The 144,179-nt window shown below is 44.0% G+C and overlaps 3 protein-coding genes, 1 long non-coding RNA gene and 3 pseudogenes across 9 annotated transcripts; 3 read left to right on the top strand and 4 right to left on the bottom strand.

The window, feature by feature from the left end:
* Positions 1-5,981: 5,981 nt before the first annotated feature.
* UBA2 (ubiquitin like modifier activating enzyme 2) lies at positions 5,982-60,576 on the bottom strand. The gene is made up of 17 exons (XM_084905136.1): positions 60,336-60,576; positions 55,279-55,362; positions 53,997-54,067; positions 52,708-52,772; positions 50,405-50,505; positions 47,426-47,547; positions 46,018-46,085; positions 44,630-44,751; positions 35,062-35,161; positions 33,728-33,894; positions 30,400-30,493; positions 30,188-30,300; positions 24,626-24,781; positions 16,090-16,186; positions 10,741-10,846; positions 9,016-9,152; positions 5,982-6,976 (listed from the first exon to the last, which is right to left on the bottom strand). Exons 1-17 carry the CDS (start codon positions 60,471-60,473, stop codon positions 6,795-6,797), a joined length of 1,923 nt encoding a protein of 640 aa, XP_084761262.1. The 5' UTR covers positions 60,474-60,576; the 3' UTR covers positions 5,982-6,794.
* A 12,010-nt stretch (positions 60,577-72,586) lies between these two features.
* LOC311633134 (cold shock domain-containing protein E1-like) lies at positions 72,587-75,300 on the top strand (annotated as a pseudogene). The gene is made up of 2 exons: positions 72,587-74,622; positions 74,833-75,300. The product of its transcript is annotated as a cold shock domain-containing protein E1-like (transcript).
* A 3,998-nt stretch (positions 75,301-79,298) lies between these two features.
* On the bottom strand, positions 79,299-105,790 carry PDCD2L (programmed cell death 2 like). The gene is made up of 7 exons (XM_084905163.1): positions 105,402-105,790; positions 105,134-105,297; positions 104,982-105,042; positions 103,154-103,527; positions 101,445-101,555; positions 83,822-83,970; positions 79,299-79,476 (listed from the first exon to the last, which is right to left on the bottom strand). Exons 1-7 carry the CDS (start codon positions 105,507-105,509, stop codon positions 79,346-79,348), a joined length of 1,098 nt encoding a protein of 365 aa, XP_084761289.1. The 5' UTR covers positions 105,510-105,790; the 3' UTR covers positions 79,299-79,345.
* On the top strand, positions 81,552-82,600 carry LOC311633776 (large ribosomal subunit protein uL23-like; annotated as a pseudogene). The gene is made up of 2 exons: positions 81,552-81,599; positions 81,731-82,600. The product of its transcript is annotated as a large ribosomal subunit protein uL23-like (transcript).
* Positions 87,067-88,175, top strand: LOC311633775 (small ribosomal subunit protein uS5-like; annotated as a pseudogene). Its single transcript has 2 exons — positions 87,067-87,297; positions 87,519-88,175. The product of its transcript is annotated as a small ribosomal subunit protein uS5-like (transcript).
* A 3,855-nt stretch (positions 105,791-109,645) lies between the features above and the next one.
* GPI (glucose-6-phosphate isomerase) lies at positions 109,646-139,236 on the bottom strand. The gene is made up of 18 exons (XM_084905145.1): positions 139,022-139,236; positions 137,974-138,064; positions 137,420-137,488; positions 135,944-136,063; positions 128,481-128,564; positions 128,203-128,349; positions 127,165-127,236; positions 126,690-126,734; positions 125,415-125,468; positions 115,036-115,096; positions 114,575-114,618; positions 114,221-114,373; positions 113,135-113,264; positions 112,943-113,019; positions 110,566-110,694; positions 110,292-110,367; positions 110,141-110,207; positions 109,646-110,046 (listed from the first exon to the last, which is right to left on the bottom strand). Exons 1-18 carry the CDS (start codon positions 139,141-139,143, stop codon positions 109,914-109,916), a joined length of 1,674 nt encoding a protein of 557 aa, XP_084761271.1. The 5' UTR covers positions 139,144-139,236; the 3' UTR covers positions 109,646-109,913.
* LOC311633027 lies at positions 115,103-125,408 on the bottom strand. Of its 3 annotated transcripts, none has more exons than XR_014796880.1 (3): positions 118,385-125,408; positions 115,540-118,175; positions 115,103-115,489 (listed from the first exon to the last, which is right to left on the bottom strand). It is a non-coding gene; the product is annotated as an uncharacterized lncRNA (long non-coding RNA). The 3 variants fall into 3 exon arrangements; XR_014796881.1 differs by having other exon boundaries at positions 115,103-115,439; XR_014796882.1 differs by having other exon boundaries at positions 115,690-118,175.
* Positions 139,237-144,179: the final 4,943 nt, after the last annotated feature.

Here is a 144,179-nt window from a genome sequence, read left to right as displayed (position 1 = left end):
AATAACCCACAACCTTCGGACCAACTTCCATGGTCAATTTCAAACTACCAGTATGGTATCACTGAACAGAGTTGGGAAGAAATTAGCATAATCAACATGGAAAAACTAGTATGAGCTGGCTCCAACTACCACCGCCGGGCCCCACCACTGGAGAAAGGAAAGGTTCACAAAGGAACTGCTGGGGCTCTGGATCTATCCTCTCAAGTTCACCAAAACCTTCCTTTGTCCAGGCAGGTGGACACACTCAGAGGCTGGCACAGAACATGCTCCATGCAGTCTCACACCATGTCCTGAACCACATCTTCTCCTTCTAAGGCCCCAGAGGCTTATTCTATCCAGACTGTCCACACTAACGGTGATTTTTTAAAAAAAATATATTTTATTGATTTTGTACAGAGAGGAAGGGAGAGAGATAGAGAGTTAGAAACATCGATGAGAGAGAGTCATCGATCAGTTGCGTCTTGCACACCCCCTACTGGGGATATGCCCGTAACCAAGGTATATGCCCTTGACCGGAATCGAACCCAGGTCCCTTCAGTCCCCAAGCCGACGCTCTATCCATTGAGCTAAACCGGTCCCGGCCTAACGGTGATTTTTTAGAGGTGTTGAATCTCTCCTTGTAATCTAACTTCCATCAGACCCCCTTATCTGTCTGTAGTATGTGTATTATCTGGACCCCAATTATGAACACAATTCAGGGGTTTTCCTACAGTCTTGGGATACACTCAGATGTCAATCAAATGTGGCTGGAGAACTGGGTTAACTAGAGTAGTGTGGATGGATCCCAACAATTCCTCCAGGTGGAGTTTGCAACGGAGGAAGTGCTGGGACTACACTTCTTTCTCTCCCCTAAGCTGGCAGCAGTCTTCACCACTGCAATTTTTCCTGGGAGAGCAGCAGCAATCTTCCATCTAAAGCACACTTTGGCCTGGCTGGCAAGAAGCAGGAAGTCACTGTTGGATTCCCAGTCAGGCACATACCCGAATTGCAGGCTCTGTCCCTAGTACTGGGCGTGCAGGGGGCAGCCAATCAATGATTCTCTCTCATCATTGGTATTTCTATCTATTTTTCCCTCTCCCTTTCTCTCTAATATCAATAAAAAATATATTTAAAATATATATAAAGCACCTCTCCCTGCTCAACTCCTAGGAGCTGGTGATCCCATATACACACACAGCCCCAGACCCAAAATACATTTTCTGCCTAATCCACTGCGTGCCCATCCCCTCTTTGAGGCCCAGCTCTTCCAACCAGATTGAGGCCAAAGTCCCCTGGCCCTGGTATCCCCTTCGGCCCTTCTGGGGACACAGAAGTTTCAATTAATTGGTAGCTGACGCCATTGATGGGTTGGTTCCCCAATCTAAGAATCAGGGTTAAGATCTGACAATTACAGCTTGCTTCCTTCTCCAGGAAGCAAGTAGCCTTTAAACATTTTTATTTTAGAGAGGGAAACATTGACTCATTATGCATTTTTGGTTGCTTCTTATACGTACCCTGACAGGGGATCAAACCCAAAACCTTGGTGTATAGGGATGATGCTCTAACAATTGAGCTACCCTGGGGAGGGTCTGCAAGGGCCATCTTGGAAGAACCCTCACTTTCTTGTCCTGAGAGCTTACCCTACACTCGGGAATAGGAATTTCTGCACAAACTTTGTATGAAGCAAAGACCTCAGCCAATCTGCAGCATCATGGAGAGAACTGGGACAGCGTAGAGGATGCTGTTCATGAGTTTCAGTAATGCTGGAAGCTCCTGGTAGGATCAACTGAGAATCTTGGCAACTTAAGAGGATGTGGAGCCCCAGATCCCCATTCCACCACCTATCGTTGCCATGAGAAGTTGAGTTTCTTTCGCACACCATCCCTTACAGTGTCTTACAGTTTTCAACAATTTCAAAAATTGCTAGCAGTGATTGAGTATTGATCTATGAACCAGGTCAAGGTTCAATTTGTGGCCAGGGCACACGCTGGGATTGGGTGCTCGATCCCCAATATATATTTTTATTGAGTTCAGAGAGGAAGAGGGAGAAACATCGGTAAGAGAGAATCGTTGATTGACTGCCTCCTGCATGCCCCACATTGGGGATGAGCACCCAACCCCAACCTGTGCCTTGGCCAGGAATCAAACCGTGTCCTCCTGGTTCATAGGTCAAGGCTCAACCACTGAGTCTCACTGGCCGGGCTAAAAAATATATATGTATATTTAAAAAATTTCCAACTTGGCTGTCAGGATTGGTAAGGTTTTCCAAGAAGTGCAGCATAGTGCAGAGGAGGGATGCAATACATATTTATAGAATGAGAGAGACAGTGCGTGTACAATGCCTATATTTTTTAAGATTTGATCTAAGATTTTATTTTCCTTCTGAAAACCAAATAAATTGAAGATTTAAGTAAAAACATGGGGGCTCTCTTAGCACACTGTACATTTTAAAGCTGCTGAGTCAGGCAGAAAAACTTCCAAAAACATTATTTTACCAGGAAGTAATGGTCTTCAAAATACAGCCAAAGCCATGGCAGTGTCATCCCCAGACATTAAGGTTCGATTCCCAGTCAGGCTACATAAAATAATCAACCAATTAATGGATCAATAAGTGGAACAAATAGGTTTCTCTCTCTTCTCCCTTCTCTTTTTCTCAAATCAATAAATTTAAAAATATTTTAAAAAATACAAACTATACAACAGAATCATAGACCTATAGTTCAACTCAGTTGAATTAGTGAGAGCAGTTCACTTTTCTCAAAATTTTGGCTGGATTTTAAATTAGATGTGTGGTTTTCTTCTGGTGCAGAATGCAAATAATATATTTCCAGTATGTAAGTGATTATAAAAGTATTTCTCTAAATACATCCTCCTAGGAAATGATGAAATGGAGATTCCGGACCTCAGGAACACTATTGTAAGATGCAAATGGGAGGCCTTTGCTGCCTGTAAAAGTTACAACTAGAAACACCTGCCAGTATTTTTCTCCAGAATTTTTTTTTTTTTACTGAAATAGCTTCCATTTTCTGTATATAAAAAAGGCTAGTAGAGGCTTAAATTTGCTAGTGTTCAACAGGACAAGTCCACTTCAAATATGTGTGCCACCAATGGACAGTTTTCAGGAACAGGAACGGTTATTATGAACCGAAAGTTTCTGACAGCTTCTAAGTAATTTACTAGGAACAACCTGGCTTTTCCTAGTTCTCCGAAGGCTCAAATGAAAGAGAATTCTTCCTACGTCACAATCTAGCAACAACGATGAATAACGCTAACTTTACCAATGTTGGACCCAGAAATCACTAACACTCATGCCAACTTATTTTTAATAACCTTTATTGCCTTGATTTCAATCATAGAATATACTCAATACAAAAGGAAAATACAGACTATATGTAATCTCCACTTTTATGAAAGTTTTCAAAGTTGGATAATACAATGAACAATGTATTTAAGTCCCAACTAGATTCTACGTTAATTTTGCCTTTCTTACTGTATTATATATTTTGCTCAGCCATGTAAAAATTGTATTACAGAGCTTCATCCCTAATATTTCAAAAATTAGGACAGTCCTACAAGGTTATCATACCTAAGAAAATAATTCCACCATCACCTAATGTACTTCATTTTAAAATTTCCAATTTTCACAAGAATTGTTATAGCCATTTGTTTTGTACTTGAATTCTAATATGATCCACATTGTGTACTTGTCCAATTGTTTGCTCATGCTAATGGGTTTCTCTAACCCCTCTATTTCCAGTCAGCTGGGAACTAAGTCTAGACACTGGGTTAGATTTGGGCTTTTCTCTTTTTGCCTGGGTGCTAGTTTTTCTTCAGGAGCATCAGGTTGTCCCATTCGTGATGCCGGGTTTGACCACTTGATTATGGTAGTGACAGGCATCAGTCCATGGTCAAGACTTGCCTTTTGCAAGTTATCTGTGTAGCATTTGAGCACTGAGTGGACTTTTTTACTAAAGATTTTGGCATCCACTGATCTTTGCTTGATTGGTTATTTAATTAAGAGTCAGACACTATTAAAACACTGGCTGAGACCGGTTTGGCTCAGTGGATAGAGCATCTGTCTGCAGACTGAAGGGTCCCAGGTTCGATTCTGGGCAAGGGCATGTACCTTGGTTGCGGGCACATCCCATGGAGGGGGGAGGGTGCAGTAGGCAGCTGATCGATGTTTCTCTCATCAATGTTTCTAACTTCCTTCCTCTCTGTAAAAAATCAATGAAATATATATTTTTTAAAAAACTGAATCTTGCCAAAACCGGTTTGGCTCAGTGGTAGAGCGTCGGTCTGCGGACTGAAAGGTCCCAGGTTGGATTCCGGTCAAGGGCATGTATCTGGGTTGCAGGCACATGCCCAGTAGGGGGTGTGCAAGAGGCAGCTGGTTGATGTTTCTCATCGACGTTTTTCTCTCTATACATCTCTCCCTTCCTCTCTGTGAAAAAATCAATAAAAAAAATAAAAAATAAAATAAAAAAACTGAATCTTTTTAATAGAATGAAGCTTTCCCTTAAGCCTTCAGTAATGTAGGTTGACCTTTGGGGCCATGGATTTGTTTGGTAAACTTCAGTCGCCAGACTGCTCCCAGTGAGGCTGGAAGATGTTGTCATGTGTATCTCAGGTTGGAGTCCTGCTCCCGGCTCCACTACTGAGAAGACAGCTCCCATGGGAAAATCACAAATACAAGGCCAGACCTAACGTCTCCAGACTCTAGGGAAGTAGGGGCAACTTGGGTTTGCTTAGTGTAATTGGGTAAGACTCCTTCTCAGACTCCTTAATGATAAAACACTGACTTTATAAGAAGAGGTTGAAAATTAACAGAAACTACTGAAGAAAATAGTTGAAATAATGAAATCCATTGCTGTCAAAACATAAACACACTTCTACAGATCAAATTGGCACTCATTGCCAGTACCATCAATTAAGAAAAGAACATATACAAAATGGAAACTGTCAAAATCATGTCTAAATAGGCAGGTCAAAGTTTTAAAGAATAAAAATAATTTCAAAACGCAAATTTCTGGTTTTCAGAATTCAAAATAGAACATGATTTGCAGTGTCCAGTTAACCAAACATTATTGAGATATGATATTCCAAGATACTTTTTAAAAAAATATATACTTTATTGATTTTTTTACAGAGGGGAAGAGAGAGGGACAGAGAGTTAGAAACATCGATGAGGAAGAATCATCGATCAGCTGCCTCCTGCACTACCCCTACTGGGGTACATGCCCTTGACCAGAATTGAACCCGGGACCTTTCAGTCCGCAGGCCGACGCTCTATCCACTGAGCCAAACTGGTCTCGGCCCAAGATACTTTTTTATGTTATTTTGAAACTCTTTCTGGAGGAAAATAAAACTAAAAATCTAAAAGCAAAGTGAAGCCCACAGGTTCCCGAGTTGTGGAGGGACCCAGCCTCCTTGCAGAAGGCTGGAAGTCCATTCATCTGGGAGGCGTCAAGCAGCATGTTCCCGAGGGCTGTCTTGTTCAGTATGACTTTTCTGAAGGCTTTGATTACATGCCGAGTTTACAAATGATACAAAACAAGGTTTGAGAATTAACCTGGTGGCAAATAAGAATTTTACAAAGTGAGATAATATAATAAATTATCAGTTTGAAATTTAGTTGACACTGGCAAAAAACCCCAAAGGCAGAGATGGAGAATGGGGTTTCTGTTATCTGAAAACTCAAGGCACATCTGTGTGAGAAGAGTACCCTAACAGCCCTCTGGGGTCTAGGCAGATGGGAGTGTTGATCCATCTGGAGCAGATACAGCCATATCTATAGGTTGGAGTTAGGCCCAAAATGAATGGTATACTCAAGGAGGACTGAAGAAGTGGGGAACAATCCAGAGAAGACTGCAGAATACAGGAGACTCTGGCCATCTGGAATCTCAAATCCAAGGCTCTAAGTTACAAGAGCTGGCCAAAGATAACTGAAATATTCTCAATAAAAGGCCAACTGTTTACAATCCAAATTTAAAAAGCACCACCACCATTAAAAACTTTATTTTAGAAAGCACTCATCTATGGCAAACTGTGGAGATCTTTTAACCTTCATATCCATCACAAATTAATTTTTTAAAAGGAAAGGATTTAGCATTCCTACAGAAAATACAATGAATAAACCCAACAAGGCAGCAGATACTGCACAGGCATGTACAAGTATGCAGAGGCCATTTTATTTGGTCCATTAAGTATAGTATAGTTGTATTTGAGTTTTACAAAACATCAAATATAAATAACCTGAAACTGCAACAATACACAAAAACTGGCTTCTTACACAGACATACCAGGCAGTACAAGCTGAAAACTTGAGTAAATTAACACTGTTTTACATCAATATACATAGTGCCAGTTCATATTTAAAAAACAAGTTTCAATACAGCACTTGATACCTTTTTTAAATCTGTTTCAGTCAAGAGTATGAAAATGGTTAGATCTAGGCTAAAAATAATTCTTTTTCTAACCAAAAATAAAGGCATAATATTTATAACCAGGTATCAACTTTACTAAACCACAATATTTTAAACTATTAAATGATACCTAAGAATATTTACATTAAAAAGGCAACATGCATTGTTTCTTTTCATGACTAGTTATGCAAACGCTTTGTTCAGAGGGTTTTAAAACTATGTTCCTACTTCCATACAGCATTCCGCAATGTGTCTGATAGTTCTAGGAAAATGAGTGCTTTCAAAGGGAGCAGAACCATCTTCAAGTCACTGGGCTCAACTTTTCCCCTTTGGAACAAAGGACGCTGGGTGATCCATGCAGTCAGAGGGTTCTGCTGGAGGCACTGCTGTTCAATCTAATGCTATAACATCATCAAGCTCTTTTGTCTGTTCTGTGCGTGACCTCTTTGTACTGATATTCTCTTTCTCATCCAATTTCCTCTTGCGACTTCTCTCTTCTGCATTGATGTCAGCATTATTTGAAGGGCCTTCTTCATCTGAATCAACTATGAGCACATCATCTTGCTCTTGTGCTTATTTCAGAAAAAAATAAAAGGAAAATGGTTAAAAGTGTGGGAATTACTAATGGTTCATTAATATATTCATGTAAGTGAAAAGCTATCTCTTCTGATATAACGTATTTCTATACTGCCTTAACGTTTTCTGTAACAAGTACCTATTTCTTTTATAATCAAAACAAAAAATTATAACAAGTGTGATATAACTCATAACTTACTACAGTACCTTATTTCTATTTCTCCAACAGAAAAGAGAGGGTAAAAATCCTAATATGTGGTAGTGATGAACAACAACAACACAACAACAACAACAACAAAAACAACATATACATAGCACTTACAATGTGCCAGGAACTGTTCTGAGCACTGCAAATAACAACTCATTTAATCATCACAACAACCCTATAAAGAAGATAACATTATTATCCGTTTTCCAGAAAAAGGAACTAAGGTACAAAGAGCTTGACTTGCCCAAGATCAAAAGTAGAGAATGAGGTCAGGATACAAACCCATGCAGTGGGGGCTTTATAGGGCATGCTTTTTAACTTGACACCAACAAATCAAAGGCAGAGTGCCTATCTTACAGCCTCCAAGACCTACCCACAGAGGATCAACCAATCCACATTTCAAATTATGATTTTTAAAAACTACTCTAGTCCCTTCCTTGAAGCATGATGGGCCTCTCTATTTTCAGAGAAGAAAGGTCATGAACCCATGGCCCACAAGTGGGCCAAACTGTAGACAGCCTCAAAGACCATCTTTAAAACTCTCACTGAACATCAGAACCTAGAACATACTCCAAAGAACAAAGACCTAGGGTCAAAGAAATGAAAACAGAAGTATAAAAATCGGTACCTTTTTGTTTCCTGACTTAAAGAATGAAGGGGGGTGAGGGGAGGGGTAATAGACATCCAAATCCAGCACAGTCAAGTACAAGCACCAGCACTGAAACCCAGCAGACAGGGCCTCTGATGCACATTTCCCAGTCATACTGGTTCTGAGAAAACTGTGAAATGCTATTAATTCTGTATTCGGCAAGCATCTGCTCACTCCAAAGTCAGATATACTCATCTATCATCTCTAAATAAAAGATACAAAATCCAAAACTACTACTAAGAATGAATGGTCTTTATTATCTAGTAGAAAACTCACATGTCCAGATGTAAAAAGCCACTAACAAAAAATAACACAATGTTTCTATTTTCAGTAAGAAAAAAATGGCGTCATGGGTCATACACTCCAAACTCCATTAAGATAATCAATGCCAGCCCCTAACTGGTTTAGCTCAGTGGAAAGTGTCGGCCTGGGCACTGAAGGGTCTTGGGTTCGATTCCGGGTAAGGGCATGTACCTAGGTTGCAGGTTCGCTGTGTAACGTGTCTCTCTCTCTCTCTCTCTCTCTCTTTCTCTCTCTCTCTCTCTCTCTCTCTCTCTCTCTCTCTCTCTCTCTCTCTCTCCCTCCCTCCCTCCCTCCCTCCCTCCCTCCCTCCCTCCCTCCCCCTCCCTCCTTTCCACTCTCTAAAAACCAATGGAAAAATATCCTCAGGTGAGGATTAACAACAAATCAGTGCCAAGCCAACACATACCTCTAGTAGTCCTATGGATTTCTACTTTGTTGTCAACTAGAGGCCTGGTATATGAAATTCATGCACAGGGAACCCCCTCAGCCCAGCCTCTCCAATCCAGGACCTTTGGGGGAAGGCCAACTGCTGGTTTAGGCCTGATCCCATGGATTAGCCCTAAACTGGCACTCAGATATTGCTCTCTCAATCCTGGACCACTGGCTCCTAATCGCTCACCTGCCTGCCTGCCTGGTCACCCCTAACTGCTTCCCTGCTCTGGTCGCCCCTAACTGCCTCCACCCACGCCCCTTACTGCCTCCAACCACCCCTCCTGGCCTGCCAGCCTGGTCGTAGGCAGCCATCTTGTGAGGGTCGATTTACACATTACCTCTTTATTATATAGGATGTTTATGAAATAATCATAATCTGTTTCTATATAGTCTTGGCTGTTGGTTGGGTACTTAACAACCTGCTGGCTGGGACCATGACTCACCTGTGGAGGTTGAAGGCTGAGCTCCATCATCACTGCCATTGGTTATGCTTTTGGCAGCATCGTCAGCTTGTTTGGGCCCCACTTTTTCTGGGGCATCACCAACAACTTCAAATTCCACATCCTTTCCTAGGTCTTCACTGTAAAAGAACCACACACTATAAAAATAGACCAGAGCTACAACTATTTACAAAAGCAAAGACACTCCAGAAGAGATACTGCTCCTATTTGAAGGGTAGGCTGTATACACATCAAATATTTGAATTCTGGTTTTCTTTCAAAGAGCTAAAATAAAAAACAAGATTATACATAATAGATTTTTGTGACAATTCAACTCTCTAGCTCAAATTGTAAATACTACTACATCTTCAAATAGGCGCAGGGTAGTTTGTTTTTAATGTTAATAACTTCTATTGCTAAAGCAGAAAATTGAGTCTAATACTCAATTTACATTATGGCCCAATGTAACCTGTTGGCATTATTTCTTCAGCTACTATGTGAGAAGATTCTACACTCGACTGACTCTGATCTTGACCAAAGTAATTTGGTGTTTTAGGAGTAGGATACATGGATTCTGGGTTTCCCCCTATCTTTACAGGCAGCACCCTGCTTTTGTAATGAGTTCCCAAAAACATGTACAAAAGCACACCACTGACATCCAATTGATGACTAATTGAGGCTAGAGTTCATTCCTAGCATCATCTTTGCTCAATTGTCTGACTTTGTGAAACATACTTATTACTAACTAGAGGCCCTGTGCACAAAATCTGTGCATGGGGTATAGGGGAAGTCCCTTAGTCAGGTCTTCACCCTCCTGCAATCAGGACATCTCTCTCGCAATCTGGGATGGCTGGCTCCTAACCGCTCACCTGCCTGCTTGATCGCCTTTAACTGCCTCTACCTCAGCCCCTGCCACCACAGCTCTGTCAGGAAGGACATCCGTGAGGTCATTCAGCTGTCCGGTCTAATTAGCATAATATGCTTCTATTACTATAGACAACTCACATTCAGTCTTTCCTATCATTTAATGCTTTTTTATAAACCAAATATATAAAATACAATGTTCTCCAAACTATACAAGTTGTATATGTTTGTACAGAGAGGGCAATACTGGCAAAAACTACTGGACAAAACTGTTGGTTAGCTGGTACCCAAAAGTCCTAAGTCAAGATACAGTTTAGGGGTATTAATGAGCATGTAAAAAACTGCATCTTAAAAAGAGACAAAAAACAAACAAACAAAAAAACAAAAAAACTGCACCTTGTGAGGACCATCGATATTTAACTGTTATATATATACAAATATTCTATAAAGCAAACACTTTGAATACTTATTATAAAGGATGTAAAATCAAAATTTAAGAAATATATATGTGACCCAGGAATTTATACAGGATTAATTTTAATATTCTCTTGTATTGTTACAGATCACAAATAAAATATTCTTCCATTCTTCTAATGAGTCTTAAGAATATTAGGGTTTAAGGATAAGAAAACATATTTTCCCCATTTACTATATTTTAAGTGCATATATAAAATAATTTCTTACGACTGAACATAAACTGTGCACCTATGGATGAGGACAATGGGGGGTGGGGAAAGGGCAGAGGGTGGGGTGGGAACCTGGTGGAGGGGAGCAATGGAGGGGGAATGAGGAACATTTGTAATAATATGAATATTTATTAAAAAAATAATAATTTCTTACATTTAAAATATTAATAATTCCTACCTATGGAGGATGTTGATCAATAAAGTGTAGTCCTGAAGAAAGTCATCTGCTTGAAGCCGGCTCCCATTTCTAATTCCAAATTCTGACAACTTCTTGTGATTATTAGCTAGGAAATTTTAAAGAAATTTAGATATTAATTACATTTCCATGGACCAGTTAAAAAAGGTTAACACTTAACCTAAGCTGAATTGTCCCCCAATTCTTATGTTAAAGCACTAACCCCAGGACTTCAGAATGTGGCTCTATTTGGAGATAGTGCTTTTAAAAGTGATTAAAAGGAGGCTGTTAGGGTAGGCCCTGATCAGGCTAACTGATATCCTTAAGAGAAGCCAAGGAGAGAAACCTCAGGAGAAAACATACCTGTTGCCACTTTTAAGTCCCCTAGCCCAAAATTATGAGAAAATAAATCTCTGTTATTTAAGTCACCCTATCTGTGTATTTGGATATGGCAATCCTAGCAAACTAATCCATTAAAATATTAGACACTTAGGAATTCATCCTTGAATACTCAACTGCTGAAACTACTTCAAAGGCACCAAATAGAGATTCTAAGAACTTTCTCTTATTCAAACCAAATTAATCTGGAGTTCTGAGAAGTCAAAGACAACTTTTAGGGTTGCACAAAATATATTCTTTATTGACGAGAGGGGGGAAGAGAGATATCAATTTGTTGTTTCACTTATTTATGCATTCACTGGTTGGGTCTTATATATGCCTTGACTGAGATTGAAACCACAACCATGGTGTATCGGCATGATGCTCTAACGAACTAAGTTAGAGCATACCTGGCCAGGCCTGAAATATATTCTATGTTGCAAACAGGTTATCCATGACAAAACTTTTTAGCAAATTTTACAATTCAGAAGTATGAGACTTTTTTTTTTTTTTTAAAATATATTTTATTGATTTTACACAGAGAGGAATTGAGAGGGACAGAGAGTTAGAAACGTCGATGGGAGAGAAACATCGACCAGCTGCCTCTTGCACACCCCCTACCAGGGATGTGCCCGCAACCAAGGTACATGCCCTTGACCGGAATCGAACCCGGGACCTTTCAGTCCGCAGGCCGACGCTCTATCCACTGAGCCAAACCGGTCCCGGCAGAAGTATGAGACATTTTTAAATAAAAACTTTATTTCTCAACATCAGCACTTCTCAATGACGAGCTAGTGGGGCCTCCCAAAAATAAACATTCCAACCGAGTTCTATCTTCCACATGTCTTTTCTGCTTCCTCTGAATATCCCTAGTAGGCAGAATGTGCTTAGCACCCAGTTGGCACTCAAAAGACCTTTGCTACATGGATGTAAATACTCCAATGAAGAACAATCCCTCCAACCAAACTTTTAGTGACACCCATTCTAGAGTCTTTCTGCCTTACTTATGCTTTCTCTCCTGCATGTGCAAATGCTCTTCTGTCTGACCTGTAAAAATATGCAAGTTTCATCTACAAACTGCTTCCTCTACAGCAGTGTTTCCCAAACTTTTGACATATGTGCACCCCTTCTATAATTTTCATAACGCTGAGTACCCCTCGTCAAAAAAAAAAAAAAAAAAAAAAAAAAAGGATGTATTAGGCACAGCTAAGCACGGTGCAGTGCATGTCCCCACCAAATTCCGGTGCGACGCGTACCCCCACCAAACTCTTCCCGTACCCCTGGGGGTATGCATACCACACTTTGGGAAACACTGCTCTACAGCATAGGCCAGTGGTTGGCAAACTGCGGCTCTTTGGCCCCTTGAGTGTGGCTCTTCCACAGAATACCACATGCGGGCATGCACGTACAGTGCGATTGAAACTTCATGGCCTGTGTGCAGAAGTCAATTTTCGGCTCTCAAAAGAAATTTCAATCGTTGTACTATTGATATTTGGTTCTGTTGACTAATGAGTTTGTTGACCACTGGCATAGGGAATTAGTCAATAATATGGTAATAACTACATTTGGTGTCATGTGGGTAGTAGATTTATCGGGTGATCACTTTGTAAATTATATAATTGTCTAACCACTATGCTGTATACCTGAAACTAATATATTGTATGTAAATTGCAATAGAAAAAATTTTAATTTTAGTCCTCACCTGAGAATATTTATTCCACTGATTTTAAGAGTGGAATAGAAGGGGGGGAGACAGAAACATCAATGTAAGAGACACATCAGACTGGCTGGCTGTGGAACACGTCCCAGCAGGGTATCAAACCTGCAACCCATCTAAGTGCCCTTTGACCTGAAATCAAACCCAAGAGGTTGGCACTCTAACCTCTGAGACAGAATGGTCAGTGCTAAACATTTTAAAAAATAAAGTCTTAAGGAAAGGAAAACCCTGCTTCCTCATCCTGCTCACTACACGCAGTCCACTTTATTGAGTATTTATTTGTTTGTGAGGGACAGAGACTATATAGCACCTGCTGATCTATATCCACAGTGCCTGACACATACTGAGTAAACTATATTTTAAGTTCTAGTTATCATGTTTAACTTTATGTAATTTCTTTCCTTAGTCTTGATTTCTTTCACTGCTTAAGAAGGAAAATGCTTTAGGAAGTATCTCCCTACCTAGACTTTGAAACCCAGAAACTACTAACAGTTTCTAGTTCTCTCACAATTTTTTTCCCTTATTTTAACTTTCCAATGTATCTGGAAAGTCTTAAGAAAACCATAGTTCCCTCCCATCCTTCCATCCCAAAGCCTTTCACACTCTCCCTACTCTCTACAAACTCCTCAAACCCATCATATTCAAAAGGAAACAGGCACTGTGCACTCTGCCCTGTTATTAGCATTATCTGTAAAGCTAGAGTCCTGGCAATAATACCCTACTGTAACAATGCTGCTCTTCTTCACCTGTGCCCTAAATTCTGACCTTGCAAATCTCAAGTCTTGTCCTCTGCCTCTATCTTACTAACAATCCTTCACTCCTGGCTCCTGCCTCCACTCTCACACCCTTGATTTACCCTTTGCAAATCACATTAGAAAGTAACCACATTACTTCACCTCTTAAACCCTGGTTGGGGATGGGGGTGGGGATGGGGGTGGGCAGACAAAGATACTCTACATGTAGCCAGAAAGTCCTCCAGTGCACCTCCATGAACCAGCACTGCCATCCCACAGCACCCCAACTTCCAGTAAAACAAAATAGCTGGCCATTCCGAAAGCCTTTTCTATTGTTCTATAAGTCATGCCTTTGTATTAATAGAAGCTGCTCATTCTGCTCAAATGCAGACACTAGCTTCTCTGCCGAGGGTCCTTACTTCTTTAAGAACTGGTCCAAGAGTCCTTTCTCCTTGACCTCCCTTTCACAAAGTTTCAATTCACATACTCTTTTCCACAGTATTTCTTAGACTGTACTAAATCTACTAGTTGATAATTTTTCCTCTTCTTCCAGGCTACAAAGTAATTCAAACTAGAGACTACAGTTGCACTCATCCTTGAATTATAAATACCTATGACTGTGCCTAACCTATATAATAAAAGCCCAATATGCTAAGTGTCTGGTTGTCCGGTCATCCATTCAACAAATCAAAACGTAATATGCCAATGATGTACTAAGGTCACTCAACTGCTCACTATGATGTGCACTGACCTCCAGTGGGCAGACAGTTGACAGTTGACTAGTCATTATGATGTGAGTGCATACCACCAGGGGGTAGATGCTTTGACTGGTAGGTTAACTTGCTGCTGGCCCGAATGAGATGGGACATGCCCTGAACCCTCCCATGTTCCCTCCAGATTGGCCAACCTCCCGTGTCCCTACCTGGTGCCGATTGTGCACCAGTGGGGTCCCTCAGCCTGGCCTCTGAGATCAGGCAGAAACCAGCTCTCAGACATCCTCCAAGGGGTCCTGGATTTCGAGAGGGCACAGGCCAGGAAATTTGTGCACCAGGCATCTAGTGATATATATATGTAAGGCTACACGTGTATGAGTAAATTCCATCTCATCCTCAGCAGCACACGTATTTTGTGGAGAAGGGCCACCTTTAAGCCACTGAGATTCTGAATCAGTTTCTATTTTTAAGGACCTAGAATTTGAAAGGAACTAAGAGAACAGTGTATCGTTATGAACAAACTTATTTTATTTATTTTATTTAATTAATTCATTTATTTAGACAGCTGTCTAGAATGGGACCTAAACAAACATTCAACTAGATTCTGAAAATAGACTACTACTCAGCCAAAACATGGCCTCCAAATGGTCCCCAATTACTCATGACCTTAAAATCCCAAACAATTTGACAAGTAACTATAGCCAAGAAGAATCCCAACACTAAGTTTTAATTTAAAGAAAACTTAACATCCCCATCACGATCTGGCAAAGTGTACTGAATAAATAACCAGTGAAGAAATGGGTAAGTAAATAAGTCAATATAAAAAAGAACAATGTCCCTAGATTTTCAAAGCAATGGTACACTGACAAAATCTGAAATATGAAGAAATCAACTAAAATGATAGCCCAAGGGATTGAGATACTAAAATGACAGAAGAGAACTGTTCTGTTAAGTACAAACAGACTGACTACTGTAGGCTAAAGGAGGCATAACCAGAACCAATCAGAAAGCTTAAACAGAATCAAATACACCGAGTCTTATATAACAAATACAGTAACAAAAGCAACAATCTTCTTAAATACAAAACTAAAATCTAGCCCTAGCAACTTTGGCTCAGTGGATAGAGCACCGGCCTGCAGATTGAAGGGTCCTGGGTTCGATTCCAGACAAGGGCACATATCTCAGTAGGAGGCTCAATCCTCGCCCTTGGTCCTGGCATGTATGGGAGGAAAACAAACAATGTGCCTCTCTCACACTGATAGGCCCCCACCACTCCCTTTACTCTTTCTAAATATCAACGAAAAAAATAGCCTCGGGTGACATATATATATCTAAAAAGCCAAAACTGGGTACTGATTTTCAGTACTACTTTCTGCTCTATAGTAGGAGCAGGCTATGAAGGGTCCCCAAATCTTGGGCCAAACACCTAAATCCCTTAGATGACTACCTACTCTGATCTAACAGCCAGAATAATTTTCCTATTACCAACTTAGCTCCAGCATCCATGATATAGGCAAGGCAGTTCCTTTGAAATAGACAAGAGAACTGTAGTCAATGTAAATGATGACTGTTTACTGGATTATTGAAAAATAGCACCTGAGACACACTGACAACATGGAGTTCCCCAAAGTATAACCTGTGATCTCACCAAGGCAATGCCGTCTTGAAAGAGCACCTCCTTGACCACACATATTGCCTCTTTCAGCTATGACACTGAATAACATACACAGCAAATGAACAACCTAGTGCACTCCTTCATTTAGACATCTCCACTCAAAAGAGTGAAGTGAAAAAATGCAATGTATCATACCTTCTGTCTCTCCCTCTTCTGAAGATATTAGAATTGTTCCTTTCCCATCCTCGATTTGGACATCTGGTGCCACCATAGCAAATTTTTCTTTCACAATCTACAGAAGAAGAAGGAAAAAAAAGATTCAAAATATTGATTAAATATGTAATTAAAGACCATGAAACATTTCAACCCTTTGTTCCATAAAGGATCTTACTTTCCCCTTCCATTGGAAAGGGGCCAAATAGTCCTATAAGATACCTTAGGCCAGCACAAGTTGGAATGCAGTGGGAATTCACCCAATTACTTCATGCCCATGTCCCATCCTCATGTTTGACCACTGATGAAGATCAGATACAACTTTCTCCAAATGGGGGACTGAGAACTCTTTGATTGGCTCTTGGTATATTGCCCCTTCCTGCAAATTAGATACTGAGCTAGACATATAACACAATTCCTTTTAGTCTCCATGACAATCCTCCACTGGCAGATGTCTTACAGATGCAAAACTTCTCATTAACCTAATTCTCAGATGGTGCTCCCCTTCCCAAATTCCATTTCGCTTTAAGTTCCAAGATGGATCAAAAGCGGTCATATTCTGTCAAATCTACCAGCTCCTAAAAGGGGGGAGAAGGAGGCAGGGAAACTTCTCTAAAAGTTTATAAAGAGAATTACCTTTACACTCAAGAATGAGTAGATACAAGCTATAATTATTTCCTAAGAAAAAAGGTGGGGCCCTAGCTGGCTTGGCTCAGTGGATAGAATGTCAGTCAGCCTGTGGACTGAAAGGTCCCAGGTTCAATTCAAGGGCACATGCCTGGGTTGCGGACTTGATCCCCAGTGTGGTGCATGCAGGAGGCAGTCAATCAATGATTCTCTCTCATCACTGATATTTCTGTCTCCTCCTCCCTCTCCCTTTCTCTCATAAGTCAAATTTAAAAAAATATATATTTTATTGATTTTCCACACAGAGGAAGGAAGAGGGATAGAGAGCTAGAAACATCTATGAGAGAGAAACATCGACCAGCTGCCTCCTGCACACCCCCTACTGGGGTTTGCCCGCAACCAAGGTACATGCCCTTGACCGGAATTGAACCTGGGACCTTGCAGTCCGGAGACCAATGCTCTATCCACTGAGCCAAACCGGTTTCGGCTCATAAATCAAATTTTTAAAGAATTTTAAAAAAGAACATCTTTAAAAAATTTTTAAAATTATTTATGATCAAAATTTTTTTTAAATAAATATTATTGGGGGGAGGGGGGGGAGAGGTGGGAAACCATCGTCTGCTGGCTAGTATTCCAAGTCCTGCCATTTTCCTATCCAAAATATAAGATCCAATCAACATGCTCTGTATATCCATTTCTTGGAGAAAGGACATTTCCTTTAAACAGCCTTTAGAACCATGAAGGTCTATATATATATATATATATATATATATATATATATATATATATATATATATATATATATATATATCATGATGATGGATATAATCAGAGAATAATCTGGTGACTCCAAAAGTGGGAAGTGATACCCATTGGGGCCATTTTTTATATGTTCCCTAATAAAAACACTACAACCTGGGAAGCTCATGGTGGCAAGTTAGAAGTGTTCAACCAGGAAGGCAGTAACTAGGGCAGCAATAGTGGCAGGATTAGAAAGGGCCAGGGAAGGCTGCTCCATCCTTGCACTGGAGAGCCAGCCAGAGTGTGATGTAGGTGCAGCGCCACAACACTGCCCTGGATTTCATTCTGCAGCGGGGGTTCTGCAAGCAGAATTCCGGTGGCTGGCGCAACTCCAGTGCATATATTATTTTTGGATTAAAAATGGCGGCAGAGTAAGTAGATGCTAACAGACTCCTAGGATCAAATTGGAATTACACTTAAAAAAAAAAAAAAAAAAAAAAAAAGGCATCCTGAATAATCTACTGAAAACCAGCTGGGGAACCCTGATAACCAAGAATGCCAAACCAGTCTGGCTCAGTGATAGAGCATCAGCCTGTGGACTGAAAGGTCCCGGGTTTGGTGTCAGTCAAGGGCATGCACCTTGGTTGCGGGCACATCTCCAGTGCGAGGTGTGCAGGAGGAAGCTGATCGATGTTTCTCTCTCATAGATGTTTCTAACTCTCTATCCTCTCTGTAAAAAATCAGTAAAATATATTTAGAAAGAAAGGAAGGAAGGAAGGAAGGAAGGAAGGAAGGAAGGAAGGAAGGAAGGAAGGAAGGAAGGAAGACAGACATAGCACAAATAAAGAACAGTTGGAAGGAATATACAGCAGATTAGGGGAAGCTAAGGATCGAATCAGTGAATTAGAAGACAGGTTAGAAAAATTTACTTAATCAGAGAACAAACAAGAAAAAACAGGAGGACAGCTTAAGAGAGAGATGGGACAGAGAATGTGTTTGAAGAAACAATAGCAGAAAACTTCCCTGACCTGGTGAAGGAAAAAGTCACACAAGTTAAGGAGCCACAGAAGAGTCTCAAGCAAGAAGTACCCAAACAGGCCCAAGCCCAGACACATCATAATTAAAATGCCAAAAATTAAACACAAAAGAGATTCTTAAAGGCAAAAAGAAAAAAGCAAATTGTTAGGAGCTCCCATAGGAGCTGTCATTGGATTTCTCAGCAGAAATTCTACAGAACAGAAGGGAATGGCATGAAGTACTCAAGGTAATGGAACACAAGGATCAGAAACCAAGATTACTATATCTAGCAAGGCTATCATTCAAAATAGACAGTCAAAACTGGGTTGGCTCAGGGGATCAAAATAGACAATCAAATAAAGAACTTCCCAGACCAAAAACAAACAAACAAACAAACAAACAAACAAACAAAAAGGCTAAAGGAGGAGTTTATCACCACCATTATTACAAGAGCCAGCATTACAAGACATGCTAAAGGGATAAAGGGATTGCTGTAATGAGAAGAAATAGAGAGAGAAACTTAGGCATACAGAATTAAAATGTCAATAAATAAGAACCTTAAATGTAAATGGATTGAATGTTCCAACAGAAAAACATAGAATAGCTGAATGGATACAAAAACATGACCCAACTATCTGCTATTTACAAGAGACCCACCTTAGAACAAAAGACACACAGGATGAGAAAAAGTTTCCAGGCAAATAGGGGGGAGGAAAAATAAGCTGGGGTACCAATACTCTTAACTGAAAAAATAGATGTCAAAATGAAGGCCATTATAAGAGACAGTAAAGAACACTACATAATACTAAAGAGATCGTTCTAACCAGAAGATATAACCCTGATAAATTTATATTCACCCAATATAGGAGCACCTACATACATACATACATACATAGGAGCACCTACACACACACACACACACACACACACACACACACACACACACACACACACACATATAAAACTTCTAGAGGACTGTAAGGAAGAGATTAACAACAATACAGTCATAGTAGGGGACTTTACACCCTGCTAACCTCAATGGATAGATCTTCCAGCAAAAACTTAACAGAAAACAGTGACTATAAAGGACACACTAGATCAGATGGATTTAATTGACATTTATAGAACATTTTACCCCACAGCTGCAGAATATACATTCTTCTCAAGTATACATGAATCATTTCCAAAGGCAGACACATGTCAGGACACAAAACAAATCTATAACAGTTCATATTGAGCATCTCAGATCACAGTGGAATGAAATTAGAAATCAACTACAGTAAAAATACCCCAAAATATTCAAACACATGGCGACTTAAATATCATGTTATTAAACAATAAAAGGGTTACCAATGAGATCAAGAAAGAAATAAAAAACTTCCTGAAAGCAAATGAAAATCTCCAGGACACAGCAAAAGCAGTCCTGAGAGGGAAGTTCATAGCACTATAGGCCTACCTAAAAATAATAATAATAATGATAATAATAATAATAATAATAATAATCTGCTTAACCTTCCAATTTACAGAATTAGAAAGAGAACAAAAAAAGCTCAGAGTAAGTAGAAGGATATAATAGATTAGAGCAGAAATAAATGAGAGACTAAAAAATCAATACAAAACAAATCTATGAAACCAAGAACTGGTTCTTTGAAAGGATAAACAAGATTGGCCTTTAGCCAAACTCATCAAGAAACAAAGAGAGCATTAGCTGGTTTGACTTGGTGGATAGAGCATCGGCTGCGAACTGAAGGGTCCAGGGTTTGATTTCGGTCAAGAGCATATGCCTGGTTTGCAGGCTTGATCCCAGTAGGGTTTGTGCAAGAGGCAGTCGATCAATGAAAATCTCTCTCATCACTCATATTTCTCACGCTCTCTCTCTCCTCTCTTCCTCTGAAATCAATAAAAGTATATTTTAAAAATGAAAGAAAAAAACACAAAGAGACAATTCAAATAAATACTATCAGAAATTAAAGTGGAGAAGTAATCATTGACACCACAAAAATACAAAAGATTATAATATTATGAACAACTACATGTCAGCAAGCTGGAGTATAGGAATGAAATGGACAAATTCCTAGAAAAATACAATTTCCCAAAATTAAATCAGAAAAATCAGAAAACCTGAATAGGCCAATAACAACAGTGGAAATAGCAGCAGTAATAATAATAAAAAAAACTCCCACCAAACAAAGCCCAGGTCCAGATGGCTTCACAGGGGAATTTTACCAAACATTCAAAGAACACCTATACTCTTCAAACTATTCAAAAAATCCAAGAGAAAGGAACACTCCAATCTCTTTTTAGGAGGCCAGCATTACCCTAATCCCAAAACCAGATAAAGACCAAAGAAAGAAAATTACAAGCTAATATCACTGATGCACATAGATGCAAAAATCCTCAACCAATTTTATTAGCAAATCGCATTCAGCGATATATTAAGAAGATCATACACCATAACCAACTGGGATTTATTCCAGGGATGCAAGGTTGGTATAATGCTTGCAAATCAATAAATGTACATCACATAAGCAAATTGAAAGATAAAAATCTCGTGATCATATCAATAGATGCAGAAAAGCATTTGAAAAAACCCAACACCTGTTTCTGATAAAAACTCTCAGCAAAGTGGGAACAGAGAGAGCATATCTCCATATGACAAAGGCCATATGACAAACCTAAAACAAACATCAAACATCATACTCAATGGGCAAAAACTACAATCATTTCCCCTAAGAACAGGAACAAGACAGGAATGTCTGCTTTCAACACTCTTATTCAACAAAGTCCTAGCCACAATGATCAGATAAGAAGAAATAAAAGGCATCCAAATTGGAAAAAAGTAAAACTCTCATTATTTACAGGTGATAAGATAGTGTACATAGAAAACCCCAAAGACTCCACCAAAAAACTATTAGATTTAATAAATAAATTTGGCTATGCAAGAGGATACAAAATCAACAACCAAAAATCGATGACCTTTTTATACACCAAATAATGAATTCTCAGAAAGAGAAACTAAGCAAATTAAACTAATCAATCTCATTTACCACTGCATCAAAAAAATTAAGATACTTAGAAATAAACTCAACCAAGAAGGTAAAAGACTTGTACCTGGAAAACTATGAGGCATTGAAAAAGAGATAGAAGATATAAACAAGTGGAAGAATATATTGTGTTCATGGATTGGTAGATTCAACATCATTAAAATACTATCCAAGGCAATCTATAGATTCAGTGCAATCTCTATTAAAATACCAAAATCAGCCAGCTGGGTCTGAGTCACCCCCGCCGCCACCGCCACTCAGGTTCTCTCGCCTCATGGTACACCTGTGAGGCAGCCTGCAGGCCAACGTCTCCTCAGCATGGAGTATATCCATATGACCAAGGTTGAGCAAGTGAAATTACTTGACCAAGCCAAAACCGGTTTGGCTCAGTGGTAGAGCGTTGGTCTGTGGACTGAAAGGTCCCAGGTTCGATTCCGGTCAAGGGCATGTACATTGGTTGCGGACACATCCCAGGTAAGGGGTGTGCAAGAGGCAGCTGGTCGATGTTTCTCTCTCATCGACGTTTCTAGCTCTCTCTCTCTCTCTCTCCTGTCCTCTCCGTAAAAAATCAATAAAATATATTAAAGAAACAGAAATTACTTGACAGATTCAGTACCAACAAGTCATTAATAGGAACACTATATCTTACAGCCACACATCTATTATTTATAGACTCTCAGCAGAAAGAAACCTGGATTTTGCATCCTCATATTGGCTCAGTGGAGGAACTGGCTTTGATGACTTTTGGATGACCACTTGTCATTTAGTGCAAGAACTTCAGGATTGTGCATTTCATTGTTCCCAAAGAGATTGCCTCGATATTTACAACTCTATGCTACAACTGTCAAAACAAGCAAAATACGAAGATCTCTATGCGTTTTCTTATAACCCCAAACAAAATGATTCTGAATGACTGAGAGGTTGGGAGCTTATTGACCTTGCTGAGGAATATAAGAGAACGGGTGTACCAAATTCAAACTGGCAGTTGTCTGATGCCAACCGAGAATATATTTTATTGATTTTTTACAGAGAGGAAAGGAGTAATTGTTGGTAGTTCTAAGTTACGTAGTGTAGCAAGGGAAGATTTCCAGTTCTTTCCTACTATCATCAAAATAAGGAGAGAGGAAAAGAGAGGGGGAGACAGAAACACCAGAGATGAGAGAGAATCACTGACCTACTGACCTACTGGTCTCCTGCATCTCCCGCACTGGAGATACAGCCTGCAACCTGGCATGTGTCCTGACTGGGAATCAAACTGTGACTTCTGTTCATAGGTCGATGCTCAAAAACTGAGCCACACTGGCCAGGCTACTGTGTTTTAAAAATCCAAGAACTGTTTCTTGCTTTCTGAACTTTCTAGATAGTTTTCTATTTGTGGAAGTGATTAACTTACTTCTCTAAAGATGCTAAAGATTTTTTAAAAAGAATTCTTATGCCCTCACATTAGTTAACCTTTGTTTAGTTTCTTTTTTTTCTTTTTGTTTATTTTGTTGTTGTTTTTTTGTTAGTTTGTTTTTCATATTTTTCAAATATTTGATTCTTGGCCTGCCTCTCATATTTAAGAGTGAGATACTACAAAGCTGCTGAGAAGTTTATATACGCAGTAATCCCACTCCTAGGATTATATCCCAAGAAACTAGAAACACCAATCAGAAAGGATATATGCACCCCTATGTTCATAGCAGCACAATCTACAATAGCTAGAATTTGGAAACAGCCTAGGTGCCTGTCAGCAAATGATTGGATCAAAAAACTATGGTACATCTACACGATGAAATATTATGCTGCCATAAAAAAGGAATTCTCATCATTTGCAACAACCTGGATAGAATTGGAGAACATCATGCTGAGTGAAATAAGCCAGTCAATGAAAGAGAAACACCACATGACCTCACTCATTTATGGATAATAAAGAACATTATAAACTGATGTCTGGTTGACCATTCAACCAATCAAAGTGCAAGATGCTAATGATATGCTAAGGCTGCTCATCCGCTCGCTATGACATGCACTGATCACAGGGGGACAGACCCTCTGACTGGTAGGTTAGCATGCTGCTGGGGTCCAGCCAATTGGGACTGAGTGAGATGCGCCAGACACACGCTGGACCTTCCCACAGTCCTCCCCAGCTGGCCAACCTCCCACGTCCCTCCCTGCATGGGTGGGGTTCCTCGGCCTGGCCTGCACCCTCTTGCAATCTGGGACCCTTGGGGAATGTCAGAGAGCTAGTTTTGGCCTGAAGCTATGACACACACTGACCACCAGGGGGCAGATACTCAATGCAGGAGCTGCCCCCTAGTGGTCAGTGAGCTCCCACAAGGGGGAGTGCTACAAAGCCAGAAGCTGAGGAAGCACAGTGGAGGTAGTGGGAGCGGGCCTAAGCCATCAGCTGGACATCCCCCAATACTTACACTCCCAGATTACAAAAGAGCTCAAGCTCAGCTGAGGGACCCCCCCACCCCGAGTGCAACCAAATGGGGTGGACTGAAGGGTCTCGGGTTCGATTCTGGCCAGGAGCACATGCCTGGATTGTGGGCTCAATCCCCTGTGAAGGGTATGCAAGAGGTAGCCAATCGATGATTCCCTCTCATCATTGATGTTTCTATATCTCCCTCTCCCTTCCTCTCTGAAATTAAAAAAAAAAAAAAATATATATATATATATATATATATATATAAATAAAAATAAAAAATAAATGCTGCATCTCTTCAACAAAACATCACCAGACTCTTTTAGGATACTCCCTATCTGCCAAAAATACAGAATTTATACACTGTCTGGGAAATAGTGACCAAAGCGTTTCTTGTTTGCCAAGATACTGTACCACCTCTGCAATACCCATGGTGCATTTTGTAGACAAACGCAGTTAATTCTTTTCTGGGACATGAGGCACGTATTCTGGAATAACAGAGAAAAAAGCCAGCAGGATCCTAAATGGTAAAGTGATCAAGGATATCAGAGCAACACACTTCACTAGCCAGAGTCTTTCAGACTAATTATGAGGCTTTTAGTTTGCAAAAGGAAACTTGAGGTTTTTTCTTTTAGGAAAAGGAACAAAGTTGTGAAAGAGAATTAGCCTCTGCACTTACCTTATCTTGTAATGTGAGAACGGTCACTTTATGGACATTCAGTCGCACAGTCACCTCTGGCTTGCTGGCACATACGTAACAATTAAGGTTGGGGGGATCCAGTGCACAAGGCACAAGGAGCTTCTTCCTTGGGTTTGGTTGTTTATTCAAAAAAATCTTTGGAGGAGAAAAATAAGCAGAAATCAGAAATTTAAGCCACAGTTTTACACAATGCACCTGAAGCTTAATATCTTTTATTTATGTTATTTAACAATGACAAATATTCCCTTCTAGATGGCAAACAGAATAAGGAAAGCATGACCTTAAGAGCCTGATTTCCCAAACTTCTTTTCAAATAAGCTACCACATAGGAAGGAGTGTGGGTGGAAGCTGAAGAGAGCAAAGAGGGAATAGTGATGGAAGAAATAAAATAAAATTGCCGAAACCGGTTTGGGTCAGTGGTAGAGCGTCGGTCTGCGGACTGAAAGGTCCCGGGTTCGATTCCGGTCAAGGGCATGTACCTTGGTTGCGGGCACATCCCCGGTAGGGGGTGTGCAGGAGGCAACTGGTCGATGTTCTTCTCTCGTCGACGTTTCTAGCTCTCTATCTCTCTCCCTTCCTCTCTGTAAAAAATCAATAAAATATATTTAAAAAAATAAAAATAAAAATAAAAAAATAATAAAATAAAATTTAAAAATTAGCTACCATGTAAAAGGCCTTGGCTTACTGAAAAGAAATTTACTTATTTAGCAAACTAAGGGCTTAGCCATCATTAAATCAGTTTTTGGGTGCCTTCCTAGTAGTTATTCTTATCAATTTTAAGCTAACTTCTCAACTAATGAGAATGCTTTCACAGATGTATGGAACCAATGTGCTTACCTTCCTTTTCAAATTTTCTATGACTATAATATTAACATTTACATAATTAAGAGGGGAAAAATAATGTATTTCTGGCACTATAAGCACCTAGTTACCATTTCTCTAATAGCCAAACAATAAGAACCAATGAAAGTAAAAAAAAAAAAAAAAAAAAAAAAAAAAAGACTACACTGAAATTTAAAAAGGTGCCTGGCCAGTGTGGCTCAGTGGTTGACTATCAACCCATGAACTGAGTTTATATGTTGGATTATCTATCAGGGCACATGCCCAGATTGTGGGCTCGATCCCCAGTAGGGGGCGTGCAAAAGGCAGCCGATTGGTGTTTCTCACTCATTCAGGTTTCTATATCTTTATCCCTCTCCCTTCTTCACTCTCTAAAAATCAATAAAAATATATTTAATCGAAACCAGTTTGGCTCAGTGGTAGAGCGTCGGTCTGCGGACTGAAAGGTCCCGGGTTCAATTCGGTCAAGGGCATGTACCTTGGTTGCGGGCACATCCCCGGTAGGGGGTGTGCAAGAGGCAGCTGGTCCATGTTTCTCTCTCATCGACGTTTCTAGCTATCTATCTCTCTCCCTTCCTCTCTGTAAAAAAATCAATAAAATATATTTTAAAATAAATTAAAAGGCCCTAAACTCATACTACTATGAAGCTTGGAGAACACTAGCCAGATTCAATACAAAGAAATGTCAGGACAATACTGAAAGATTACATACAATTCATCTTGTAACTACTAGGTTCTGTGGTATTTGCTAAGATTAATTAATTCTAAAGAGAAAAGTCCCATAGATTCCCACAGTAAATTCCTTAAGAGACAGTAAGACATAGGAAAAGACCTCCTGTATTAACAGTATTACTGTTTCTAGTCCTTATACTAGTGGGTCTGGAAGCAGGGTACAATGGGGGAACAGATTTGATCTTGAGCTTCACTGAAAAGGTAACTGTGTCTAAGCAAATTGACAATAATGAAATCAAGCACTAATACTACTAATATCCAGGCTAACACTATAACCCATCCTGAAATTCATTATGGACAAATAAAATCCAGGAATAAGTATCATTAGCTCAAGAAAGAATAGAGCTGAGATGGCAAAGAACAAATAAGGATGTTACAGGAACAGTAGACATTTTAATAAATTCAACAATTAGTAATGTTTGTGAGTTCAAAGGGATATTGTAGCCACAGGATAAATTAAGGCTTCTATAAAAAAGGTAGAAAAAAGTGAAGTTCTTAGAAATTAAAAATACGTTAAGTAAAATTTTTTTTTCCTTGTATTTTTATTTTCTTTATTGATTAAGATATTATATGTGTCCTTATCTCCCCCCTTTAGCTAAAAAATTTTTAATAAAAAGATAGCAGACTGGCATGATTCTACATCAAGCATGTCAAACTTGCAGCCCACGGGCGGCATGTGGCCCATAACGAATATTTTTGTGGCCAAGCCAATATAATGTTCTAATAAAAATTTTGTAACTTAATCTTTACAATATCCTGTTATACATAATTAATAACAAACTACAATGTTCGCTAATGACTACTATAATCGTGTTGCTCTCATTTTCCTTAGGCTTCTTAGTGCAGGCGCACCATTTCTCTCCACTCATAGTAGCAGTGAATATTTTAGCAGCTGATTAGTCTTGGACAGACTTGTTTGGTGTGCACAACAGGAAATATTTTATTTTTGGAGAACAAGTAAAATAGGTTCATTTGTGTAACGCTTATTAATTTATGCAGTTATTATTTTAACAATTATTTATTTTATCCCTTTGTATTCAGCATGCCTCTATCGAAATAAACCTACATTTCTATTGAAATTGAAGCTTTTGTTTTTTGTGGCCCACATAAACTACAACTTATTTGGCCCTTAGCCTTTGTGTTTGACATGCTTGTTCTATATTCCTTCACCTTGAAATTTCATGAAAACAGTAAGATATTTAAATACTACATCAGCTGGAACCAGTTTGGCTCAGTGGATAGAGCGTCGGCCTGTGGACTAAAGGGTCCCGGGTTCGATTCCGGTCAAGGGCATGTACCTTGGTTGCAGGTACATCCCCAGTAGGGGGCGTGCAGGAGGCAGCTGATCGAAGATTCTCTCTCATCGATGTTTCTAGCTCTCTATCCCTCTCCCTTCCTCTCTGTAAAAAAATCGATAAAATATATATTTTTTAAATACTACATCAATAATGGCACTAAAGCCCTGACCAGCATGTCTCAGCTGTTAGAATGTTGGCTCAAACACGGAAGTGTCAGTTTTGCTCCTGGGCCCTTAGGGCTCAATCAGGAGCTAACCAGTGGATATCTCTCTACACTCCCCACCACCAACTGGCTGCCACCTTCTACTCTCTCTGAAAAGCAATGGAAAAAATATCCTCAGGTGAGAATATTTTTACAGCAACAACAAACAAGGGCTAATGGCACTGAAATACTATCACAGACTAGGGTTAGTTTTTTGTAAATAGAAATTCTTGAAAGTAAATTGATCCTTTTATAAAAGGAGAAACTAAATTGCAAAAAATATTGGCCACAATATGTTTAAGATTTTTAATTGCTCAGCTAGTAGGAAATCAAAGCACCTCAGATACACTAACTCAATACAGAATGAAAGCAGGAATCCACAGAGAATATCCGAACGGCTTACTCTTGAGATACACCTAAGAAGGCACATAAAACAAGGACTTGCAAGGGAAGAATAAAGAAGAGGAGGAGCCAAAACCGGTTTGGCTCAGTGGATAGAGCATTGTTCTGCGAACTGTAAGATCCCAGGTTCGATTCCGGTCATGGGCATGTACATTGGTTGCAGGTACATCCCCAGTGGGGGGTATGTGCAAGAGGCGGACTAGTCAATGTTTCTCTCTCATCAATGTTTCTAGCTCTCTATCCCTCTCTCTTCCTCTCTATAAAAAAATCAATAAAATATATTAAAAAAAGAAGAGAAGGAAAGGTTCCTCACAGAAATTATAAGAAAAATTATCTCAATCTTAGTACATCAACGAGAGGAAACTTCCTTTATAAAATTACAGTAATATAGGGCTCATGCACATGCAGATTTGCTGTCTGAATATGTATGTGGGTTGAAAAATTAAAAAGTTTTAAAATGGCCCTGGATTGGCCAGACCCTACGGCACCCAGATATAAGTAAACATAAATCTTCTGAAGAAATACACCTTTAAGGAGTCCTTAAAGAATTATTAAAAACAGAGTTTTAACAAATACTAAGTCAGTTAAAAAAACACAAAAAACACAAATTATAGCAAGCCCTCAGAATACGTTAAAGATCTGTTCCTACGGCACAATGTAAAGATTTTCGCACCCTAACTGGTGTGGCTCAGTGGATAGAGCGCTGGCCTGTGGACTGAAGGGTCCCAGGTTCGATTCTGGTCAAGGGCATGCACCTTGGTTGCAGGCACATCCCCAGTGGAGGTGTGCGGGAGGCAGCTGATTGATGTTTCTCTCTCATCGGATGTTTCTGACTCTCTATCCCTCTCCTTTCCTCTCTGTAAGGAAATAAATAAAATATATATTAAAAAAATTTATTTTCGCTGTAAGTCAGAACCCACCCACATAAGCACCTACGTCACTCACATGGAGCACATACATAGCAGTAATGAAGTGAAACAGTAAAAAAAAATTTAAAAGAAAGGTAACAATTCCTGACCTTTATTTGTGGTATATAATAAAAAACATAAAGCACATACGTCGAAATGATGGAACTTTTTAAAAAATAAATAAATGGGAGTTAGCGACATAACCACAAAACAACATACATGTACATCGAGTTAGACGTAACCAGAGGACTGCCTGTATACACCTCACAGACAAACAATATTCCTGTACTTTGAGAGAGATCTGGTAGACATAACAGTAGACTCATTCATAGAGATTTCAGGCAGTAACATTATCAAATAATATAAAACAGGTTTAAAGTATAATGATTAAAGAATATAAAGGACTATACATGGGGGTGTAAAGCACAGCACAGGGAATATAGTTAATAATCTATATTATAAAAACCTAGTGGGCCAAAACCAGTTTGGCTCAGTGGATAGAGCAATGGCCTGTGGACTGAAAGGTCCCAGGTTCAATTCTGGTCAAGGGCATGTCCCTTGGTTGCAGGCACATCCCAAGTAGGGGGTGTGCAAGAGGCAGCTGATCAATGTTTCTCTCTCATGGATGTTTCTAACTCTCTATCCCTCTCTCTTCCTCTCAATAAAATACATATTTTTTTAAAAAACCCTAGTGGCCCTAATGCCATAACGACCAAAGAGGTCACCACGAGGCTCTGTGCGCGGTGAGGCACGTGAGGGTGGGGAGGTGGGTCTTGTGCGATTTCACACTCTGGGTCATTAGTATTGTAATAACTACATATAGTGCTGGGTGGGTATTGAAAATATTGAGGGTAACACTATGTAAAAACATATGATTGTCTAACCACTATGCTGAACACATGAAATATAAAATGTAAACTGCAATTGGGAAAAAAGGAACAGGGGACTATAAAACCAAACAAAATTAAAAACCCATAAAGAACTCAGCATTCACAAGGTAACTGGAATAATTATTTTTTCACTGCTTTAAACCAGTTTCATAAATTTTTTTTTAAATTATCAGTTTAATGTGTGTTTTTTTTAATAAATTGTTTTTTCTCTGCAAATATGTATTACTTTACAAAGAAAGTGAATAAAAAATACAAATTGAAATACTCACTGTTCTACACTGGTCTATTTTTCCTGATAAAATCTTCAATCCTTCCAATACTATTAACCCAGCAATCACCGCATTAGTAGTAGCGATAGCAGGAATAATGTTCCCTGCCATTGCTAAAAAGACATTAAAAATTTTAAAAAGAGATGAATATGCTTAAGTATTAAAATAGAAAATAATAGTATTTTAGATGTCACAACTGAAATACAACTTACATTTTATATCAAATTTGCTCTTCATATTCATACTGAAAATATGCATCCTCAGGTTTGCAGCAGAGGTGACAAAATCCATTGCAGATGGGTCATCCTGCCAATAATTTAAATTTAACTTAATTTAATAAGTCTCCCCGCAATTTTACTAATTTGATTAGTATTACTTTCAGAACAGTACCTTTACATGTTTATAACATTGCAGTCAGTCAACTAGAACATGAGATGGCCTTGCAGGAGATAAAGCCTTACAGTAGCATGGAGACTGGGTAAGTCTCATCATCAAATCTTCTGACCCAGGAATGCAATCTGACAAGAATGCCATGAGCCACCAGGAACTAATAGGAACTTGGACACCAATTCTATGAATTGACAATGACAATCTTTTCCTGTGTTTATAAGTCAGTACAGGCATACCTTGGATACAACAGGTTCCATTCCAAACCATAGCAATAAACATTTTGCTGGTGGAGGGTCTTGGCTTCAATTTGTTAAAAAATAACATTTGCCCTAGCTGATGTGGCTCAGTTGGATCGAGTGTCATCCTGTACCCCTGTACCCCGGAAGGTCACTGGTTTGATTTGAGTCAGGGAACATATGGGAGGCAACTTACTGATGTATCTCTCTAACAGCAATGTCCCCCCCTTCTTTCTTCCCTCTCCAAAATCAACTTAAAAAGAGAGAACACAACATCCGTGAAATGTAACAAAGCAAAGTACAATAAAATGAGGCATGTAGCCATAACTAGTTTGGCTCAGTGGATCAAGTGTCGACCTGAAGACCGAAGGGTCCCAGGTTCGATTCCGGTCAAGGGCATGTACCTTGGTTGCGGGCACATCCCCAGTAGGGGGTGTGTAGGAGGCAGCTGATCAATGTTTCTCTATCATCGATATTTCTAACTCTTTATCCCTCTCCCATCCTCTCTGTGAAAAAAACAATATATATATATATATATATATATATATATATATATATATATATATATATATATATATTATTTATTTATTTATTTTTTTAAATGAGGTATGCCTATAATGAGAAGGTTGTTTGACAAACAGATTCCAGGCAAAAAAAATTGGAGCCTTTTTTTTTTAAAGCTGTTCAGATAGTCTCAGAAATACCTGGACAACTCCTTTTGGCTTTCCTTCTCCTTCATATATACACCACTGCACTACATTTGCTATTTCTTTTCAGAAATGACAATACAAAAAGTTTCCCCCCGACAACTTATATTCTTCATGAGACTATATCCTAGTCACTATAATTAGATTTCAGCAAGGTTTCCTGCTTTCCTCAGAAGATTCTATCCTACCCTATAATTCAGAAGTACAAAAGAAAAGGAAAAATATTACCCCTTTATATATTTACTAGGGACTTGTTGCAGAAATATTCCTGTAAGACTTCCAGCGGCTTTCCTCCCACCACTGCCACCTCTCCCGCCCCGCCCCCCACCCCATCTTTCCCACAGTGGTGGGCAGGGCGGGCCCTCAGCCACCACCACGCTGTGTGCTCACCCCCACACACCCAACCTGCTGCTGCCTCTGTGGCCGCACATTCGCCACTACTGCACACCTCGCCCCCGCCCACTCGCCCTGCCACGGAGGCCACTGCACACCTCACCCAACCCCGCACTGCCAGTGCTTTCCCTCCTGCAGCCCCAGGCACCTTGCTTTCCACTTTCCCTCCCTCTTCCTTCCATGTTGTCTTCAGTCTTCACTCCTCCCTCCCTCCGTGTATGCAAATTAACCATCATCTTTGTTGGGTTAATTTGCATTCTCGCACTGATTGGCTAGTGGGTGTAGCAGAGTGGTGGTTAATTTGCATATTATTATGTAGGATTGGTTAGCTATGTAACTTCAGCAAATCAAAATTCCCTAATCTATTAAATAGAAAAATTATATAAACACTTCGGAATGTTGTCATTGAAATTAGGTTGTTTCCAATCCTGAGAATTAAGTTGAAATATTTAAAGTATCCAACACAGTGTCTATTAGTTACTTCCCTAAGCAACTAACTTATCACACCCCTTAAGTGTAGATTTTACTCAGAGGGTAACAATTCCCACTTCCAAGGTTTCATTTTCTAGCCCCCAAACCCCTGTTGTAACAATAACAATGAAAATATTTTTAAAACATAGTTTCTCCTAATATAAAATATACCTAAAGACTGTTTACAAGAACCCCTAAAAATCTAAATTCACTATCTTCATTTTAGATGTATGATTCAACTACAATTCCAAAATTTGGACAAAATTATCATATTGTTTGCTAAATCTAACACTTTTCCGCTTACTTTAAAATTCATGGAAAATCTTTACTACTTCAGGAAAACATAAACTTTGTAACAGATATATCACTAATAGCCTTGGAAAATATTGACTGCAATTAGAAATAAACCTCAAAATATGACATCTAGCTCTGGCTGGTATGGTTCAGTTGGTTGGGCATCAGGGCATCAAGTGCACTGAAAGATTGCTGGATTCTGGTCAAGGAACATGCCGGGGTTGGGGGCTTGATCCCCAGTAGGGGGTATGCAGGAGGCAGCCAATTGACATTATGCTCACATGTTCCTCTCTCTCCCTTCCTCTCTAAAAATCAATAAATATATTTTAAAAACATACTTCTACATGTAAAAGAAATATGACATCTAATTGAAAAATATTATTACATATTAATTTGTAGGGATAATTACATGTCATTTTTGTATTGAGGGGTCTTAGACTTCTAAACAGTTATGTCGAAACCGGTTTGGCTCAATGGATAGAGCGTCGGCCTGGGGTCGATTCCGGTCAAGGGCATGTACCCTGGTTAGGTGCACATCCCAGTAGGGGGTGTGCAAGAGGCAGCTGATCAATATTTCTCTCTCATCGATGTTTCTAACTCTCTATCCCTCTCTCTTCCTCTCTGTAAAAAATCAATTAAATATATATTTTTTAAAATAAAAGTTATTACTCTTGCAACAGAAAGGCAATTTTATTTCTTTCAAGGTCAAATGGCCCAAAGCTATTGTCACCAAAAGGATTTTGATTTATATTAAATCTATACCACCCAGGAAGCTTTCTTAAGCCTGTAAAACATTTTACCACAATATATTCACAATATTTCTCTTATCAACATAATTATAAACCATGAGCACATTAGAATCTAAATAACATTTTGTGATATTGCCCGAATTCATGTATAGAAAATTCAGTTTAATGGTAGAAATTAAAGATAAAAAGATGCAAACATTATGCCCTCAAAACCTGGCAAAATTAAACAATACTCAAAAATGACTAGCTCCTGACTATAGTTCAAAAACTAAAATATATGCTTGATATTTCAAAACGAACCTTGTCCCAAATGAGCTCAGCTCCATCCCCCTTTTCTGCTAAATGATCTCTCAAAGTCTCGATGCTCTTTGAAAAAAGACATGCATAGCTCTTTACATCTAGCACTTGCTGGTCTTTTAGACCCAACTGGGGTTCGTTTTGTTGATCTGTTGCATTGATTTCTTCTCCTAAGGGAAAAAAAATTAGAAATTTCACATAAAAAGTATTCGACATCATTCCTCTACTGTTTAACAATTCAATGCCTGACCAATAAGAAAGTAATATGAAACAAATTGTACTGAAGTAATTATCACTATGATACAAATATGTATATAAGAAAATTGCTAATATTGAGATGGGAAAGGTACAAGACTAATTCAGAACCTCAAAAGGTTATTGGGGGATTCAAGGATATAATAAAGATAATGAACATTATGCCCAGCACATAGTAAGCACTCAGTAAGTGCAAACTATTAGAGCCATAATCCATCACTATAGAAAACTGCTCCAAACTGACATCCCTAATCTCCTGGGACCATTTAATATCCAATGCGCTGACGACTTCTGTGTATACATCAATTGCAATACAATTCAGATAAAGCAGAGGGACAGTGTGTTTAAGGGGAGTGGGATAAGGAAGTTGTCATTGCAATAGTTTTACTCACATTTAGAATTACAAATGTTTCTGGCTTAAATCTTAGAGAAATAATCACACAAGTGAACAAAGATGTATGTACATATATACTCATCACCACATGGTGCTTCAGGGAAAATGAAACAACTAAATGTTAACTGATAAAGGACTTGTTAAGTATTATTTACTAAAAAGAGTAACTCATATGCCTCTATTATGTAAAGTGCACACAGAACTCCTTGTGCCTATATGCATAGATCTAATTCCCAGACATTCCCTAAAACATAGTGACTATTTCTCTAGGTGATAAGATTTCCAGTGATTTTCCCCTTCTTCAAACTTTCTCAATTGTTTGAACTTCTTACCATGAACATATACTACTGTCAAGAAACAGCAGGGCTGCCGGCACCGGTTTGGCTCAGTGGTAGAGCGTCGGTCTGCGGACTGAAAGGTCCCGGGTTCGATTCCGGTCAAGGGCATGTACCTTGGTTGCGGGCACATCCCCAGTAGGGGGTGTGCAAGAGGCAGCTGGTCGATGATTCTCTCTCATCGACGTTTCTAACTCTCTATCCCTCTCTCTTCCTCTCTGTGAAAAATCAATAAAATATATTAAAAAAAAAAAAAAAAAGAAAGAAAAAAGAAAAAAAAAAAGAAAGAAACAACAGGGCTAAAGACTGAGGTTCCAATTTAGGTATTCCAAAGACTAAACTGTATCCTTTACCTTGACTCTGTACTTCAGCCCAGTCCAATGGAACCGGAGGTTTCCTTTTCCGCCACAGTTTGTCCATTGTCAACAGATACCTGATATCATCTTTAAAAAGCTTTAAAACAAACAAACAAAAAAACCCCATGAACCTTATAGTCCCTTTGCTGATAAGTCACCAAAACTTCATTGGTGCCTTATTATCAATATTACATTATAATATCTTCTGATTTAAAGACATGCTGTATACCAGTAGAATAATGTTTTTTAAATTTTTACTTATTGACCTGAGAAAAAGAGAGAAACATAGGTTTGTTATTACCTTCTTCATATGCTCACTGGTTGATTCTTATATAGCCCTGACCAGGGATCGAACCCACAACACTCTGACATATAGAGACAACACTCTAACCAACTAAGCAACCTGGCCAGGGCCTAGGAGGCTAACAAATTTTAGAAGAAAAGAAGCTCAAAGAGATCTAAGATGGCGGCATACGTAAACATCTAAACTGCTGCCGTTCACAACTATTTCAAAACTACAACTAAAAGACAAATGTCTATCACCCAGAACCAGGGAAAGCTGGCTGAATGGAAGTTCTATGACTAGAAGAAAAGAACAATCAGGGCACAAGCACTGAAAAACTGAGGTACAGGGGACAAGCACGCAATCCGGGCTGGCAGTGGATCCCAGCTGGAGACAGACGTTGCTTTATTCAGCCCAGAAAGAGACAAGCTCCAGATCTCTCCAAAATCCAGTTTCAGGGGAGAAGCTGGACTGTCTGCTATTGGGTCAGAAAGTGAGGGTGGCATGCTTGCACAGCTGCACACAAGAATAATTGTTTGCTGTGCTGGGGTGCGAGATGAGGGGACGTAGTCAGACAGGCAGAGAAGGCTCACTGCCAGCCATCACTATTTGGGACACCCTAGCCTAGTGAAGCCCTGAGACTCCGCCCCGCACAATCTACAAACACACCCAAGCTCCAAGCAGCGGCCTTTGCATATGAATAGCCCTCTCTATTGTAGTTTAACCTAGCAAACTTGCAACACAGTGCAGACAGCTCCAAAGCCTCCAACCTCCAAGCAGGACTGTGGTTCTCGCTGTAGCTCCTGTTGGGTGGCCTCAGACAGTACCTGAACTGCACTCCATTGGAGATCCAGAAGCCAGTGTATCTAGTGGTCAATGTGAGAAACCAGATTTCAACTCCTCACATGCATAAGTGACACATTTGGGAGGCATACTCAGTGAGCACCAAACAAGGCCTGTACCATAAGCATGTCTCCAGCACAGTTCTTCCACTAAGGACACAGCGGGTCCTCACAGCCAATTGGCCTGGAGGTCAATTCCTTCCAGTGTTCCAACAGCAATCAAGGTTTAATTACACTAAGACTTTGCATCAGCCCACAAAGGGGTGTACCAAGAGAGACCACCTCAGGTGATTGGGGAAGCTGAGCTACTGGCACTTATAGATCACCGACCACACAAAGCCACTCCATCAACACAGGGAGGCAGCCAAAATGTGGAGACACAGAAGCATGTCACGAATGGGAGAGATGGAGAAAAGTAAACTATTGGAAGACATAGAGTTCAGAACCACATTTATAAGGTTATTCAAGAATCTTCTAAAAACTGCTGAGAAACTTGAAGAGACCTTCAAGGCCTTAATGAGAATGCCAAACAGAAACTATGCAGGCAAGAAATATTCAAAGTGATGAACAGAAAGAACCTACAACCAAGATTACTCTACCCAGCAAAGCTATCATTCAGAATTGAAGGTCAGATAAAGAGCTTCACAGACAAGAAAAAGTTAAAGGAGTTCACCACCAAACCAGGATTACATGAAATGCTGAAGGGTATTCTTTAAGAGGAAGAAAAAGAAAAAGGTAGCCGAAACCGGTTTGGCTCAGTGGTAGAGCGTCGTCTGTGGACTGAAAGGTCCCAGGTTCAATTCCGGTCAAGGGCATGCACGTTGGCTGCGGGCATATCCCCGGTAGGGGGTGTGCAAGAGGCAGCTGGTCGATGTTTTCTCTCTCATCGACGTTTCTAGCTCTCCTTCTCCCTTCCTCTCTGTGAAAAATCAATAAAATATATTTAAAAAAAGAAAAGAAAAGAAAAGAAAAGAAAAAGGTAAAAATTATGAACAAAAAGACATCAAATACATACCTACCAACAAGTGAATCTAAAAATCAAGTGAATAAAAAATCTGAAGAAGAGGATGGACTGGTGAATATAATAGAATCAGGGGCATAGAAAGGGAGTGGGCTGACAATTCTCAGGGGAAAGAGGGTCTGAGGGGTGAGGGAAGAGTTTGGACAGTGACAGGGGTAAGGAATCAGGTGGAGGGGAGCTTGGGGGGGGGGGGGGGCGCGCGCCAAAACCGGTTTGGCTCAGTGGATAGAGCGTTGGCCTGCAGACTGAAAGGTCCCAGGTTCGATTCTGGTCAAAGGCATGTACCTTGGTTGTGGGCACATCCCCAGTGGGGGGTGTGCAAGAGGCAGCTGATCAATGATTCTCTCTCATCAATGTTTCTGACTTTCTATCCCTCTCTCTTCCTCTCTGTGAAAAATCAATAAAATATATTTAAAAAATAAATAAATAAATAGGAAAACCGGTAATAATCTGAACAATATTTATTATTTTAAAAAAAGAAAAGAAAAGAAGCTCAAGTCTTTTGTAAAACGAAATATGACACAGAGCCCCTATATCTGAAACAGTTAAAAGCAGAGATGCTCTGCCCAGCCAGTATGGCTCAGTTGGTTGGGCATCATCCCATGCACCAGGTCACTAGCTAATTCTTGGTGAGGGCACATGCCTGAGTTTTGGGCTCAATCCCCAGGGTGGAGTGTGCAGCAGGATGCCAATCAATGACTTTCTCTCATCAGTATCTCCCCGCCCCATTCTAGAAACACACACACACACACACACACACACACACACACACACACTCTTATTTATTTACTTGTTTATTTAAAAAAAGAAGCAGAAGTGCCCTGAGGAAAGCAGAGTAAGGGAACTCTGAAGATTGACCATGATTGGAATATGATTATGAAGATTGACCATGCCCTACCAATCACCTCCCAAAAAGCTCCCCTAAGGCTTCAAAGATCATCCAAAGCACAATAATACCAATCAAAGGATTAAATAAATATACACCAACTCCATAAGACTTGAACACAATCATTGAGCCTAAAGATCAAAGTTAGCAATATCTCCAAATTTTTGGGTACATACCAATAAGGCATACATATTCTGAAGTTATTAAAGAATTTCTTGCCGAAACCGGTTTGGCTCAGTGGATAGAGCGTCGGCCTGCGGACTGAGGGGTCCCGGGTTCAATTCCGGTCAGGGGCATGTGCCTTGGTTGCAAGCACATCCCCAGTAGGAAGTGTGCAAGAGGCAGCTGATCGATGACCCTCTCATCAATGTTTCTAGCTCTCTGTCTCTCTCCCTTCCTCTCTATCAATAAGATATAAAAAAATAAAAAAAAAGAATTTAATTATTTGTAACACCTCTGAAATGTGCTCCCCCCATAAACAAAAATTACTATTTCAAAAACATAAACATTACTACATATAGACTGAAAGACTATCACATAAATCACACTATTCTATATGGTAGAATTTCAAATGATTTTATCTTATCCTTAGCTGCATTTTCTATTCCTAATTGATTTATAGAACATATTTATTATATTTATCCCTGTGTAGATTTGGCCTAATAAAAAAAGTTAGAACTATACTATATTCTATCAAATCTACTCAATTCAATCAATATTTACTAAGCATCTTTAATCTTTGGGAAACCAGCCACATATAATTAGAATATAGTGTAAAAATGAAATAGATTGGAGTATTGTCAGGAATTTTGTTGTATCAATCTGAGAAATGAAGCAAGAATTCAAGGAGAAGGTAACATCTGAAATGGGGACACAGGAAAGGAATGTGAAGTCCAATAGGATATGGGTTGCAAATGTGGCTGGAGACATTAAGTAGAGGACCTTCAGCACTTGGCTGAAAAGTCTTCCAGGCAATGGGAAATTAGCATTGTTTTCCAAGCACAAGCTCCATGTCCTTTTTTATCCAATTATTAGATGCAGAGTCCCTGTACAGAGGTATCTTCATACTCTTATTTTCCTATAAATCTATGAATCCCTAATATATGTCTAGTCCAAACCTCTCTACTCACCTACAAAATCTCGTCATTTTTCCAGTATTTCACAGGATTCCTATCTCCTTCTCTATGCTCCAACCCCTTACACATCTGCTTCCTACTACATCTACCTCAGAGAATGGTACCTCTGTTCATCCTGCTGCCCAGCAGGAAACCAGATATTGATTCTTCACCTCATATGTCCTAAGAACACCAGGTCTATTTTCCTCCACTCTCCACTGGGAATACAAAGGGTACAGGAGGGCCGAAACCGGTTTGGCTCAGCGGATAGAGCATCGGTCTGCGGACTGAAAGGTTCCGGGTTCGATTCCGGTCAGGGGCATGTACATTGATTGCGGGCACATCCCCGGTAGGGGGTGTGCAAGAGGCAGCTGGTCGTTGTCTCTCTCTCATTGACGTTTCTAGCTTTCTATCCCTCTTCCTCCTCTCTGTAGAAAAATCAATAAAAATATAATAAATAAATTTTAAAAAATAAAGCCTAACTGTATTCAAACATTAAAAAAAAAAAAAGGGGGGGGGGGTACAGGAGGTTGCCCTTCAGACTACTCTGCTGCTGCACAATTCCAGAAGGTACTGTCCCATGTTGCTCACAAGAGGAACATTAGGTGCTAGAGTGGTGCACTGCATACCCTATATATCCTTATAGTGACACTACAGACTATCTTCTAATGGATTCCCACTGTCTCCATATAACCTGGAAAGCCCTGCCTGAACCAGCCTCAGCTTACCTTTCCCATTCTCTTTCCACTCTCCCCTTTAATGGGAATGATTTCAGTATTGTAACCTGAGACTTTCTTTGTATATGTCACACTCCACCCTTATTCTTTAAAATCTTAATTCACCCTAAGAAATGTCACTTCCTCTGGAAAGCTTCTTTTGAACCCTTATACTAGGTCTAATAATAAGGTTTAATTTACTAATTATTAAAGGATTTCAATGTAAATGAACTTAACGTCTTAACATTGAACTGAAATTACATGTTCAGCCCGTCCCTTCAATAGCTCAGCTGGTAGAGTGGAGGACTGTAGCTGATTTCTGAAATTACTTGTTCAATGTTTGTCTTTCCCCTCTAGACTTTGAGTTTCCTATAAAGAGCAGGAACTCTATTTTCTGTCTTTTTCCACACTAAATCTCCTGTACTTTCAAAGTAGTGTCTGACACACAGCAGATGCTTTAAGTTACCTTTGAATAAAAGAATGGAAATGTATATCATATTGGAATGGAAACAGATATATAGACACCAGTTTGGAAAATGCTGTCGCTATCCATATCACAGTAAGTGCATTTTAATTATAATCAAAATAAAAAACTTTTTTCCTCCCAAGGAAAAGGCAATGAGGAAGTAAATGCAATAGGTTTAAGAAAAGTCAACCTGCACAGTAACTTGGGAAGAAATTGAAACAGTCATCAAAAAGCTTCCAGCAAACAAAAGCCCAGGGCCAGATGGCTTCACAGGAGAGTTTTACCAAACATTCAAGGAAAAACTGAAACCTATCCTCCTCAGACTATTCCAAAAAATCCAAGAGGAAGGAACACTTCCAAACTCCATCTATGAAGCCAGCATCACCCTAATACCAAAACCAGATAAAGACAACTCAATGAAAGAAAATTACAGGCCAATACCCCTCATGAACATAGATGCCAAAATCCTCAACAAGATTCTAGCAAATCGGCTCCAGCAGACCATCACAAAGATCATACACCACGACCAAGTAGGATTTATCCCGGGAATGCAAGGATGGTACAATATCCGCAAATCAATAAACGTGATACATCACATAAACAAATTGAAAGATAAAAATCATATAGTCATATCAATTGATGCAGAAAAAGCATTTGATAAAATCCAACACCCTTTCCTGATAAAAACTCTCAACAAGGTGGGAGTACAAGGATCATACCTCAACATAATAAAAGCTATATATGATAAACCCACAGCCAACATCATACTCAATGGGCAAAAACTAAAACCATTCCCTCTAAGAACAGGAACAAGACAGGGATGCCCACTCTCGCCACTCCTGTTTGACTTCCAGTACTAACCATTGCAATTAGACAAGAAGAGGAAATAAAAGGCATCCAAATTGGAAAAGAAGTAAAGTTATCCTTATTTGCAGATGACATGATATTGTACATAAAAAACCCAAAAGACTCCATTAAAAAACTAATTGACTTAATAAATGAATTTGGCAATGTAGCAGGATACAAAATTAACGCCAAGAAATCTATGGCATTTCTGTACACCAATAGTGAACTTGTAGAAACAGAGACTAAAAAGGCAATCCCATTTACCATCACACCAAAAAAATTAAGATACCTTGGAATAAACTTAACTAAGGAGGCAAAAGACCTATACACGGAAAACTACAGGACACTGAAAAAAGAGATAGAGGAAGATGTAAACAGATGGAAGAACATACCATGTTCATGGATTGGTAGAATCAACATCATCAAAATGTCCATACTTCCCAAAGCAATCTATAGGTTCAATGCACTCCCAATTAAAATACCAATGGCATATTTCACTGACCTAGAAAAAACTCTTCAAAAGTTCATTTGAAGACCCCGAATAGCCACAACAATCCTGAGAAAGAAGAGTAAAGTAGGAGGCATCTCAATACCAGATTTCAAGCTGTATTACAAAGCCACTGTTCTCAAAACAGCTTGGTACTGACACAAGAACAGACATATAGATCAATGGAATAGAATTGAGAGCCCAGATATCAACCCAAATCACTATGCTCAGTTAATATTTGACAAAGGAGGCACGAACATACAATGGAATCAAGACAGTCTCTTCAATAAATGGTGTTGGGAAAATTGGATAGATACATGCAAAAGAATGAAACTGGATCACCAACTTACACCATACACAAAAATAAACTCAAAATGGATACAGGACTTAAACATAAGATGGGAAACCATAAAAATACTAGAGGCATCCACAGGCAGCAAAATCTCAGACATATGCCAAAAGAACTTCTTCACTGATACTTCCCCAAGGGCAATGGAAGCTAAAGAGAAAATAAACAAATGGGACTACATTAAAATAAAAAGCTTTTTTACAGCAAAGGAAACCCTCAACAAAACAAGAAAGTATGGGAGAACATATTTGCAAATGTTATCACTGATAAAGGTTTAATCTCCAACGCCTACAGACAGCTTATACAACTTAATAAAAGGAAGATAAATGACCCAATTAAAAAATGGGCAATGGATCTAAATAGAATCTTCTCAAAAGACGACAAAAGGAAGGCCAAGAGGCACATGAAAACATGCTTAAAGTCACTAATTATCCGAGAAATGCTAATCAAAACAACAATGCGGTACCATCTCACACCTGTCAGAATGGCCCACATCAACAAATAACAAATGACAAGTGTTGGCGAGGTTGCGGAGAAAAAGGAACCCTTGTGCACTGCTGGTGAGAATGTAGACTGGTGCAACAACTGTGGAGAACAGTATGGAGCTTCCTCAAAAAACTGAAAATGGAACTCCCATTTGATCCAGTAATCCCACTCCTAGGAATATATCCCAAGAAACTACAAACATCAATCAGAAAGGATATATGCACCCCTCTGTTCATAGCAGCACAATTTACAATAGCTAGGATTTGGAAACAGCCTAGGTGCCCATCAGCAGATGATTGGATCCAAAAACTATGCTACATTTACACAATGGAATATTATGCTGCCATAAAAAAGAAAAAATTCTCATCGTATGCAGCAACCTGGATGGAATTGGAGAACATCATGCTGAGTGAAACAAGCCAGTCAAGGAAAGACACCACATGACCTCACTTATTTATGGATGATAAAGAATATTATAAACTGAAGAACCAAAAGATAGATATAGAGACAGTAAAGCAACAAGCAGACTGTCAAATTACAGCAGGGAGGTTGGGGAGATCTGGGGGAGATAAGAGATCAACCGAAGGACTTGTATACATGCATATAAGTACAACCAATGGACACAAAACTCTGGGGAGGGAGGGTTATGTACGGGGGGGGGGGGTATATGTACAAAAATAATAATTTAATTAAAAAAATATATTAAATTTAAATAAATAAATAAATAAAAAGTCAACCTGCGACATCTGTGGACAGTGAGCAAAGAGATGAAATGCAAGCTGGATGAAGTGATAGGCCATTTGCTTTTACAACAGTGAGACCTGTGCATGTTAGGAAGCAGACAGCAGGTGCAAGGAGAGATCTAAGATGCAGGGCAGAGAGAAAATATTGTTTGAAAAATAAGGTAAAAAGGGAAGGGAAAATAGGAGGTAGAAGAGTTAGCCTTTTTTTTTTTTTTTTTTAATATATTTTATTGATTTTGTACAGAGAGGAAGGGAGAGAGATAGAGAGAAACATCGATGAGAGAGTCATCGATCAGCTAGCTGCCTCTTGCACACCCCCTACTGGGGATATGCCCGCAACCAAGGTACATGCCCTTGACCGGAATCGAACCCGGGACCCCTCAGTCCCCAAGCCGACGCTCTATCCATTGAGCCAAACCGTTCTCGGCAAGAGTTAGCCTTAACTCAGAGAATTTTCTCAAACAGAAAAAGAAAAAAAAGAGTTTGCAATGAAGTGGGATATTCTCTTAATAAGTAAATTATATGCAATGGCTTCACACCTTTAACGTATCTTTAATGTCATGTGCTTAGTGAGAGTCGGAAGAATATATTAGGCAGTTTAAGAAAAGATGAGAGAGTTTCCAGTATCTGTTAGATAAACTCAATAATACTAAGGAGCAAAGTAAAAGAAATAAAAAGACTTTAAAACACATATTTGAGCCGAAACCAGTTTGGCTCAATGGATAGAGTGTCGGCTTGGGGGTGTGCAGTAGGGGGTGTGCAAGAGGCAGCTGATCGATGATTCTCTCACATAGATGTTTCTAACTTTCTATCCCTCTCTCTTCCTCTCTGTAAAATCAATAAAACATATATTTTTAAAAAAACATATGTGAGGGCCTACACTATAATTAAGTAGATCCAATTAAACAAACCTGATTATTCTTCTAGAAATATTTAGCAATCAAATAATATATACTAATGAAAAAGGATTCAGCCAAAAATAAGAGACTTTGGGATTCAAAAACAAGTGAGAACATGTCAAACTGCCAACAGAAAATTTAAGCATGAAAGGTGTATAAGACGAGAAACAGCAGGAACCAAAGGTGTTATAAGGAAAAAAACTTTCAGTGAAAGTGAGAGAAGAGGAGACAACCAAGAGTGTATAAGCCTCAGTATTTTACCTCCTATACAGGTGCTACACTGATTTAATAGATACCAAAATTTCATAACCTCTTATCTTGACTACATCAATAAATGTGTTATGACAGTATTAGGCACAAAAAGCTTAATTCAATTTCACATATCATTTTTCAAACAAATCGAATCCATAATAAAGTAAACCTAACCTTGGTAAAAAGTTTAACTGGATCATATCCAGTTGATTTAGCCCATTCCTTTGTGGAAATACGCTTAATGTCACCATCTTCATTTGATGCTCTGACCCTGGCTTCAGCTTCCATTGGTTCCCCTACAAAAGAAACACCGCTGTTATTTTCAACTGTAATAAATACAGAAGTAAGCTCTCATCTACCTTTGGTGGTAAAGGGTCACTTTTGGACATCTGAAACATTTTTAGTTCAAAGAGAAAGAAAAATAACATGTGCATTGGCATTTTTATTGTGCCTGAGATTCTGATGACCACAAGTAGAGCATTTCAAAATATAACCTATAATTAGATCTGGTAACAACTCCCAGCTCTTTTGCTAGGTTAGTGAAATTTCTCTGCACCCTGTTCTCACCAGTATAAGTAAACTATCCATTTTGAAAAGTGTTTTAAATATGAATACATCTTAAGTATATATATTATCTAGCATATAACTGCATTCTCCCTCCTAAAAATATCAATATTAAATTAGCAAAATAATGGTGCTCACTTATAAGATATCACAAACAGAGCGCTGGACCCAAAGCAGCTGTGCATGGAGCGGCCCGGACCAAGAGGCCTGAGTCTTTTGTTTGAAATGTATCCTTGGGAATGTGGAGGTATTATTGATTTGAGAAAATGCTAAGTAATTGATTTGCTACCTGAAAAATTTAAAGCTCTGAAAGTTTAAGGTCTCTTGCCACAAAGAGGTTTTAAAGCTAACACCTTAATTTTAATGGAGAAAGGGGAGGAAAAGCCCTTCCCACCCATAACAGGTAATCCAACTCCAGCCAGCAGCTAGTATCTTTAAACAATGTGTTCATTTATACTTGAATGGCTACGTTTTTTTTGATAGCCTAAGGGCAAATTTACATGTAAAAAGTTTGCTTCTCAGTTCTGAGGGCAGAAAAAACAAGGTTTAAAATTATTAGATTTTAAAATTTATTCTTAAAAATATAAAAGTTTATTAAAAAAAAAAAAAAAAAAAACAAGGAGCCGAAACCGGTTTGGCTCAGTGTTAGAGCGTAGGTCTGCGGACTGAAAGGTCCCGGGTTCGATTCCAGTCAGGGGCATGTACGTTGGCTGCGGGCACATCCCCGGTAGGGGGTGTGCAAGAGGCAGCTGGTCGATGTTTCTCATAGACGTTTCTAGCTATTTCTCTCCCTTCCTCTCTGTAAAAAATCAATAAAATATATTTAAAAAAAACAACAACAAGGAAATTAAAAAAAAACTGATTGGGGGATGGGGAAAGGGCAGAAGGTGAGGTGGGAAACTGGTGGAGGGGGGGAAAAAATGAGGGACTTTTGTAATAATATGAACAATAAAGATTGATTAAAAAAAAAAAAAAGATATCACAAACAGTTTACTCACAGGAAGCTTCAGGGTCAGCTCTGTCAGGAGATACTTCCTGATCAGCATCTTCTTCCCCAAACAACTGGCTATAATTTGAAAGCAGTAAATATTTATGTCCAACAAAACAGTCTGAACAAGTGTTTACTTTTGCAATTTTCTTCATAAACAGCTAATTTATTTTTTCCCTCTAAACTATATTTTTATTGATTTCAGAGAGCGAGGGAGTGACAGAAATATCAGTGATGAGAAAGAATCAATTGACTGCCTCCTGCATACCCCACAATGGGTACTGAACCCACGAGACAGGCATGTGCCCTGACTGGGAATCAAACTGTGACCTCCAGGTTCATAGGTCACCATTCAACCACTGAGCCATGCCAGCCAGGCCACAAACAGCTAATTTATTTTTTAAATTGATTTCAGAGGGGAAGGGAAAGGGAGAGAGAGAAACATTAGGTGCGAGGGTGTGACGCCACCTAGGCTTTTATTATATAGGATAGTAAGCTGCAATTCTCTTTTACTAATTATAACCACCCTAACAAAGTATCTGACAAGTATTCTTTAAAACCATCAAGGCCCTGTGTCTAGTGTGCCTCAGTTGGTTGAGCATCATCCTGTACACTGAAAGATCGCGGGTTCAATTCACAGGCAGGGCACATGCCCAGGCTGTGGTCTGGATACATGCAGAAGTGGCTGGTTGATTATTTCTCCCTCCTACCCCCAACTCTTGCTCTAAAATCAATGAAAATTTTTAATTCATGAATTAATTTTAAAATATATTTTTTTACTGATTTCAGAAAGGAAGGAAGAGGGAGAAACATCAATGATGAGAATCACTGATTAGCTGCCTCCTGCATGTCCCCTATTAGGCATTGAACCCACAACCTGGGCATGTGTCTTTGACCAGAATCGAATCCAAGACCCTTCAGTTTATCTCCAATATCACATGAAGTTCACTGCATACAATAGGCATGCAATAAATGTTGGCTGAATTTAATCCAAGAACTATCACAAGGAAGCTATTAAAGTGTCCCTTCACCATATTTAAAATAACATTCAGGCCTAGCTGGGTTTGCTCAGTGGATAGAGCATAAGCCCACAGATGGAAAGGTTCGATTCCTGCCAATACATGTACCTCAGTTGCAGGCCCTAGTCAGGGCATGTGTAAGAGGCAAACAATGGATGTTTCTCTCACATTGCTGTTTCTCTGTGTATGTCGTCCCCCCCGCCCCACTTCCACTCTCTCTAAAAAAAAAAAAAATCAATGGCAAAATATCCTCAGATGAAGATTAACTCTCCTTCCCCCACTTCCCTCCACAAAAAATTTCACTATGGATACACTCTCTCCAAGACTTTAAATAAAAAAAGACCCCATTTTCTATCATCAGTACTAAAAATATGCCCAGAAATATACATATATTCTTACTTGAACAAATACTTTGCCCAAACAATGCAATGAATAGGTTCTGAAGGTGTGTTACGAATTGTACAGCCAGGAAAAGTTCTCTGAGTTGGTTTGGGATGACATTCATAACATTCAGTCACACCCTGCAAAGTCAGAATGTGAGAAAAACAGTTACCCCACAAGGGTGGTTTCTCACTAAGATAATATTTTCATAAACATTTCATTCATTCATCTCCATTTCAACTGAATTGTATGCTGTCAAAGAAATTTTAAAATATAGTGACTACAAAACCCTTACACTTTAAAGAGAAGCAATTATAATATAAAAACTAACTGAATCAACAGTAGTCACAGCTAAAACTAAGCCATCTACAATATCACTGGGCTCCTCTGACTCCTGAACCAGTGACCACTTACAACAGCAAAATAAAAATTACCAAACCGAAATCTCAAATATGGGAATTTTATCTTGATTACACCAAAGAGAAAGAAAGATTACTACTAGAAAGATAGCTTTCCAACAATTTCTCTCTCAAAGTCGTGAAACTCAATTATTTAAATACTAGAGGCCCGATACACAAAGATTCATGCAAAAACGGGCCCTCCTTCCGCTGGCTGCCAGCACTAGCTCTGGCAGGAGCCGCCTTCCCACGCTGCCTAGAGGCCTGGAGCAGCTGGGGTGGTGAGGAATGCCTGGATCCTCGCCATGGCACTCAGTGCCTGTGTAGGCAAATTAACCCATGGGTTAATTTGGATGTTCACTCCTGATTGGCTTGTGGGTATGGTCAATTTGCATCTTACTCTTTTATTAGTATAGATTATTCATAGCCTTACCTTAAAAACTAAATAAACTAAAAGAAATTATGTATTTCAAATTATGTATATCCTATCCAGATACATGGAAAAATACTAAGTATTATCAAACAAAATAGAAATATTCTTCATTTTGCTGACAGGGTTACCTTTTAAGTTACATTGTAAGAAATCCCTAGAAGTCTACAGCACCTGAGATAATTTTTCAAAACCATCAAATGAATCTTTTACCTCTCAGCCATTCTCAAGCTCAGTTTTAATACATACTAGCATCTCAGAATCATGGTAATGAGAAGTACCTTTCAAATAACGAATGGTTAAAGAATCATAACCTGCAAATAGTGTTTTAATGCCAAAACCGGTTTAGCTCAGTGGATAGAGCATTGGCCTGTGGACTAAAAGGTCCCAGGTTCAATTCCAGTCAAGGGCATGTACCTTGGTTGCAGGCACATCCCCAGTAGGGGGTGTACAAAAGGCAGCTGATCGATGTCTCTCTCTCATAGATGTTTCTAACTCTCTATCCCTCTCTTTTCCTCTCTGTAAACTATCAATAAAATATATATATATTTTTTAAAGTGTTTTAATATTAACTATAGCAGATCCAGGGTTTTCCCCCTAATACCATTTCTGGGGCTTTCCAATATGCTTTACTAGAGGCAGTCATATGGAGGCAGTTATCTCCCATTTCACAGCTGAGAAAAAAAGAACAACTACATTGACTTATCAATAGATCTGAAGGCCTCCACTGATTTCATTAAATCCAATATACTTTGATATTACAAGTCTGCAAAAAGATCTTCTATAATAATAAAAGTGTAATATGCTAAGAAGCTGGAGCTGTGAAGGAAGACTGGATCCCAGGTGCCTGCCAGTGGCCAGAGGGAAGCCCAGGGCCCGGGGCCCGGGTGCCAGGGGGAAGCGGTGCTGGCAGCAGGGAAGGAAGGCCTCCTCTTGCACGATTTCGTGCACTGGGCCTCTAGTACTAAATAGGAGTAATTGTGACAATTAAAACAAAGTGGTACCAGACTTTTTAAGGTAAGTAAACTACCAAATAATATATAAAAACAGCAAATTTCTAGTAGAGTATAACTTCTTTTACTTTCAAAATCTGTAAAATCATTCTTTGAATGTATTTATGTTTAGATTCTTGAAAGAAAAAAGCCCTAACTGGTTTGGCTCAATGGATAGAGCATCCACCTGCAGACGGAAAGGTCCCAGGTTTGGTACCAGTCAAGGGCATGTACCTTGGTTGCGAGCACATCCCCAGTAGGAGTACAAGAGGCATTGATTGATGTTTCTCCCCCATCAATGTTTCTAACTCTCTATCCCTCTCCCTTTCTGTCTGTAAAAAAAAAACAACAAAATATATTTAAAAAAGAAAAAAGATGTGATCAGGAAATGAATCACAATGCTGAGATTTTATAAAATTGGATTATGAGTACACTGATATTTGCTGTTATTCTCTAGTTTTATCTAAACATTTCAAACATTTCAAATACACCAAAAATATTTTTCAGCATACTATTCAGATCTATATATGCAGACTTTTTTTTTCATAGAAAGTTACTTTTTAGAAGCCTGGTTTACCCTATATCAACTATAACATGATATGCCTCAGGTCTACAAGGAATTTTAAAAGTCAAGTTCATTATGCTTACCAGTCTACAGATTTTAATATACAAGTTATATGACCCAAAGTAGCAAAGATAAAAAGATCTACCCTCTTTTGCGGTACCTTTATGGTATCCTAAGTTTTGTAGGGGCACAAACTTCCTTATGTCCTGGATCCTGACTAGCCCATCTACACTAATAAAAGAGAAAGATGCAAATTGACGGTACCTCCGTGATGCCCACCAGCCAATCAAGACTACAAATTAACCCAACAAAGAGGGCGAGTTAATTTGCATATGTAGGCGTGGAGCAAAGACTGAAATCTCTGGCCCAAGTGAAGACTGAAGAGGCGAGGCTTCTCCACTCCAGCTGCAGCGATGCTTGGCTTCTCCGCTGTGGCCAGAGTGAAGATCTGGGTCCTGGGTGCCGGCAGAAAACCGGTGCCGGCAGCCAAGAGAAGGAAGGCCTACTGCACGAATCTTTATGCAATGGACCTCTAGTATCATATAAATCCAAAGTCTACATCTTAGAGGTCCCAAATAAGGATCTGGAAAGTATATAAAAAAAGTTCTTTACCTTTTTGATAGTAGTTACTTGCCCAAGATAACCAGCAGTTCCACTCTCGATAAGAGGGACGTCAGCTGCCAGACACATCCTATTAACATGGTTGCGGGCAGCTGGAAGAAAAATACTTAAGTTAGCAGGACTCTATGGGGGAAAAGAAGAAATTAATTAACCCTTAACTAGGTTAACATTTACCCAAACAATTTCTATTGGTTTTATTTTACATGCAATTTGTTTCCCTTAAAAAGAAAAAACTATATATATATATTTTATTGATTTTTTACAGAGAGGGATAGAGAGTTAAAAACATCAATGAGAGAGAATCATCAATCAGCTGCCTCTTACACACCCGCCACCGGGGATGTCCTGCAACTAAGGTACATGCCCTTACTGGAATCGAACCTGGGCCTTTCAGTCCACAGGCCAACGCTCTATCCACTTAGCCAAACCAGTTTTGGCTTTTAAAGAATTTATTGATTTTAGAGAGGAAGGGAGAGAGAGAGAAAGTTAGAACGATCAATGATGAGAGAGAATCATTAATCATCTGCACACTGCATGACCCACACTTGGGCTCAAGCCCACAACCTGGGAATGTGCCCTGACCAAGAATTGAACTGTGAACTCCTGGTTCATACGTGAACACTCAACTACTGAGCCACACCACAAAGGCATGGCCTTTTTCATGTGATTTTATTTATTTCAGAGAGGAAGGAAGAGGAAGAAAGAGACAGAAATACCAATGATGAGCCCTGGTTGGTTTTCTCAGTGGTTAGTGTCGGCTCTCAGATGGTTCAATTCCTGATTTACGGCACGTACCTCAGCTGCAGGTTCCCCAGCATGTGCAGGAGGCAACCAATCAATATCTCTCTCATGTCCACGTTTCTCTCTCTCTCTCCTTCTTCCCACACCTTCTACTCTCTCTAGTAATCAATGGGGGGAAAATATCCTTGAATGAGGAATAATAAAAAAAGTAAAAAGAAACATCAATGATAAGAATCATTGATCAGCTGCCTCCTGCACTCCCCCTACTGTGGATCGAGCTCACAATCATGTTAATAGGATGTGCCCTGACCAGGAATCAATCTAAATCTCCTGGTTCATAGGTTTATGCTCAACTACTGAGGCATACTGGCCAGATTACATGTAATTTCCTTACAGCTATGACCAGAATAATACAACTGTTACAGACATTTAAGAAACATTAATTAGCAAAATTTCAAACATAAGGAATTTATATCATAAATTTACTCCAAAAAAGTACGCCTGTACTTATTTTTTAAATTCCAAAGTGCCATCTTCTTCTTCTATTGCTGTGCCTACTCTTTTAACCTTGGCTAAAACATTGTTTTAATGTGTTCCTATTCCTTAACTTGCTATTATTCTAATATAATTATCAGGTAATACATATAAGTTTAGAACATGGGACAAGTTGGAACTATTAAGGCATTATAAAGCTAGGTGAAAGATGAGTCCAGTTAAGAGTCATTCTGACTCTTCCTCCTGCTACTCTGTATATTTTTTGTTTTTTTGGGTTTTTTTTGTATTTCTGGCCCAAATTGCTACAAACTCACTTGACAGATGTATTTTTACATGTGGAAGTAATTACAGGCAAGGGATATTAAGTATTTTCATCCCACATTACAGACACACAGATTTCCTAACAATGACTAGCTATACACTACTAGATTATACAAGACATCACCGCATATTGTGAAAAGTTGAATTGGGATATAATGTGTACATCTAATAGAATCCAATATGGTATCTTACAGCACCAGAAATACTTAAAATAATCCAAGAGCCATAGCTTCTGTATTAACTTTGGGATCCTGTTGCCTCATTCTCAAAACAGTGGTTTTCAGTTCTAACTGCACTTTAGAATCATCCAGGGAATTCAAGAAATATGGCCCCTTAAGTCTGACTGAACTGGTCTTGGGTGAGATCTGGTAAGACATTGGTAATTCTTAGATTTCCAATTTCAGAGATGAGGGGTGTGACACTGTTTAAGTGCTGGGATAATCTGAAACAAACACCCATGCATGCACCCTATGTAGTTACCCCTTTAAGTATTTTAAGTTCCTTTATATTCACTCACACCTTTTGGTAGAACAGCAGAATATATGACAGTTGAATTCCCGTCTGGAACCAGTTTTGATTAAAATTACAATCATTTGGCAAGACTTAAGCCTGATGACACACTTCCCCTTTAAGTTCTAACTCATAAGAAAATATTTTGATTAATTCTAAATGTGTAAACAGGCTTGTTATGGGGGAAGAAAAATACTTAGAAATTAAAAGTATTAAAATGATCTCACCTCTGTTATCTAAAGCATTCATAACCAATATAAATTGTCGAAAAAATTCCACATTATAGTCGGGGCTACAAAGCAAAACAAAAAAAGGTCAACAAAACAACTGGCCTTACCTATAGGATATTCACAGTATATAATACAAGGTCCTAAAAAGCATTATTACTATATTAAATAGTGCAAAAATAACTGATATAATTAGGGCTCATTACCATTTACATAGGTTTGACTTTTTCTAATCACCATAAGTGGATTTTAAAGAAATTACTCCCTGCTATTCCCTATGACTACACATCCTTTTGGCCAGCTACCTAGGGCACAAGAGCAGGATCTCCAACTAGCAGAAAGATGGCATGACCTCACTAGTCCCACCAGGCCTTCTCTGGGCAGCAAGTGCCTGGGAACATACAAAGAACACATTCCCAGGATCTGCCTGGCCTCTGGCTTCACCTTACATGGCTAGGATCAGGCAGGGTTCAGGCCCCTAGAGTCCCTGCATTTAGCAGCACTGGGAAAATAACACAGGATAAGGGGGTTAGAGAGCTATAGGCAGGCTTGTAGAGCAAACATCCCGAGAATAAAAAGCTAGAGATACAAATTCCCTGAGAAAGTATAAAACTTCCTCTAATTCCAGACCTTATTTAAGAACTCATTTTTAATACTGTTTACTTGTGAGTTACATAACTACAGGTAAAAAATTGAGGCCCTATGACCCGACATATCCAAAATGTTATATTATATTTACTCTATTTTACTAAGATATTTATATACTGTTAAAACTACTGCTCTATCACAATTCCTAGGGTTATGTTACAGAAATCACAGGCCTAAAAAAGGAGTTATCCTGGGAAGGAACCTTTTAAACTGAAAAAGACCACAACTGAAATCAATCAGAATGAGAACAATATATTTAGAAAAATCTGAATCATCACATAAAAGGATTTATCATAGTTAAGAATATATTTTTATTTTTAAAAGACTATAAATAAGATCCTTATATTCAGTTTCCAAGTAAATTATTTATTGAAAGTATTAAAATATATTACCTCTTATCTAAATCATTCAAATCACACACACACACACACACACACACACACACACACTTATTACAAGAATGCCACTCAACTTATGTGGGCACAAACTATAACATTCTAATTATTCTAGAAAAATCATTTTTTTGAAAAAGTAGAATGACTTCAAGCTCACATGTTTAGCTAATAAAAATACCTTATAACTTTAATAAAACTTTAAAAGTTCACAACAAACAATTTTGCAATGTAATAATTAGAGCATACTTCATGATGCTGTCATGGTAGGCTATGATATTAGCTTTCGGGTAAAACTGCAGTACACTTTCTTTGGCAACCTGGAAAAACAAGCAACACTAAATTACTAATTTACTAAATTAATACAACCTTTTTATCTGTATTTGAAACATTTTTATGGCAGACAATACTGTTATTTCGCCTACTTACATAATGTTATTTATATTAAAACTAAAGAAATATTAAAATGTTACAAAATTTCATTAAAATTAAGCTATATACACATATTTATAAACAGGAAAACTGCCCCTCTCCTATATATAATTCTACAAGAATGACAAGCTTAAAAAAATAAAATACAGTAAAGAAATCATTCTTTCAACAAATATTTACTGAGTATCTTTTATGTACCAGGATCGTTACAAGGCACTGGTGAACAAACATGACATTAATCAAATAACCACCTAGATAAATATAACTACAAGTATGATAAATGATACTCAGAAAAAGTAGAGGTAATTATAAAGAACTGGTCTGGTCCAAGCGGTTTGGGCGAGTATCCCTAGAGAAGAAAGCCAAATAGAGAAAAGCGTGGGAGTCTGCCGAAAGGGCGGGGAAAGACGTTTCAGGACTGAATCAAAATGGAACACTCAGGAACTAAACGTCAAGGTGGCTAGAACCTCAGGAGAGGCTGTCTCCTATAAAAAGAGACAACAGTAGAAACCGGTTTGGCTCAGTGGATAGAGCGTCGGCTTGGGGACTGAAAGGTCCCAGGTTCGATTCCGGTCAAGGGCATGTACCTGGGTTGCAGCCACATCCCCAGTAGGGGGTGTGCAAGAGGCAGCTGATGGATGATTCTCTCTCATCGATGTTACTCTCTATCCCTCTCTCTTCCTCTCTGTAAAAAATCAACAAAATATATTTAAAAAAAAAAAAAAAAAAGAGACAACAGCATAAGCTAATATAAGAGCAGCCAATCTCTAGGGAAGGTTATCCTAAGCAAACAATCAGAAATCTAAATAAGGGACACCACTTACACCATTTGGTAGAGCACTTCCATTTCCTCGGTAGACACCCCTACTCCCCCTAGAGAGGACATATTTAGTTCTTTACTCCACATATCCCCCCCCCACACACACACACATATTCTTTCTATTCTTAAATATCTCAGCTACAAAGAGATATCTCAGCTACAAAGAGATATTGCTTCCCCATACTCTCCTTAGTACAAATTAATCTGATATCGTAAGTAGAAAATCCATCAAAGGGTAGGATATAAAAATGGATAAATAGAAATTATATGAGAAATTACCTGGGCCTTTGATCTTCCAACATGTTTCTTTTGAAACAAAAACTGCCTGTTGAGATTGCTGACATCAATAGTATCCAGATCAATCTACAAATGCATAAAACCCAGACAAGTCACAAATTTTCTGATATGTTTGAGCAATATCACTATTCTCAGCATCCATTAACTCAGAACTTTTGATATTTGCTACATTTGGTGAAAAAAAATGCTATTTTTTTACCAATTCCAAAATTCTTAAAACTGATAATTATTTTTTTCCATTTTTTAAATTAAGGTAGGTGTACATATCTTACCATTGCCTCCCCACTCCCATATATTCCCTCCCCCCAGAGTTTTGCATCCATTGGTTATGCTTATATGCATGCATACAAGTCCTTTGGTTGATCTCTTATCTCCCTATTTCCCTAACCTTCCTGCTGTAATCTGACAGCCTGTTTTTTGCCTTACTGTCTCTGTATCTATCTTTTGGTTCATCAGTTTATAATGTTCTTTATTATCCATAAATGAGTGAGATCATGTGGTGTTTTCTTTCATTGTATGGCTTATTTCATTCAGCATAATGTTCTCCAATTCCATCCAGGTTGCTGCAAACAAGAATTCCTTCTTTTTTATGGCAGCATAATAGATGTACCATCGTTTTCTGATCCACTCATCTGCTGACGGGCACCTAGGCTGTTTCCAAATCTTAGCTATTGTAAATTGTGCTGCTATGAACAAAGAGGTGCATATATCCTTTTTGATTGGTGTTTCTAGTTTCTTGGGATATATTCCTAGGAGTGGGATTACTGGGTCAAATGGGAGTTCCATTTTCAGTTTTTTGAGGAAACTCCACACTATTCTCCACAGTGGTTGCACCAGTCTGCATTCCCACCAACAGTGCACAAGGGCTCCTTTTTCTCCGCATCCTTGCCAACACTTGTGGTTTGTTGATTTGTTGATAGCCATTCTGACAGGTATGAGATGGTACCGCATTGTCGTTTTGATTTGCATCTCTCTAAAACCATTAATTTAATGCATAACTTAAGAGAGAACTTTCTCGCCCTAGATGGTTTGGCTCACTGGATAGAGCATCGTTCTGGGAGGACTGACGGGTTCCAGGTTGGATTCCAGTCAACAGCATGTACCTTGGTTGCGGGCACATCCCCAGTAGGGGGTGTACAAGAGGCAGCTGATTGATGTTTCTCTCTCATTGATGTTCCTAACTCTATCCATCTCCCTTCCTCTGTAAAAAATCAATAAAATTTTTTTTAAAGAGAACTTTCTCAAAAATTTTTTTTAGAAAGGATGCTTCCCCCCACTTTTGTTCAATCATCCTAGCAAATGTTAGCAGCTCAGATGGTTAGCGCATCCTGCCAGCAAGCCAAGGTTTCAGATTCCATCCCAGGTCAGGGCACATACAAAATCAACCAGTGAGCCCTGGCCAGTGTTAGAGAGCTCAAGCACTCAAGAATTTCTGATTCAAATACCGATCAAGGGCACATACCTGGTTTGCAGGTTCACTCCGATTCCTGGCAACCAGGGCTATCTGTACAGGAGGCAACCAATCTGTGTGTCTCTCTCACACTGACATTTCTGTTTCTTTCTCCCCTTCCATTCTCTCTTTAAAAAAAAAAAATCTATGGAAAAGATATCCTCAATGGGGGATGGGGAGAGGGCAGAGGGTGGGGTGGGAACCTGGTGGAGGGGGGAAGAAATGAGGAACCTTTGTAATAATATGAACAATAAAGATTGATTTAAAATAAATAAATAAATAAAGCAAAAAAATAAAAAATAAAAAATAAAAAATATACAAAGAGATCCCATATACCCAGTTTCCCCCAGTAGTAATATTGAAATAGAAAGCAGTACTGCCATTTGTATAGTGGATATTGACATTGGGAGTCAAGATATAGAACATTTCACCACATGGTTAGGTCTTTATTTTCCTAAGAGTCTCTTTCAAAGAGCAGAAGGTTTAATTTTGATGGCATCTAATAATTGTTTTCTTCTGACTTAATATTATTTGTGATCTAAGCAACCATTGCTTATGTCACTCTCAGTAAAAATTTTAGCCTTCCCTCTTGAATTTCAAATATGTAAAACTGCAAAACTGTTATTTTCCAGAACATTTGTGATCTTGCTCCATTTGAGTCATCACTTTGACTCAAATAAACTCATAAAAATTAAAAAAAAAAAAAAAATCTATGGAAAAGATATCCTCTGGTGAGGATTAACAACAACAAAAAAGAATCAACAGTGAATGCATAAATAAGCTAAACCAATGGATGTTTTTCTCTATCTCCCTCTCCCTTCCTCTATCCCTCTAAAAATTAATTAATAAGTGTTAAAAAAAAAAAAAAAGTTCCATATTGAAAATACATTATAGTCCGGGCCAGTGTTGCTCAGAGGTTAGTGTTATTAGTCCCTCTACAAGGCATCTCAGGTTCAATTCCCTGTCAAGGGAAACAACACATCGATGCTTTTCCTCTCTCTCCTCTCCCTCCCTTCCATGCTTTCTAAAAATCAATTGGGGGTCCGAAACCGGTTTGGCTCAATGGATAGAGCGTCGGCTTGGGGACTGAAGGGACCCGGGTTCGATTCCGGTCAAGGACATGTACCTTGGTTGCAGGCATATCCCCAGTAGGGGGTGTGCAAGAGGCAGCTGATCGATGACTCTCTCTCATCGATGTTTCTAACTCTCTATCTCTTTCCCTTCCTCTCTGTACAAAATCAATAAAATATATTTTTTTAAAAATCAATTGGGGGAGGGGGAATCCTTGTGTGAGGATTAACCAAAACAAAAAAACAATATATAATTAATCTCTATCAATCTACTTAGTCTTTCAAATCCACATAGTAGATTTAACTGTGGCTTTTTTAAAAGTGATACTTGACAAATATTGAGTTTTTAAAAAAATATATTTTATTGATTTTTTACAGAAAGGAAGGGAGAAGGATAGAGAGCTAGAAACATCGATGAGAAGCATCGACCAGCTGCCTCCTGCACACCCTCCACATGGGATGAGCCCAACCAATGACCGAAATCGAACCTGGGACCTTTCAGTCTGCAGACTGATGCTCTATCCACGGAGTCAAACCAGTTTCGGCTAATTTATTGAGTTTTTGCTAATTTCTTTAATTGGAAAATCTTCACACATACAAATAATTTTAAAAATATATTTTCAGAGAGGAAGGGAGAGATAGAAACATCAATGATAAGAATCATTGATGGGATTAGACCCACAACCCCTGCATGTGCCCTGAACAGAATCGAACCATGACCTCCTGGTTCATAGATCAATGCACAACCACTGAGCAACCTCAGCCAGCCCCCACAATATCATTTCCTGAAGGCTGTAAAGAAAAATTTCTACACAAGATTTTTTAAATTATATTTTTATTAATTTCAGAGAGGAAAGGAGAGGGAGAGAGATTTAGAAACATCAATGATGAGAGAGAATCATTGATCGGCTGCCTCCTGCACACCCCCCACTGGAGATCCAGCTGGCAACCCGAGCATGTGCCCTTGGCTAGAATCAAACCCGGGACCCTTCAGTGAGCTAAACCGGCTGGGGCTCTACACAAGATTTTAAATGTCTTGTGTTAAGCCTTATCTAAGTGCTGCTCAAAAGTAAATATTAAAGATGAAAATAATGACTAACGCCATTTTAATTTCATTTCAATAAATTTATATAGAATAATCAAATGTTCTAATTGTGAAACATCTTAAAGGATTTGGTTGTGAAAATCATCAAAACATATAAACAATGTAAACAAATAATTTTTTATTTGTATGTTCAAAAATTTACTACAAAACTTTGAATAAAAAATTTCCCCACAGCCGAAGCCGGTTTGGCTCAGTGGTAGAGCGTCGGTCTGCGGACTGAAAGATCCCAGGTTCGATTCCGGCCAAGGGCATGTACATTGGTTGCGGGCACATCCCCGGTAGGGGGTGCGCAAGAGGCAGCTGATCGATGTTTCTCTCTCATCGACTCTTTCTAGCTCTCTATCTCTCTCCCTTCCTCTCTGTAGCTACAAAGAATCAGCATGTATTTTTCAGGTGTCTGTTACAAAACAGTTCTTTTAAATATGTATCACTGTTTATCAGGTAAGGCACAACCATTTTGGATTTGTGGTACAGAAGTGAATGGGAAGAAAAGCCCTATTAAAAAACAAAGGGGAAATGTCTGAATTGTTTCCCCCAATCACTCAGTATTAGCTCAGCCAGCCACCTCTACCTTTTTTTTTTTATTCCAAGTTTCCATTACATCTTAAGACACATTTAAACTCACATCCAAATCCAGGAAACAGCTCTCATCTCTAAAAAGTTCACTTTAACAGAAATAACTAGATTTAAAATTAGTCGTTGTAAACCAACGCAGAAGTTAAGATCCTAACCACCCTCTGAGGACATCAGCAAGTGCATTCATTGTCTATGGTAATGAGACTGAGTCACGCAGACGGACCCAGAACAGAAAAGCATGAGTCCCGAAGAGTCCTGCCAGTCGCTTCGTGACCCCAGGCAAATTGCTAGCCCTCACTGCAGCTCACTTTTCTTCCCTGGAATCTGTTAACGACCACAGCGATGAAAATAGCCTTTGCAGCCTCCGGGTGGAATGCAGAGCTAACGCGTGGACGCGGGCAAACGCCTCAGGGTCCGCTCAGGCTGGGACCAGTGCTCAGGGTGGTACCTTTACCGCCACCCTTCTCGGGTCGTTATTTCTGAGTTAAGGGGGACCTCTGATTTCAACAGCCACCACGTGCACTAGAAATGCAATCACCTCCTGCCTCCCGTTGAAGCTAGGAACTGCTCTAAAGCCGCAAGACCCGAGGCCGCTTCTCCACCTAGAAACGCCACAAATCGGCGCGGCGCGGCCCGGGAGCGGAGGCGGCCCGGCGGGAGGCCGGGAAGATGGGCCGCGGCCTCCTCAGCGCCCCGGGAGGCCCGCCCCGTCCCCGCCGGGAGCTCCCTCTCCAGCCGGGACCGCGGAGCCTCTGGGCCGGCCGTGGCCCTCCCACGCCGGTCCGACCGCGGCCCTCGGCCCCGGGACCCCTCACCAGCCCGCGCGCCGGGCCCTCACCAGGTCGATGTGGGAGAATCCGGTGAGCACGAGGTTCTTGAGGAGCTCGCAGCCGATGCCGCCCGCGCCCACCACCAGCACCCGGCCCCTGGCCACGGCCTCGGCCAGCTCTCGGGGGAGCCCCCGCGACAGAGCCATGGCGGGACGACCACGAGCCGCGACGGAGGCGGAGGCGGGAGAACTGAGCCGAGGCCGGAAGCGGGTGGGGGAAGGGCGGCGCGGCTTCCGCTCCTGCGCACTGCGTTCTGCCTCCGCGGGCGGGCTGTGCGCAGGGAAGGCTGCTCCCCCCGAGCTGTGTTCCTGCCTGGTAGTGTTCCTGCCTAGTTGTGTTCCTTCCAGATCTCAGACCCGCTGTCCAGTTTAAGAAGCTAAGGGTCACTTGGTAGCCTGGGGTTTGAACTGCCAGCCAGGGTTTTGTTACAGGTTACAAACAGATGCCCCTATATGTAAAGAGCTCTTACAAATTAAGAAGAAAACAAATGTCACCCATCAAAAAAATATAGGCAAATGATATGAACAAGCACTCATAAAGAAAATGAATAATATGATCAATAATCATACTGAAATTTAATCAAAGAAATGCAAAATTGTATTTAAGTTATTTTCACCCATTGGCCTGGTGGGGTAGGTTAGTTGGGTAGAACATCCTCTGGATATACCAAGGTTGTTCTGGCCGGTTCCATCCCATCAGGGCACATAGAAGAATCAAACAGTGCATGTATAGCCGAAACCGGTTTGGCTCAGTGGATAGAGCCTCAGCCTGCGGACTGAAGGGTCCAGGGTTCAATTCCAATCAAGGGCATGTACCTTGGTTGCGGGCACATCCCCAATAGGGGGTGTGCAAGAGGCAGCTGACTGATGATTCTCTCTCATTGATGTTTCTAACTCTCTGTCCCTCTCTCTTCCTCTCTGTAAAAAAATCAATATATATATACTATATATATATATATATATATATATATATATATATATATAATCAAACAGTGCGTGCATAATAACAAGTCAATATTTTTTTCTCTCCTTTTTCAAATCAATTTAAAAATTGTAAACTATTAAAATACATAAAAATATTTTTTTACCTATTAAGTCTGCAAAAAGTTGGGAAGAGATTTTGGGGAACTGAGTCAAAAAAGGTGAAGGGCCAAACCAGTTTGGCTCAGTGGATAGAGGGTAGACCTGCAGACTGAAAGGTCCCAGGTTCGATTCCGGTCAGGGGCATGTACCTTGGTTGCGGGCACATCCTCAGTGGGGGGTGTGCAAGAGGCAGCTGATTGATGATTCTCTCTCATCAATGTTTCTGATTGTCTATTCCCTCTCTCTTCCTCTCTGTGAAAACTCAATAAAAATATATTAAAAAAAAAAAAAAAAAAAGGTGAAGGCTCAAAGCCAGTTTGGCTCAGTGGATAGTGTCAGCCTGCAGACTGAAAGGTCTCAAGTTCAATTCAGTCAAGGGCACATGCCCAGGTTGCAGGCTCGATCCCCAGTAGGGGGCCTCCAGGAGGCAACCAATCAATGATTTTATCTCATCATTGATGTTTCTCTCTCTCTCCCTCTCTGAAATCAATATAAAAAAAAGTACAAATTGGTAGTTACAAAGTATGGTAAGCTGCCCATTGCCTTCACTATCAGAGAGGTGTGGACAAGGAACCTGGAGGGCTAGTCAACCTTGAAGCTCTGAAAGGTCAGAGCGAACCACCCACTGTTTAGTTGAGACAATGGTAGCTAAAGCAACTTCCACCTTTTAGTTTTATGTAAATTCTTTCTGATTGGCTATTATTGGAATTGCCTGCCTAAAGGGATAGCAAGGCCAGAGCGGGGTGGAGTCCTTCCCCTTGAGTTGGGCTCTCGCCTGGCCCCCAATATTTCCAAATTAATATTTCCTAGTCTCTTTCATTTGTGTGCGGCCTCCTCCAGAGCCCGAACCCTGAACCACAAGGGACGTGAAAGGGGTTCACTACAACAAAGATGTAAAGTACAGCACAGGGATTATAGTCAATATAATAACTATGTATGATGCCAGGTGATTACTAAACTTATTGGGGGGAATCATTTCATAAGGTATATAAATGTCTGATCACTATGTTGTAAACCTGAAACTACTGTAATATTGTATGGAAACTATAATTGAAAACAGTTTTTTAATGGCAAGAAAAGTTTAACACTCTTGTAAAGAAATAAGAAAACAGCCCTGGCTGGTGGTCTCAGTGGTTAGAGAATCTGCCTGTGCACTGATTTAATTCTCACAGGTTTGATTCTCACTCAAGGGCACATACCCTGAGTTGCAGGTTCAATCCCCAGCCCCAGTCTGGGCATGTATGGGAGGCAACCAATTGATGTTTCTCTTTCTCTCTCTCCTCTTTCCTTCCACTACCTCTAAAAATCAATGAAAAAAATATCCTTGGATGAGGATTAACACACACACACACGCACACACGCACACATGCACACACACACACACACACGCACACAGAATAAGAAAATAAGCACAACTAAAGCAAAGTTTTTCTAGAGTATGTTAAAAGATAAACTGAGCCCTGGCCGGTTTGGCTCAGTGGATAGATAAATCAATAATATATATATATATTTTTAAAAACAGAAAAATAGGCAAGAATCCAAGATGGCCGCACAGGTAAACACCTAGCCGCAGCCGCACACAACAATTTCAATAAAATACAACTAAAATATAAAATGGACATTACCCAGAACTACAGGAAAGTCAACTGACTGGGAATTCTACAATGAGAAGCAAGGAGAAAACCAAAAGGAAGAGCGGAGGAGCTGTAAAAGCCTAAGGTATGGAGACATGTGGCGCTCGAGGAGAGGATGGAGCCGGAGAGAAGGGGGAGGCTGAGTGCCTGGCTGGCGTTCCCTAGCGGGAAGGAGATAAAAGCTCCGACTGTGCTGAACCCCAGACCTGACAGCGTGGAACCCCAGTACGAGGCCAGACCCCGGGGACCCAGGCTCAAACTGAGGGAGCCAGGGCTGTGAGGCGGAACCCCGGGGGAGCAGCGAAAGGCAGAGCCCCCAGAGGCATGCACATTGCGCACAGAGGACAGACTGTTGACTCTGCTGCCAGATTGTCCTAGTGGAAAGGAGAAAAAGGCTCCGGGCTGTGCTGAGCCCCAGTTCCGACTGCACTGAACCCCAGTTCTATGCCAGAACCCGGGACGCAGGCTCAAACAGAGGGAGCTGGGCAGTAAGGCAGAACCCCGGGGGAGCAGTGAAAAGAGGTCCCAGAGGCGCGCACATTGCACGCAGAGAAGGGATGGTTGGCTGTGCTGCAGGATTGCCCTGGAGGGAAGGAGACAAAAGCTCCAGACTGCTCTGAACGCCACCTCCAACTCCACTTCCAACTGAACTGAACCCCAGTTCCGGGCTCATTGTGGGAGAGCCTAGACTGTTTGGTAGCAGGCGAAAATCGAGGGCACCTCACTCTCAGAGGTGCTTGCAGCGAGTACTGAAGGACCCTAAGGAATACTGAGACTCAGGAGCCACATACAGCGTGGCTGACGGAAGCCAAGGCTGTGGGCTCCACCCTGAAACCCCGCCCCATCAGGGAAGCAGCGAAAATGCCCAGACAACGAAATTGATCACAAACGAAAGAAATGGAGGACAAAAAGCAACTGGATATAGAGTTCAAATCTACACTTATAAGGTTTTTCAAGAACTTCCTAGAAAAGGTCGATAAGACCTATGAGGATATGAAAAGGGATCAACTAGAATTAATAAGGAATCAACAAGAAATGATAAGGGATCAATAAGAAATGATAAGGGATCAACAAGAAATAAAGAATACATTGTCTTAAATAAAAAATATTATACAGGAGAATCCAAGATGGCTGCTCGGGTAGCAGCCGCACGCAACAATTTCAATAAAATACAACTAAAATATAAAATGGACATTACCCAGAACTACAGGAAAGTCAACTGACTGGAAATTCTACAACGAGAAGCAAGGAGAAAACCAGAAGGAAGCGCGGAGGAGCTGTAAAAGCCCAAGGTACGGAGACACGCGGCGCGCGCGGAGAGTACAGAGCCAGAGAGGAGGGAGGCCGAGTGCCTGGCTGGCGTTCCCTAGCGGGAAGGAGATAAACACTCCGACTGTGCTGGGCCCCCGACTGCTCTGAACCCCCGTTCTAGGCCAGACCGCGGGGACCCAGGCTCACACAGAGGGAGCTGGGCTGTAAGGCAGTACTCGGGGAAGCAGCGAAAGGAGGTCCCAGAGGCGCGCACACAGCGCACAGAGAAGGGCCGGCCGGCTGTGCCGTAGGACTGCCCTGGCGGGAAGGAGACAGGCTCCAGACTGCTCTGAACGCCACCTCCAACTCCACTTCCAACTGAACTGAACCCCAGTTTCGGGCCCATTGCGGGAGAGCTTACACTGTTTGGTAGCAGGCGAAAATCGAGGGCACCTTTCTCTCAGAGGCGCTTGCAACAAGTACTGAAGGACCCTGAGTCTCAGGAGTCGCATAGGGCGGGGCTGACGGAAGCCGAGGCTGTAGGCTCCACCCTGAAACCCCGCCCCATCAGGAAAGCTGCCTGCGAAAATGCCTAAACCAAATAGATCACAAACGAAAGAAATGGAGGACAAAAAGAGACTGGATATAGAGTTCAAAACCACACTTATAGGGTTTTTCAAGAGACTCCTAGAAAAGGCCGATAAAATAAATGAGACCTATGAGGATATGAAAAGGGATCAACAAGAAATGCTAAGGGATCAACAAGAAATAAAGAATACATTGTCTGAAATAAAAAATATTCTACAGAGTCCTAAAAACAGAATAGAAGATCGCAAGAATCAAGTCAAAGATTTGGAACATAAAGAGCCAGAAGACACTCCTCTGCAGAAGCTAGAAGGCAAGAGAATCCAGAAAATTGAAGATAATGTAAGAAACCTCTGGGACAACTTCAAACGATCCAACATCAGAATCATGGGGGTCCCAGAAGATGAGAGAGAGCAAGATATCGAAAACATACTGAAAGAAATAGTGACAGAAAACTTCCCCGACCTGGGGAAAGAATTGGACTTACAAGTCCAGGAAGCACACAGAACTCCAAATAAGAGGAATCCAAAGAGGACCACACCAAGACAAATCATAATTAAGATTCCAAGAGCAAAGGACAAAGAGAGAATATTAAAAGCAGCAAGAGCTAAGCAGGTGGTTACCTATCAAGGAGCACCTATACGATTGTCAGCTGATTTCTCAACAGAAACCATGCAGGCCAGACGGGAATGGCAAGAAATATTCAGGGTGATGAATAGCAAGAACCTACAGCCAAAAATACTCTACCCAGCAAAGCTATCACTCAGAATCGAAGGTCAGATAAAGACCTTCACTAATAAAAAAAAGCTAAAGGAGTTCATCACCACCAAACCAGAATTATATGAATTGCTGAAGGGGGTTCTTTCAGAAGAGAAAGTAAATAAAGATAAAAATTATGAACAACAAATACGTAACTATCAACAAGTGAATCTAAAAACCAAGGAAATTAAAAAAAAAATCTGATGAACAATATTAACTGTTGAATATAATAGAATCAGAGGTATGGAAGGGGAGTGAACTGATGATTCTTGGGGAAAAGGGGAGAGGGGAATGTGGGAAGAGACTGAACATAAACTGTGCACCTATGGATGAGGACAATGGGGAGTGGGGAAAGGGCAGAGGGTGGGGTGGGAAGGGGGGGGAAAGGAACACTTGTAATAATATGAAAGATAAAAATTTATTAAAAAATAAAAAATAAAAATAAATAAAAATAAAAATAAAATATTATACAGAGTCCTAAAAACAAAATGGAAGATCACAAGAATCAAGTCAAAGATTTGGAACATAAAGATCCAGAAGACACTCCTCCGCAGAAGCAAGAAGACAAGAGAATCCAGAAAATTGAAGATAATGTAAGAAACCTCTGGGACAACTTCAAGCGAACCAACATCAGAATTATGGGGGTCCCAGAAGATAAGAGAGAGCAAGATATCGAAAACATACTGAAAGAAATAGTGACAGAAAACTTCCCCCACCTGGTGAAAGAATTAGATAAACAAGTCCAGGAAGCGCACAGAACTCCAAACAAAAGGAGTCCAAAGAGGACCACACCAAGACAAATCATAATTAAAATTCCAAGAGCAAAAGACAAAGAGAGAATATTCCAAGAGCAAGAGCAAAGCAGGTAGTTACCTACAAAGGAGCACTTATACAATTGTCAGCTGATTTCTCAACAGAAACCATGCAGGCCAGATGAGAATGGCAAGAAATATTCAAGGTGATGAATAGTAAGAACCTACAGCCAAAAATACTCTACCCAGCAAAGCTATCGCTCAGAATTGAAGGCCAGATAAAGAGCTTCACTAATAAAAAAAAGCTAAAGGAGTTCATCACCACCAAACCAGAATTATATAAATTGCTGAAGGGGGTTCTTTTGGAAGAGAAAGTAAATAAAGATAAAAACTAAACAACAAATACGTAACTATCAACAAGTGAATCTAAAAACCAAAAAAAAATTTTTTTTAATCTGATGAACAATATTAACTGTTGAATATAATAGAATCAGAGGTATGGAAGGGGAGTGAACTGACGATTCTTGGGGAAAAGGGGAGAGGGAGTTGTGGGAAGAGACTGAACATAAACTGTGCACCTATGGATGAGGACAATGAAGGGTGAGGAAAGGGCAGAGGGTGGGGTGGTAACCTGGTGGAGGAGAGCAAGGGAGGGGGGGAGGGGAACATTTATAATAATATGAACAATAAAGATTTATTTAAAAAATAAAATAAAAACAGAAAAATAAAATTGGGAAAATATTGTTATCCAACCACTGAAAAGAAAGAATAATTATCTAATATGATAGAGGCGCTAAATATCACTCCAATAGCAATACATAATACAATATATCAATGTATGAAATCAACACATTGTACACCTTAAATTTTTACAAAATATTATACAAAAAAATGTATAATTAAAAATTATTAGAAAAGCTTGGCCTGTGTTGCTCAGTGGTTAAACATTGACCCATGAACCAGGAGGGCGCAGTTTTTTTTGTTTGTTTGTTTAATTTTATTATTGATTTCCACAGAGAGGAAGGGAGAGGGATAGAGAGAGAAACATCTACCAGCTGCTTCCTGCATACCCCCTACCGGGGATGTGCCCGCAACCAATGTACATGCCCTTGACCAGAATCGAACCTGGGACCTTTCAGTCCACAGACTGACGCTCTATACATTGAGCCAAACCAGTTTTGGCTGGGAGGGCACAGTTTGATTCCTGGTCAGGGCATATGCCCAGGTTGAGGGCTCAATCGCTAGCAGGGGGCAACCAGTCAATGATCCTCATCATTGATGTTTCTACTAGTATTAGGTCTAGTAATAATTAATGCCGTTTTCTAATACTTTTTTAAATCGAATTTATTTAAACAATACAGCAAAATTTAATCAACAATATAGTTGCCGTTGTTTGCTACTACTTGTGCCCAACGCTCAGGAAGCATTTTAATCCCTCTGTTGTAAAATTCTTGTGATTTTGATGCAAAAAATTCGGTCAATGCATTTTTGAGGCATTCTTCATTATTAAATTTTTTTCCAAGAAGAAAGTTTTGCAAAGAACGAAACAAATGGTAATCGGAAGGGGCAATATCAGGAGAATATGCAGGTTGAGGGAGAACTTCCCATTCCAACTGGCGCAGTTTTTCAGCAGTGATTCTTGCAGTATGCGGTCGTGTGTTATCGTGGTGAAGAATTACGCCCTTCCGATTAATCAGCGCGGGTTCTTTTTCTCTTAAAGCTTGGGCTAACCTTTCCAATTGGGCACTATACACTGCACTTGTAATGGTTTGGTTAGATGGTAAAAGTTCATAATGAAGAATTCCTTTAAAATTCCACCAAACACACAACATCACTTTTTTCGCATGCAAGTCAGGTTTTGGCGTGGGCTGCGGAGCCTCATTTTTGTCCAACCATTGAGGCCGCCTTTTCAAATTAACATACAGCACCCATTCTTCATCTCTGGTAACAATTTGCTCTAAAAACGGCAAACGGTTTTGACGAGAGAGGAGCAAACTGCAAATTGTGACTCTTTGATTACGGTTGTTGTCAGTCAACTCATGAGGAACCCATTTTCCAAACTTTTGGACTTTGCCAAGTGCACGCAATTGATTGGAAATTGTTTTTTGTGAACAATTTAAAGTTGTCGCAAGCTCTTGTTGGGTAATTTGAGGATTTTGCACCAAAAGAGCTTGAAGAGCTTCTTGATCAAAATTGGACACACGGCCTCGACCACTCTTGTCATCTAACGAAAAATTTCCCTCGCGAAATTTCTCAAACCAACGCTGGCATTTTCTGGCGCTAACTGCATCTTGACCAAGAGCACTACAGATGTTTTTTGCAGCCTCACTTGCTTTTCTTCCTAATTGGAACTCGTAAAGCATGCAGTGCCGAATATGCTCTTCATCCGCCATCTTCTTAGCCCTAGTTTTGCAACAAAAACCAAACCAAACACAAACTTTTTCAAGCAAAACTTGTTAATTGCACTTCACACATTCTGTAGATACCACGTGTTTGAAGGTTATGTCAATACAAGTCAACGCCAAGCAAGATTTTAAACGAATGTTTAAAAATGACATTAATTATTACTAGACCCGATATCTCTCTTTTCCTTCCTCTCTCTGAAATCAATAAAAATTTTATTTTATTAAAAAATATATATATTTTAGGGGTTTGGGAGGAAGGAAAAAAAATAAAAATAGCCAAAACTGGTTTGGCTCAGTGGATAGAGCGTCGGCCTGTGGACTGGTTAGATTCCGGTCAAGGGAATGTACCTTAATTGCGGGCACATCCTGTTGTGGGGTCAAACCCTGGGTTCAAAATAAGACCACCGAAGGCTGATGATTTATTTAAAAAAAAAAAAAGCAGGCAAAAATTTATTGAAATATCTGGCCAGGACAGCCGCATGAGCACCACACGCAGGCGGACTCTACACGACTGCACTGCTTCAGGGGCAGGTAGTTCTTTTTAAAGGTTCTGAGAAAGAAATCCCCTATTTTGCAACAAACTGTTGTTTGGAATTTTCTGCTGTTCTTCCTTGATAAAATGTTGCTTTCTAGTTTGCTTTAGCCTGTTTGAAGAATGATGAAGATAAACTTAGCTGTCTGACCTTGTAGGCCAGAGACCAGATATGTCCACAATCTCAATACCGTGCCAGGTGCACCTTCTCAATTGGATAGAACTGTATTGTTTTTCAAGGCCAGCATCGAGATAACCACTAAGTGTACATAGGTCTGGCTCTTTAATAAAAAAAAAAAAAAAAGAAGAAGAAGAAGAAGAGGAGAAAGAAGAAGAAGAAGAAGAAGAAGAAGAAGAAGAAGAAGAAGAAGGAGAAGTTCTGCCTGTAACCTTGCTTAGAATTTGAATTCGTCCTCCCTAAGCCCATCACGAGTTGAACAAAGGAAGTCTCTCCAAAGGTTATGATCCCAGGCACAGGAAAATTGCCTTAGCAGGTTTAAAATTCAAACAGCACAATGTAAAATATGTCCACAGATAACAATTTAATTAAAAAAATTTTTTTAAATAAATAAATTTAAAAATTAAATAAATAAATAAAATAAAATAAAATAAAATTTAAACAGCAGTTTTTACCAAAGTTGCCACTATATTTCAATCCCCAATAGGGGGTGTGTAAGAGGCAGCTGATCGATGATTCTCTCTCATCAATGTTTCTAACTCTCTATCCCTCTCTCTTCCTCTCTGTAAAAAATCAATAAAATATATTTAAAAAATAAATAAATAAAAATAAAATAGCCAAAACCGGTTTGGCTCAGCGGTAGAGCGTCGGTCTACGGACTGAAAGGTCCCGGGTTCGATTCCGGTCAAGGGCATGTACATTGGTTGCGGGCATATCCCCGGTGGTAGGGGGTGTGCAAGAGGCAGCTGGTCGATGTTTCTCTCTCATCGACGTTTCTAGCTCTCTGTCTCTCTCCCTTCCTCTCTGTAAATAATCAATAAAATATATTTTTAAAAAAATAAAATAAAATATATATTTTATTGAGTTTTCACAGAGAGGAAGAGAGAGGGATAGAGAGTTAGAAACATCGATGAGAGAGAAACATCCATCAAATGCCTCCTGCACACCCCTACTGGGGATGCGCCCCCAACCAATGTACATGCCCCTGACTGGAATCGAACCTGGGATCCTTCAGTCCACAGGCTGACGCTCTATCCATTGAGCCAAACTGGTTTTGGCAAAATAAAATTTCTTTTAAAAAAATGCAGGCCTGTTTTCTTGCCATTCCTTTATTTAAAAAAATTATTAGAAGGAAAAAGGTAAAGATAAAAAGAAACAAACAAACAAAAAACTAAAAAAAAGCCTTTGACTTCTATTATCTTTCTAATCAGCTGCTTGGTTCACCAACTGCACACCACGCTGGTTGGTGAGGAACACTTAGGCTGCTGCCCTGAAGCAGGAGATTCAGGAAGTGTCAGAGTGCCCAACCAGGCTGGGGGCATAGTGGATTGCTCATATTCCTGTCCGATGTTGGGCGGCTCTCACCAAGGCCCCACCCTGGCAGCTAAACCGAACAGAGGCCCCCAAAGACGCTGACCTTACTCCTCTCTAGATACTCCGTGAATGGGAGCCATGTCCTTGGCTTCTCTCCTGCCTCCCTCTTCTTCCCTGGCCCGTGTCTTTTCTTTGTGAATGTGTCTCTGTGTGTATGGAAAGTATAAAATACTTGCCCACTAGATTCAAGGTTTTAAATGCAGGAAATAAAAACTGAACAGGGACGCACTGGGCTGTGCTGCTCACGGCGGCGCTGGAGGGGGGCGCTGAGCTGTTGGGCGTGAAGTGTAACAGAACAGACTTTACCACCTGAAACTGCTGCTTCAGTTCAGATCAGCAAAGAACAAACTGGAAACAACCAACAAGACCAAAGGAGAGTACACTTAAGTTGAAGACACAACACTTGATCTGAAACAAGAAGTTTGTGCCTGCTAACAGCTTTGAAAGAGCACTGCCCAACGCTGCTAGTAGTCTTGGTTGTTGTTTTTTGTTTTTTTGTACTGTTTTCCTGTCTCTTTTATTTATTTTTATTTTTTTATTAAATTATTATCTGTGTACATATTTTAACATTGCCCCCTCTCCCATACATGCCTTCCCTCCCCAGAGCTTTGTGTCCATTAGTTGTACTTATATGCATGTATACAAGTCCTTCGGTTGATCTCTCTCTCTCTCTCTCTCTCTTTTTTTTAAAAATATTTTTTATTGATTTTATACAGAAAGGAAGGGAGAGAGATAGAGAGTTAGAAACATCGATGAGAGAGAGTCATCGATCAGCTGCCTCTTGCACACCCCCTACTGGGGATATGCCCACAACAAGGTACATGCCCTTGACTGGAATCGAACCCGGGACCCTTCAGTCCCCAAGCCGACGCTCTATCCATTGAGCCAAACCGGTCCCGGCTTCGGTTGATCTCTTATCTCCCTACCCTCCCTGCTGTAATTTGACAGTCGGCTTGTTGCTTTACTGTCTTTATATCTGTCTTTTGGTTCATCAGTTTATAATGTTCTTTATTATCCATAAATGAATGAGGTCATGTGGTATTTCTCTTTCATTGACTGGCTTATTTCACTCAGCATGATGTTTTCTAATTCTATCCAGGTTGCTGCAAATGATGAGAATTCCTTCTTTTTTATGGCAGCATAGTATTCCATTGTATAGATGTATCATGATTTTTTGATTCAATCATCTGCTGACAGGCACCTAGGCTGTTTCCAAATTCTAGCTATTGTAGATTGTGCTGCTATGAACATAGGGGAGCATATATCCTTTCTGATTGGTGTTTCTAGTTTCTTGGGATATATTCCTAGGAGTAGGATTACTGGGTCAAATGGGAGTTCCATTTTCAGTTTTTTGAGGAAACTCCATACTGTTCTCCATAGTGGTTACACCAGTCTGCATTCCCACCAGCAGGGCCCGAGGGTTCCTTTTTCTCCGAAACCTCGCCAACACTTGTCCTTTGTTGATTTGTTGATGTTGGCTATTCTGACAGGTGTGAGATGGTATTGCACTGTTGTTTTGATTTGCATCTCTCGGATAATTAGTGACTTTGAGTGCTAGTAGTCTTTGTTTTCTTCAGTGCTGAACTGTGAGATTGCCTGATGCAGCAGCAGTTGTATTCTTTATTAGCTTGATAGATCATTTTCTCTCTCTCTCTCTCTCTCTCTCTCTCTCTCTCTCTCTCTCTCTCTCTCTCTCTCTCCTTTTTTTAATACTAGCAACTTTCATCCTTTGAAACATGTGCTGAAAAAGAAGAATCAGCAAATACTACTGAAAGTGCAATATTTGATTATCACTGCGAGATGAGCTTTGATCCAAACCTTCTCCACAACAATGGACACAATGGGTACCCCAATGGTACTTCAGCAGCACTGTGAGAAACGGGGTTATCGAAAAACTGCTAACCTCTTATGGATTTATTCAGTGTTCAGAACGTCAAGCTAGACTTTTCTTCCACTGTTCACAGTATAATGGCAACCTGCAGGACTTAAAAGTAGGAGATGATGTTGAATTCAAAGTATCATCTGACCTGTGGACTAGGAAACCCATTGCTGTTAAACTGGTGAAGATAAAACAAGAAATCCTCCCTGAAGACGGGATGAATGGACTTACACCCCTGAAGATGTGGAAGGGAATGTTCAGCTGGAAACCGGAGATAAGATAAATTTTGTAATTGAGAACAATAAACATACTGGTGCTGTAAGTGCTGGAAACATTATGCTGCTGAAAAAGAAACAAGCCCGCTGTCAGCGAGTAGATTGTGCCATGAAGGAGGCATTTGGCTTTATTGAAAGAGCTGATGTTGTAAAAGAGATATTCCTTCACTATAGTGAACTTAAGGGTGACTTAGAAGCCTTACAGCCTGGAGATGACATGGAATTCACATCAAGGGCAGAAATGATAACGAAGTTGCAACAGATGTCAGACTATTGCCTCAAGGGAACAGTCATTTTTGAAGATATCAGCTTTGAACATTTTGAAGGAACTGTAACCAAAGTTATCCCAAAAGTTACCAGTAAAAACCAGAATGACCCATTGCTAGGATGCATTAAAGTTAACTTTGTGATTCCTAAAGAACTTCCCTTTGGAGACAAAGATACAAAATCCAAGGTGACCCTGTTGGAAGGCGACCATGTTTGGTTTAATATTTTAACAGATCGACGTGACAAATCAGAACGAGCAACCAACATCGAAGTTCTATCAAATACATTTCAGTTCACTAACGAAGCCAGAGAAATGGGTGCCACTGCTGCCTGAGAGTCGGGCTTGGTTCCATCAGGTGTGTGGATCGTGATGCTCGTGTGTTCTTCCACTTCAGTGAAATTCTGGATGGGAACCAGCTCCATATTGCAGATGAAGTAGAGTTTACTGTGGTTCCTGATATGCTCTCTGCCCAAAGAAATCATGCTATTAGGATTTAAAAGCTTCCCAAGGGCATGGTTTCATTCCATTCCCATTCAGATCATCGTTTTCTGGGCACTGTAGAAAAAGAAGCCACTTTTTCCAATCCTAAAACCACTAGCCCAAATAAAGGCAAGAAAAAGGAGGCTGAGGATGGTATTATTGCTTAAGATGATTGTGGGGTGAAATTGACTATTGCTTTTCAAGCCAAGGATGTGGATGGATCTACTTCTCCTCAAATAGGGGAAAAGGTTGAGTTTAGTATTAGTGACAAGCAGAGGCCTGGACAGCAGATTGCAACCTGTGTGCGACTTTTAGGTCGAAATTCTAACTCTAAGAGGCTTTTGGGTTATGTGGGAACTCTGAAGGATAAATTTGGATTTATTGAAAACAGCCAATCATGATAAGAAAATCTTTTTCCATTACAGTGAGTTCTCTGGCGATGTCGATAGCCTGGAAATGGGGGACATGGTCGAGTACAGCTTGTCCAAAGGCAAAGGCAACAAAGTCAGTGCAGAAAAAGTCAACAGAACACACTCGGTGAATGGTATTCCTTCATCTGCTCTGGTGAAGTCATTCGCCCCTTGAGAAGTGTTGATCCAACACAGACTGAGTACCCAGGAATGACTGAGATCATGGAGGAAGGGGATGTGAAAGGTGAGGTCTATCCATCTGGCATAGTTGGAATGGCCAACAAAGGGGATTGCCTGCAGAAAGGGGAGTGTCAAATTCCAGTTGTGTGTCCTGGGCCAAAATGCACAGCTTACAACATCACACCTCTGCGTAGGGCCACTGTGGGGTGTGTGAAAGATCAGTTTGGCTTCATTAACTATGAAGTAGGGCAGTGTTTCCCGAACTTTTGACATAAGTGTACCCCTTCTATAATTTTCGTAACACTGAGTACCCCTTGTACTCATGAGAATGTAGAATTAGGCGCAGCTAAGCACAGTGCAGTGCATATCGCCACCAAACTCCGGTGCAACGCGTACCCCTACCAAACTCTTCCCGTACCCCTGGGGGTACACGTACCACACTTTGGGAAACACTGAAATAGGGATAGCAAGCAGCTCTTTTTCCATGTGAAAGAAATTCAGGATGACATTGAGCTACAGGCTGGAGATGAGGTGGAATTCTCAGTGATTCTTATTCAGCGCACTGGCAAGTGCAGCGCTTGTAATGTGTGGAAGTCCGTGAGGCCCAAGGCTGTTGCAGCTCCATGACCTAATAGGTTGGTCAGTCGTTTGAAGGACATCACTCGGGATAATGCCAGTGCTTCTCTCCTAATGGTTCTTCGTCAGCCAAGGGGACCAGATAACTCAATGGGATTTGGTGTAGAAAGAAAGATCCTTCAGACTGGTGTCATTGACTAACCACATCCACAAAGCACATCATTCATCCATGATGATCAAGTTGGGGGGATCCTGGTGAAGGGTTCTGAATATCTCCCTCTTCATCCCTCCCCAAAATCTGGAATACTTATATTCTAGTGGGCTATTACACCAGTTTTAACACGTTCCTCATGTTATGTTTAAAAATAAATAAATTTAAGAAAACCATTTTAAAATTATGCACTGTTGCAGCCTGGAAAACTTAAGGTGGCGCCTTGTAGTATCAATTTTAGCTTTATTTGGTGTATTTAATGCAACTGGTAATTGCAAAATCTACTTCGCCCGACTAAGTGAAAAATATAGACTGTTACCTTGTTGACTGTATGAAATTCTGTATTTGATATTTAGCATATATTCTACCTTCATTACTTCTGGCAAGATGTCCTGCCTTAGCACTCAATTGTTCTTTTCCTTTTCTTTCCTATTCATTATGCTTTAATTCTGAGGACCATATGAGGGTAGACTATATTTAAAAAATTTAAAAATTTGTATAGGCAAATGATTTTTTTTTATCAATCTTTATTGTTCATATTATTACAAAGGTTCCTCATTTCTTCCCCCCTCCACCAGGTTCCCACCCCACCCTCCGCCCCCTCCCCATCCCCCATTGTCCTCATCCATAGGTGCACAGTTTATGTTCAGTCTCTTCCTCCCTCCCTTTCCCTGATAGTAAATCCCTTTTCAGATAGTAAATCTGTTACTTAGCATTTTCTCATATCAATAATACCTCCACATGCCCAATGATACACTTCACACAAAAGACATTTCCAAATAGGTCAACCAGCCTCATCCAGGCCCCACCCAAGGCACTCACAGATCAACACCCCAGCGCTATACTAACTCAACACATCCAGATCTAAGCCTTCATCACTTGATTCAGCAGACCCTCAAGTTCCCGCAAAAGTTTCCAGCCATGTCTGAGAGGCAGCCTTGGGGCAGGGGCAGGCGAGGAGCGAGCTGTTCCGGGCTTGGCCGCACCCGACCCGGCTGCTCCGGGCCTGGCCGCTCCCAGCCCGGCAGCCGTGGCTCCGGGCCTGGCCACACCCGACCCGGCTGCTCCGGGCCTGGCCGCTCCCAGCCTGGCAGCTGCTGCTCCGGGCCTGGCTGCACATGACCCGGCTGCTCTGGGCCCGGCTGCTCCCGGCCTGGATGCTCCGGGCTTGGCTACTGCTGTTCTGGGCCTGGATGCTCCTGACCTGGCTGCTCTGGGCCCGGCTTCTTCAGGCCCGGCCACTCCAGGTCTGGGTGTTCCTGGACTGGCCACCCTGGGCTTGGCCGCCTTCGCCTCAGGCCTGGCTGCCACTGCCTCAGGTCTGGCTGCTCCAGTGCTGGCTGTTGATGCTCTGGTTCTGGCTGCTGCTGCTCTGGGGCCTGGCTGTTGCTGCTCTGGGCCTGGCTGCCACTGCCTTGTGCCTGGCCACTCTAGGTCTGGCCGCCGCTGTTCCAACATTCTGTCCTTTTTTTAAAAAAACGCATTTATGTTGCAATGTTGGCTGGTGAGTTGAGTTCTGACTCAGTCTTTGATTTTTCAAGATCTTCTTTGTATTCTTTCTTAAGTAATTTTACTATCTTTTGCTCTCAATTGATTTCTTCACATTGAGAACTTCTTTGGTTTCTTCCTCCTTGTCCTGGAAGCTCAGCAGGTTGGCCTGTGGCACCCCTTTGTTCTCCGCGGGCTCCTGCACTGCTTCAGCCTGTTGCCGGGGTCTGCTCTGCCCAGGAAGCAGCCCCCGTCCTTGGCTCCGTTGCCCGCGCTCAGCAGTCGAAGGCTCAGGGGCACCCCCCCCCGCTGGGGGCCCCGTCGCCCGGCTCCTTGCTGGCGCCCGGCTGGCCGATGTCCAGCAGGGGATCCTGCTCCTCGTCGCGTTCCTCCAGTCTGGAGCTTTTTTTCTCCTTCCCGCTAGGGGAGTCCAGGATCAGAGTCAACAGACTGTCCTCTGCGCGCAATGTGCGCGACTCTGGGGGCTCTGCTTTTCGCCGCTCCCCCAAGACTCCACCTCACAGCCCTGTCTCCCTCTGCTTGAGCCTAGGTCCCCATGGATTGGCCTAGAACTGGAGTTCAGGGCAGTCAGGTGTGGGGCTCAGCACCGCCGGAGATTTTGTTTCTTCTCGCCAGGGCAATACAGCATGAGAGTCAACATTCTGTCCTCTGCACGCATTGTGCACATCTGCGCGCAGTGTGCGCGACTCTGGGGGCTCCGCTTTTCGCCGCTCCCTTGGGATTCCACCTCACAGCCTGAGCCTGGGTCCCCAGGGTCTGGCCCATAACTGGGGCTCAGCGCTGCCGGTTCGGGGGTTCAGCCCAGGCTGGGAGTTTTATTTCCTTCCTGCTAGGGAACGCCAGGCAGGCCCCCAGCCTTCTCCTCCTCTCTGGCTGCGACCTCTCCGCGCGTGCGTGCGGGCGAGCAGCATGTCTCCGTACCTTAGGCTTTTTTACAGCTCCTCTGATTTTCCTTCTGGTTTTCTCTTTCCTTCTTGTTGTAGAATTTTCAGTCACTCGACTACCTGTAGCTCTGGGCAATGTCCACTCTACATTTTAGTTGTATTCCATTGAAATTGTTGTGTGCTGCTGCGGTTAGGTGTCTACCCGAGCAGCCATCTTGGATCCTCTCTGATTTTTTTTTTTTTAAATGTATTTCATTGATTTTTTACAGAGAGGAAGAGAGAGGAATAGAGAGCTAGAAACATCGACCAGCTGCCTGCTGTACACCCACCACTGGGGATGTGCCCACAACCAATGTACATGCCCTTGACCGGAATCGAACCTGGGACCCTTCAGTCTGCAGACCGATGCTCTATACACTGAGCCAAACTGGTTTTGGTGACAAAAGGTGTTCTTAAGTTGATGGCCAAATGTTCAAATGTTATTTTTCATATCATTTATAATCTTGTCACAGTCCACTTAAATAAATTTGGGTACATTTCAATGAAAATTATCTTCCAGATTGCCCTGGTGGGAAGGAGACAAAAGCTCCAGACTGGGAAGAGCGCGATGAGGAGCGGGAGCCGCTGCCGCCGGCGCCAGCAAGGAGCCAGGCGACAGGGCCCCCGGAGGGGAGGTGCCGCTGGGCCCTTGACCGCTGATCAAGGGCCACGGAGCCGAGGCCGGGGGCTGCTTCCTGGGTGGCGCCGACCCTGGCAACAGGCTGAAGCCGCACAGGAGGCCGCGAAGAACCAAGGGGCGCTGCGGGCCAGCCTGTTGAGCTTCCAGGACGAGGAGGAAGAAACTGAAGAAGTTTCAATGTGAAGAAGTCAAGTTATAGCAAAAAGATAGTAAAATTACTTAAGAATACAAAGAAGATCTTGAAAAATCAAAGATTAAGACAGAACTCAACTCATCAGCCAACATTGCAACATAAATGCATTAAAAAAAAAAAAAAAAAAAAAAGACAGAATGTTGGAGCAGCGGCGGCAAGGCCCAGAGTGGCCAGGCCCAGGGCAGTAGCAGCTGGGCCTGGAGCAGCAGCAGCCAGGCCCAGAGCATCCAGGCCTGGGGCGGCAGCAGCCAGTCCCAGGGCGGCCAGGCCTGGAGCAGTAGCAGCCGGACCCGGAGCAGCCAGACCCGGAGCAGCGGAATCCAGGCCTGGAGCAGCCAGACCCGGAGCAGCAGAAGCCAGGCCTGGAGCAGCAGCAGCCAGGCCCCGGAGCAGCAGCAGCCAGGCCCGGAGCAGCCAGAACCGGAACAGCAGGGCCAGGAGCAGCCAGGTCAGGAACAGCCAGGCCCGGAGCAGCAGCAGCCAGGCCCAGAGCAGCCGGGCCTGAAACTGCCAGGTCGGGAGCAGCCGGGTAGGGAGCATCCAGGCCCGAAGCAGCAGCAGGCAGTGTGGCTTGATCTGTCAGGATCCAAGGACTGCAAGAGTCCAATGAGGGGCAGAGGCAGCAGGGGAATTAGAGGCTGATGGCTGCTCCCCCTCCCAGAATGTCCATTAGGCTGCCTGTGCAGGGAACAGCTGCCTGTTACAGACAGGCCTCATTCCAACCTTACCCTGAGGAGAAGGGGCACTGATCCTGTAGACCAGCCCACAGCCAGGAGGTTCTAAATCTTACTTCAGTCCCAGCACGGTGCCAAAAAGCGAGACAACACTTAACGAGAGTGAATAACTTGTAAGTCAAAATGACGTAAAAACACAAATTTGGACATTAAAATTTATTTGAATTTAAATTAAAAATGGAAATATTCTACTTAAATAATAATTCATCTGGGTCTTCTTGTACAATACAAACTTCTTCCATGGGAGTCTGCTGATTTTGAGGCCAGCAACTCTTCTCACATGTGTAAATTAGAACTGTTCCGAATTCCACAGAAAGACCTGAAAAATATAACAAAGTCAGGATCCCAGCTAAGAGCAACCGTTAGGAGATACATTCAATATTTGAGTTTGCTTAGTGGATAAAGTCCACTCTGAGCAAGATTGTTTAGGTTCGTATTCCAGCTCTACCACCTTGAGCAAGTGACTTCACCTCTGTGAAATAATGATTGAATTCATCACAATGTGGTGAGGGAGATTAAACTAGTCCAGCCGAAACCGGTTTGGCTTATCGGCTTGTGGCCTGAAGGGTCCCAGGTTTGATACCGGTCAAGGGCAAGTGCCTTGGTTGCGAGCACACCCCCAGTGGGGGATGTGAGAGGCAGCTGACAGATGATTCTCTCTCATAGATGTTTCTAACTCTATCCCTCTCTCGTCCTCTCTGTAAAAAATCAATAAAATATATTTAAAAAAAATAAACTAGTCCATGTAAGATACAACAGATCCTGGCACACGTTATGTGTTTACCATCAAACAAAGAGGTTAGTTAAGTAACTAGACGAAAATAGAAGGGAAGGAGAAAGATAGCTCAATATCAGGATATCTGAGACAAGAAGTGATTTTAACTTACAATCTGAAAAAATAATTATGTAAAGCAAAAACAGTGCTCATTAACTTTCAGTCAGAAAATAGTCACACTCTTTCCTACATTAAGTGACCATTGATAACAAAAAGCACATTTAACAGGAAAATATAATTAAAAAATAAACAAAAATCTAAACAAGTCTTCACTACAGCTGTCTAGACTATCTGACATTTAAAAATACATAACTCCAACAGGAACACACCACCAACATGAAAGGACTCAGGCAAAAAATAGTAAATAAATCCTAAGAGCTTATAGAAATTCATCAGTGGATGGAGCCATGAAGAATGGTACCAAGAAAACATGAGCAACACACCTCTTGCTAATAACAGACAGGACAACAGGATGAGGTGGATAACTGGTTTGAAGCAACTAAGGGGGAAAAATGTAGACAGGTTTAATGGAAAGAAAATGATCAGAGCCAGGCGACAGAAGGCCAAAATAGAGCTGATTTTGGGGAAATAACCTCGTGTATCCGAAATAATTTCTAACAAGCATGTGCAAAAGCATTTGCAGAGGACAAGGGAAGGCTGGAGCCTCAGAACTATTAGCCACCAGGTTAGGAAAAAAGGCAGTACACAAAATAAAATCCCGCCTGGCCGGTGTGGCTCAGTTGTTGAGCTTTGACCTATGAATCAGGAGGTCATGGTTAGATTCCCAATGAGGGAATATGCCCTGGTTGTGGACTTGATCCCCAGTGTGGGGCATGCAGAAGGCAGCTGATAAATGATCCTCTCTCATCACGATGTTTCTGTCTCCCTCTCCCTTTGCCTTCCTCTCTGAAATCAATAAAAATAAAAATGAAATAAAATACCAAGTACTGCCTAACTGATTTGGCTCAGTAGATAGAGCATAGGCCTGCGGACTGAGGGGTACCAGGTTCAATTCTGGTTAGGGGCATGTACCTTGGTTGCGGGCACATCCCCAGCAGGAGGTGTGCAGGAGACAGCTGATCGATGTTTCTTTCTCATCGATGTTTCTAGCTCTTTATCCCTCTCCCTTCCTCTCTGTAAAAAATCAATAAAATATGTTTTAAAAAATTAAAATAGCCGAAACCGGTTTGGCTCAGTGGATAGAACGTCAGCCTGTGGACTGAAAAGGTCCCGGGTTCGATTCCGGTCAAGGGCATGTACCTTGGTTGCGGGTACATCCCCAGTAGGGGGTGTGCAAGAGGCAGCTGATAGATGGTTCTCTCTCACTGATGTCTCTAACTCTCTATCCCTCTCTCTTCCTCTGTAAAAAAATCAATAAAAATGTTTAAAAAAATTAAAAAATTAAAATAAAATACCGAGTACCTGAGTAGTGTACCTGAAGGTTGAACTAAGAGATCTGTCACAGTTGGGAGTTTATGGAGGTAGTCAGAAAAAGAAGAAATATATGAAGGTCAAAACAGCCCAGTATACATCTAATGAAAAATATCAGAAAGCACAGGAACAGAAAAGACAGGTGAAACCTAATTATAGGCAGAAAGGAAAAACTCAAGAGAATCTCAATGAATGCAGAGGAAAAGGAAAAAGATGTTAACATGGATTTCAGAGGGGTAAGGTGACTAAAGGAACTGGTGTTGCTTCAGCAGAAAAGCTACATGTAACAAAGGATATTCGGAAATTAAAAGAAAGGAAAATATATCGGTCCAAAAACCTACCTTGTCCCATGATAAAGAGATTATAGAACAAAAAAGCTTTTCACGAAGATGGAACCAAAGCGAAGAAGGAAGCCCCTGCCCCTCCCAAAGCCGAAGCCAAAGCAAAGGCTCTGGAGGCAGAGAAAGCCGTGCTGAAAGGCGTCCACAGCCACACACACACACACACACACACACACACACACACACACACAAAAAGATCCGCACGTCACCCACCTTCCGAAGGCCAAAGACACTAAGGCTCCGGGGCAGCCTAAATATCCTCGGAAGAGCACACCCAGGAGAAACAAGCTTGACCACTATGCCATCATCAAGTTCCCCTGACTACCGAGCCAGCCACGAAGAAGATAGAAGACAATACACTTGTGTTCATTGTGGATGTCAAGGCCAACAAGCACCAGATCAAACAGGCTGTGAAGCTCTATGACCTTGATGTGGCCAAGGTCAACACCCCGATCAGGCCTGATGGCGAGAAGAAGGCATATGTTCGACTGGCTCTTGACTATGATGCTTTGGATGTTGCCAACAAAATTGGAATCATCTAAACTGATTCCAGCTGCCTAATTCTAAATATAAAAATGTTACACTGTAAAAAAAAAAAAAAAAAGACAGCAAGATGTAACTAGTTTATAGTGACTGGACTTCATGGATAAAGAAAATTCTGCCCTCTAGTAACTGACATGAGGAAGGCCTTTACTTCTTTTTGTTTTTTTAATCCTCACCTGAAGATTTTTTCCCCTCTTTTTTTTTTGAGAGAGGGAAACAGGTTGTCTCCTGCATGAGCCCTGACCAGGGCCTGGGCCTGGGCCAGGGAGGAGCCAAGGTATGTGCCATTGACCAGAATCGAACCTGGGACCCTTCAGTCTGTAGGCTGATACTCTATCCACTGAGCCAGACTGGCTAGGGCTTCTTTTTGTTTTGTCTTAAGATTTAGTGTATGTATGTGTGTGTGTGTATATATATATATATATATATATATATATATATATATATATTCTTTTTTTTATTGATTTCAGAGAGCAAGGAGAGAGAGGAGATAGAAATATCAATGATAAGAGAGAATCATTGTTTGACTGCCTCCTGCACAGACTTTTTTATTGATGAGAGAGAGAGAGAGAGAGAGAGAGAGAGAGAGAGAGAGAGAGAGAGAGAGAAACATGTTGAGAGGAACATGGAACAGTTGCTTGATGGAACCCAAAACCTAGGTATATGATCTAGGGAATCTAACACACAACATTTTGGTGTGTGTACTGGAGGGCACTCCAACCAACTAAGGCACCCAGCCAGGGTCTTTTCATTTTTTTTTTCTAAAAATTTATAAAAATAACTATAATCATGTAAATGCAATTTCTAAAAGCATAATACATTTTTATTATAGTATAATGAGATGAAAATAAAATAAATTTAAATATATCTTTACATATGGTCAGAGAGGAAGGGAAAGGGAGAGAGAGTAACATCAATGATGAGAGAGGATCACTGAATGGCTGCCTCTTGCACACCCCTCCCTTACTGGGGGTTTGAGCCCGCAATCCAGGCTTGTGCCCTTGAACGGAATAAAACCCAGGACCCTTCTGTCTGCAGGCCTATGCTATATCCACTGAGCCAAACCAGATAGGGAGAAATAAAAATAATTTTAAAAACAAAAAATAGTGTGGCTTTAAATCAACTATATTGTTATCAGTGCATTCATATTAGATTGATTGGATTAAAAATTTCCTTACTATAATTTCAATTTCCCAAATTTTCTGTAATATGATTATATTTTACTAGTAAATAAAAGCCTTTCATTTTATTTTATTTTTTAAAAGTTTCTTTCTTTCTTTTTTTTAAATATATTTTTATTGATTTTTTACAGAGAGGAAGAGAGAGGGATAGAGAGTCAGAAACATCAATGAGAGAGAATCATCAACCAGCAGCCCCTTGCACACCCCCTACCGGGGATGTGCCCGCAACCAAGGTACATGGCCTTGACCCGAATCGAATACGGGACCTTTCAGTCTGCAGGCCAACGCTCTATCCACTGAGCCAAACCCGTTTCGGCAATAGCCTTTCATTTTAAAATAATTCCAATTTAGTGCCATAAATTCACAAACTCAAATTAATAAAGAGCTTATTACCTAAATCAGCACTTCTAAGCATGTTGATCAGTGCTGGCATAAGCTGAAACTCAAATGTCCTTTGGGCTCCACAGTGGCTGCAGGCTGGGAGCTCAGTGACTTCTGAGGGGGGGCAGGTCAAAAACAGTGGTTGTCCACTCCAGGAATACCTAGGGCACGGAAACAAAAAAAAGCACAGAGTCAGGACCACATACAGGTCACATTCCAACGTCTAAGCACTCACTTTGCAAACTTTGTTTCTTTCTTGCAGAGTACCAGACCTAAGCCAGAGAAAAAGAAAATCCACAGGCACAAAATAGCAGCAGCAAGCATGTAAAGCAGTTTCCCCCTAACTTTTGACATATGTGTACCCCTTTTATAATTTTCATAACGCTGAGTACCCCTTGTACTCATGAGAACGTAGAATTAGGCCAGCTAAGCACAGTGCAGTGCATATCCCCACCAAACTCCGGTGCAACGCGTACCCCCACCAAACCCTTCCCGTACCCCTGGGGGTACACGTACCACACTTTGGGAAACACTGCTGTAAACCATGGCAAGATATCTGAAGTTTTATCAATACTTGATTCAAAGTTTGGATGAAGGCACAAAAGCCAATGTGGAACTGAATCTAACTAAAAATGCCACAAAGCCCATAATCAGCTCAACTGCAAATTAAATGGACTCAGACCTCCTCACTACTGGCATGCCCTTCTAAGGAGTAAATATTTACTTCACTATCTACCTTTCTTCAACATACAATTCCTGGCAAACAATTTTTAAAAAAAGTTATTAGATGTGCAAAGAAATGCAGAAAAATTTAATCCATAAGGCAAGTCAATACAAGGAGACCGACACATAGACAAGATAATGGTATTATCAGACAAAGATTTTAAAATACCAATAATACACATGAAGAGAATCTAGTAGAAAAGGTGACCAAGCAATAAGCAGATTAGGCATTTAACACAAATGGAAATGTGTTATCATTTGATATCACTAAAATAGAAATGTGATATCAGAAATAACTTCACTCAGTAAAGGAAAACAGTAGACTGGAAAAAAACAAAAAACTTGCATGTCTGAGAAAAATATAAATATCCAAAATGAAACAAAAAGTGAAAATTTAAAACAAAAGGAAAAAAAGCTTTAAAAATCATGAGACAATTTCATATAATCTAACATGCAACTCACTAGAGTCCTAGAAGAAAAGATAGAAAAAATATTTGAAAATGACCAAATTTTTTCCAAAATTGATAGAAAGTAATCAACCCATAAACTCAAAAAGCTCAGCAAATCCCAGGCAGAATAAATTGAAATACACAAATTCTAAAGTATACAAAGTATAAATATGTTAAAAACAGAACCAGAAACAATAAGAATTAATTTCTAATGAATACAATAAACCAAGTAAACAACAGAACAAAATCTTTGCAGTACTGAAAGATAAAAGTAAAAATATACATGTAATAAAAATGTCCATTAAAAGAAATAATAAGCCCTGACCAGTTTGGCTCAGAGGATAGAGCGTTGGTCTGTGGACTCAAGGGTCCCAGGTTTGATTCTGGTCAAGGGCATGTACCTTGGTTGCGAGCACATATCCAGTAGGGAGTGTGCACACCTCCCACTGGGGATGTGCCCGCAACCAAGGTACATGCCCCTGACCAGAACTGAACCTGGGACCCTTGAGTCCGCAGGCCGATGTTTTATCCACTAAGCCAAACTGGTCAGGGCAAAATATATTTTAAAAGAAATTTTTTTTAAATGCATTTTTAGACAGACATAACCTTAAATACTGTCTCCAACAAGTCTTCACTTCAAAAAAAATTAAAATAAGTTCTTCAGACAAATAACTCCTGGAAGCTCATATCTGCATGCAGAAATGTAGAGCACCAAAAGGATCAATAGGTGAATAACCATAAAAGCCCTTCTAACAAGTATTTTTATTTCATTTTATACACATACCTTTCTTTTATTTAAAAACTATTGATTATTTCAAGCCAAAATAAAAATGTTTATGGGGTATATAGCACCTATAGAAGTGGATACATGAAAAGAAGACCACAAAGGGCAGGGGAAGGTAAATGGGAATCATTGGATGGGTTCTCAAGTTCAGAGTGGTAAACTAAATGAAAGTCGATTGTAGAAAGTCAAAGCTGTATGTTATACAGTAATCATTAAAGCAAGCACTAAAAAGGCCACAGAGCTATTATAGAAAGTTAGGAAAGGAGATAAGATCATAAACATCTCCCCTGATGTGGTTCGGTGGTTGAGCATCAACCCATGTAAATCAGATGTCACTGTTCAATTCCTGGACAGGGCACATGCCTGGATTGCAGGCTCCAACCCATTGGGGAGCGTGCAGGAGGCAACTGATCAATGATTCTCTCTCATCATTGATTTTTTTCTTTCTTTCTGTCCCTCTTCCCTTCCTCTCTGAAATCAATAAAAATGTATTTGAAAAAAAAAATCATAATCTAAAAATACTCAGTGGAGAGAGCATTGGCCTGCATATGGAAGGGTCCCAGGTTCGATTCTGTTCAGGGGCATGTACCTTGGTTGCAGGAACATCCCCAGTGGGGGATGTGCAATTCACTGAAAAGAAGGTTAACCAAAATGGAAAAGAGCAAAATAAAGGGAAAAAATCCCATTCCAGAATGATTAAAATTAACCCATCACCAGTAATTACATTAAAGGACTAAAAACCACATTGCGCTGGAGGTGTGCTGAGTGGTTAGCATTGGCCCTTGTATCAAAAATTCTCAGGTTTGATTCCAGGTTAAAGGCACGTACCTGGGTTGCAACTTCGATCCCCAGGCCTCCTGTGGGAGGCAACCAATCAATGTGTTTCTCTCACATTGATCTGTTTCTCACTCTTTCTCTCACAACCCCGGGCCCTCCCTTCCACTCTGTAAAAATCAATGGAAAAAATATGTTCAGGTGAGGATTACAAAAACACACACAAAACCTGTAAAAGGCAAAAGGCAAACAGCCTGAAGTTTAAAAAGGCAAAACCCATTTATTTAAGTTGCTTAAGAAAAATATTTTAGATATTACCTCACACCTGTTAGAATAGCTATTATCAAAAAGAAATAACAGGACAACCAAGATGGCGGCATAGGCAAACACCTGAACTTGCTGCCGCGCACAACCATATCAAAACTACAACTAAAAGACAAACGGACATCTTTCAGAACCTTGGGAAGGCTGGCTGAATGGAAATTCTACAACTAGCTTTTTTCCAACAAAACACCAAAGGGCGGATGATGCCGGTGCTGCGGGCCGGGCCCGGAGGCCCCGGGGGCCCCAGAATAGGAAGTCATGGCAGCTTCCGGGGAGGATTTGGCAGCGGCCTCCGGGGCCGGGGCCGGGGTCGGGGCAGGGGCCGAGGCCGCGGAGCTCGTGGAGGCAAGGCCGAGGACAAGCAGTGGATCCCTGTCACCAAGCTAGGCCGCCTGGTCAAGGACATGAAGATCAAATCCCTAGCGCCGAAACCAGTTTGGCTCAATGGATAGAGCATCGGCTTGGGGACTGAAAGGTCCCGGGTTCGATTCCGGTCAAGGGCATGTACCTTGCTTGCGGGCACATCCCCAGTGGGGGGTGTGCAAGAGGCAGCTGATCGATGACTCTCTCATCTATGTTTCTGACTCTCTATCTCTCTCCCTTCCTCTCTGTACAAAATCAATAAAATATATATTATATATATAAAAAAAAATCCCTAGAGGAGATCTACCTATTCTCCTTGCCCATCAAGGAATCTGAGATCATTGACTTTTTCTTGGGGGCATCCCTCAAGGATGAGGTGTTGCAGATCATGCCTGTGCAAAAGCAGACCCGTGCTGGCCAGAGGACCCGGTTCAAGGCATTTGTCGCCATTGGGGACTACAATGGACATGTTGGTCTGGGTGTTAAGTGCTCAAAGGAAGTAGCCACTGCCATCTGCGGAGCCATCATCCTGGCCACGCTCTCCATTGTGCCCAAGCGGCGAGGCTACTGGGGAAACAAGATCGGCAAGCCCCACATGGTTCCTCGCAAGGTGACTGGCCACTGTGGCTCTGTGCTGGTGCGCCTCATCCCTGCCCCAGGGTACGGGCACTGTCTCCGCCCCTGTGCCCAAGAAGTTGCTGATGATGGCTGGTATTGATGACTGCTACACCTCGGCCAGGGGCTGCACTGCCACCCTGGGCAACTTCGCCAAGACCACCTTTGATGCCATCTCTAAGACCTACAGCTCTCTCACCCCAGATCTCTGGAAGGAGACGGTGTTTGCCAAGTCTCCCTATCAGAAATTCACTGACCATCTTGTGAAGACTCACACCAGAGTTTCTGTGCAGAGGACCCAGGCTCCAGCTGTGGCCACCACATAATTAATTTTATAAAAGAAAAATAAAGTGACGATTTAAGCCTGCTTTAAAAAAAAAAAAATCTACAACTAGAAGGAAAGAGAAAAGTGTGTTGAGTCCAGTAGGAGGTGAGGGGATGTGGAAGTGTGGAGGTATGGAAGAGCATGCGTGCACGAAAGGGGCTGGTAACTGAGTACACTGTTGTCTTTTTCAATTGGGAGGGAGATACAAGCTCCTGACTGCTCTGAACTCCAGTTCTGGGCGAGACTCTGGGGACCCAGACTCATATGGAGAGAAATTGGACTGACTGGCATCGGCCAGAATATGCGGGCAGCTTTCTCTCATAGGGGCTTGCAGAGATCATCGTTCCTGCATGGTGCTGTGGGACACAGAGACCCAGAGGCCTCTTGGGGTAGGGCTGATGGTCAGCCATTGCTGTTTGCTCCGCCCCCTGGTGATTCCCTGAGGCCCCACCCCACCCAATTTATAACCACACCCAAGCAGAGTACAGAGGCTTTTGCATATGAATGGACTGGCCTTTTGCAATCTAAAACCTAACAAACTGCAGCTGGGTCAGAGAGCCCCAGAGCCTCCAAAAGAAGGCCCAAGGCTGGACAGCAGCCTGCATTGCTTCACAGCTGGGCCTCATCTGGGCACCTCCAAACCCCAAACAAAGAGGAGGAATCTGCAGATCTCTCTGTAGCTCCTGCTGGGTGGCCTCAGGCAGTGGCTGACTTTGCACCTCCTTGGAGATCCAAGAGCCAGTGTACCCAATAGTCAGAGTGAGACCATTCAGATTACAATGCTTCACATCCATAAGAGACACTCAGGAGGCAGTCTCAGTGAGTGCCAAAGCCCCACTAAAGCAAGTCCTGCCCCATAAGGGCGTCTCTAGTCTCTAGCACAGAAGTTCTCCCATTGCAGACACAACTGGTCCTCACTGCCAATTGGCCTGGAGGTCAATTCCTCCCAATGATACCAACAGCAATTAAGACTTAACTACAAGACTGTGCAAACAGCCCACAAAGGGGTGCACCAAGAGTGTCCACCTCTGCCTATCAGCAGATGAGTGAACTAGAAAACTGTGGTACATATATACAATGGAATACTATGCTGCTTTAAAACAGAAAAAAATTCTTAGCATTTGCAGCAGCATGGATGAAACTGAAGAGCATTATGCTAAGTGAAATAAGCTAGTCAGTGAAAAAGAAATACCACATGATTTCACTCACTTATGGATAATAAAGAACATTATAACCTGATGAACAAAAAGATTGATACAGAGGCAGAGAAGCATCGAACAGACTGTCAAATTACAGCGGGAAGGCTAGGGATGGGGGAGGCAGGTAAGAGGTCAACCGAAGGATCTGTATACATGCATATAAGCAGAACCAATGGACACAAGACACTGAGGGGTGAGGACATGCATGGGAGTAGGGTGGGGGATATGGTCAAATGTAATACTTTAATCAATAAAAAAATTAAAAAAAAAAAAAAAGTGTCCACCTTAGGAAATTAGGGAGGTTGAGCCACTGGGCCCTATAGGAAACCTAGCACACAAAGTCACTCTATCAACACAGGGAAGCAGCCAAAATGCAGAGACAAAGAAACAGGTCACAAATGAAAGAAATGAAGGAAAGCAAACCACTGGATATAGAGTTCAAAACCACAGTTATAAGGTTTCTCAAGAATCCTCTAGAAACCTCTGAGAAATTTAGTGAAACCCTCAAGGATATGAAAAAGGACCAACTAGAAATTAAGCAAACACTGACTGAAATAAATAATAATATACACAGATCCAACAATAGACTAGAGGATCCCAAAAATCAAGTCAAAGATTTGAAATACAAAGAAGCAAAAACAAACAAACAAACAAAACACACCCAACCAGAAAAGAAAAAAGAATCCAAAAATATGAAGATAGTGTAAGGAGCCTCTGGGACAACTTCAAGCATACCAGCATCCAAATTATAGGACTGCCAAAAGAAGAGAGAGACCAAGATATTGAAAACACATTTAAAGAAATAATGACAGAAAACTTCCCCTACCTGGTGAAAGAAATAGACCTACAAGTCCAGGAAGCGCACAGATCCCCAAACAAAAGGAATCCAGACACGGCCCGAGACACACGCTCCACTCGGGAGGCCACAACGCTGTTCTCCCACCTGCAAGATGCTGGCTTCCCCTCCAGTTCACAAGGTGAAGATTTTTGTATGTGTTATTGCTGTCGTTGCTATTATTGTAGGTGTTGCTCTTATTGTAGCACACACTCAAAAAACGTCAAAACATTCCCATACTACAAATTGTTCAAGACAATGGATTGGAGTAGAAGATAAGTGTTTCTATTTTTCTGAAGATACTAAGAATTAGAAAAGCAGTAAAATGTTTTGCAGTTCACAGGGATCAGAATTTGCTCAAATTGATACACAGAAAGAAATGGACTTTTTGAAGAAGCACATAGGAACATCTCAGCACTGGATTGGGTTGAGCAGAAAACAAGGAGAGTCTTGGAAATGGACAAATGGCACCACATTCAATGCTTGGTTTGAAATTGATGGGAATGGATTATTTGCTTCTGTGAATGCTGAAGGAGTTTACAGTTCAAAGGGACTTGTTGATATCAAGTGGATTTGCAGCAAACCTAGATTTTAATATAGAAAAAAAAAACACCTGGGAAATGATTATCATAGTTTGGGAATAGACTAGCCCTGGCTGGGTAGCTCAATGGGTTGTGGGTTCCTGCTCAGGACAGATACCTAGGTTTCAGGTTAGATTCCAAGTCAGGGCAAACTCAGGAGGAAATAGAATGATGTTTCCCTCTCCCCTCTCTCTCATTCTCAAATCAACAAACAGATCCCCAGGTGAGCATACAAAAAATAAAAATAAAGTGAAAGACTGAAGTTATTCTTCACTTCTGAGGCTGTGAAACGGTAGCAGGATAGGAAGAATTTAGGGAAAACTCCCAACAAGTAAAACGAGGAAGCTGGAGGGGCATCATAGGAGGATAAGCCTCTCGGTTATCTCATCAAAGCCCCCACCTCCAGGCACGATCAAAGGGAAACAGTGTATGTCAGAAAAAGCTCCTGAGGTGGTCACGGAAATCAAAGCTACAACCAGATCAATCCCAGATGAAGGAAACATTGACCAGAGAAGAAGATAAAGGGGGGATGAATGGTAATGGAAGAAGGTTTGCTTTGGGATGGTAATCACAACACAATACAGATGATGCACTGTAGAATTGTATACCTGAGTCCTGTAGAATTTTATTAACCAATATCACCCCAAAGTCAATCTAAAAATGTCACCATTGCTGAAGCTGGTTTGGCTCAGTGGTAGAGCGTCGGTCTGCAGACTGAAGGGTCCCAGGTTAGATTCTGGTCAAGGGCATGTACATTGGTTGCGGGCACATCCCCAGTAGGGGCTATGCAAAAGGCAGCCGGTCGATGTTTCTCTCTCATCGACGTTTCTAGCTCACTCTCTTTCCCTTCCTTTCTGTAAAAAAATCAATAAAATATATTTAAAAGTAAATAAATAAAAAATAAAAAATAAAAATGTCACCATTGTAATGAAAGCTGACACTGTAAAAAGAAAGGGTGGGGTGAATGAACTTCCAAAATGGACCATATTGGAAACAAGAACCTCTCTCAACCAGAAGGTGGAGTCAGAATTTGGTGTGACAGAGTCCAGAAACAGCCCATCCTTAGAAACACATAAAATCCCAAGAACTGACTGATATAGTGTACAATTCACTCATAAATTGGCTTACATCCACTCCGGGGTAACAAGACCATAGCTCAACCCTTGACTTGTCTCTAGAAACCTGAGTTCTAGACTCATTTTCTACCTAAATAAAGCTTGCTTTTCTCATTCAAAAAAAAAAAGGAATCCAAAGAGGACCATGCCAAGACAAATCATAATTAAAATGCCAAGACCAAAAGACTAAGAGAGAATATTAAAAGCAGGAAGACAAAAACAGTTAGTTACCTACAAGGGAGTACCCATATGACTGTCAGCTGATTTCTCAACAGAAACTATGGAGGCCAGATGGGAGTGGCAAGAAATATTCAAAGTGATGAATAGCAAGAACCTACAAACAATATTACTCTTCCCAGCAAAGCTATCATTTATTTATTTTTACTTTTTAAAATATATTTTATTGATTTTTTATAGAGAGGGAGAGAGAGAGTTAAAAACATTGATGAGAGAAAAACATCAATCAGCTGCCTCTTGCACACCTCCTAATGGGGATGTGCTCGCAACCAAGGTATATGCCCTTGACCGGAATCGAACCTGGGACCTTTCAGTCTGCAGGCGGACACTCTATCTGCAGAGCCAAATTATTTAGGGCGCAAAGCTATCATTTAGAATTGAAGGTCAGATAAAGAGCTTCAAAGATAAGAAAAAACTAAAGGAGTTCATCACCACTAAACCAGTATCATATGAAATGCTGAAGGATATTATTTAAAAGAGAAAGAAGAAAAACAAAAAGATAAAAATTATGAACAACAAAGTGACAACAAATACATATCTATCAACAAGTGAATCTAAAAAAGTGAATAAAAAATCTGATCAACAGAACAAACTGGTGAATATAATAACACCAGGGCATAGAAAGGGAGTGGACTGACAATTCTCGAAGGGAAAGGAGTGTGGGGGGTGCGGGAAGAGACTGGACAAAAATTGTACACCTATGGACAAGGGCAGTGGGGGGGTAAGGAAAGGGGTTGGCGTGGGAACCTGGTGGGGGAGAGCTAAGGGGGAAAAAAGATGAACAACTGTAATAACCTGAACAATAAAGATTTAAGAAAAAAAAGAAAAGAAATAGCCTGGCCTGTGTGGCTCAGTAGGTTGGATGTCATCTGCGCACTCAAAGGTTTTGGGTTCGATTCCAGGTCAGGGCACATGCTCAGGTTGAGGGGCACATCTCCAACAGGGGTGTGTAGGAGGCAGCTGATCCTACTTCCCTTTCACATGGATGTTTCTCGCTCTAAAAGTCAATAAAAAATTTTTTTTTAAAGACAACTTGGCTCAGTTGATAGAACGCCAACCTGCGGACTGAAGAGTCCCAGGTTCGCTGAAACCGGTTTGGCTCAGCAGTAGAGCGTCAGTCTGTGGACTGAAAGGTCCCAGGTTCAATTCCCATCATTGTTGCGGACACATTGTGCAAGAGGCAGCTGGTCGATGTTTCTCTCTCATCGACGTTTCTAGCTCTCTCTCTCTCTCCCTTCCTCTCTGTAAGAAAAATCAATAAAATATATTGAAGAGTCCCAGGTTCGATTCTAGCCAAGGGCATATGTCTGGGTTGCGGGCTCAATCCCCAGTAAGGGGCGGCAGGAGGCAGCCGATCAATGATTCTCTCTCATCATTGATGTTTCTATCTCTCTCCCCTTCTCCCTTCCTCTTTGAAATCAATCAATATATATATATATATATATATATATATATATATATATATATATATATATATGTGTATATATATATATTTTTTAAAGGCAACAGAAATATTGATGAGGGTATGGAGAAAAGGGAACCCTTGTACACCATTGGTGGGAATGTAAATTGGTGTAACCACTATGGAATACAGTATGGAGGTTCCTCAAACATTCAAAAGAAATCTACCTAAGTATAGCCAATGGATACAAAACTCTGGGGAGGGAGGGCATGTATGGGGGGGGGGGGGGCCAATGGTAAAATATGTTCACAGATAATAATTTTTTAAAAAAAGAAAAGAAATCTACCATGTGATGCAGCAATTCCACTTCTGGGTATTTATCCAAAGAAAATATAAACACCAACTTGAAATGATACGATGCATCCCCATGCTCATTGCAACATTATTTATACTAGCCAAGATATGAAAACAACATAAGTGTCCATGAATGGATAAATGGATAAAGAAATTACAGTATGGTTTGGCTCAGTGGATAGAGGATTGGCTTGCGGACTGAAGTGTCCCAGGTTCAATTCTAGTCAAGGGCACATGCCCAGGTTGAAGGCTTGATCCCCAGTAGGGGGTGTGCAGGAGGCAGCCCATCAATGATTCTTTCTCATCATTGATGCTTCTATGTCTCTCTCCATCTCCCTTCCTCTCTAAAATTAAAAAAAAAGAAATTGTGGTATAAGTATATGTGGGTATACATATGTATGTATGTATGTATATATCCTATATAATAAAAGCCCAGCAACAGAATGGCAGAACAACCAGAAAGACTGGTCGACCAATCACTATGATGCACACTGACTACCAGAGGGCAGACTCTCAACGCAGGAGCTGCCCCCTAGTAGTCAGTGCACTACCAGAAGGGGACGGCCGCTCAGCTGACTGGGATGAACGTCTGCTCTCGCTGCAAACCCCGGACCAACGGGCAGGAACCTGGGCTGCAATCGTCACTCCTCACCTCAGGTCGTCTGTCTCTCCAGCAAAAAGGGCAGAGAGCACCGGGGACCCAGCTTTGAATCTATTTCTGTGTCGGCTCTCTTTATTTCATATATTTCTCAATCCCCGGCCGCCTCTTCCAAGAAAACACAGGAAAAAACCCTTCTTGGGTTAGGCAGAACTTTCTTAAGCAAAACAAAAACAAAAAACCAGCCTCTCCACCATCTAGGAGCCTGCTGGGAACAGGAACTCTAAAACAACAAATATGTCTGGAAGGCTGCTAGCTGTAAGCAGGGTCTCTAGAACCAGAGGGAGCACACAGCTGTTCTTCCTTGTTTTTTTAATTTTTTATTGATTTCAGATAGGAAGGGAGAGGAAGAGAAAGATAGAAACATCCATGATGAAAGTGAATCATTGATTGGCTGCCTCGTGCACGTCCCTTGCTAGGGGTTGAGCCCACAACCCGGGCGTGTGCCTTGACCAGAACTGAATCCAGTACATTTCAGTCTGCAGGCCAAGGCTCTAGCCACTGAGCCAAACCAGCTAGGGCAGCTCTTCTTAAAACCGAAGGTGCTTATGCTCTATGAAACTGAAGTCTATGTAGGAAACAGATGTGTGTAGGCAAAAACCAACAGTGACTCCTGATGGGAAGCCTAAGGAAATCAGAACAATCTGGGGAAAGGCAAAATCCTCATGGAACAGTGGCATGGTCCGAGGCAAATTCTGAAGCAACCTTCTGTTAAGGCCACTGGACACAGGATCTGTGTAATGCTGTACTCAAGGACTTAAATTTATTAAGAAGTAAAAAATATAAGAGGGGATAAAAAAACCCAAACTGTTAAGTTGGAATTGATCAAAATTTAAAACTTCACCTCAAAAGACCCCATTAATAAAATGACAGGCAAACCATAGAAAGGGAGAAAATATTTGAAATGTATATATAACCTCAAAAATAATTCATATTCTGAAAATATGAGGAATTTCTATAGTTCAACAACAACAACAAAAATGACCCAATAAAAACATGGGGGAAAGATCTGAACTGATACTTTCCTAAAGATGACAGACAGAGATGGAAAACAAACACTCAAAAAGATGGTCAGCATCATTAGTCATTAAGGAAATACAAATTAAAACCACAAGGAAATACTACTAATACACATCATCTAATATGGTTAAAATTAAACACTTACCATATGCAGTACTGGCAAGAATGTGGAAGAACTAAAATTCATTCTGTTTTTGTTTCTTTTTAAGGCTTTTATTTATTTTTTAAGAATATGTTTTTATTGATTGCAGAGAGAGGAAGGTAGAGGGAGAGAGAAACATCAATTGTCAGCGGCTTCCTGCATGCTCCCCACTGAAGATTGCTGGAAACCTAGGAATGTACCAACCCTGAATTGAACTGTGAAATCCTGGTTATTGGGTCGATGCTCAACCACTGAGCAACACTGGCCAGGCATAAGGTTTTTATTTATTTACTAGCGGCCCGATGCACGAAGATTCGTGTAAGAGCCAAAACCGGTTTGGCTCAGTGGATAGAGCGTCGGCCTGCGGACTGAAGGGTCCCAGGTTTGATTCCGGTCAAGGGCATGTACCTTGGTTGCGGGCACACAACCAGTGGCGAGAGTGCAAGAGGCAGCTGATCAATGTTTCTCTTTTATCGATGTTTCTAACTCTCTATCCCGCTCTCTTCCTCTTTGTAAAAATCAATAAAAATATATTAAAAAAAAAAAAAAAAAAAGATTCATGCAAGAATGGGCCTTCCTCTCCCTGGCTGCTGGCACCGTCTTCACTCTAGCCAGAGCCGCCTTTCCGCCGTCCCATGATGCCCAGAGGCCCAGAGCGGCTGTGGTGGTGCAAAACACCTACATCCCACCCTGCCCACGGCACTCGGAACCTGCGTATACAAATTAACCCACCATCTTTGTTGGGTTAATTTGCATACTCACTCATGATTGGCTGGTGGGTGTCGCAAAGGTACGGTCAATTTACATCTTCCACTTTATCATTAGAGGCCCAGTGCACAAAATTTGTGCATGGATAGGGTCCCTGGGCCTGGACAGCTATCAGGGCCAATTGGGACCTTCCGGCTACCAGCTAGGGCCTTCCTTTGTTCCACACCGCTGCCCCCTGGTGGTCATTGCACACCATAGTCAGCAATCAAAATCCTAAAGGGACACTTTGCATACAGTGGTGCCTCGCATAACGAACGCCTCGCACAGCGAACTTTGGACAGGTTTTTCATGAAACCATCGGCCAAAAAGCAGAAAATGGATGAAGATGTGCAAGATTCGGTAGACTCTACTTAAGTCTGTCTTAAAATTAAAAAAATGTGTGTGTTTTTTTTTAAAAAAATTATGTTTTTAGATGTATCTAAATAAAAATATGTCATCTTAGCATATTTTTTTTTATGTCATCTTAGCATATTTTATGATACAGAACGAATTATTTTTTTTAACATGTATTGTTATGGGAAAACGCATTTCACATAACGAACTTTCCGCATAACAAGCTTGCTCCTGGAACGAATTAAGTTCGTTGTGTGAGGCACCACTGTATTAGGTTTCTTTATATATAGAAGATATAGAACATTTTTACATATATTTTTACTGATTTCAGTAATGCAGCACTAAACTGTGCAAAACTGGAGAAACCAAGATGGCAGCATAGGTAAACACCTAAACTGCAGCCTCGCACAACAATTTAAAAAATACAACTAAAAGATAAAACAGACATCATCCAGAACCACAGGAGAACTGACTGACTGGAAATTCTACAACTAGAAGGAAAGAGAAAACCACAAGGAAAATCAGAGGAGCTGTAAAAGCCTGAGGTATGGAGACACGGACACGAGCATGCGGAGAGGATGGAGCCAGAGAGGACGGGGCAGCTGAGTGCCTGGCTGGCGTTCTCTAGCGGGAAGGAGATAAAAGCTCCGGACTGTGCTGAACCCCAGCTCCAACTGCACTGAATCCCAGTTCCGGGCAAGACCCTGGGAACCCAGCTCATACAAGGGGAATCTGGGCCATAAGGTGGAAACTCAGAGGAGTGGCAAAAGGCAGAGCTCTGGAGGCACGCACGTGAATGTATGCAGAGGACCGATGGTTGACTGTGCCGCTGGATTCCCCTAGCGGGAAGGACACAAAAGCTTTGGACTGCGCTGAACGCCACTTCTGACTACACTGAACCCCAGTTCCAGGTGAGAATCTGGAAATCCAGATTTATTGGGGGAGAGACTAGACTATCTGGCAGCAAGAGAAACTCGAGGGCTGCTTTCTCTCAGAGGTGCTTGCAGTGAGTACCAAGGGACACTGAGGGACACTGAGATGCAGGAACCTCATAGGGTGGGGCTGATGGGAAGCCAAGACTGCAGGCACCACCCTGAAACTTCACCCCATCCAAACTGAGCACAGAGGCTTTTGCAATTTTGCAAGAATAAGGCTGCCTCCTGGTGTAGACACAGCTGATCCTCACAGCCAATTGGCCTGGAGGTCAACTCCTTCCACTGATACCAACAACAATCAAGACTTAATTACAACAAGGCTGTACACACAGTACAGAGGGGAGCGCCAAGAGTGTCCACCTCAGGTAACTGGGGAGGCTGAGCCACTGGCCCATATAGGACATCTAGCACACAAAGCTACCCTACCAACTCAGGGAAGCAGCGAAAATGCGGAGACAAAGAAACAGGTCACAAACAAAAGAAATGGAGGAAAGCAAACTACTGGATATAGAGTTCAAAACAACAGTTATAAGGGTTTTCAAGAATTTCCTAGAAAAGGCCGATAAATTTAGCCAGACCCTCAAGGAAATGAGAGAGATCCTTGAAGATATAAAAAAGGATCAACTAGAAATTAAACATACACTGACTGAAATAAAAAATATTATACAGACACCCAACAGCAAACTTGAGGAACGCAAGAATCAAGTCAAAGACTTAAAATACAAAGAAGCAAAAATCACTCAACTGGAAAAGCTAAAAGAAAAAAGAATCAAAAAATTTGAAGATAGTGTGAGAAGCCTCTGGGACAACTTCAAATGTACCAACATCAGAACTATGGGGGTAGCAGAAGAAGAGAGAGAGCAAGATATTGAACCTATTTGAAGAAATAATGACAGAAAGCTTCCCCAATCTGGTGAAAGAAATAGACTTACAAGTCCAGGAAGCACACAAAACCCTAAACAAAAGGAATCCAAAGAGGACCACACCAAGACATATCATAATTAAAATGCCAAGAGCAAAAGACAAAGAAAGAATCTTAAAAGCAGCAAGAGAAAAACAGTTAATTTCCAACAAGGGCACACCCATACGATTGTCAGCGGATTTCTCAACAGAAACTATGCAGGCCAGACGGGAATGGCTAGGAATAGTCAAAGTGATGAATAACAAGAACCTACAACCAAGAGTACTCTACCCAGCTAAGCTGACATTCAGAATTGAAGGTCAGCTAAAGAGCTTCACAGATAAGAAAAAGCTAAAGGAGTTCATTAACACCAAACCAGTATTATATGAAATGCTGAAAGGTATTCTTTAAGAAGAGGAAGAAGAATAAAAAGGTAAAGATAAAAATTATGATCAACAAATACATATATATCAACAAGTGAATCTAAAAATCAAGTGAATAGCTGAAACCAGTTTGGCTCAGTGTGGATAGAGCATTGGCCTGTGGACTGACAGGTCCCAGGTTCGATTCCGGTCAAGGGCATGTACCTTGGTTGCGGGCACATCCCCGGTAGGGGGTGTGCAAGAGGCAGCTGATTGATGATTCTCTCTCATCGATGTTTCTAACTCTATCCCTCTCTCTTCCTCTCTGTAAAAAAGCAATAAAATATATTTAAAAAAATAAAATAAAAATCCAGTGAATAAAAAATCAGACGAACAGAATAAACTGGTGAATATAATAGAATCAGGGGCATAGAAAGGGAGTGGATGATAACTCTCAGGGTGTGGAGGTGTGGGAAGACACTGGACAAAAATCGTACATCTATGGATGAGGCCAGTGGGGCGGGGGTAAGGGAAGAGGGTGGAATGGGAACCAGGTAGAGGGGGGCTTTGGGGGAAAAAAAGAGGAACAACTGCAATAATCTGAACAATAAAGATTTATTAAATGTAAAAATAAAATTAAAAAATACACTTGTGAAAAAAATAGTAATAAAATAATAAACTGTGCAAAACTGAAACAAGTTGGATGGGAACACTTAAATACCCAATAATATATCTATAAGCAATGTCAAAAAAACAAACAAATCAAGAAAATTAATTATAATAATAAAAGCTAACCTCTGTAATATAGGGTGTCCCCAAAAATATATATACACTATGTATCAGCTGATAGCACAATTAAATTTTAAAAAAAATTTTTACTGATTGCAGAGAAGTGAGAGGAAGAGAGCTAGAAACATTGATGATGAGAGAGAATCATTGATTGGCTGCTTCCTGCACACCCCCTACTGGGAATGGAGCCAGCAACCCAGTCATGTGCCCTTGATCAGAATTGAACCTGGAACCATTGTCTGTAGTCCGACACTATCCACTGAGCCAAACTGGTTAGAGCTGATAGCACAATTTTGTAAATGAAATGTATTTTAATAAACATTGACTTTATAATTATTTAAAGTGCATATATACATTTTTAGGGATACCCTTGATAAGAGTTCCTAAAAATCAAAAGGACTAAGAAGTTATGGTAAAATAAGTAAAGGACATGAATAGATAGAAATGATTCAAAACATAGAGAAAGACGCCAATAATAATAATAATAATAATAATAAAATAAGATTATACCAAGATGCCCTTTTACCTTGAATTGGTAAAAACACAAAAGCATGAAGCTCACACTATTGGTAAGGCAATAGGAAAACCAGTAAGAATTAAACTTTGATATATCACCAGTAGGAATTGAAATCCTAAGGGAGTCATTTTGGTGCTATCAATGAAAATTACAACTGCATACAGCTTTTGCTTAACTATGCCACCTCAGGGAATTATGCTACAAATATAATTGCATACACACAGAATATCATAGGTGCAAAACTGTTCATTAGTATAATTTATAATAGCAAAAGTTTGGGAATAACATTAAATGTCCAAGAAATTCTGACAAGGAACTACATAGTATTATAAAGGTTTTCTTAAAACAAAATTCTCAATGCACTACAAAAATACAGTACTCTTAAAAAAAAAATAAACTACAGTATTCTTGCTGAAACCGGTTTGGCTCAGTGGATAGAGCCTGTGGACTCAAGGGTCTCAGGTTTGATTCCGGTCAAGGGCATGTACCTTGGTTGCAGGCACATCCCCAGTGGGGGGTGTGCAAGAGGCAGCTGATCGATGTTTCTAACTCTCTATCCCTCTCCCTTCCTTTCTGTAAAAAATCAATAAAATATATATTAAAAAAAATACAGTACTCTTAGATACAGTGTAGAGTTAAAAAAGCAAGGTCCAGAATCTGCCTCAAATAATAATAATTATATTTGCTTATACATGCATAAAAAAACTGTAAGCACACATAGGAAACTAACAAGTTGGTACCTCAGTAGACTGTGGATGGCAAGAAAGGAATTATTGTATTTATACATATATTCATTTGTTCACATTTTTATATTTTTGAAACTTAGGAATATAGGACCTATTAAAAAATTTAGTTTAAAAAAAAGCAGGAAAACATTTTGAATAATGTTTAATATACAACAAACTTTTAATATCAGTGAATGTTTATTGAAAAAGAAAAATTAATACTATGATCCCAATTATATTTTTAAAAAATACACAATACATACCTGCATCCAAATGCATAAGAAATAAGTGAATGTAACATACTAAAATATTAGCTTCAGTTTGAGGAATACTGGTTTTCTCATTTTACTTTCCTGTGTTTTCCAAACTAACATATGAAGAGAAACAATAAAATTGTACCTTTACCTCAAAATCTGCTCCTGACAAGCAGAAATTCTCTTCATGAATTTGTAAAATATCTTATCTCCACTTTTAATTATGGTCTTCTCATATTTTTCATTACCATCACTAGGAAGACTAAAAAGAGAAGCAGAAAATAGTTTTGAGTGTCTATATCTAGAGAATTATTTAGAAGAAGGTAATTAAAGCCGGGACCGGTTTGGCTCAGTGGATAGAGCATCCGCCTGCGGACTGAAGGGGTCCTGGGTTCGATTCTGGTCAAGGGCATGTACCTTGGTTGCGGGCACATCCCCAGGGGGGGTGTGCAAGAGGCAGCTGATCGATGATTCTCTCTCATCGATGTTTCTAACTCTCTATCCCTCTCTCTTCCTCTCTGTGAAAAATCAATAAAAAAAATTTTAAAAAAAAGTTTAAAAAAAAGGTAATTAAAAAAAATTTTTTTTTTAAACCAAAGTCAACATATGCAAACAATTTAAATTATAATGTATAACAATAATCCCCATGCCCACCCTCTTCCCATGCCCTGCTCCCTAACCATTTTCAACTCTGGAATAATTGTTTGCAATGTGAAGTCATTGTGCCCAGTGACTCCTTCCATTTCTGTCTCCATTTGGATTATTTTCGAATACCAACATGTCTTTATGCAACCCAAAATTATTCTGAAAAAGCTTATGAATGGAAGAGCTCTGGTACAGAACCAGGTCATCTCCAAATATCTTGTAATTATAACAGCAAAATAACCATGCTTATGTCTTTAGAGGACTTTGGTTTATATAGCCCTTCAAGACCTACTCTCTCACTTGACTCCCAAAACCATCCTATATATTATAATAAGAGAGGAATATGCTAATTATCTGTTACTCCTTAGCCATTAAGTCATAACGACTGGATCATGGATGCGAACTACAAGCCGGTGTTGAAGAGCTACAGGAGGGGGCAGGGCAGCAAGCTGGGGGGGGGAGGGGGCAGGGAAACTACAGGAGGGCAGCATTGAGCTACTGGCTACAAGCAGGTGGCAGAGAGCTACAGGAGGTCAGGGCAGCAAGCTATGAAGGGGGTAGGGGAGCTACAGGAGAGTGGGGCAGCGGGCAGAGAGCTATTGGAGGGTGGCAGTGAGCTACCGGTGCACAGGGCTACTAGTCTGATGATAAGACAATATTTGTCAAAGTCACTTTCATTTTACATATCAGAACAGAAGTTCATCCAACTGAGCTACACTGGCCAGGGCACAAATAGCATTTTTTATTTTTTAATATTTTACTGATTTTTTACAGAGAGGAAGAGAGAGGGATAGGGAGTTAGAAACATCGATGAGAATCATCGATCAGCCGCCTCCTGCACACCCCCCACTGGGGATGCACCCTCAACAAAGACACATGCCCCCGACCGGAATTGAACCTGGGACCTTCAGTCCAAAGGCCGAGGCTCTATCCTCTGAGCCAAACCAGTTTCGGCACAAATAGCATTTTTCTAATTGTCTCAGCTATACATTTAGAAGCAGAAAACAAAAGATAGTGAACACATTTTCTTCTGTAAATAGCCAGCATCCCTAACTTCTGTTTTCTAGCTAACTCAAGAGATTGTAGCAAAACAGTCTTAACACAGACAAGTTCTGCCTAAAAAGGTTTTCTCACGTATTTGGGTAAAACCAAAGGGTATCTACTGTGGCAGCTTTCTGATCAAGTCACCTCTTAACCTCCGCTGCACATTCTCACCTTTGGGAAAGCAACTGTTCCATGTCAATTCCTTCTCGCTGTTGATAGTCCCTGAGAAGGCTCTGAGCGTGATCTAGACTGACGACGTCTCTGTAATCCTCCTCCTCTACCACACAGATGTAGTGGGGCAGGAACTGTGGCACGACGGAAGGCAAGGCCATTCCTTCCCCAGGAGGCACAGGAAGAGCGGCATTCGGGTAAGTATCCTGAAGGCGGAGGTCTTGGAGCTGGACAGTCCAGTCTATGTCTTTGGCACTGTTAGAATCATTTCCAAAATCCAAGGTAAGTTGTGGTGAAGGCGCCTCCTCATTGTCACTTCCCCAGTCATCCGCACCTTCACACCAATCCTCAGCTGCAAGGCCATTTTCCTGTTTCTGGAAGAACATCCAAGAATGAGGTCTAAGCACACCTGGGTGACCTGACCTATTCCCTTGGCTTCAGCCACTCATCCTTTCACCTCCCTGAGGGAGGTGTCACACAACCACTTCCCTTCCAGCACAATCTGATTCACTTCATGGACCTCATTTATTTACTCAAAAGCATGTTGGAGGTGGCAGATAGTGTTTTTCCTCTTTAGGGGCAGTACGGCAGATGCAGGCCAGTGTCTTGTTCAACCACCTGTTCCAAACTCTTTCTGTTGTGCTTCATGTATTGCAGAATCTAAGAATTACCTTTTCCAGACTGTCTAGCAGCTAGGGGTGCAAATATGATCAGGGGTCTGCTAATCAGGTCCACTAAAGAGAAAGACGAACTTGAGAGGCCCTGAAGCAAAACTCTACAGATGGAGACAGAGCATGGCTCTGGAACAGACGTTCTGACAGGGCAACTACCAGTTCAGGAGCCCACGCCTCAGCATCCTGACTGCAGCAGAGGTAGCACAGCAGCTCCCTCACAGAGAGGTGTCATTCTGGAGGTCATTCCTGGAGTTGCCTTCTCCAGCCTGTCCAGTAAGTTAGCAAAAATCTAATGTTAAATCTCATCTTTAAAAAGACAAATTGCTTGTCTATTATCTGCAATTGAACCCTGACAAAAATAGGCAGACATCTTTTTATCCCCAGTACTGCCAGTACTGTGCCTGGCACATATTAAGAACCCAGCATCTATATAATAAAAGCGTAATACGCTAATTAGACCAGACAACCTTCTGGACAAAGCCGGGCTGCGAGGGAAGCCTGGGTCCCAGTTGCCTGCTAGTGGCTGGAGGAAAGCCCAAGTCCCGGCTGCCAGAGGGAAGCCGTGCAGGCAGCCAGGGAAAGGAAGGCCTTCTCTTACACGAACTTCGTGCATCATGCCTCAATTACACACACACACACACACACACACACACACACACACACATATCTATAGAGAGAGAGAGAGCGCGCGCAACACTTACACGAACTTCGTGCATCATGCCTTAAGTACACACACACACACACACACACACAACACACAGAGCGCGCGCGCGCGCGCGCAACACTTACAGGCAAAGAGAGGCTGAAATTTGTTCTGCTGCTACCCATTTGCCTGACTTTTAGATTATTAAATTCAGAGTTCATCTTATTAAATGAGTTATATACATATATACATATCACAGTAAGAATATTTCCTATAAACACATGTACATTCATACTTCTTCCCAAACAAAAAATCAGTAAACTATGTGCCTCCAAACCTTCGGTGTATATTAAAAGACACAACTAACAAAACCTTAAGGAGATAGCATTTTATGGTTCAAAAAAGAACAAAACACATTCCAAAGAACACGGCTTAATTAAGTTTGCCTTAAACGATATTCTATAAAATACCCTCAAATCACAGCAACTTTTAACATGCACAACCGCTTTACCTGAGCGTCCGGCACTTCTTTCTCTCGCATCTGCAGGAACTGGGAGCGGAACACCTGCCAGCTTCAGGGTAAAGATAACCGCGGTGAGGGCTCCGCTCCGACCGCCAGCCCGCTCACCGCCCACCCCAGGGCGCCCAGCGCCTCCCGCCTACCTGCGCGCCCCGCCGCCGCACCCGGGGCGGGGGCAGGCGAACACGTGCAGCAGCCGGTGGAACGAGGAGCCCTCCAGCGGGCAGTACACCTGCACCACCAAGGCCAGCGGCTGCCGGCAAGGTTCACACACTGGCCTCGGCGCTGCTACCGCGGGCAGGGCGTCCTAGGGGCGGGGGGCGGCGCTCAGACCCGGACCGTGCCCGGGACGAGCCCACCCCCTCACCCCGCACCAGCACCCGCCGACCCGACTCCGGCGCCCCGCCTCACCGGAAGGCCGCCCAGCTTGCTAGCAGTCCAGGCGCCTGGCCCTGTGGGGCAGCCGCGCACCGCTGCGTCAGGAAGACCGAGCAGTACTGGCTTTGGGACGGCCGCCATGACGACGGGGCACCCACGTGGAAAGAGGCGCTACGGAAGCCCGGAAGGTGCGCCCCGCTGCGCACGCGCACCGCCTACATCAGCGAGCCGGCCCCGCCCCTTAAGGGGGCCGCCCCTTCCTGAGCATGGCAGCGGAACTGGGGACTGCTGCTGTGCTGGGCTCAAAACCGGGAGCCCCAGGCGTTTATGTGCCTCCAAATGCACTGCACTAGGAGGTACGCACACTTATGAAGTGATATTTCCAAAAAGTTTTACCTGAAATAAGCGAGATAATAGTATTATGGTTAACAAGAAAAAACAAAGTTCGTAATTTTTAAAAATACTTTTTATTCATTTTTTTTTTTTTTTTTACAGAGGAAGGGAGAGGGATAGTTAGAAACGTCGATGAGAGGAAAATATCAGCTGCCTCTTGCACGCCCCCTACTGGAGATGTGCCCGCAACCAAGGTACATGCCCCTGACCAGAATCAAACCTGGGACCCTTCAGTCCGCAGGCGGACACTCTATCCACTGAGTTAAACCGGCCAGGGCAAAGTCCGTAATTTTTAGAGATACACATAAAAATGCTTATAGATGAAAGGATGTATCTGAGACTTGCCAAAACATGATGAAGGGGTAGATGAAACATGAGTTGTTAATTACTGAAATTTGGTGTCAGGTACCTGGAGGTCTTCTATACTGTTTGTTATAGTTTGAAGTTTTCCAAAATACAGTTTTTTAAATGCACAACCTAGGTGAACTTGTGCAAGAAGCCAGACACAAAAGGCCGCATTCTGGAAAAGGTGAACTTTAAAGATAAAGAAATCAGACCACTGATTGCCAGGATTTGTTCCGGTGGCAGATAGATATGAGCTGGGAGAGGCGGCTGGGGCTTGGAGGAAGTAAGTGCCAGACCTGACAAGCTGAAAACAAACAATGGAGGTGGCAGGCCTTTATGTGAGCAGGAAAGATTCAGACCTCTCCAGGATGAGGTCTAACTGGTGGCATAACAACTAGACGAAGGAGATACATTTTTTTTGTGTGTGTGTGTGTGTGTGTAAGGGAGATGGGGAATAAGGGAAGGGAAGACTTACCAAGGGGCACTCCAGTCTAGGGATATAAATATCCAAACCCCACCCAGGCAGGACATTCAGTTCCGTTTTAGCCAGCTTAGTTGCCAGCTCAGGTTCTCTCTGAGTGCATTGCTTTCCTACAAATAATTCCCTGCCTTGCCCTAACCGGTTTGGCTCAGAGGATAGAGGTCGGCCTGCGGACTGAAAGGTCCCAGATTTGATTCTGGTCAAGGGCATGTACCTTGGTTGCGGACATATCTCCAGTAGGGGATGTGCAGGAGGTAGCTGATCAATGTTTCTCTCTCATCAATGTTTTTAACTCTCTATCCTTCTCCCTTCCTCTCTGTAAAAACTCAATAAAATATATTAAGAAAATAAAAAATAATTCCCTGCCTGTTTCTGCTGTCTTGTATTGAATTTATTTGTACAAGTGAGATGAAAACAGGAGATGCAGAGGACTGTTTCTGGCCAGAGACCCCCTTGTCCACCGCTGACAGGTTAATCACAAACGGGTCCCAGGAACTACTTTGGGTGGTGAAATGCTATATATCTCAACTGTGTGGTTAAATGACTGTATACATTTGTAAAAATTCAGAACTGTACACCAGAGGAAGGTGAATCCTACCTAATAAAAGAGCAATATGCAAATTATCCATCACTCAGATACACCCACAAACCACACCCACCAGCCAATCAGAGCAATTATGCAAATAAACCCAACCAAGATGGCTACAGCCACAGAGAGCAGGAGGGAGGCTTGGGTTTCCCAGGCAACAGAAGCAGCCAAGCTTTCCACCTGCCCTTGCCAGCCTAAGCCTCCACTCAAGACTACAAAGTTTCAATTATAGAAGATAAACAAATCCAAACAAAAATGGCTGCCAACCATGGATGGAGCAGGAGGCTTGGCTCTGCTCCATGCTACAAAGTTTAATTGTAGAAGGTAAATAAATCCCAGATACCAGGGCCTCCACTCAGGTCAGCAGAGGGCAGTTCAGAGGCACCAGGCCTGCAAGGGAGGGCAGTTGAGAGGGACCAGACCTGCAAGGAAGGGCAGTTGGAGGCAAATAACCCTGCAGGGGAGGGCCGTTATGGGTGACCAGGCTGGCAGAGGAGGGAAATTGGGGGCAAACAGGCTGGTAGGGGAGCAGTTAGACATCAATCAGGATGGCATGGGAGTGGTTAAGGGGTGATCAGGCTGGAAGGCAGAAGCAGTTAGGGGCAATCAGGAAGGCAGGCAGGCAAGCAGTTGGGAGCCAGCAGTCCTGGATTGTGAGAGAGATGTCTGATTGCCCCTTGAGGGGTCCCAGATTGAAGAGGGTGCAGGCTGGGCATGAATTTCGTGCACTGGGCCTCTAGTTTTACTATATGTAAATTATATCTCAATAAACCTGACTTTTAAAAAAATGCATGTTGCAAAAGCACTATCTCAAGACTTCATATCAGGGTGCAAAAGAAATTAATGTTTTCCAACTCTAAGACCATGTGGATTCCTGCAATAGAGAGGAATTGACAGGACTGCTCCAACCATGAAGACAGAAGAGAAACAGTCCAGAAATGGAAGATGCTGACAATGCCTTGCCATACTAGCAGACAGCAGCTGTGCATCGCTGAAGGATGCCCAGGACCAAACCAGAGACAGTCGGACCTGCATCACCACCATTTGTCCACCATCCAGAACTGAAATATCATTGCTAACATCTACACACAAGGAACTGTTTGACATTGAAATTGGGACTCAAAAGAACTGTTAGCCCATAAAGAAACTCACTACAGACTGATTCATATGCTTTCAGCATAACCATTATGGCTTGTCTCATTTTCAGTTCTTATGTATTTCTTGTATCACATGATCTCATGCATCTAGGGGAAATAATGAACAACATAAACTGATGAACAAGGTCAGACCCAGAGACGGGGAAGCATCTATCAGATTGTTGGACATCAGAGGGAAGGTAGAAAAAGAAACCTACTTCACTAATAGAAAGATGTCGACAATATTCAAGTGGACATTTGCACCTGTATGATCACTTTCTAGAATTAGGGTATCCTTCACTGAGACTTTGGGAGTAGTTTGCCTTCTTACAGGAGCAAAAAATATGAATTGTGGCTTTCCCTGTCTTAAGGCATGTGACCAAGCCGAGGACAACGCAGAGTTGAGTGATCCAGGAGGGAGTGGGGTAACAGCAGTCCAGTAACAGGGTCCAAGGCAGAAGGTTCCCAGTCTGGGTTTTCACATTCTGGTCTAGAGTGTATATCCTGAATGCTAGCCTCTAGCCTGCCCAACAACTGTGCCCCTCACTCTTTAAGGTTCCTCTTCCACTTAATCAGACATAATATTTAGTATTTTGAATAAAAGACTAGTTTGCTCAAAAATCCTCTTTTCAATGTCTACCTTATAGAAGGAAAGAATTACCTGGGCATTTGCCAGGTAATGGTAGTCACCCTTACTTTGGGCCAGGAATTTACCCAAAACAGATATAATCTCAATGTGGTTTGTAAAGTCATTAGTGAACACAAATATACAGTTCATCAAAAGTCACAACAGTGCCGAAGCTGGTTTTGCTCAGTGGATAGAGCGTTGGCCTGCGGACTGAAAGGTTCCAGGTTCGATTCCAGTCAAGGGCATGTGCCTTGGGTGCGGGCACATCTCCAGTGGGGGGGGGGGGGGGGGCGCGTGCAGGAGACAGCTGATTGATGTTTCTTTCTCATTGATGTTTCTTAACTCTCTATCCCTCTTACCTTCCTCTCTGTAAAAAATCAACAACATGTTAAAAAAAAAATTTCACAATGCCAAGACCAGTTTGGCTTAGTGGATAGAGCGTCGGCCTGCGGACTGGAAGGTTTGATTCCGGTCAAGGGCATGTACCTTGGTAGGGGGTGTGCAAGAGGCAGCTGATCGATGATTCTCTCTCATCGAAGTTTCTAAATCTCTATCCCTCTCTCTTCCTCTCTGTAAAAAAATCAATAAAATATATTTAAAAATAGAAATTCACAAGGGTGAGCAGTAGAAGATGAAGAATACACTCTTCCTACAGGTGCTCTTACTCCTGCAGAAAGCACCATCTCAGGAAACAAGAGGCTGAGCTTACAATCTCCTTTGTGGCATCTTTATTTTTTTCACCTGGTACATGAACAATGTAAATGTGGGTCAAAAAGCAGCTGCACTGAAACACTTCAACTAACTGTAAAACAGAGGGGTGTGGACACAGAGGGTGGGGGTGACATTTCCAGACCAGCTAACTGGGTTTGTGGTCTAAGCCCGTGACCAGAGGGTGTTCTGGGCAGGACCAGGCAGTGCAGACTCTGGTGAGGAGGGACAAGGACAGCAGGGACTGCAGCCCAGCAGGAGTTTATTAGCTCCTGGGGACACACTCCTGCTTGATGAAGTTGATCAGCCCGTTGGTGGAAGAATCGTGAGAGGTCACTGGGTTGCTGCCATCCAGCTCAGGCTCAATTTGCTTAGCCAGCTGCTTTCCCAGCTCCACTCTGCCAGGAAGAGGAGGAAGAATTGTATGAGGAGCTTCCAGTATTGCTCCTGAAATCCACAAGCATACCCCCCTCTCCTTGATCAGTAACTCACCCCCATTGGTCAAAGCTGTTGATGTCCCAGATGATGCCCTGAACGAAGATCTTGTGCTCATACATGGCTGCAGAGGCGGCAGATGTGCACATTTAGGACTCTCCCAGCCCAGCACAACTTACCCCAAGCCGGGCCTGCCCCACTCACTTACCGATCAAGGCTCCAAGAATGAATGGTGTGAGCTTGGTAAACATGATAGAGTTGGTTGGACGATTTCCTTCAAAGACCTTCAGAAAACACCCGGGAACAGCCCCCAGTTAGCTGTGATCCCTAAGTCCTCAGAAGGGAAGCCCACCTTGCCCCAGAAGCAGGGGTATGTAGGTCTTTTAGGATGGTCCCTCCTACTGTGTAGGACAAGCCTTGGACCCACAACTTGATCCTTCCAACTCCAATATGCTACCTAAACCCACTTCAAAAGTGCTTACCTTGTGTGGCAACAGCTTCTCCAAGTCCCCTGTGCTCTTTCCTGCGGCCTGGAGCTCCTTCCGAGCCTCCTCTGTCGACTTCCCCCTCATCAGGGCCTCAGTCTGGGCCAAGAAGTTGGCCAGGAGGATCTGATGAGAGAGACATCACATTCTGCTTGGAAGCACTGTCTGAGCTTCAGGCAGAGGGATGAGACCACTTGGAACTTGCCAGTCACAGTTAATCCCAACATGGGCCAGAGGGCCGTCCCCACCCTAGAGCTCAGCTGGAGCCCAGGGGGACAGCAAGCACATCTGACGACACCAGAAAGTAGGTAACTATCCTAAGGAATATGGACTACTTGCCAAGGGCCCTGCTAAGAACTTAAATGACACCTACAAAGATTCCCAGGAGGAAAGGCATCATCTCTCTTGAGTGGGAGCCTCAATTTCTTCAAGTGAACAGCACTGATTCGGAGAAATACAAGGGGAAGAATCAGAATTCAAACCCAGGCCTCCGAGTCCAAACCTGGTGTCCACAGTAATCCATGCTAATCTGGAGACTCAAGGTGAGGTATGAACGATCCTCTTAAAGGACTTTATCAGGTTAAGATTTAGATGATTTCCCCATTTGCTACCATCTAGGCAAGATCTTGGCTCTGTGATTTTTTTACCCCCTGATGTTACCCCTGTGTATGTCACATTACATAGCAAAAAGGATTTAAAAAAAATATATTTTATTGATATTTTTTACAGAGATGTAGGGAAAGAGATAGTTAGAAACATTGATCAGCTGGCTTCCTGCACCCCCTCCCCGCCACTGGGGACATGCCCACACCCAAGGTACATGTGCCCTGATCAGAATCAAACCCAGGACCCTTCAGTCCACATGCAGTCGCTCTATCCACTGAGCCAAACAGGTTAGGGTGGCAAAAAGGATTTTACAGATGGAACTAAGGTCACAGCACGACTGGTGTGGCTCAATGGTTGAGTGTTGACCTATGAACCAGGAGGTCACAGTTTGATTCAGTCAGGGCACATGCCTGGGTTGTGGGCTCAATCTCCAGGCAGGGGTATGCAGGAGGCAGCCAATGAATGTTTCTCTCTCATCATTGATGTTTCTATCTCTTCCTTTCCCTCTCCCTCTCTAAAAGCAATAAAAATCCTATCTAATAAAGAGAGAATACGCTAATTGACCCTCACGCCATCACAAAGATGGTGGCGCCCACAGCCAATAAGGAGGGAAATGCTAATTGACTGCCCCGCCCTCAAAGAAGGCGGTGCCCACAGCCACAAGATGGCAGCGTCCAGTACCCTCAGCTCAACCAGCACACCTGCCTCCAGAGTCCCCGTCCTCTCAGCCCCCTAGCTGCCCAGGGCCAGCCCGAGGCACAGGCAAGCTTTGGATGGCGGCTTCCCAGCTGCCCAGGACTGGCTTGAGGCACAGGCAAGCCTCGGCTGTCCAGCTGCCCAGGCCGCTTGAGGCTCAGATAACCAGGGCCACTGAGGCTTGTGCTGCTGGCAGTGGTAGCAGCAGAGGTGTGATGAGGGCGTCAACCTTCCCCTGATCACGGGGTCACCTCGCCCCTGAGGGCTCCCGGACTGTGAGAGGGGGCAGGCTGGACTGAGGGACCACCCCCTTCCAGTGCATGAATTTTCATGCACCGGGACTCTAGTATATTTATTAAAAAAAAAAAAAAAGAAAAAAAAAAGAATTAAGGTCACAGATCTTAAGATCTAGATATTATGTAGGTGAGTCCACTGGGCTCAGTAGAAGAGGATGCCCAAACCGGTTTGGCTCAGTGGATAGAGCGTCGGCCTGCGGACCGAAGGGTCCCGGGTTCGATTCCGGTCAAGGGCATGTACCTTGGTTGCGGGCGCATCCCCGGTGGGGAGTGTGCAAGAGGCAGCTGGTCGATGTTTCTCTCTCATCGATGTTTCTAACTCTCTATCCCTCTCTGTTTCTCTCTGTAAAAAATCAATAAAATATATTTAAAAAAAAAAAAAAGTAGAAGAGGAAGGCAAATGAGTCAGTCATAGAGATGCAACAGAAGAGAATCAAAGCTTGAGAGGGACTCAACCCACTATTGCTGATTCTGGGATGGAGGGGACACGAGCCAAGGTGGCTTCTAGAAGCCGAGAATGACCCCCGGCCACCAGCCAGCAAGGAAACTGGACCTTGGTTCTAACCTGAGCAGAGAGCCAGGAGAGCCTGGTGGACTTCAGACACAAGAAACCAAGATAACAAATGGGTGTGGGTTTAAGCCACTAAGCGTGTGGTCATTTGTCATGGCAGGAATAGGAATCTAGTCTAACTGCCGATGGATGCGTCTGGTCTTACGAGGTCTGGTTGTAGCGTGAGCCTAGGAAAGCGCGAGGAGGGTCTGGAGGGGGCTCTTACCTTGTGATGCAGACCCTTCCTTATTGGGTGCTGGCTCTGAACCGGGATGAGGAAGTCACAAGGTATCATCTTGGTGCCTGTGAATGGCACTGTGGTCACTCAGGCACCACTCCAGCCCACAGGGGGCAGCACCGACCAATGGAGAGGTCTGTGCTGGTGGGCCCTCTCCCTCCCAGGCCAGGTGGGCCCTACCTTGGTGGATGAGCTGGTAGAAGGCATGCTGGCCATTGGTCCCTGGCTCCCCCCACACAATGGGGCCCGTCTGGTGGTCCACACGGATGCCGGACTTGGTGATGTACTTCCCATTGGACTCCATGTCACCCTGAAATGTGGACAGAAACCAGCCCTCTCTCTGCAAGTGCTGCTCCCTCATGCACCGTACCCAAATCCTGCCCTGCCCTGCCCTGCCCTGCCCTGGCCCTGAGAGATATCCACAGACATGATCCTTTCATCTTCCCTCACCCGTGAAGATACAGGATCTCAAGCTTCCTAGCTTAGGCCACTCTGCAGGAAGAAGCCATGACTAGGAGAAAGTGGGTATGAAGGTTCCAGGAAGAACTCCCTAAGGGAAGAAATTGGTCACAAAATCTTCCACTGGCTTCTTAAGGGAGAAGCAGGCTGGCGTCCAGAGTGAAGAGCCTCTGAGGGCTGTCACCCCAACGGACACTGGGCTTTGGGACATCTTTGCCCTCCTTCAAGCACGGGAGTCACTGTAGGTGCTGGCGAAAGTCTGCTGTGCCTGCCCAAGGGCTACCAGGCAGGGACTGGGTCTGTGCTAAAGACAAGCAGGGACAGCTGAGGAAGGGCTGCCTGCCCAGAGCGGAGGCTGGACTAGGGGAGGGGCTCTGGAGATTCGGGGGGGGGGGAGGGGGGCAGAGGGCTGTGAGTAGCCCAAAGAGGCACCACAAACTGGGTGTGGACTTGCTTTTCTGGAGGGACAAAGGGAGTACAAACCATAGGGGTCCTGACCTGTGGCCCCACCCCATCGCAGGCACAGAGTGATGTCCAAGAGAAACCACCCAGCTGAGAAACATGCCCTGAGCCAAGCCAGGACTTAACTGGCCAGGGCAGTCATGCCCCCCCATGGAAATCAAGCGTGGCCAACACTCAGCTCAAACAGATCCTGGATGCAAAGATTCACCCTGAGATGGGAAGCAGAGGTGGGCCTTGGTCATGCCCAGGGGTAATGGATATGCGGGAAGCTGGGTATCTGGACTCAGGCCTCTCAGGCCCCCCAAAGGCTATGCTGACCCCAAGGCCTGGCCTGGCAGCTCGTACCTGCTGGAAGTAGGCAGCAAAGCGGTGCAGGTACTGGTCATAGGGCAGCATGGCATGTGTCTCACACCCAAAGCAGTTGATGTACCAGACACCCAGCAAAGCCAGCAGGACGGGGGCATTCTTCTCCAGGGGCGTCTTGCGGAAGTGCTGATCCTGAAATGAGAGCAGGGTGGATGGGCACTGAGCAGCTGCCAGGGATGGGAGGGAGGGAGGAAGGGGAGAGGAGGGAGGAAAGGAAGGGAGGGGGGGAGGACAAGGGAGGAGGAGGAGGAGGAGAGGAGAGAAGGGGAGGAGAGGGGGAAGGGGAGGGAGCTGGGCCAGTGCTTGGCAGAGAACACAAGCCTCCGCACTTACCATCCAGTGAGCCCCAGAGAGCAGCTGCTCGAAGTTGTCAAATCCTGTGACACAAAAGCAGCATCAACAGAAGTGGTCATGCCCTAAGCCCTCCTGGCAGTGGGCGCAGCTTCCTCTGGAACCAGGGAAAGGCTAGATGGGGAGCCAGGAGGAGGAACTGGGCCTGCGGGAAGCCTCTTGTCGGATCAGCTCTGAGCGCAAAGATGGATCTAAACGCCTCACAGGAGAAACGGGGCTTCCCTAACCCCTCTGGGAAACAAGCAAGACTGCAGTGTGAGGGGCAGAGAGAAAGGCCAACCTGCAAACCCCAAAGAAAACTCAGTCCCTCCCTCTTGACCTGAAAGACATGTACCAGCCAAGGGCAGAAAGGCCAGGGGCCTGTGGGCACAGGAAGGTGCTCAGTGACATGAGCACCCTCCAACCTTAGACTTTCAACATCATCTCCCAAGACAGACACTCACCCACGTGCAGGGCGATGGAGAGTCCAATGGCTGACCACAGCGAGTAGCGTCCTCCTACCCACTAAGAGAGACAGGAAATGCTGCTGAGGAAGGGTTGGCACACCTGCCCCCTCCCTCCTGCCACAAAACTTGCTCGCCCCCCCCCTCCGAGATCAATGCTCTTCCACAGGTGCAGCTCAGAGGGCTGGGGCCCGACCCACCTCTGGTCAGGTGCTGAGACTGATGAGAGCCCGAAGACTCAATCAGAGACCTTACCAGAGCTGGCCCCGTCTCCTCAGACACCGAAAGACCCAGCGCCTCATACCTGTGCCTGGTCAGGCCTCCTGAGACACCTACAGATCCAGAACCCCATACCTGTGCCTGGTCAGGCCTCCACAGACACCCACAGATCCAGCACCTCATACCTGTGCCTGGTCAGGCCTCCACAGACACCCACAGATCTAGAACCCCATACCTATGCCTGGTCAGGCCTCCTGAGACACCCACAGATCCAGTGTCTCATACCTGTGCCTGGTCAGGCCTCCTCAGACACCCACAGATCCAGCACCTCATACCTGTGCCTGGGCAGGCCTCCTCAGACACCCACAGATCCAGCACCTCATACCTGGGCCTGGTCAGGCCTCCTGAGACACCCACAGATCCAGTGTCTCATACCTGTGCCTGGTCAGGCCTCCTCAGACACCCACAGATCCAGAACCCCAAACCTGTGCAGGCCTCCACAGACACCCACAGATCTAGAATCCCATACCTGGGCCTGGTCAGGCCTCCTGAGACACCCACAGATCCAAACCTCATACCTGTGCCTTGTCAGGCCTCCTGAGACACCCACAGATCCAGAGCCTCATACCTGTGCCTGGTCAGGCCTCCTGAGACACCCACAGATCCAGAACCCCATACCTGTGCCTGGTCAGGCCTCCTGAGACACCCACAGATCCAGAATCTCATACCTGTGCCTGGTCAGGCCTCCTGAGACACCCAAAGATCCAGAACCTCATACCTGTGCAGGCCTCCACAGACACCCACAGATCTAGAATCCCATACCTGTGTCTGGTCAGGCCTCCTCAGATACCCACAGATCTAGAGTCTCATACCTGTGCCTTGTCAGGCCTCCTGAGATACCCACAGATCCAGTGCCTCATACCTGTGCCTGGTCAGGCCTCCTGAGACACCCACAGATCCAGTGTCTCATACCTGTGCCTGGTCAGGCCTCCTCAGACACCCACAGATCCAGAATCTCATACCTGTGCCTGGTCAGGCCTCTTCAGACACCCAAAGATCCAGAACCTCATACCTGTGCCTGGTCAGGCCTCCTGAGACACCCAAAGATCCAGAACCTCATACCTGTGCCTGGTCAGGCCTCCTGAGACACCCAAAGATCCAGAACCTCATACCTGTGCCTGGTCAGGCCTCCACAGACACCCACAGATCTAGAATCCCATACCTGTGTCTGGTCAGGCCTCCTCAGACACCCACAGATCTAGAGTCTCATACCTGTGCCTTGTCAGGCCTCCTGAGATACCCACAGATCCAGTGTCTCATACCTGTGCCTGGTCAGGCCTCCACAGACACCCACAGATCTAGAACCCCATACCTGTGTCTGGTCAAGCCTCCTCAGACACCCACAGATCTAGAACCCCATACCTGGGCCTGGTCAGGCCTCCTGAGACCCACAGATCCAGAACCCCATACCTGTGCCTGGTCAGGCCTCCTCAGACACCCACAGATCCAGAGCCTCATACCTGTGCCTGGTCAGGCCTCCTCAGACACCCACAGATCCAGAGCCTCATACCTGGGCCTGGTCAGGCCTCCTCAGACACCCACAGATCCAGTATCTCAAACTTGTGCCTGGTTTATCTCCTTGAACACTGACCAACCCAGTGCCTTGTACCTATGCCATGCCTGCATCCTCAGACTAATAGGTTCAGTGCCTCATACCTGCGTCCAGCCTGCTCTTGACACACCCACAGGCCCAGCAGCTCATAGTTGAGCTTCACTAATGGCTTGAGCCTCAGCTCAAGATTCACGAAGGCCTACTATTCCTTCACACTGTGCCTTTTCATGCAATAATACAGATTCTACTTTGTATCATCAGAATCCTCAGAACTTGCCTGGATGCAGTGGTTCAGCTGGCTGAGCACTGTTCTGTGCACCAAAAGGTTGCTGTTTTGATTCCTGGTCAGGGCCCATACCTGGGTTGCAGGTTCATTCCCCAGTTGGATAATGTACGGAAGGCAGCTAGCTAATCAATGTATCTCTCTCACATCTCTCTCTCTCCTTCCCTTCCTTTCTCAAAGATTAAAAAAAAAATTAGTAAAAGAAATCTGAGGGGTGCTTGAGCCTAGCTTTGAAGACAGGCATTGCCCATCAAAGCACCGAGGGAAAAGCACTCCAGCAGCCAGAACAGCAGACGCAAAGGTCCTGTGGCAAGAGCAGCTTTTCCTCAATAGTGAGAGAATGAATTCCCACAGAAGATGCTTTGAGTGACTTAACTTCCCACTTATTCCAAGGATAGTTCTTTTACATGCTAAGGACAGATGCTAATTTCATTACATTAAATAGATGCCTCGAAGCATTAAGGCTTAATTCTCTACTGGAAACCCACTGAAATAGGCTGGCCAGGCGGAAACACAGCACAATCTAGAAGATGAAGAAAGGAGTGGGGGCTGGAGGGTAGAAGCTGAGAGGCAAGGCTGGAGAATGGAGAAGTCTGGGAGAGTGAAATGGAAACAGGAAACCACTTAGGACCCCCAGTGGTCATCCAGAGAATGATACTACTCTGGGAATGCAGATTCAGGAGGCTCACTCAAACAGGATGAATTGGGAGAATAAGAGAACCAAGTGGGGCCCAGAGGTCTCTGCCTGGATAATAAAGACGGATGGTGGGGGTCTGCACCTGAAGAGGGTCCAGGTTTGGGGGAACCTTATCTGACAGACATAGTTTCACTGGCCACACAATGGCACAGATGGCACTGGCCACAGATCTGACACAGGCACTCAGATCTCACCAAACAGACTCAATTCTAGATACTGAACTGAGAGCCAACAAGCCCTGAGACTGACTGATTCCAAGCTGTGGACCTTGGCTAAGGCTGGTCAACAGACCTCATGTTTTTGGAAAGCCCAGCAATGTCAGTGTCTGACTTGAGACTCTAAAACACATGTGTCAAACACAAGGCCCATGGGCCAAATCCAGCCCGCCAGGCCTTGCAATGTGGCCCGCACCGCGCTGTCATCACTGCACTCCGCTGTCAGTTTATGACATTGTCAGTTTATGACTGTTCAGTAAACCATTCGGCCCGCGATTTAGGCTGGATTTTAGATTTTGGCCCCTTCTCTGATTGAGTTCGACACCCCTACTCTAAAACCTCAACCTGCAAACACAGGTGTCTAGACCTCATCTGTAGCTACAGTGAGCCTCTTAGACCACACCTTACAGATGTAGCTCCTCAGCCATTCAACATTCTGTGCCTGACCTGTGCTCCTTAGATATTACTTTATCTAATAAGACATAACCCTATCTTTTTCCTCACCTGGGTGAGTCAGGCCCTATGCCAATCAGACTACATACCACACTTTGGACTAGTTATGGATCCTCAGGCCTCTACAATACCTTGAGTTCTGCCCATCAACCTGACATGATGCTGACCGAGCTTGGGGCACACTATCTGTCCTCCCTGATCCTAAGGGCTCTTAAGACCTTCCCAGGCAGACCCAGGCACACACACATAGAATGATTTTGTCTTTCCCTTGATGAGAGCCTCACACCGCCCATATGACCTTGTCCAATTCTACCACCGAAGTTCCCACCTGTGTCTGACCCTCCTTCTTAGGCCTCAGCAGCCACACCAATTATGCATTTCAGGGCTAAATCTTGCCCACTCATTTTGCCTAACAAGCCCAAGGATGCCAATTTGTACCTGAATCCAAGAGGCACGAACCCACCTAAGATCATGTTTCTATACCTCTGCCCATATGACCCTGGATCAATGGTCTCACTGACAAAGCCAGCATTGGGCATGGATGCAAAGGCTTCCCCTGGGAGGTTAGCTCTGTCTGTGTCCTTCTGCACGGTACACACCCGTCAGAGGCAGGAGTTAGACAGCTCCGCTAATGGACCAAGTTTCACATACCTGCCTGCATCTCAACCTATAGCCCAACTCAGACTCCTCACACCTTTCTGAGAGAGCTGGCTTTATCTACATGGGCTCTCAGGCCTAACCCGAGAGGCCCAAGTCTATATCCTGTGCTTGACTCTGCTCTTTTCATCTTCTAGACAGACCCAACACTCACAACCCCTACTCACCCTGTGTATTAATACCTCACTGAGGAGTCACAGATCTCACAGACACGAACATCTCTGCATACCTGTGCTCCACAGACCCCACCTGAGAGATGCAGTTCTACCTACTTGTGACGAACCTAACTTCTAACACCTGGGTCAACACACCTGAGCCAGGGCCATGTTCCAAGGACTTCACCTGAAGTATCCAGGTATACATACCTGTAGCTCCAAAGTCCCTGCCTGAGAACTACATCTGCCTACTTGTGTCTAACTTTGGCCCCTGGAGTCCCATAAGCCCCTCAGTGCTCGGCCTGTCCTGGAATGCCGTGCACTGGTTCTTCAGGCCTTACCACAAGACCCAAGGGGACCTAATTTCACCTGAATCCAGTATGTGAAAGAGCCAACTCTACCTACCTGTGTTCAACTCTAACTCTTTATATTTTATTGATTTTTTTTACAGAGAGGAACAGAGCCAGAAACATTGATGAGAGAGAGTCAATCAATCAGCTGCCTCTTGCACGCCCCCCACTGGGGATGTGCCCACAACCAAGGTACATGCCCTTGACCAGAACTGAACCTGGGACCCTCTCAGTCCGCATACCGACACTCTATCACTGAGCTAAACCGGTTTCGGCTCAACTGTAACTCTTTCATAAGACAGTACAGTTGGCAGACAGGCTTTGCCTACCTGCCTCAGACTCTGGTTTCTCAAGCTGTACAAGGTGGGCCCGCTCTGCACCCACAGGCTGATCATGGGTTCTCAGATTACACTTTATGGGCCAGCTTTATCTAGCTGTATATGACGCTGGCTCCTTCCACTGCACCTAGCTCCTCAGCCATACCTGGCAACCTTGCTTGAGTTTGGCATCTCAAACCACACCTAGGACAGTTCTACCTACCTGTGCTTGCCCCTGGGTCTTCAGACAGCACCTGGCAGGTCAGTTCTGCCTGCCTGTTCTTGACCTCGGCTCCTCCACAACTGATAGACCAGCTCTACTTATCTGTGTATGACCATGGCTCCTTACACTGTACCTAATGGGCTCTGCCTACCTGTGCCCGATCCTGGGTCCTCAGACTCACATAGTAGGCCAGCTCTGCCTACCTGTGCTTGACTTTGGGTGTTTGGACCACATCTGGCAGGCCAGCTCTGCCTACCTGTGCTTGACTTTGGGTGTTCAGACCATATCTGATGAGCTGATTCTACCTACCTGTATGTGACCCTGGTTCCTCATATTGTACTTAGTGGGCATTTCTGCCAACCTATGCTTAACCTTGGTTCCTCAGACCTCACCTAGTTATCCAGCTCTACCTACCTGCAAATAACATTGGCTTTTTAAAAAAAATTGATTTCAGAGAGGAAGGGAGAGGGAGAGATAGAAACACCAATGATGAGAGAGAATCATTGATTGGCTACCTCCTGCACAATTCCCTCTCCCTCTGGGAATCAAGCTCACAACCAGGGCATATGCCCCGACTGGGAATGGAACTGTGACCTTCTGGTTCATAGGTCAACACTCAACCACTGAGCCACACCATCTGGGCAGATACTGGCCCTTTATACTGCATGCAGTGGGCCAGCTCTGCCTACCTGCACATGATCCTGGCTCTTCATACTGTACTTGGTGGGCCAGCTCTGCCTACTTGCTTGACTTTGGCTCCTTGGACCACACTGGGTGGGAAAGTTCTACCTACCTGTGCTTGACCCTCCATCCTCAGACTGAACCTGGAAGGCCAGCTCTTCCTCCGGATGAGTGTGGCTACTCACATTGCAGTTTGTGGCCCAGCTCTACCTACCTGTACTTGGCCCTGGGTCCCAGAACACACCCGATAGGCCAGCTTTGCCTACCAATGCTTAACCCTGTGTCCTTGGACCTGCCCACCTGTGCTTGACACTTGCTCCTCCGACCTCACCCGGTGGGATAGTGCTGCCTACCTGAGCTTGCTCCTGGCTGCTAGGACTGCACCTGGTGGGCTTTCTTTGCCTACCTGTACCTCATCTTACCTGCTTACACCTCACTGAATGCATTCGGTTCTGTGACTTTTTAGATTTCACTGGCCAGACCCAGTTTATTAACTTGACCTGATCTTGGCCCCAACAGACCTTCCCTGACAAACCCTGTTCTACCCACCTGTGCCTAAAACACACTGCAGAGCCAAGGATACAAGCCTGTGCCAGCTGCAGATTCCACAGACCTTACCTGAGAAACTCAATTCCATATACATGTACCTGGCCACAACTCCTCAACCTCACATGAAACCTCTACAAGCTAGGTAGAGATGCAGTTTTCCTGCCAAACTTGACCTTACCTGGGAGATTGTACCTAATCCCAGCACTTCAGATCTCAACCGAGAGAGCCTGCTCTATCCACCTGTTTTCACTTCATATTCTCAGAGGTGATCTAAGACAGTGGTCGGCAAACTCATTAGTCAACAGAGCCAAATATCAACAGTACAACAACTGAAATTTTTTGAGAGCCAAATATTTTTATTTTATTTTTTTTTACAGAGAGGAAGAGAGAGAGAGAATTAGAAACATCTATGAGAGAATCATCAATCAGCTGCCTCTTGCACACACCCTACTGGGGATGTGCCCGCAACCAAGGTACATGCTCTTGACTGGAATTGAACCCGGGACCCTTCAGTCCACAGGCTGATGCTCTATCCATTGAGCCAAACTGGTTTTGGCGAGAGCCAAATTTTTTAAACTTGAAATTCTTCAAAATAGACTCGCCCAGGCTGTGGTATTTTGTGGAAGAGCCACTCTCAAAGGGCCAAAGAGCCACATGTGGCTTGTGAGTGGCAGTTCGCCGACCATGGATTTAAGAGACTCAGTTCTTTCTAAATGAGCCTAATCCTGGCTCCTCAGACCTCTCCTAGAAATCTGCTCTACCTACTTGTGGCTTTAAAGTGAAACAGAACTTTAGCCATGGCTTTACAGGCCAACCAACCTCTGCTTGTCTTAATTTCACAGATACTACCTGAAATACTCAATTCTACCTACCTGTGCTTGACCTCAGCTCCTCAGATGTAGAATAAGAACCAGGGTCTGACCTTAGCAGCTCAGAACTTACCTGTTCAAGACCCAAAAGTACTAACCTGTGTATCTCACTTCAACTCCTCAGACTTCACTTGACACCCTGCTCTACATACCTGAGTCAGACCCAGAATTCCAGATGGATACAGTTCTACATCCTTTTGCCTGACTCCAGCTTTCAGTCTTTTCCCATTGACCTCTATGCAACACCAGAACTGCTGAGACATCACCGGAGGACAAAGTTCCGACCTCGGCCTGTCAGAACTCACCTGTCAGCTCTGTCTCCGCCCATCTCTGGCTCCTGACCTGGCCAACCCAGTTCTACCTAAATGTGCCTCATCTTGGCTTCTCAGACCTCCTTAAGAAACACAGTCACACACCTTGTCTGATTCCAGCTCCTGAGACCTCAGACATAGCTTTACAGACTGCCCTTGGCAGACTCCAAGTCAACCCTTATTCATTTCACTTCCTGCAATTTCAGTTAACCAGGGTCAACCATGCTCCAAAAATATTAAATGGAAAATTCAAGAAATAAACAATTTGTAAATTTTAATTGCACACCAGTCTGAGAAGGGTGATGAAATCTCATTTTGTCCTGCTGCATTCTGCCCAGAACGAGAATCATCACCTTTTATAAGCAGGTGCATTCCTACCTCTCTCTCACGTAGGCTCCTCTAACTCTACCCCAGCCAGACCCAATGCCACGGCCATGCCTTGGCCTAGTTATGAAACCCCAGAGGCTTCCGCAGTACGTTGTGCTCTGCCCATCACACCTGGTCAGGGTGCTGAGAGCCGGGTGGTTGCCCTGGCTCAGGGGATTCACCTATGTTTGTCTAATCCTGGGTTCTAATCACCTCATTTGAGTGATCAGCCACCCATTACCTGATGCTGACTTCTCAGAAGTGACTAGAGAGACCCCAATGTATGTACCTGTCCAAGATCTAACCTTCAACTCACAGGTCCACATTTAAACATCTGTATGTGACTTTGGATCCTCAGACTTCACTTGATAGAACCATCTCTAAATACCTGTTTCTCCTCCAGAATTCAAAGACCTCACCTGTACCTTTACCTCTCCTGCACCTTCTAGAACCCACCTGTACATGTCCTGGTTCCTCTTCAGATTTCACCAGGCAAAATTAGCTCTGACAGGCAAGCCCGGAGACAGCCCACCATTGATTGCCATGCCCTTGCTTGATCACAACACATGAAGATGCCCCATGACCGACCTCAACAGATCGGGCCTCAATTTACATACCTCTGCCCGACTGGACTAGTCCAACCTTACCTCAGAGCCAATGCAATATCCCTATGTCTGTCCTGACTCCTCAGCCTCACCTGAGACACCCTAACTCCCGAAACTTCACCTGTCCCTGTTCTTGGCTCCTCAGACACCAACGACTCAATTCAGCAACATATACTTTTAGTGAACAGGCAGGTCCCTCCTCCAGCTACTGTGGCATGTGGTGTTTGGCCTGGCCAGGAGGCCTCTGCTGTGCCTGGCCACCTAGGCCTCACTAGGCAGCCCTAGACCCATGTTCCTGTGCCCAAGTATCATTCCTAGGCCTTACCTGGGAGACACAGGCCTCTCCCCATGCCATATCTCAGCTCATCTCTGCATGCTGGGCATGTACGGGCACTGAACACCCAGACTAGGACACAACCTGGCTGGCAGGAGCACATGTCCCTGACCACCGCTCGCTCAGGCTCCAGACCCTGGGAGGAGGTGAAAGGTGCCTCCCCTCCCTGAGCAGGCATGCAGCACTTGTTAGAGCTGCAGTCTCTCTTGACTGATTCCTCATCTGAGCCACTGGATGTAGAAAATTATTTGAGTGACTTCTCAGTTCTCCCAAGGATGGCACATAATTAGTCCCATTCTAGAAAGACATTAAATCATTGCACACAATAGATGCCTTAGAGCTTAATTCTCTCCCAGACTCCAAGCTTTCTTTCTTCTTCTTCTTCTTCTTTTTTTTTTTTTTTTATAAACAGCTGGTAATTTTTTAAAAAAATATATATTTTATTGATTTTTCACAAAGAGGAAGAGAGAGGGATAGAGAGTTAGAAACATCGATGAGAGAGAATCATCGATCAGCTGCCTCTTGCACACCCCCTACCGGGGATGTGCCCGCAACCAAGGTACATGCCCTTGACCGGAATCGAACCCGGGACCTTTCAGTCCGCAGGCCGACGCTCTATCCACTGAGCCAAACCGGTCCCGGCAGACTCCAAGCTTTCAAAGATTACTTTGTGAATGCTGTCACCATGCAAATAGTCTAAAGGCCTGGAAACAGCCGCAGGGATCAAGCCCTCTTCAGTGAGCCTGCCATGGTTATGCCCCCCCGCACTCACAGCACCCACAGCGCACTCTGCACTGTAGCCCTGCACCCCAAGCCTTCCCTGCATTCCACAGCTGGAGCGCTTCTCACACCACTGCTGCTCTCAGGCAAGCTGCAAGGAGAGTTCCTGCCCATTGTATGGCACCAGCGGTAGCTCTAGCAGGGATGAGTCCATGTGACCACATGTCGGCAGAGTGGCCTGCAGCTCTGCCACTCGGTCAAATTTTGCTCTGCAAGCTGCCTAGCAAGGCCCTTCCAGCCCCGGGCCTGGTGCCTCCTCTTTGCTGCCCTCCAGTTGCTCCTGCACAATCTTCCCAGCGGCCTGGTCACACCCCCTGCCTCTTCCTGCCCCTTGGCCTTTTCAGATTGCAGCAGTAGTTCAGGAGAAAGGTCACCACCTAGAATAACTCAGCCTCAGCTTTGTAAGGAGGGTAGGGGCGGCTCCCATTACGCCTCAGTGGGTGCTGCTGGCAGGCACCCAGGGGAGTGTCACCCTAGCTTTGGAAGCTTGGCTCTCCCTCGGTGGAAGTGGAGCCCTCATCCTGACTGGGCTGCTCCTGCCCCACATGCCTCTCTGGGGGCCTCTTGGCTTTTCTCAAAGCCAGGCATGCAGCGGGTAATCAATAAACGTGGACCTGACCCCAAAGGACCCTTATCTATGGCTCAACCGTCATGACTTAGAGAAGGACACATAGTTAACCCGCAAGGAAGTGCCTTTACTTACATCCCAGAACTCGAACATGTTTTGAGGGTCAATTCCAAACTCCTTCACCTTGGTCTACAAACAGCAAAGGGAAAGAAGCATGGATTAGCTGGACAAGAACAGGAGCTCCAGGGTATAGGGAATTGTGCGGTCCGAGCACCCCACCTTCCGCAGAGCCCCAGATAGGCAGCTGGAACAGCCTATGGGTCCAGGACAGGGACCAAGAGCTGCCCACTCCCAGAGCTGGACGCCAGGCCAGCTTGAATCCGGCACGCAGTGGCTGGCACCTGTGAAGCCTTCCTGCTGAGGGGGTTGCACCCCAGTACGAGGACCTGGCCCACGTGCTGCTCTGGCAAGACCCACCTGAATCTGCCTGTCAGGGTCCCAGAGACGCTCCCCCTTCCATCCCCCGAACATCTGGGAAACAACCTGGTGCTGGAACCCGAGCCCCGGCAGGGGCTACCTCTAGGCCAGGCACCACACAGCCAGGCACCTGCTCAGCCCTTTCGAAATCTGGGATGGCGACTCTGCCCTAGGAAGCCTTCAGGGACGATCCATCTGACTCCGGGCTTCCTGGACAGCAGGAGCACCCAATGTCTCTGACTACCACTGCTCAGGCTCTGCCGGACGGTGGTGCTGTGGTCAGCCAGCCTAAAGAGGGCCGCCTGTCTCCCTCGATGGGCAGGTCAGCAGTGGAGGCAGGAGGAGGTGGGAGGGGCGGGAGGGAGCAGTCAGGAACCTGGGTGTGGTTCCAACTCCTCACAGCCCAGCACAAGGCCCACCACCACACAGCAAGTGCTCACAAGGTTTGCCATGGCTGTTATTCCCACAGCCCCACCCTGCTCCGCTGGCTCACTCCCACCCTACCTTGCACAACCTCCAGCCAGGCGGGCATTCTAATCCCGGCAATGACTGGGCAAAGAGTCACATCTTTATGTAAGAACCGAGATGCAACCCCAACTCCATTTAGGAAGAGGCTGGTGGGAGGGCAGCAAAGACAAGGGAGGTCGGTCGTGTGCGTGGAGTGTTCTGGATTATCAGGCGGGCCTTGGAAATGTGTGGGCCTGACATGATCTCACTGAGTGCAGAGCCCTCGGAGCTGCAGACTTGGGAGAATGCAGAAAAAACAAGCGGGGTTTGTAGCTCCCTTCCCTCACAGGCACCTAACCCTCCTATCCCATCAGCCAGGCCGAGGTCCCTGAACCTGTGACCTTGGCACGTACTCTGAAAGGCCATGTCCGTGTGTGGTGCGGTCCCTCCCTGGGAGGTAGTCTGGGGACCCACGTGGGCACTTACCGTATTAGTAGACAGGGCAACGAAGTGCTTCGCAACAGAAGAAGGCTACAAGAGACAGAGCCACGTTACACCGAACCCATCCCAGGGGCCACCCACGGGAGGGGACACTCCCATCTCTAGAGAAACCAAGGTCCTCGGTTCTGAGGCTGTTGGAGGAGCCCCACCTCAAGGTCAAAGGCCAAGAGGACAGAGAGGTTGGCTGGCCCATCCTACCTCATCAGCATACAGGGCCCAGGAATGGCTCTCCTTATAAAGTGGGTGTCTCCAGGGGAGGAGAGGATCCCACAGAGCGAGGGGCCTTAAAGAAAGGGCCCTCAGCCAATCACAGCAGGTTCTGCCAATTAACCAGGAAAGCCAGGCAGGCTCAGGGCTATAGAAATAGGGCTACAGGGCTAGGCTGAGTCCCTCAGGTGGTTGGGCACCCCCCCCTCAGCCTTCCTGGCCCACACACTGCCCACCGCCCACCAGCACTCACATCCTTGGATGACTGGAGAAGCCACTCCTTTGCCGTCTCTGCGTTCGTGATGGTCTCCTGGGTGGTAAAGGTCTGAAACCAGAGAGCACAGCGGTCTGAGCAGCAGAGGCCATGTGGGTGCCCGGCTGTCACAGGAGCAGCGCAGGACTCCACAGAACCCCCGCCCACAGGTCCACAAAGCCACGGTGAGCGGCTGCGATGGGCTGAAAGGGGCCTGGAGTAGCAGTGACATCCTGTGAGTCCAAAACTTCACAACCAGAAGGAACAGTGACAGAGGGGAACTCTACTAAGAGCCACAACCCATCCCACTTCCTCTGATCCCCGCCACAGGTCAAGGGCAGAGCATCTGCCAGGAGAAGAGCTGTGGCCACGCCTGGACGTTCCTTCAGCCCAGGCTAAGCTATATCGCAGAATTCAGATGGGATTTTTAAAAAATATATATATTTTTTTGATTTTTAACAGAGAGGAAGGGAGAGAGATAGAGAATTAGAAACGTCAATGAGAGAGAAACATCGGCCAGCTGCCTCTTGCACACCCCCCTACCAGGGATGTGCCTGCAACCAATGTACATGCCCTTGACCGGAATCGAACCTGGGATCTTTCAGTCCGCAGACCGACGCTCTATCACTGAGCCAAACCGGCTTTGGCTCAGATGGGATTTTTAACATTTTATGTGCATTAACTTGAGTAAATAGGGCACAAATGACAACAAACAAAATGCTTACATCATCTGAGCATGGCTCTGGGATCAGAAAGGAGCAGACACTAGGGACAGTTCACTAAGGATGAGAACAGTTCCAGGCTGAGCACAGATCCCATAAAGCAGCTGGGTTCGGCCTGAAGACCAAGATCCAAACGGATGAGTCCAGGCTTTCATCAGGCAAACAGTGAATGCCCCCCAGACAAGGAACAGTCTGAGGGCAGCTGTGCTGACTGGATCCACAACACAGAGTCCACTCAGAAGTGGTGGGGAGGGTCCCATGCCCTGCCCCCACCCCACCCCACACAGGGGAGCCAGGCTGGGGTTGAGGCCCGTACCTTGGAAGCGATGATGAACAGGGCGGACTCCGGGTTCAGGTGGGCCAAAGTTTTGGCGATGTGGGTCCCATCGATGTTGGAGACAAACCAGACCCGGGGGCCTCCCGAAGAGTATGGCTTGAGGGCTTCAGTCACCATGAGGGGTCCCTGTGGGGAGGCGGGGCATCAGAAAACGAGATTCCAGGGGGAAGAGGTAGGGACAGCCGGGTCCCATCACTGGAGAAACCAAGGCCCTGGATGGGACCCGTCACCCCATCCCAAGGCTGTCTTCGCCTTACCAGGTCAGAGCCACCGATGCCGATGTTAATGACGTCTGTGATGGGCTTGCCTGAGTACCCCTTCCAGTCACCACTTCGGACGCGCTGGTATAGAGTGAGAGATGTGATTAGCCCCAAACCCCAAGGATAAGCTGCTGCTCAGACATATCATTACTGCTTCCTCCTTATGCCTCAGTCCTAACTTTCAGGCACTCACGGGGGCCTACTGAGAGGCAATGCCTGCTACACTCATCACCGACTATTTCATCGTTAGCAAAGTGGGATACATCCCCACCTCACAGTAATATCGTCAGGATTTGTAAAACAAGGGTGAACTCTCAGCAGAACCCAACATATCAGAGACTGAGAGATGGGAAATGCCAACCACTAACACTGGTCTGTACCAGAAAAAGAACATCAAACACACAGCCAACCTCCACATGGACCTCAAATGATCCTTCCTCCTGGTATTCATGCCCGAGCACAGTCCCTGAGCTGAACAGGGCTGAGCTGTGCACCCTGTAGGGTGCTGCGGGCAGGATGGAGCATGACTTCAGAAGCTGGGTCGTGAAAGGGTTAGTCTTGTATGACTCACTTTTGGCGGAGCCATTTACTAAGTCGAAGAACACACAAAAGATCACGTGAAGAAACCCATGTGGCAAGGAACTGAGGTGTTCTTCCAACAGCCAGGGCCCAGTCACCATCCATGAATGGGAACCGCTGGGGAAGAAGATCCTCCAGAACCCGCCAAACGTTCAGGTCAGTACAGCCCTGGCAAACACCTTGACCACAACCTCAAGAGAGACCCCAAACCAGTTACCCCAGTCCGTAATTTCTGATCCATGGAAACTATGTGAGATAAACATATACTGCTGTGTAAAGTCAAATTTGGGTGTAATTCGTTATCTATATATATAAAACACGAATATGCAAATACGAACAGAACAACCAACTGGTTGCTATGATGTGTGCTGACTACCAGGGGGCACGTGCAGAACTTGGTGGGCGTAAGCAGCAGGCGGCAGAGTGCGGAACATGGCGGGCATTGGCTGTGGTGGGATTGTGGAGCAGGTGAGTGAGGTTGCCAGACCAAGGTGGGGCACCGTTGCTGTCATGAGAGTGAGCCTCTGATGGCTACTGAAAATTCTTTGCTCCCACATGCTGCAGTCCCACTGGGTGCTCACACCTGCTGCTGGCGTTGGCCCCGCTAGCACCCACTGCTGGTCCCAATCGCCGCTCAGGGTTTCTCTACCTCCCCCTGCTCCTGAGGGAGGACTGAGGCCGGCAGCCGCGCCTCTCACACCCACAATCTGCCATAGCCCCACCTGCCTCCACTGCCAGCACCAGCCCTGCTTGCACCTGCAGCCAGTCCTGGAGCTGCTGCCGGCACTCGGCGCCGGTCCCAATCGCTTGGTGCCATCAGTGGGTGCAAGCAGCGGCTGCTGGCCCTGATCGCCCCTGAGGGCTTCTCCACCTCCCCCTGCTCCTGAGGGACTGTGAGAGGGCGTAGGCTAAGGTAACCCCCGAGTGTATGAATTTCATGCACTGGGCCTCTAGTATAATGATAAATAAATAACGCCAGATTTTGGCACCAAAAAGTATTGCCATAACAAAACCCCAAAATTTGTGAGCAAAAGCTAAAAGAATCAATTAACGAAAGCCTAAAAAATACTAGGAAAGAGTGTCAGCAGAAGTTTGATAGTCCTAGAAGAGGCTGCTAATGTGGATTTGAAGAGACAGGAGGAAAACATTGGAAATCGGAGGAAAAACAACCCTTGTTATGTAGTGACAGAACATTTAACACTGCTGCTGCATTAACAGGGACAGTAAAAGACATACCTACTTACGATCTGGATGATCCAGCTGCAGAGCTTTTCACTATGTTACAGGAACTGCCTGGATTTTCGGTGTTTATTGTAAAATGTTAGAGAAATACGCTAACAGAGAAACTTTTAACAACAAGAAGCTGGCAAATGGTGTGTTAGAAAATCACAGCCTCTCAAGGAAGCAAGTGATGCTAAAATTAGGAGATGGTTCTTTGCCCTAGCCTGTGTGGCTCAGCTGGTTGGGTGTCGTTCAATGCTCCAAAAGGCTCCTGGTTTGATTCCTGGTCAGGGAACATGTTCAGGTTGCACAGGGGGTGTGCAGGAGGCAGTTGATCCATGTTTCTCTCTCATTTCCCCTCTCTCTAAAAATCAATTAAAAAAGAGAGAGAGAAAGAAAGCTCCTTGGCAAAGAGCAAATGCAGAGCACTGTCAAAAAGCATAGTATAAAGACAAAGCTGAGAATGCAGCTGTAAAACCCTTTAGATCTCAGAAAAAGCCCAGGTGGTACCACAGAGAACCTTTTGGTGAGATAAAGCTTTAAGAAGCTCAAAGTTAGCCGAAACCAGCTTGGCTCAGTGGATAGAGCATCGGTCTGTGGACTGAAAGGTCCCAGGTTCGATTCCAGTCAAGAGCATGTACATTGGTTGCGGGCACATCCCCAGTGGGGGGGATGCAGGAGGCAGCTGGTCGATGTTTCTCTCTCATTGATGTTTCTAACTCTATCCTTCTCCCTTCCTCTCTGTAAAAAATCAATACAAAAATATATAAAAAAGAAAAAAAGAAAAAGAAAAAAAGAAGCCCAAGGTTATTATCTCTATGGTCTCAGAAGCAATGGTAAGAAAAAGTTACCTTGAAGCCATTTGTGGGTATAACTTTTGTCTAACGGAATGAACCCCCCAATAAGCTTTAGAGGAGAAACTCAAAGTTTGTTGTTTGTTTGCTTGTTTAAATATATTTTATTGATTTTTTTTACAGAGGAAGGGAGCGGGATAGAGAGTTAGAAACATCGGTCAGCTGCCTCCTGCACACCCCCTACTGGGGATGTACCCACAACCAAGGTACATGCCCTTTTCCGGAATCAAACCTGGGACCCTTTAGTTCGCAGGCCGACGCTCTATCCACTGAGCCAAACTGGTTAGGGCAGAACCTTAAAGTTTTTTTTCTTTTTTTATAAGAAATATTTTTATTGATTTCAGAGAGAGGAAGGTAGAGGCAGAGAGAGTTAGAAACATCAATGGGAGACAGAATCATCGATGGGCTGCCTCCTGCATGCCCTCCACTGGGGTTGGAGCCTGAAACCTGGGCATGTCCCATGATCAATGGAACTGTGTCCTCCTGATTCATGGGCAACACTGAACCTCTGAGCCACACTGGCCAGGCGACACAGAATTTTTAAGATAACTGAATTGGCAGAAACACCGCCAGTTTAGACTAAAAGGGACAGAGATGGTACAACGGGAGAAGAAGTCTTTGGATACCCACATTTCTACAGAAGTAGGCAGCTGACAAAACGATGCATTTGCAAGTACCTTTCATATAAAAGGAACAGATGAAGCCAAAACCAAAAGCCCTAAGGAATGATTCCCAAACTCTAAGTGCTAACCAAGTACCGTATTTTCCGGTGTATAAGAAGACCCCCTAATTTTACAGTTAAAACATAGGTTTAGGCCTATACTCGCTGTATAAGACTACCCCCCACTTCCGAGGCAACACCAGTTCTTTTTTTTAATAGACTGCCTCTCTGACTCTGGCCAATCTGAGCAGGCTTTTTACTAGAACACAGTGTAGCTTTGGGTACAGAACATGTACACTGTGTTCTAGTAAAAAGCCATGTACACTGTGTTCCAGTAAAAAGCCTGCTCAGATTGGCCAGAGTCAGAGGGGCGGTCTATTAAAAAAAGAACTGGTGTTGCCTCGGAAGTGGGGGGTAGTTTTATACAGCGAGTATAGGCCTAAACCTATGTTTTAACTGTAAAATTAGGGGGTCGTCTTATACGCCGGAAAATACGGTAACTGCCAAAATGTGTCTTGCTGAATTACTTTGGACCAATGGCTCCTGTGTGCCTCCCATTTCCCTCTCCTTTTGAAAGGAATTAGCCTATCAGATAGCCTATGCTTATTTCACCTTTTTATGTAGGGTGTTCGAGGGGGTAAATAATGTGTCTCTTTAATTCACATGTCTTCAGATCTAAAGGAACTGTATTTAAGTTGTATTAAAATAAAAGAAGTCCTGGCCAGTTTGGCTCCATGGATAGAGCATCAGTCTGTGAACCAAAGGGTCTGGTCAAGGGCACGTACCTTGGATGCAGGCTCCTCTCTGGCCCCGGCCCTGGTCACAGCGTATGCAGGAGGCACCCAAAGGATGTGTTTCTCTCACATCAATGTTTCTCTCTCTCTTTCCCTCTCTCTTCCATGCTCTCTAAAATCAATGGAAATATATCCTTGGGTGAGAATTAAAAAAATAAAAGAAAGAAATGCGGATATTACTATTCTTGTACCTAATTTAGATGATGAGGTTCTTGACTTCTAGCTGATACAGTGATGGAATATCACCCAGGAGAAGTGACGGGATATTTTGCATGTGGAGGAACATGATGGATGACTGGAAGCCAGAGGGCAGAGTATAGCAGCCAGCATCCAAGATGGTTCCCAATGATTCTTGCCTCCTGGCATTGCATTCTTGTTCTTACAGTCCCCTCCCACTCTGGTCAGAGCTAGCCTGTAAAATCAATAGGGTTCCAGAGAAATCAAAGAATAATTTCTGATGCTAGCCCATGAAAGACCTTGAGGCACTCTGGGTCATTCGCTCTGGGGAAAAGCAGCTGCCTTGTCCTAGGACAATCCAATAGTGTGGAGAGGTCCGCCTGATGAGGAACTGCAAGGTTCCCAAAAGCCAGCACTAACGGTGAGGGAGCCACTGGAAAGCAGATCCTGCAGCCCCCATCAAGCCTGCAAATGAGCGTAACCTTAACTACAAGCTCTGAGACATGAGGCAGAACCAGCTAGCAGAGATGCTGCAAATTCCTGATCCACAGAGATGTTGGTTGTTGTTTTTAGCTGCGAAATCCTGGAGTAATTTCAAGATCCTGCAACTCTTATTTTTGTTTTAAATAATAAAGCAATCAACTTATAAAAATTTTATATCAATATAAAAAAGGAAATAAATTGCACATTTTCTCAATCTCACTATTAAAGTTTTGTTATAATAAAGCACCTCATAGGAGAAATGTATTTATCTTTAATATAAGTACACACACTCTTTATTTGACCAGATGGTATTTTACGACACATGCCAATTCTGTAACTTTCTTTAAAATCATAGTATATCCTAAACAGCATGGCAGGTCAATGCAACCACAGCTCCCCACTTCCTCATGTGCTTCCTAATTGCTGCAGTGCATGGACACACACTGACTCTACTGACCTGTGCCCTTGGATAAATTAGCTCTTTTCCATCACAATCAAGATCATGGCATCCTCATCCCGTAGCCGTGAACTTTTTGTTTGTTTTGTTAATCCTCATCCGAGGATATATTTTCCCATTGATTTTTAAAAAAAATACATTTTATTGACTTTTTACAGAGAGGAAGGGAGAGAGATAGCTAGAAACGTCAATGAGAGAGAAACATCAACCAGCTGCCTCCTACACACCCCCCACCGGGGATGTGCCCGCAACCAAGGTACATGCCCCTGACCGGAATCGAAACCGGGACCCCTCAGTCCACAGACCGAAGCTCCACCACTGAGCCAAACCGGTTTCAGTGAGCCAAACAGGTTTCGGCCCATTGATTTTTAAAAATATATATATTTTATTGATTTTTTACAGAGAGGAAGAGCGAGGAATAGAGAGTTAGAAACATCGATGAGAGAGAATCATCAATCAGCTGCCTCTTGCACACCCCCTACTGGGGATGTGCCCGCAACCAAGGTAAATGCCCGGAATTGAACCCGGGACCTGTCAATCCATAGGTCATCGACACTCTATCCATTGAGCCAAACCGGTTTCGGCCCCATTGATTTTTATAGGAAGTGGAAGGGAGGAAGAAAAAGGGAGAGAGAAACATCGATTGGTTGCCTCCCAAACATGCTCTGACTGGGGCAGGGGACTGAACCTGCAACCCAGGTACATGCCCTTGACTGGGAATCGAACCTGTGACCCTTCAGTTCATGGGCCGGCACTCTAACCTAGGGGTGTCGAAGTCAATCAGAGAAGGGACCAAAATCTAAAATCCAGCCTAAATCGCGGGCCGAATGGTTTACTGAACAGTCATAAACTGACAATGTCATAAACTGACAGCGGAGTGCAGTGATGACAGCGCGGTGCGGGCCACATTGCAAGGCCTGGCGGGCTGGATTTGGCCCGCGGGCCTTGTGTTTGACATATGTGCTCTAACCACTTAGCAACACCAGCAGGGGCCTGGGGAACTTTAAAGAGCATAGCCATGGGGAGTGTTCCTCACCACGGGATTGCTGCCACTCAGCAGCTTTTCGACACTATAAACACCCCATCCGAGTATCTGAGTCAGGTTCTCCAGCAGCCAGCGATGTGGCACACTCCACACAGGGCTTGCCTGAGCACACAAGCAGTAGGCTTTCCCCGGCATGTCAGCTCTGGCACTCACAACAGATGGCTGGAAATCTTCTCCCTCATACCCAGAGCCACCACACATATCAACCACTGTTAAGGAATATTCTGGAAACCAGATTCCCATCAGGACCTAAGCCTTCCTCACCCTGGGAAGTACTGTTCATTCGGCTGCCAGGCCTCTAGGATTGATGCCCAGATCACCTCCTGCCATTTCAGGTCTGAAAATGGCTCTCAGCCAAAGCAACCAGACTTTGACCAGCCAGCCGGGGCCACTGCTTTCAGTACAAGCTGACCAGAACGCAGATTATCACCCCCAGAGCACACGTCACGCACATGCACACACCCACACACACAAACAAGCCCACAGACATCATCCTTGGACTCCAGCTTTAGGACGTCTGCCACCCATTGCAGGATCACCCCTGGGCAGGACACGGAGGCAACGGTGTTGATGTGGCAAAACCTCTAGCTGGTGTCTGAGACTCCACCCCTACGGCCCCACCCAGGAAGTTATTACATTAACACTGACACAGGGGCACCTCTGACATAGTTCTAAGTACAAATAAGCTGCAGAAGAGTAGGTAAAAATGAGCCTGTGTGTACGCATGGGCATGCGTGTATTTCAAAGAGGAGATGGCATCTGTATGTGTGTACGCACAGGAAGCCTTTGGGGGTGTAATCAAAGCAAGTCTTTTACCTGGTTCTAGGGCATACGACTAAACACAGATGAGGGCATACGACTAAACACAGATCAGAAAAGTCTCTTCCTCACTCTCTATCCCTCACTTCTCCTCTCAGACCTTGGCCACTGGCCAGCTTGTCCATGAGCCCACAGGTGTCTGTAGTTCAGGAAGGAAGCTGCCCCACTGCGCCCGTGGTGGGTTCCCTCAGAACTGGGTCCCCAAGGCCAGCAATCACACAGATATTCCCCCGCCACCCCACCCCTCACCTTAGGCTGCTGTGAGGGACTGAGTCCTCTCCGAAGGGAACTGTGGCCCAGAAGGGCTCCCAAATTCCCCAATACATGCACACCTACAGCTAAAGGCAAGTGCAGCCCAGCAGCTGCTTACCTGGCTGAAAGACTTCATCTTCTCCAGGACCCTGTTCACCTCCGGCATCACATCCTTGCCATCCACCAGGACGGGGGTGTTGGACCGGTTCCGCAGGGCCACGTGCAGCACTGCCCGATTCTGGGGACAAGAGTCAGAGTGAGAAGATCCCACCCCAGGGAAGCCTCTTCCAGCTGGGCGCGTGCAGTGCGGCCCGGAGGCAGCTCGACCCCTTCTTCATTGGACATGCAGGCCCCGAGGCCTGTCAGTGCTGTGGTCTCACACGGAGAATCCACTGTGTGCTTGTGGAAATAGGGGCTACCCCGGGCAGGGGGTAAGGCAAAGCAGGTGCTGCTTGCTCCCTTATGCGGTGCAGATGACCACGAGGGGACGGAGACTGGAACAAGCCCAGGATAAGCCCCAAGGGCCCTTAGGTATTCAGAGTGTGAAAAGCCAAGGAAAAAGGAACACAGTGAGCAAAGGCAGAGTGGTGACAACACAGGTCAGAGACAAGCAATGCTTCAGAGGACTAGGGCTCACTCATTAAGCCTAAAGTCATCTCATCTTCCTGATCAGAGGACATGGTGTTTGCTGGCATCTTTTGAAAAGTGCTCCCAGCCTCTTGAAGGTAAAGCAAAGCAGGCAACTCAAGCTTCCCTCACCAAGCAGCCCTATCGGACCCTAAGCCCGTGACAGGTGCCAGGCAGCTGGCCTTGTCCTGCAAGAGCAAGTCTCATCAAGCTGAAGCCAGCAGAGGAGTCCCTGAAGGAAACAGATCTAAAGATGCCAGGTGGGCAGGAAAGAGATGGTCATGCTACCCTGCCCGACCCCCCTCCTGCCCCAGTTCAACAGGTAAATGCACCCCTCCTTGAATGCAAACTCTCTCAGTCTAGCCCAGGCAGTGCAAGAAAGGTTGTATTTGAATCCTGACTCTACCTCGTACAGATATGACTCTTGGATAAGTAACCTGACCTCTGAGCCTCGGATTTCTCCTGTGTAAAAGGAGGATAATAATCTTGAGGCCAGGCCTCTGAGTGCTCGGTGATTATTATGCCTCCAGGCTTCCACAGCAATTCAGGAGCTGGGCCCCCAAAGCCCGCCTTCTTCTTGACTCCTACCACTGAGGAGGTTTATTTTTTGACATACGAGGCGTTTTGTTTTTGTTTTTGTTTCCCCCTTCCCCTTAATAAAACTTGGAGCAAAGCTAGGTCAAAGTTCTCCAAGTACGCCCTGAGAAGCCCTCTCCTCACAGGTTTGAAATGTGCTCTCCCTGGGCGGACACTGGGAGCCATTCCCTGCTTACCAAGTCCAGACCAGCAGTCTAGGGGAAGACAACCCCAAGGCCGGGCAATGTGCTGGAGGAAACAGGCCTCAGGCCCCTCGTTAAGCAAAAGTATTGCCTAACTGGAGGGGTGAAGACACAGAGGCCAACGGCTATGAGAAGGAAGGAAGAGGCCCTGGAGGACCTGAGAAGTCTGATGCCACCAGGATGCTCACCTCAGTGAAATTGATCTTCTCACCATTGAACATGTTCTCCCGGGCGGCCTCCACACCCCTGGACTTGGCCTGCAAGAGAAGAACCGAGGCTGGGAACCACCCCCATTAGCCGCCAGGAGCCCATGCTCCACGCACAGGCTTGGTGCAGCCCCAGGTGGGGCTGGCAGACGCTGCAGCCTGGCACCCTCTCCCACCGCCTGGTAAGAAGGGTCAGTTCAGAACCTGAGTTCATCTTATTGCTGAGATGATGTGGCCTGCAAAACCTAAAATAGTTGCCCTTTGGCTCTTGAGAGAAAAAGTTTGCTGACCTTTGGACTAGATAATTTTGCAGCCATTAAAACACTTAAGAACCATTATTAAACAAATAGGAAGTATATTAGAATGAAAATAATAGCACCTGAGTTCAGCCAGGAGCTCAGAGCCCTGCACTGGCACAGCCACTGAGGTCCACAGAGAAAAGGAAGTAAAGATGCCCAAGGACATGAGGGCTCCCAGGAGCCCAGCTTGCCCACCACTGTGGGTTACAGGTCAAGCCTCCCTAATAAGAACATTACCAGGTCCAACAGCATCTTCATCACATCCTCCGTCACCAGGTTCTTGGAATAATCCACCAGAATACGCCCATGGTTGGTATCGAGGTTCAAGCTGCAGAAAGATGGCAGAGGCCGTTGACCACACCCAGGTACCCCCAGCCTGCTCCCTAACCAGAACTGCTTCCAGAAAAAAAAAAAATCCTCTTTGTGCCATACCCCAACCAGGCCTCAGCTGCCTGCCCACCAGGCTGAGCTGCAGCCGCGCACAGTGAGAAGGGCCTCTGAACAGAATGCATGTCTCTGGGTGAGGAGCCATTCCTCTGCTAAAACTGAGCTGGGGGATGGGAGACACAGAGCGAGGCTCACTGTCCCTCCCTGCACTCCCACTCCGCACCTCAGCTTACTCAGGGAGGACCCAGATGGCAGGGCTGGCACAGGGACCTTCCAGCCGGAGCCACAGACCCCCGCTCCCCCCCAACACACCTGCACAGGAGCACTGTCAGCCCCATTCCCATCCCATTCCCCCAAGATGTCCTCTAACGGACTCCTTTCTATTCACAAGTCTCCAGGCCTGGCCTCTTCCGCGGGAATCACGTCCCCACACCTCCACCCTTCCACCAGACTGCCCGCAATCCCCCCGCCTGCCCCACCCAGACCGAGGCCCGCAGAGGGTCCCACGCCCGCAGCGGGAGCGGATGGAAGCAGGCAGCCCTTCCCCGCCGGCGGCGTCAGCGACGGTCGCCCCCCACAACGGCGAGGAGACCCTTTGCAACCCGCGGGGCTGCGCGGCGGGGACGGGGGATGACCGGCATGTCCCCCGGCGGGGAGCCGCGGAGGGGCCCCCTTCTCAGGGCTAAGCTGCCCTGGCACCTCCGGCGAGCTCCCGGAACCCGCTTCAAGGAGGCGTCAAGGACGAAGCGCGGCCTGGGTCCCGATCCGGGGCCGAGGCTCCCGGGGAGCGCCCGCCCGGCCCGGCCCGGCCCCGGCCCCGCACCCCTGGAGCCGCGGCCCCGCGCCCCGCGCGCCCCGCTCCCGCCCGCACGTCCCGCTCGCCAGCGGCCACGCGCACCTGAAGCGGTTGAAGCGCTCCTTGTCCGTTTCGAAAAGGCGGCGCAAGTTGAGGTCAGCGCCCTGCTTGCGGTGCCATTCCTGGAGCTTCTGGAACTGCGGGTCCTTGGTGAGCGCGGCCATGGCGAGGGCAGCGGGATGCACTGCGGCGAGGAGGGCGGAGGAACCTGCAGGGCTGTCGGCGTGCAGCTGGCCCGTCCCCGGCGGCGGTCTTTATGGCGCAGGCGCGGCGCCGCCCGCCGGGCCCCGCCCCAGCGCCCGCCCGGCGACCTTGCGGGCCGCCCAGCTGCGGGGCCTCCGCTGGCCTCTCCCTGCACAGGGCGGCCACTTGTGCGGGGCCCCTGCCTGGACGTGACTGGAGGACAGAAGCCGAACTCCCCGTGCCCAGTCTGCTTCATTCTTCCGTTCATTCATCTATTCATCCATTTAACACAACTCCGAACGCCTTCCATGTTAACAGGTAGTGCTCCAGGCGTTTCGGATACATAAGTGACAGATACGTAAAACATACGGTATGTCAGGTGCCGGTAAGTGTTATTGAGAACACTGGAAAAGGTGCTGGAATTGTGGGTTGCAATTGTGAATAGAATGTTAAAGGAAAAATGTGACTAATGAGGTTACATTTGAGCAAAAGCCTGAAGGTTAGAAAGCGAGCCAATGGGATGTCTGGGGGGGAAAGTGTTCAGGCAAAGGGAAGAGCAACTGCAAAATTCCCAAGAGCAGCATGGTTTGATGTTTCAGAAACAGAAGTAGCCATTTTGGCCGGAGTGGAATGAAGGAGGGGAAAGTGATAGAAGATGGGGCCAGAAAGAGAAAGAAGGCAAGATCACATACACCTTGCCAGTCATTGTGAGAGCCTGAGTTTTTATTCCCAGAGAGATGGGAAGCCACTGAGGGGTTCTCAGCAAAGAAGGGACATCATCCAGCATGTCTTACGAAGGATCAGGCCCACAATGCAACAGGAATGGAAGGGAGGCTACGGCAACAATGCAGGCCAGGGACAAAAGTGGCTTGGGTCGAGGTAGTAGGAGTTGGGCCAGGCGATCTGGATATATTGTGAGTGAAGAATTGGCAATTTGCTGGTGAAAGAGAGAGAAAGAATGGTGAAAGGTGACATCTACTTTTCTAACTGAATTCCTGGAAAAATGGAATTGTCATTGCATCTTGCAGAGATGCAAGTTTTTTTGGGGGGGGGAAATCATATGATCTTGTTTTTGGACAAGTTTTCAAAACCTACTCTACATCTAAGTGTTGAATTGGCTATCCGTGTCTGGAGTACATGTCCGGGAAAGGTTTGAGCTGGAGGAAAAAACCTGGGAGAGTCAGCAGTGAATGGATAGCATTTGAATGACTCTCTCAAGGGGAGAATTTGGATGAGAGGGAGTGAGAATAGTCAGAGAGGAGAGGAGGTCCAGAACTGGGCACTCAACTTGAGCTTCTTTGTTGCTGGGTTCCACCAGCATAGCCAGATGTCAGGTGTGTGCCCTGTCCTGCTGCAGCCCTAACCACGGGCCTTCCTACCACCCACCTCCCAGCTCATGCAGCCCATGCCGCCTCTGGCCTCTGCAAATGACTTTCTCTCTCTGTCCAGAATGATCTGGAATCCTAAAGATGAAGAAGGAAAATAGGAAAGGGGCTGGAGACTGAGGAAATCACAGCACTTTGCAGGGGAAAGCCCTTATTTACCCAGAGGAGTTTTGGATTAACTATCAGCTCTAAGATGGAACTGAACTTCCCGCATCTAGCACAACCCTGACAGCGCTTGTACTGCTGGAGTTCATGGGAAATACAACAGCACCTGTACTGCTGGAGTTCATGGGAAATACTCCAACCAGAGCTTCCCATCCAAACCAGTTACTTGTCTGCACAGAACAATGCTCCCTCCCCTAAATTCTGTTTCAGAACAGAACCTCATCCAATAGGAAAGTCGATCTCAGTAGCCACTGCACCAATAGCCACCTGCCCTATGATTCCTTGGATGACTTTTGGCCCAACAGTAGCCACTGACTCCTTTTTATTTTTTTATTTTTTTTTTTATTATTTTTTAAAAAATCAATCTTTATTGTTCATATTATTACAAAGGTTCCTCATTTCTTCCCCCCTCCACCAGGTTCCCACCCCACCCTCCGCCCCCTCCCCATCCCCCATTGTCCTCATCCATAGGTGCACAGTTTATGTTCAGTCTCTTCCTCCCTCCCTTTCCCCGATAGTAAATCCCTTTTCAGATAGTAAATCTGTTACTTAGCATTTTCTCATATCAATAATACCTCCACATGCCCAATGATACACTTCACACAAAAGACACTTTCAAATAGGTCAACCAGCCTCATCCAGGCCCCACCCAAGGCACTCACAGATCAACACCCCAGCGCTACACCAACTCAACACATCCAGATCTAAGCCTTCATCACCTGACCCAGCAGACCCTCAAGTTCCCGCAAAAGTTTCCAGCCATGTCTGAGAGGCAGCCGTGGGCAGGTACAGGCGAGGAGCGAGCTGTTTCGGGCCTGGCTGCTCCGGGCCTGGCCTCTGTTGCTCTGGTTCGTTCCACAACCAGCTGCTCCGGGTCTGGTCACTGCCGCTCCCAACCTAGTTGCTCTGGACTTGGCTGTTGCTGCTACAGGCCTGGCCGCACCCAACCCGGCTGCTCTGGGACCGGTTGCTCCGGTCCCGGCCGCTCCGGGCCTGGCCGCTCCCAGCCTGTCAGCCGCTGCTCCTGGCCTGGCCGCACCAGACCCGGCTGCTCCGGGCCTGGCCGCTCCCAGCCTGGCAGCTGCTGCTCCGGGCCTGGCCGCTCCCAGCCTGGCAGCCGCTGCTCCTGGCCTGGCCGCACCAGACCCGGCTGCTCCGGGCCTGGCCGCTCCCAGCCTGGCAGCTGCTGCTCCGGGCCTGGCCGCTCCCAGCCTGGCAGCCGCTGCTCCTGGCCTGGCCGCACCAGACCCGGCTGCTCCGGGCCTGGCCGCTCCCAGCCTGGCAGCTGCTGCTCCGGGCCTGGCCGCACCAGACCCGGCTGCTCCGGGCCTGGCCGCTCCCAGCCTGGCAGCTGTTGCTCTGGGCCTGGCCGCTCCCAGCCTGGCAGCCACTGCTCCAGGCCTGGCCGCACCCGACCCGGCTGCTCCGAGCCTGGCCGCTCCCAGCCTGGATGTTCCGTGCTTGGCTACTGCTGTTCTGGGCCTGGCTGCTCCCAACCTGGCTGCTCTGGACCGGGCTTCTCCGGGCCCAGCCACTCCGTGTCTGGGTGTTCCTGGACTGGCCACCCTGGGCTTGGCCGCCTCTGCCTCAGGCCTGGCTGCCACTGCCCCAGGTCTGGCTGCTCCAGTGCTGGCCGTTGATGCTCTTGTTCTGGCTGCTGCTGCTCTGGGGCCTGGCCACTGCTGCTCCGGGCCCAGCTGCCACTGCCTTGTGCCTGGCCATTCTAGGCCTGGTCGCCGCTGTTCCAACATTCTGTCCCTTTTTTCTCTTTTTTTTTTTTTTTCTTTTTTAAAAAAATAACAAAACGCATTTATGTTGCAATGTTGGCTGGTGCGTTGAGTTCTGACTTAGTCTTTGATTTTTCAAGATCTTCTTTGTATTCTTTCTTAAGTAATTTTACTATCATTTGCTCTCACTTGATTTCTTCACATTGAGAACTTCTTTGGTTTCTTCCTCCTTGTCCTGGGAGCTCAGCAGGTTGGCCTGTGGCACCCCTTTGTTCTCCGCGGGCTCCCACGCTGCTCCAGCCTGTTGCCGGGGTCGGCGCTGCCCAGGAAGCAGCCCCCGTCCTTGGCTCCGTTGCCAGCGCTCAGCAGTCGAAGGCTCAGGGGCACCCCCCCCACTGGGGGCCCCGTCGCCCGGCTCCTTGCTGGCGCCCGGCTGGCCGGTGTCCGGCAGGGGCTCCTGCTCCTCGTGGCGTTCCTCCAGTCTGGAGCTTTCTTTCTCCCTCCCACTAGGGGAGTCCAGGATCAGAGTCAACAGACTGTCCTCTGCGCACAGTGTGCGCGACTCCGGGGGCTCGGCCTTTCGCCGCGCTCCCAGGACTCCACCTCACAGCTCCGTCTCCCCCTGCCCGAGCCTGGGTCCCCAGGGACTGGCCCAGACCTGGAGTTCTGGGCGGTCTGGATTGAGGCTCAGAGCTGCCGCTGGAGGCTTTGTTTCTTCCGGCTAGGGTAATCCAGCATCAGAGTCAACATTCAGTCCTCTGCTGGCCATGTGCGCGCGACTCCGGGGGCCCCGCATTTCGCTGTCCCCCGGGATTGTCTCCCCCTGCCGGAACCTGGGTCCCCAGGGTCTGGCACATAACTTGGGGCTCAGCGCTGCCGGTTCGGGGGTTCAGCCCAGGCTGGGGGTTCTATTTCCTTCCTGCTAGGGAACGCCAGGCAGCACCCAGCCCTCTCCTCCTCTCCGGCTGCGACCTCTCCGCGCGCGCGCGTGCGTGCGAGCGCGCGCATGCGTGCAAGCGCGCTGCATGTCTCCGTACCTTAGGCTTTTTTTTCAGCTCCTCTGATTTTCCTTCTGGTTTTCTCCCTCCTTCCTATTGTAGAGTTTTCAGTCAGTCGACTACCTGTAGCTCTGGGCAATGTCCACTCTACATTTTAGTTGTATTCCCTTGAAATTGTTGTGAGCTGCTGCGGCTAGGTGTATACCCGAGCAGCCATCTTGGATCCTCCCACTGACTCCTTTTTACTAATAGGCTGCTTAAGTGACTGTGGTGGACATCTCTTGTCTTTGTCCAAAACCACTACCTCCCAACCTTGTGTTTTTCTTCTGACTCTGATTATATCAGATATGAGCACACGACCTCAGTCAGCCAAACACGGTCCTTTTCTGTGACCCTGGTGCCAGCAGCAGGAACGCCCAGCTTTTTATGTGTCACATTGCCTTTCTGAAAGTACAAACCTGAGGGTCAGTCCTTGGTCTCAAAGAAAACAATGGAGAGAATGACCCCCAGACAGAAGCCAGAGGGAACCTCACAGGGCCCCGGTTCCTGGGGCTGGGCCACCTCTGTCTGTACAGGAACCAGTGATTTCTCTTAAGGGTGAAGCCGTTTGAGCTGAACTGTCACAACTTCCATCTTTCCAAAGGTTGGGTGCTCTGGGCTCCTGCACTGAAGCAGCAGCAGAGGTGAGGCCTCTGATCACTGCCTTTTTGAAGTTTTTATCTTTTGACATTCCAGAAGTCTA

Source organism: Pipistrellus hanaki, assembly GCF_964339955.1.
Source record: "Pipistrellus hanaki genome assembly, chromosome: 15".
Taxonomy (NCBI): domain Eukaryota; kingdom Metazoa; phylum Chordata; class Mammalia; order Chiroptera; family Vespertilionidae; genus Pipistrellus; species Pipistrellus hanaki.
The sequence above is the reverse complement of the archived record's forward strand: the minus strand, read 5'-3'. Positions and strand labels throughout refer to the sequence as shown.

Coding starts and splice junctions, on each gene's coding strand:
- UBA2 (XM_084905136.1), bottom strand. CDS start 60,473: ATGGCTCTGTCGCGGGGGCTCCCCCGAGAGCTGGCCGAGGCCGTGGCC. Junction 52,773..53,996: donor TACCATGACAGCATCATGAA/GTATGCTCTAAT, acceptor TTTGCTTTGTAG/CCCCGACTATAATGTGGAAT. Junction 50,506..52,707: donor GAATGCTTTAGATAACAGAG/GTGAGATCATTT, acceptor TTTTTCTTCCAG/CTGCCCGCAACCATGTTAAT.
- GPI (XM_084905145.1), bottom strand. CDS start 139,143: ATGGCCGCGCTCACCAAGGACCCGCAGTTCCAGAAGCTCCAGGAATGG. Junction 128,565..135,943: donor AGATGAAGTCTTTCAGCCAG/GTAAGCAGCTGC, acceptor ACTCTATACCAG/CGCGTCCGAAGTGGTGACTG. Junction 110,695..112,942: donor GGAAGGGTCTGCATCACAAG/GTAAGAGCCCCC, acceptor CTCTCTCATCAG/ATCCTCCTGGCCAACTTCTT.
- PDCD2L (XM_084905163.1), bottom strand. CDS start 105,509: ATGGCGGCCGTCCCAAAGCCAGTACTGCTCGGTCTTCCTGACGCAGCG. Junction 105,043..105,133: donor TGCGGCGGCGGGGCGCGCAG/GTAGGCGGGAGG, acceptor TTTACCCTGAAG/CTGGCAGGTGTTCCGCTCCC. Junction 83,971..101,444: donor TGTCAGGAGCAGATTTTGAG/GTAAAGGTACAA, acceptor TCCGTGCCCTAG/GTATTCCTGGAGTGGACAAC.